Consider the following 136,269-nt stretch of genomic DNA (forward strand, 5'->3'; position numbering starts at 1 on the left):
GAGATTAGGTAATGGAGTTGAATAAATCACCATGGCAACCAGGCATAGCTTCTCAGTACTGCTTTTACCACCAGTTGCAATATAAGTTAAGTAAAACCCCCAAATCTCATGTGCCTGATCATTCCAAACATTGCACATTGTATACAGCTCCTCTGTTTTATAATTTGGGGTGTGTTTGGGTGTGTTTATTGTTAGCTTAAACTTTGTTTCTGACTGAACCCTTATAAATGTTATCACAGTGCATTTGCATGGTGCTCTGCAGTTACCCACACTTTTCATGTGATTCTATTATTCAGTTTGTCACTTTTTTAAATATGCTTTACCATACCTCTCTGGCCTTTCAAATACTTCCCTATGCATTACCATGCTTTCACTGTGCTTTACTGTGCTTGGCTATTCTCTCCCAAGCATCCTTGGTCACTATATACACAGGCGTGCCTTTTCACAGTTTCTAACAGCGTACACATACCCCACAGCGTCTCATGAAAACAAGGTCATTGTGTTTCTCTTTGTGTTGGTTTCATTGGAATGCGTTTCACTGGAAGATGGTCAAAACCGTCAAATAAGAAAAATGATTTGGTTTTAGGGACCTATGACTCATTCAAGCCATGCAAAGACCCCTGTCAGAACACTGCATGCAACATTGAGTACATACCACATCCTAACTTTATTTTATCAGCTACCTAGCTGCACAGTTCAATGGAGCGTTTTAAAAATATAGGTGGCACAAAGGCAAGGTCATCCATCAATCTGTCTTACAAATACTTGAGTCTCAAGAGCGTGTGATCAAAAGCCTTGTCTGTGCAATGACAGACCTGTGTTTACTGTTTGTACTTTTATAAGTTACTTAACACAGAGAGACCCCGCGGAGGTGTTTCCAAGGCTGCTCCAGACACACAGGCTGGCTTCTTCCTCCAGTCTTTTCTTAGAAGGGAGAAGGAGGCTTCTTGCAGCTCTACAACTGGACCTACCCAGCTGACCTCCTAGAAAGGTCTTTGGTGAAAGAAAAGAGATGCAGCCGGGTAGAAAACATGCTATTGTTCACCAGCTGAGGGAAAGTCAAAGTAAAAATAGACTTTGTTTAGTTATGAAATTGGGTCAGAAAGAGAGATTATTGATGCAGGAGGCCCAGTTGCTTGGGTTCTTGTTTTTTAGGAAACTGTAGGGAAAGTCAAATAGACAATCATCTCATGCCTTTGTCAGTGCAGTGGCCAAAACTTGATAAATGGCTAGATTCCAAGAGCAATTTACTTACCACCACAATCTTTTTTATAGCTAGTAAAAACACACGCTGTATCAAACCGCAAAGTTTGCCATTTCTTTGAGGAGCTTGTGAGTAATCTAAAGCTGTTTCTAATTTGTTTTAGAATAGTTTTGGGGTGTGTTTTTTTCCTTTCAGACAAAAATTGCGCTAATAACAATTTGGAGCAAATCACTTTGAGAATCGTGTGAAACAGAGAGCACAGTGGTTCAGTTGCTTTATGATTTGGAATAACTTCAGTGTTTGATGGTGTAAAATGTTTCACCGATCCTCTGGTTTAAATGAGGCATTCAACAGCGGCCTGGGCTCCAGTAAAACCCCATGCTCACCTGTCTTCAGATCAGCCATGTTTAAACTGAAACAACAGTCTCTCATTACACTGAGGTCCAGGGCTAAGCAGCTGCCAGTTGCAAATGAAAATAAACACTGCCAACAAGATAATGCAAAATAATGGATTTTATAACGAGATAACCAGAAGATACTGCAGGCTTAGCAACAGGCTTGCAGGGTTTGGGGTCGGTATGGTGGGCCCCAGATTTACAGGTTGCACAGTGAAGAATACAGTGGAAACCCTGCTTAATAGAATCACTGGTTTTAGTTTAGTTTAGTTTATTCATTTTGTGCCCACTGGGCCAGCACAGGCACACCTCAACAGTACAAATACAAAGAGAGACCTGGGTAGATCTCGTTATATTCTATAATAAACTGGTACAACGCATTACTATACATAATAGTTATATCATATAATATAGATATAACTATATATTAGATATATATATATATATATATATATATAGTTTATGTATTTAATCAGGTGTTTATGTGATCAGAATGGATATATGCAAACATGATCACATTAAGAAGTGTTCATTACAAATTGGTAATTTTGATCAATCGTTTTTATTTTTGGTTTATGGTCTTGATTTGTTACATTTACTTTACATGAGGCTAGCCTGGCGTCATTCACACGCCCAATGGAGTTGCATGCAGCACACAACAATCAAAAGGAATGTCGAGCAATCACATTTTATTCATAATACTCAGACCATCATCATCATCAAACTCCTCTTGGCCAATCAAAGTGTTCCTCTTTGTGCAAACTTTCCCACACACCGTGCTCTGACACTCACCCTGGATCTAAACATTTTAAAACAATCACATAAGGAATTTTGTGTTTTTTGTATTAAGAAAATAAAACTTAAAACAAATATGCATATCACCTCTTCTTTGTAATAAGATGATTTATTATCACGTATCGTACAGTCGACCTTTTTAATAAAAAAAAAGACAACTACAGAACCAATGATTTCCAGACCTCACCACATTCCTCCCAGTGCTGACGATCGCTCAGCAGAGTAATTCATGTGCTGCTTGTGTTCTTGAACGTGAAGTTAGGTTGCTCCTTAAGAAGCAAGGAATGGGTTATAAAGCAATGATAAACCACACCACTGAGGCTGGCTTGTGCTTTGGATGTATTTTAACACATACAAACACATGTGAATTATTCGGTTTGGGAGAAGTATTTGCAGTCACTGGAATGAATTAGAGCCCGGTTACATCCTTCCAGATATTGAAAGAAGGGTTTTAATTATGGTTCAGGGGAAGGGAGAGTATTTTTTTGGCGGTATTATTGAGATTATGCAATTATAGGAACACACCAGTTGCAAAGGAAACATTGCAACATCACTTAGCCTCCCTGTGCCTTAAACCACAAGTCATGTAAACAATAAATGTTTTTCAAGGTTTATTGTTTTTGTTACTCCGTAAACACACTCCCAGTGTTGAGCACTAGGTGTGCTGTCACTGAGCTCCACTCTCAGTGTTGAGCACTAGGTGTGCTGTCTCTGAGCTCCACTCCCAGTGTTGAGCACTAGGTGTGCTGTCTCTGAGCTCCACTCCCAGTGTTGAGCACTAGATGTGCTGTCTCTGAGCTCCACTCCCAGTGCTGAGCACTAGGTGTGCTGTCTCTGAGCTCCACTCCCAGTGTTGAGCACTAGGTGTGCTGTCTCTGAGCTCCACTCCCAGTGTTGAGCACTATGTGTGCTGTCTCTGAGCTCCACTCCCAGTGTTGAGCACTAGGTGTGCTGTCTCTGAGCTCCACTCCCAGTGTTGAGCACTATGTGTGCTGTCTCTGAGCTCCACTCCCAGTGCTGAGCACTAGATGTGCTGTCTCTGAGCTCCACTCCCAGTGCTGAGCACTAGGTGTGCTGTCTCTGAGCTCCACTCCCAGTGTTGAGCACTAGGTGTGCTGTCTCTGAGCTCCACTCCCAGTGCTGAGCACTAGGTGTGCTGTCTCTGAGCTCCACTCCCAGTGCTGAGCACTAGGTGTGCTGTCTCTGAGCTCCACTCCCAGTGTTGAGCACTAGGTGTGCTGTCTCTGAGCTCCACTCCCAGTGTTGAGCACTAGGTGTGCTGTCTCTGAGCTCCACTCCCAGTGCTGAGCACTAGGTGTGCTGTCTCTGAGCTCCACTCCCAGTGTTGAGCACTAGGTGTGCTGTCTCTGAGCTCCACTCCCAGTGTTGAGAACTATGTGTGCTGTCTCTGAGCTCCACTGCCAGCTTTCTGAATTGCTGGATAAACACTTCCCAATAGTCCAGATACAGTATCACTTGTACTGATCTGGTATTCCAGCCTTGCAATGGAATGTGTTCAACTCAATTATCAAAAAAAAAAAAAAAGATGCTGCAGGTGTAAGCACAGTACCCCTTAGAAAAGTTTACTACAATATTTTTGCAAGGTAATTTTGCAGTTTTCCTCTGCTCTTACTGCAGTTACACGTTGCACACTTTACCATGATTTACCATGTGTTTTTATTATGCTTTACCATAATTCTGGTTTTCGCAATGCTTACCTATGCTTACCATGCTTTCACTATGCTTTATCACACTTTGCTGCCATGGGAAACACTTATAAGGTCCTGCACAGGAGACAGCAACAGAAAAGCAGTGAGCTTGTTTTAATCCCCCCCCCCCCCCCCCCCCCCCCAACTAGTAAATCAGGCATGTGCAGGAGTAAATTACCCCTGGGGGGTTGTTTATTTTAAGGCCTTTTACATCTGCTAGTCATTGCTCACACACTCTGACTGTAGTTAAAAAGGAAACAGTTATCTGAAATCCAGGCGCTAACTGCCTTGCAAACTTTAGAAATGAAACTTTAGAAATGGTTTCAAAGCTGCCACTCAAAAGTGCACCGCCATCCCGGACTTCAATAACTGTCTTTCTTGAGCCCCACAACATATGCAACGCACTTACAGGAGTGCTAAGCAAGCATTTCAAATCCATGGGTGTAGCTATATTTTCAACGACCCCTCTTTTCCTCTGTTCAACATCTTTTGATTCTCTGCTTGTATGTGGAATATGCAGATGTTTCAAAGACCACACTGTATGTTTCCAAGTGTTTGGTGGCTACCTCAGATAAAGCTGAGAGTCTATTTCTCATGCAGTCTATGCTGCGTCAGTCTGTCACACAAAGAGTGCAAGAGAAAGTAATTATTGCCTGAGAAAACCCATCTTCACTATTCAAACTGAACCTAGTATTAATGCCTTAGTAGTATCTTGATCCTTTTCATTCTCTGTGTGCTTCTTGGAAACACATCCGCTCAGCAGACTCAGATTGCATGCTCTGGTTAAAACCTCTCTCTCCTGCAATTCTGCTTGATGTACACAAGGGGGCTGCCTCGCTGCCCCTACACACCTGTAGCTTGTTTATTAGACTGACCAGCATAGAAGTTTTGAAGGTTGTGTGTTGTCTCTTGAGTACACTATGATTTATACTGATGCTGAATTTAAACCAACAGAGTTATCATTAGTGGGTTCTTAACTCACTGCATTGGATTATGGAACCCTTATTTAGAACCAGTCAGTTTCATATTGCACCCATATTGATAGAGTCCTCTGTTTTTCAATAATGTGTATAAGAACTGATGGAACCATATGGTTCTTAAATGCCCGGAAAACTTATTTTCTTTAGCTGAGGGAACATGGAGCATTGTGCGGTTTGGAACTTGGTTTCAGTAAAATAGATTATAGACCACAGTGTGGCACACTAGGGGAGACTTGGGGTTTGATACAGCAAAGTTGCCTCAAACCAGGTCTGCAGGTCTCCTGGAACCAGGTTTGAAGCCGCTGTTGCTGAAAAAGTGTGTTTCCTCGGGTTAAGCGTGTAGAAGCGTCAGCCTGGAAGCAAATACATGCATTGAATCATCAAAGAAAAAAAAAAAGTTGATAAGGTTCATTATGCTGTAGTGCCAGAATTGATAGGACTGTAGAGTCAGCGATAGGAAACGTGCTGCAGCAGGTCACAATGGGAACAGTAAGAACATGGAGACTGCTTGTGAAGACGCTTTTATAAGGAAAGCAAGAAATACTATAAATGATACTGCCAAAGAAAGCACTCTTATTGGGTAATCTATACTTGTTTTGGGTCCATATACAGAATTACGTTATCGTTATTTTCAGGATTTAACTATTACATACTGTAGTTATTAAATATAGTCGAAAGCTATTCCTATTATACCTTTAAAAAAACTATCACTCACATGTTAAAGGTGTGCTCTTTATATCTGCAATGCAATAGTTACGTAAGGTATATATAACAAAAATATTGCTTCAGTTTGAAAGGGTGTGACAGTCTTTACTCTTTCACTCACACACACACACACACACACACACACACACACACACACACACACAAATAGGGGAGAGCGAGGACAGATGTAACATTGTGTACCTTTCTCTCTGTTACGATCAGACAATTTGAGCTAGCTTGACCAGACTTTGATACAAACACCACTTCCACCTGTCCTCTACCAATCCCCACAGGTATCCTGTTTTAAGAGCTGACATGCCTACAGCTTGAAATGCAAGGTGTCCAATGTTACAATTGACCCCATGGCCAGGTTCAGTAACAGGGGGTGGGGTCAGATGTAACATTCTGTGAAGAATAATTAAATAAATAACAATCCATTTAATTTAACTGAAGAACTGAATGTTTTATTGAATAAGATCAACTGCGTCAGTTATAAGTACAGAGGTCAGGGATGACAATGGTAAAAGCGTGGATCCATAAAGCGGGTAACACAGGTATATAACACAAAAAGAAAATTGGGGAAAAGGTTTTCTCTCCTAGGTGATAAAATGTCAGGGCGTTGGCAGAGGCAGCTCCTCTTCAACTGGCAGACTGAGGCCTGAACTGAGCATGGTGTGCCCAGTGAGTGATGGTACTCTAGCTTGCTTCTGATTGGAAAAATTCAAGGTGTTACAACTGCCCCTGGTCTCCCTTAAATTGCACTGGCGGGGGTTGTGGTGTTTACCAGAGAGAAATCAAATTAAAATCCCCCGCGTTTGGTCCTGCGTATACTGTGCTGTATCCCTGTTCATTGAAATCCAGAAACAAGCGCTCCAGCCTCGCGTGCTCTGTGTGCGGTACTCTCGCTGCAATCACTTTCCCGTCCAGCGGGTGGCGCCTCATGCGTGTCTAAGCGTTACACTATAAAAAGCGTCCCGAGTTTTGATCTCCACAGATCTCTGTGAGCAAGTCTGCTAGTAGCGACTCAGTGCTTCGAAAAGGGACTGGCAAAGGGACCCTTGGATCTGTAAGCATGCTGGACACCTGAGATCTCACAGCACAGATAAAAAAAAATGTGCGTTTTTTTTTTTTTTTTTGCATTAGACCTTAACTGCATTGGAACTTGTCTGCTATTTGGATATTAATGCAATCTGTTGCTTTACAAGATAGAAAAAAGAAAAAAAAACACCAATACGGATTTGTTTTATACGTTTTTTTTTCTTTTCATTTTTTCCTTTGTCTTTTGCATGACACACATATATATATATATATATATATATATATATTTCGTTTCTGTTGGATAATTTTAATTTCGTTTTAATAATTAATTTTCTCTCCTGGAGAGATTGTGGCATGGCTAGTGTGTTCTTAATGGATCTGGTGGTATGGTTGCTAATAGGACTAACAGCTACGTTTGCAAAAGGTAAGACTGCTATTATAATTCTAGTGTATTAACTTGCGCCTACAGTTCAGATCCCATACTTTTCGTGCTAAATCATACACTTCAAATAAATTAACTGCACCGTACTAACAAAGAGATTTATCATCACCTTAAAATGTGTGTAACCTTTAATACTAAAACAGGTTTGTGGGGTACGAAACTTTGTGTTTAGTTGTATCCATATTATTATTATTATTATTATTATTATTATTATTATTATTATTATTATTATTATTATTTATAATTTAAGGCAAATAAAGTGTATGAACAGTATATTCTACTTAAAAATAAAATTGTTAAAACAAGTAGGAACTCTGTTCGTTCGTTTTATTATAATTAGGACTATTTCGAACTGTATAAATAACATAGGCTAAGTTTAACAGCAGTGCAAACGCTGCTGTTTGGAATTATAGTAGCATGCCAGCGCTATGCAGGATCACAAGCAGAAAAGGTGAATCCCTTAATATCTTTATTATATTGTTCATTAATATTGTGTACTGGACTTTGGAATAGATGTTTTTAAATTATTTTGATATGCATCTTTTTTTGGTACCCATCACAGACATCAGTGAGCTAAGGAGTTATTATAACAATATTATCAGTTGGAATCATGTGTCAGTTAGGCGGATAAACAACGTGTCATTCATTTATTAAATACGTGTTTTATTCTTCACGAATTAATCGTATGCAGATATTTGAATAGAAAGTAAAACAATGTTTAAACATCATGCAATGCAGATAGTTGCGAGTGACAGTCTCGTTAGGCGGTATACATGTAGTGAACGGAGAGTCTCGTATCCTGCAGACAGGTCTAAAATAACTACCAAGCGAATTAAACTGCTCGGAATATTCGTAGAACAGAAGCAGTCCAGATTTTATGGAAAATGGAAATGTATAGAATTATAATTATAATATGTGTGTTGATCAATCCGGATGGTGAATATCAATGTGCTACAGTCTACAGTAGGTATTTTAATTTCGTATGTTAAAATATTGAAATTGATTTAAACTTCACTGAAATAATAACATATACACCCCCGCTGCATGGAAAGAGAACTTTTCGGTGTGTTTGCTTATTTCTCATCTCACATTTATCCTGTCGTTACAGGTTCTCCACCTCCGAATTCCGGATCCAGCGAACCGAGCTTGACACAGCAGGCGGGACACGAGGCGACCTCAGTGAACGCAGTGGGCAACAGCTCCGCTCTGGGTCGCGGTGTAAACAACGGGTCGTCGCCGGGGATTAATCCGGGCGAGATGATTCCGAGCACGGGCAGCGAGTTTACAGCACCTCGCAGGAGATCCAAACGCTGTACTTGTTACACCTACAAAGACAAAGAATGCGTTTATTATTGTCATCTAGACATCATCTGGATCAACACACCCGAGTGAGTGACCCGAGTTTTAAAATTCATTTCACGGGGTTGTTTGTTTGTTTGTTTCATTGAAAATCACAGAGAAGCAGATCATCCCTTTATATTCATGTGTGCAAGGTTTCTAGCCAGGTTGGGGGCATAGAGTTGGAATATTACGCGGAGGCACGGCGGTTTTACTGGTTTTACTACTAGTTTAATCCGACACCACTCATTTTGTTTCCTGTAAGTTATTTCTCCATTGCACCTGAATTGTAATGGAGAACGAATTCAGTTTGGGGAATATCCTGTAACAATGTTTTCATTACTTACACTGTATTGCCTTTTGTGCAGCCCCATAGTTGCACAACATTGATACAACTGGGTTAAACTGCAGAGAACAGTGACTGAAATAAATCCTTCTCGTGTTGTAATGACTCACTGAACACCAATTCATAAATTAAAAAAACACACTTGTCATGTGATTCTTTATCAATTGCCATACGAGCTTCTGTTTTACAGTGTAACTGCAGATTGACTTCTCTGAAACTAAACATGACCCCAGAAGCTGGTGCTATTAACAGACTAACTTCATTACATCTCATGGCAGGATTCTTCAGGTGAAAGTTCAAAGAAACATTTGAACTGGACTGCTTCGACAATTATATTAACTAACTCTGCAAGAAATCTTTTTTACAACCACGCCACGCTGCAATTAACATTTCCAGTGCAGTTACATGTGGTTGTGTAAGTTAATGAGCACAGCTGACTGTGGTATGGTATAACCATGTTGTTTCTTGCACAGTTTGGCTAGAGGTCTGCAAATTAGTCTGCTGAGCGGTTTTGTCACCCAAAGTGTGTTTTACAGTGCTAGCTGCTTATCTGTGGCTAAACTCTGGTTTTACAGGCTGCACTTTCCAGGTAAGATAGTTGCTGGAAATAGACAGTTCAGAATGAGATGAAAAAAACACATTATTTATTGGCTTCAGACACAAATAAACAATATGAAGATGAAAGCAGTAAATATGTCAATCAAATACAGTACAGTAGGAACCTATATTAATTCCCTTAAGAACCATTCCCATGCTTAATATGACAACAAGGATACCCAAAGCTGTAAAATATCCAAGTTCGAATTCATGTAGTGCCTGGGACTGTAGTCACCACCTGCTTTCATTTCCCTGAGAATCGCTCGCTGCACTGCAAGGTTTTAGAGGCTGGGAAATAAACTGCAGAGCTGTTGTTGCTATCCAACTGCAACTGGTGGGAATGAAGCTGATCTGCATTGCAACTGTTGGTAACTGGTAGAAGTGGGGTACCAGTTAGGACACATACCTCGGTATTGGGGTACCCACTGAGATACCCACGGGGATAAGCTGCCTTCTGATAGCCTTGAAGTGTAAACAGGTGCAATTGGGTACCTGGGTTTCTCTGGTACACTTGCCAGCCTAGTAGTGCCATGCATTGCACTGTAACTGTAGGCACAGGACACAGTGACAGTGCAGCTTCCTGCAGTTAGTGTTAGTATTATCTGCTTCTCAGAGTAGTTGTGGTTTTGTATACTAGAACCCACAGAGGTCCCTCAGTGTTTCTCTGTTGTATTTCACTGTCTCATATGCACCGTTAGCTCTGGTGACGTCTTTTACTCTTCACTCTCACATAACTCGTGCTGCCTTTCTTGTGTGAACAGTCAAGCAGTGCTCCAGAATAGCATTGTTTTGTTGTAAAGTCTGCACCTCCTATTGCTGGTGTCAGTTTACAACATAATAAAGCAGAAACACATGCCATTGAAATGCCCTGTTCTAAAGGCGTAGTCACCCTATTTAAAAAATGTTTTTTGCACATGTCACGTAACCTCCCACTGCTGCAAGCATTGAACGGAGATGACCTATTTGTCCATGGGCAGTCAAGTCTTTGTTCTTGATGGGTACAGTACCTAACCAGCGATAACTGTCATAGCTTTTTCGTTTGCATTTTCCAATTGGTTGAACTAGGATTACAGCCATGTCCTAATATTATAAAAAAAAAAAAAAATGAGATGTGATTATATTTTTGGGTTTATAACAGTTTTGGCTGACCAGAAAGATAAATAAGCTCCCCACTTTATTCACTGCAATAAAAACATCAAAGAACACTGAAGCTCCTATACTCAGCTGCAGCTCTCAACATGTAAACCATTCATCCCACTTAAAGAAACTCTGTCCAAAAAGCTGCATTTAAATTGTGATGTGTTACAGAAAAAAACTCCTTGAATTTACTAGCAGTGTATCTTCAAAGCAGTAAGCTTCTGGCCATTGGATTTTACATTTTAAGCAAATCACCATACAGTTTTTGTATTTTTTTAGTGATGCTGCTAAATTTCAGATAATGCCTGGCTCTCTTGTAATGTCCTTGTCCATGTGCATAACACATACAATATTAAACATACACTGGCCATACACAAATAACAAAGGGGATCTCAAAAGTATAATGCTGATTTCTTTTGTAATGTGTGTTCATGGAGAATCTGAGCTCTGGTGACGGGGTGTCTCAATTAAACAATGCATAGCCCAGTGTGTGCCAAGAGTAATCGCTCTGTGGATCCTGGGATGAAATTACCCATGCCTGCCATTAGGGGGAGCACAGATCTAGTGAAGGCTGGTGTGTGCTATCTGCAGTTCTGCTGCAGTCCAGACAGAATGAGTCTCTATTGAGGGAAATGGAATGACGTTCTGTAGAGCTCTGTTATTGTCATCACACACAGAGTAGCTAACCAAAAAGCTGTGGGGAGCTCAAGCTGTCACTTGGTTTTCTTGTATAAATGCACCTTAATGACTTTTATTGATGGAAGTCAATGGCATTTTGGTGATGGGAGAGAGATTTCAATCAGCTTTCTAGCAGTTAGCAGTTCTTCATAAAGGTTTATTACCTAGCTGCAGCACAGTTTAACCTCATAGTACACTTAATGCAAAACAAAACAAACAAAGAAGTACTTTCACCTCAGTTGTTGGGTAACAGCAGGAGGTTTTACCTGGAGCTCTGGCCAAAGAAATATGCCCTTTGGAAGTATAGATTATAGAGCATCCAGGTGCGTTGAGTGTCATTAGAAGTATTAGGCACTCTCTTGTTGTAGGTTATTGGTTTTGTTATTTTTCGGCCCTAGGAAAATCTAAAAATGCTTAAAATTTATTTGGAGATTAAGTTAATGGGAGGGGTGTGTGTGTGTGTGTGTGTGTGGTGTTGTTGTTATTGGCATGGGATGGATTACATTTTCTGTTCACATTAAATCCAACATTTAGTATCACTATGCATGAATGTATGAAACAGGACTCCTGTTTCTGAGCAGTGTGGTTTTAATTTAAACCTGATTTTCCACACACCTGCCACCAACTCAAACCCATATCAATCGGGAGTCTTATTTCCATACCTGGTGTGTGTGTGGGGGGAGGGGGATGGTGCGTGCATGTGTGTGTGTCAGTGTGTGTGTGTGTCAGAGTGTGTGGGGTGTGTGTGTGTGTGTGTGTGTGTGTGGGGGGGGGGGGGGGGGGTGTGTGTGTGTGTGTGTGTGTGTGTGGCGGTGCGTGCGTGTGTGTGTTAGTGTGTGTGTATTAGTGTGTGTCAGTGTGTGTGTGTGTGTGTGGGTGGGTGCGTGGGGGGGTGTGTGCGTGTGTGTGTGTGTGTATCAGTGTGTGTCAGTGTGTGTGTGTGTGTGGGTGGATGTGTGGGGGGGTGCGTGTGTGTATTAGTGTGTGTCAGTGTGTGTGTGGGTGGGTGTGTGGGGGGTGTGTGTGTGTGTGTGTGTGTGAGGGTGGGTGCATGGGGGGGTGCATGGGGGTGCATGCCTGTGTGTGTGTGTGTGTGTGCCCTTCGTTTCTGATACTATGTCTGCAGTGGTCCCTTGCTTTGTTTTTTGACACTCCAGTATATGAGAAGGGGGGGCAGTGAAAAAAGCTTTGCAGTAAATACTTAACATACACAAAGAACAATCAGGGTGCCACTTAAACTGAAACGCCTGCAAACGGTTGTTAAAATATAGCCTCTAACCCACAACTCAAGTCTTGACTAATTACATTATCAAAAAAGTGCTGCGAAACAGCAGGTAAACCCTGATTTTATGACTTGAATACTGCATGATTTTAAACAGGAGACCGTCATTAAATAATAAAGTGGCTGAGAAGGACTAGCTTATTGAAGAGTCTTTTGTTCTGCAGCAGCCTCAGAAGTTGGTGCATGTGTGATGGATTGGTGATTTTATTAAGTCTTACCTCTCCATCTGTTTTTGAAGGGTTTTACAGCTTATCTGGCACAGTTGACTATCATTTTTTACATACAAGAGCAAGTGTCAAGCCAAGAAACAACAGAAATTCAGTTGAAGGTGATATCTGTTTGGCAGCGGTCTGTGAGTGAACTCTTAGAAGTGTAGCCTGCATTTTCTACAACCCACGTGCATTGTCTCAAATATTCCTGGACCCAGAAAGCAGAGTACAACGTGAGGGGTTTGAATGATCTCTTGGCTTTCTGGTCTGGTTAAATTGGACCACAAAGAAATATATAGAGCAACCGTCTAGAATAAATGAGACCATTTTTTTATTTTAACAAGAATGAAAGAAAAAGTGCATGAAAGATGTCGAATGGAAGGCGATGCTTGTCCCTCCTCAGGGTTTCAGAATGCATGCGTTTCTAGTTATGTTACAGGGTGTGTCTCTTTGACCTTGCATGCTGGAATCTTAAGAGGCTTTATCCCAGTGCACAAGTAACCTGGTTGTGCAAGATATTCAGCGGATCACAGCCAACAATGCTTCTCCTAATAACCAGTGTTTGAGTTAATTGACACCTCTCTTGCAGCGTGTTCTGCTTAATGACATTTCAGATAACTGCAGCAATTGTGACACCTACTAAATTAAGAATTGAGCAAGCTCAGCTTTTAATGGTCACCTAATTACACACCTGTTCCTCACTAGGCACACCATTGTACGTTTTACAGGCACTTGTTAAAATAGTTTTAAAAAATGTGATGGCTCAAACTGATTGGAGACTTAAATTAAACCCTACTATTCTCTGAAATTGCACATATTCCATTCCTTATAATTCCAGTTACTGTGAAGCAATTAACAGTAGTCAAAGGCTTTGGGGTCAGGTTGACAGTGTAAATGTGCGCTCAAACAAGGAAAACAAGGGTCACTGTAAGTGCTGAGTAACAAGATCACAGATCAAAGAAAAGAAGGAAGGAACTGCCATCTCTGGGGTGAAGAGTTTCTTGGGACATTGTTGATGGAGCTTTGGGTTTAAAAAGACTTACAATGCGGACGTTAATTGCCATTGATTGGTACTCGGTTGTAAAGGTGAGGAAAGGACAGCTTTTATTGTTTTGAAATCAACCCATGAATGAAGTACAAGTATCAGCCCACCCCTAGTAAACAATGCACAGTTCTTGGGGATGGTGGTTTTATGAGACTTGGAGCTCAGTTTAAAATAATTTCAGGAGGATGTGAAGAGTCCGGCAGTCTGTTCACTCTCTGTACTCCCCGCTCCTGCCTGGCCCTGTTTCACTCTGACAGGAGCACCATCTGCCTGTCTGCACTGCATCTCATTTTGTTCTGGTTCAAGTGCCTTGAAGCAACTGCTTCTCTCTCTCGTAAAGACTGTCAGCAGATCCCTCAGCTTCATGCTTTCTCAGTGGAGGGTCTGAAGAGCCAGAAATATGAGTGATGAAGTATGAAGTAGCCTATACCCTTATCACTCTCCCTGGCTACAGGATGTGTGCAGAACGGACTGCCAGAGCTCTAGACCTCCACAGATTGAGGCAGGTCACTGTGAGTTTTAATGCTGCTGTCCATGCATGAAGGCACACAGATGCTCTCATATTTCTGACTCTTGACATCCACAAGCACTGGAACAGCCCATACTGCAGACTTGGCATGCAGCAAGCTTAATCTTTAGGGTTAGTAGACCAAGCAAGTAAAGAGGAGGTTTATTTAGCTGTAATAATTTATACCATAGCACCAGAGCTCTTCTGTGGCATTTAATACAGATGTAAGAGGATTGCTGAAGGAACTGGTTTGCTAACCCCATGGCTTTGCTGCTTAGAGGTTTGAGTGGAGCAGCTGAAACAGGTTCCTGTGCTGATCATGAGCGAACCTATCCAGGGTTTAAACAATCAAGTGTGTGCATTTGAATCAGCACTGCAGATTCGAGGGTAGGGATATTATATTACATTTATTAGGCTTCCATTATTACAGTGTCATTTTAGAAATGAAGTCGGAACTATCAAGTTGTGCACCATTTTATTTATTTATTATTTTTTTTAATTTGTAAAATAAATAACTAGATAACTAGACCGTACTCTCATCGCACATTTACCAAAAGAAAAAACTGTATGTACAGTTAGGGTCTTGCTCAAATTCCAATGCGCTGCTACAGTATGTTCAGTGTGGTTTGTGAGTGCTTGGTGCTGGGAACCCGCTAATGAAACTTGTGAGCCTTTCAGGAAACGTAGAAAATGCTGTCACTGCAGATTGCTCTAGTAGTTTACTGTAGGGAAGATAACTGTCCACTCAACACTGCAGACCTGCAGGCTCTTTCTAATATGCAGTACTTGTGCGGGTGTGTCTATATATATATATTCAAGGAGATTATGAAGGGCCAGAGTGCAAGATAAACTATCCTAGAACTCGTGAACTCATTCAGTGCGCTTTTACTGTTGCCAGATTGTGTGATTCACAGTGGATTAAGTTGGGTTTCGCTTTCCTAACGGCTGAACTGAAGGTTTGAAGGAAAGCGGATTGTGGAAGTGTCAGTCACAGTTCAGTGTTATCTCAGTCCCCACCTAACCTATCAGCAGTCTGTAAGTGATCTGTTATTTCTTCTCCTTTGGCCTCAGTCTCTGATCATTGAATCACTAACTGCAATGGACAGGCTGACATGCTAAAATGCTGAAAGGTTTCCACATAGGGTTAAGAACGGAAGCCTAACAGAGGAGATTAGAAAACAAAAAACAAGGAGCAAACCCTTACATAACCCCTTTAAGATTCCTTTAGTATTTCTGTGTTTGACTGTTTCCTGTTTGCGGTAGGGTTCAATTCACCTCAGTCACGCACACACAAAGACGTCAAAGCATTCTGCATGCAATGCTTCGGAAAGAGAAGGAGTGAAAAGGGATCACTAGACCAGTAAAAAGTATCAGGGTGTGTACAGTATGAGAAAGGGCCTCCTTCTGCTCTCCTGATGATCTCTGCTCTTTCCTTTCTCTCCAGACGCATGGTCCCCTACGGCCTCTCCAGTTACCGGGGCTCGCAGAGGATGAAACGCTCCGTGGAGCGCGTGCGGAGTGAGGGGCGAGCTGGGGCGGGATCCCACCGGTGTTCCTGTGTGGAGGGGGGGGACCCTCAGTGTGAAAGCTTCTGCAGGGAAAGGTAAGCGACCCCCTCTTCTCCACTCCACTGATCTCTATGTGTGTTACGGAAACAAAAACTGCAGGGATATCGGGACTCACCAGTATATTTGATAAAGAGGGTTTGAATAGATTCTACCAAATACCAAAAAGAAAGGGTGCAGGATTATGGGGTTATGTCTAAAAAACAAAACATATATATTGGTTTATTAGGGGTTAAATTGCATTGGAATTCATGGAAACAAGGATCAGAAACAAAGCAACACCTTGAAAAGAAAAGACATTGCTGCAAAATGAGACACCGACCTTGGAAGAGATGTTACTGCGTCCTGCATTATAAAGCGCATTGCAGTCCAAAAACACAGGGTGTTTGTCCCCGTGCATGTGGCCTGGGATGGAAACAACAGATTCTGTAAAGGATTAAAAGTATTGTACTCTGTCTGTTGCTTCTGGAATGTATTTACTTCCTCCACATTCCTGTCACTATGATAAAGCATATTCAAAACCTGGGGAAACCATGGGGCACTGGTAACTGCCATCACCAAATTTACCATGGCAAACTCTTTCTACACGCGGAGGCTGACAATTGGCGCATATACAATTATCAATCATTCCTGGTTCTGGTGCATTTTTTTCCCCTGAAGGTAAACACCTTGAACACGCAGCTCAGATCTCCTGATAAACGACCCATTACACAGGAGATCAATTAGACCTTTCACCTGTCTTGGACCTCATTCGTCAGCACCCTCAGACTGCCAAGTTCTGCTGTCAGCAGTGTCTTCTCAATCTGTTTGTTCTTTAGTAGGCAATCGACTTAATCTCTCTCAGCACCTCAGTTCACACAGGTAGGGAGACACTTGATCCTGTGATGGCAGGGAAGGGGTGCAGTAAACTGTTTCCAGTAGCAGCTGCTTTTTAAGTGCGATGTAACGTAACCATAGCAATGAGACATCACTACCAAGGCTGAAGCTCTGTGTGTCAATATAAGACTTGACGATTTATCGCTGGCCTTCAGTTTACGTTAAATTCATTTTCCGATACAGTGCTTAAGATCTGTATAGCGGTCATGACAAATTAATTGCGCTGATGAAGGCAGTAGTCTGTTTTACTTGATTTCATAACAATACAGCGGGTTACAATGTAAGATAGTGGACATTACATTGTGAAATATTAATAAAAGTACATTTTTGGTTAAACATTTAGTATATTTCTTTTCAGTTCTACTGCAGCTCAACTGTATCCCCGCTTCACTTCCACTTTTCACTGTAATGCAGATTAACACAAATTTGCACATTTCTTTTTTTTAGGTATAAAGGAGATTCAGCACAGAAGCAGCTGCCACAGAAGAGACTCGGAGGGAAGAGCTTTCTGCCCACAGACAGCCGGACAGGCCTCTTCACTGCGCCACACAGGTAATTACACAGGCTGTGAAACAGAACTTAACCCACGCATCTAAAATATTTGTGAGGAAATTTGATGCTCATGGTAGATGGTGACTGGATTGGAACGCTTTCCAACATGGACCAGTATGCCAACGCTACATATTATTCGAGCCATACCATTTCAGTTTATACAGTAACTCACTTTACAAAGCTGGGCACTGACAAAGATGCAGCTAAAGCAAGCCACGGTTGTGACTTACAAACTGTACGCTGGGAAGGTTGCCATTGCAAGATGGGTCAAACAAGGTTCAGTTTTGATTATCTCTAAGACTTCTTGATGGAATACTAAATACGGCATACTGCAGAGGCAAAGCTATTGGGATTCCCATACTATTCCCATCTTCAGGAACATAAGATTGTCGCCATTCTTATTGTATGCATTTCTCTTTGCAACAGGCATTTGAAGTGGAGGCAGAGGGCTCCCTTCGTTCAGTAGGGCACGTCCACCACAGAGTCCAGCCAGCCCTGCACTCCACATACACGCACTCTTCACAGCGTTACTATGTCTCTTCCTGGCCAGAAAAAGGACGAAAGTTTGGAACGTAAGAGACTGGCCCTCGGAAAGGCCCCTGTATATTTCTGAATGCACCGAAATGGCTCAAACGGGCAGCAACCAAATCGGCTGGTAATGGCTCCGAAAAAAATGGTTTCAAAAGGCAACAGGCTGAAGGAGACCAAAGAAACTCGCTGGTAATCTTTCCCAGCACCCTCTCTGGACAGGGCTGCATTGCGGTCACACTGAGGTCACTTTGAGGTATGGCAAGCATCCTCTGGGAGCAGGATTACTCAGGACTCAAAATGAGCGCTAGTTATTCACTGCAGGGATTGTATAATGGGACGCAGTTTATAACTCGTGAACCGCAACAAATACCCGGCTTTTGGAGCCTTTGACCTACCTGACCAGAATTCTAGCTGTGTGTGCTGCAGAACACTAGCATCACAATACATGCGTTCACACGCACTGTTACTGTTAATGGTCATCAGGTCTGATGGAGTATGCGTCACCTCAATATACTGAGCCTTTGTGTGCCGGCTGCCTTATAAGAGTATATCAACTTATCATACTTATATATATATATATCATACAAATGTCCATATTAACAGGTGGGCATGGACACAGCATATAACCTGTGGGATCCAGATTCCTTCTGGAATTCAGCATCTTTTTATTTCCTTATTTGTTGTTCCTGGTGTCGTATGTACGTATTGTAAAGCCTAACGCAGTCAGTTCAATGCCAAAAGAAACTTCATACAATTCTGTGGCAAATGTTTCGACTAGAAGTCTTTCTCTGTGTCTTCAGAGAGACTTCTAGTCGAAAAACATTGGTCAAAGAAGAAGTTTGCTTTAAGTATTACTTCATATTCTATCACTGAGGATGTTTGTATAGTTATGGATAAGACCCTCAGAGGCAACATATATGAATCATTATGTGTAATGCAGTACCTGGCCAAACCTCCTTTACTGCACAATAACTGCAGCAAAGACCCAATTTATCAATGAAAACAACAAGATGCAAAATGGGCAGTGTTCTTTCCTACTGCAATACAGTATATGTGCAATCTATGAAACTATTATTATTATTACTACTACTATTATCATTATTATTATTCACCTTCCTTAACACACAAACACTAACAACATTTATATTGGTAGTTTCCTGTTCTGACAAACAGTTAAGACAAAAAAGACAGCTCTGTAAAACATTGTTTCATTTTTGGACTGCTGTAAGAAATGTTTTGTTAATTACAGTTTTTTTTTTAACCCAAGCCAATTGCTGTCAATTAAATCAAGTTTGAAGTTTGTGAAATATTTTTCACCTGTTCTATAGAGAGGGTTAGTTTATTTTCCGTTATAACAGCACCTAAGAGAATGTTTGTTTTACAGACCTACAAAAATGCAGTCCGTAAGTTTTGTGACTTCAGCGCTCATTAACATCTACCTGAAATTCAACGACTAAGTAATTGCAGATCAGTTAATGGACTCTTACACACTGCCTTCTGTACTGTAACCCAGCACCTTCACCTCAGAGCTATAGAGCACACTTTCTTCAGTGTCACGGTCCGGCGCACCACAGATGGCTGCTGTAGATACAAGGCTTGGGGGTGTTGTAAAGAACAGCTATAACTGCCTGCAAACTAACCTGCCATGGTTGGATGTAATGTCTCGATCTAGGAGATCCTGAGGAAACAGAATGCGTTTCTGTTTTAAAACTTGTCGAAAGGTGGAACTCTCCCTATTCAAGATTGCGAGTTATTAAAATGAAAAATATTCTTTGTTATTCAGGAATATATTCCTCATATGGATATTTTATTTATAAAACAACAAAAAATGACATTTTTTAAATAACTCACAAGTTAAGCTCTGTAATTACGACCAAAAGCATTGCTCAAAGTACTGTAAAGAAGAGTGAAGATCTGGCAGAGTAGGCAGATTAACAGAGCTAAAAGACCAAGATTGCAAAATGACAAGCCACTGAAGAATGTACAACCACGGGCCAGATTAGAGTGATTTACAACCTGTGCAGGGATTCTAAAAGCAGAAATAAAACAGCTGAACACGCTAATCATGTCAAAGTGCTCAAGAATCTTCAGAATCTTTCTTCTGTGTAAACTTTGTTCTGAATAAACGTGCCACACACTTTTCCACGCTCTTTGGGATTCCCTTACTCATTCCCTACTTGTGCCCAAGACTGGTTTACCTTGCTGGTAAACAAGTCTGCAGGCACCTGCCCTTGCTGTATCCTATTACCCTATTATTATAATAAATGTTTTGTATATATAAAAAAAGGCACTTGTGTTTCTTTTTTTAAATGTAATGAATTGTTGTTAATTGTAGATGCATTGTTTTGCATCAGTGGCCTGCACTAATAACGTGTGAGGACAGGTAGGTTGATGTGGGTCAACATATGCCTGGTTTCCATTTGGCCATTTGCTATTTGCTAGCTGCCTTCACGCAGAATAGCCGTGCGTTATTGTAGGTAAGTAGTCAATGACGGAACAGAAACAGAAAAAGCTGCAAGGTAAAATTCCAGTGATGCACACGGTGACTGATATAAGCAGGACCAGATTATTTCATTAAAATCTACACAACCACACACTCTATAAATACTGTAGGTAAAACATCCCTGAAAACCCAAATCTCTGTTGGAAGTTGCTTGAAGAAATCACATTTGTAAAGGCTTGGTTTGGATGGAATGAATGCACTGAACTTTCCTTCCAGTTAAACAAAGCAAGAACAGGGTTATGCCCATCAACATTTTCAACAAGACATTTCAAATGCTGGCACACTGAACTAGATCTCATGTGGTTCAGCGGTACAAAGTTAGGCAGTAATACTTTAAAATAATGACCGCAAATTCAAACACATTCCAACAGAATGCCACTGGAATGGATACAGTATGAATAATATATTTCCAATTCTTATCTAATGAATCTCAAGTTCTACAGACAGTTTAAAAAAAAAAAAAAGCGCCACCAATTCATAATACATTCAATTGGAAAACTGTAGGAATTAACTGCACTACATCTGCTTGCTTTAAAGCAGGGCTGTCAAATCACGGTCCTTGAGGGCTACTCCACTCCTGGTTTAACAGGTACACTGATATAATGAACTGCTTCAGGATCTGGAAGGAGGTTTAATAGGGTTAATTAAACCATTTCGAATAGGGCTGGAACAAAGACCAGGAGTGGAAGGGGCAGCTTTGGCCACCGCTGTCTAAAGCATAACCAAGGCGATATTAAAATTAGAGCAATGCTTCAGAGAGAAATCTTTGTAAAGGGCTTGTCGCTTCTATAATAGCATATGAAGTTAAAAAAAACAAAACTTTAGACGCAACAATGAGATAAAAATGAGAAATCCAGCTCGCTGAACCCAGCACACACAACAAAACACATTTTGCTGTTTGCAATTTGTTCCTCTGTTTCCAGTTTTAATGATATAACCAAAACCTTTTTTTTTTTTTTTTTTTTTTAATAGATTTAAACTCGTGTCAGACTAAACAAACACATTTTTTGTAGAGATGATCTTCCCAGCAGCACTTCAGCTACCCAGCATACCATGCAAAACACACCCTTGAAAGCAAGGAGGCACCAACAAGGAATTTACAGAAATATACACAACTTGTTATTTCCACAGTGCAGTATATAGAGAAAAGGGCTCTCTGGTTACAATATCCTTCTCCAACAGCTTCAAATAAATTACCATTTTAAAAAAAACAACAATTTTCTGTTACCATAATGTGCGTGTTTTTCATCTAAGAACACCCAAGACCAACGGAATTACAGCAGTATGTATTGGGTAAGATTTATGGGAATTGTTTTGTTAGTAACTAACTGTCCTGGAAAATGGATGTTTATTGCTTCAAAATAATAGTACTTTTATCTTTAAAAAAAGCAATATACTTTATTTAAAACTTGTGTTGACAGACTCTACCAAGTTATATCTTGATTCTCCCCATGGCAACACCTTATTGGTGGGTAACAAGTTCAAAACTGCCATTTCCTCTATAAAGAAAAAACATAGCTATAAGGCAAATGTTTTATTAACAGGAACATACAGTAGAAAAAAAACAAAAAACAAAAAACCATCAATCAAAACAGCAAAAGGTACACTCTGCTATTTCCAAAAGCTAGAATAAAAAAAAAACACATGTATATAAAAAGCACCTATTTTGTCCATTTCAAAAAGGGGTTGTGTTTGCATGAGTCACCTCCAGCGGAGGGCTTTGCGTGGGCTTGGCTCGGGGGTCAGCGTGCCTCCTTCTGCTCCCTGGCGGAAAATGTAACTGAGCAGCCCACAGAGGAAGCAGAGAAGCAGGATGGGGAAGAAGAAGGGCTGCCAGAGTGAAGGGATCTCCTGCATGATCAAGCGAAGACTGCGCCCAAACCCCTGGGCCACCAGCTCCAGAGGCTGGACCACGATGCGGCTCACTGTCGACATCACTGCCTGCAAACAAGCACAGTCAGCACAGAGTTACTCACGTGCAGCACACCTTAGCAGCTCCGACACTGGGGATTTTCCATCTAAAACAATTAGTAGACCCTTGCTCCTCTTCAAAACGGGTTAAAACCCCCAATCCGATTCCAGCTCGAGAGGCACTGATAATTTTAGAATCATTCCTCAAACAGGGAGATTACATTGTCCATGTTAGCGGCACAATGTATAAATGGATTCCAACACCGCCAAGTTCCATGGAATGTCAATAACAATCCAATTAGACGAGTGGTTCCAAAGTTAGAACAAAAATTTCAAGAGCGCCATCGGTATTACACCAAGTCCCTCACGTGATTCCCCTGATAATGAAGGGCACTCTGTTTGAACAGTGGTAGTCTGTGGGTCTGGGACTGTTGAGCGGTTGGGAACACTGGGCCACACCAACACACAAGGGGGGACAGACAGCTGGACCTGATAAGCCGAGCAATCATGCAAGTATTCAGAGCTGAATCAGAGATAATTCACACACACTTGGTAAATTAAATTACAGGAGACATCTTCACCTCCAAGCAATGGTTTAATTAAACTTAATTTCCCGGGTTTTTTTCTAATATTTTTTATTTTTATTTTGATTACACCGTGTAACACTTTTTTTTTTTTTTTTTTTTGTTCCTGGGTAGTAAGTGTTATTTCCTAATTGCTTATGCCTCAAAAGTTTAGAAAATGGCTATTATTCCCCACAGACTTTGCTTTTGTGACCAGGACAGTGATATTTTGAAATATCACTATTTCCAATGGGAAAACGGGAGCTTTTGTGCCTTTTCGTTCACATAAAGTCAGAAAAAAAACAACATATGAATCCAAATTAACATGTATTTATACTAAAGTAATACAAAAATGACTACAAACGATTTAGAAGTGAGTAGTTTTTTGAGATTTACGATTATACTGTAAATTTACAGTATAATTGTAAATCTTGAAAAACTACTCACATTTTTGTATTACTTTAGTATAAATACATGTTAATTTGGATTCATATGTGGTTTTTTTCTGACTTTATGTGAACGAAAAGACACAAAAGCTCCCATTTTCCCATTGGAAATAGTGGTATTTCAAAATATCACTGTCCTGGTCACAAAAGCAAAGTTTGTGAGGAATAATAGCCATTTTCTATACTTTTGAGGCATAAGCAATTAGGAAATAACCCTTACTACCCAGGAACAAAAATTGTGTTACATAGTGTTATAAAAGGTATGAATCAATGCTTAAAACAACAACAACAAAAAAAAAGATTGTTAGAACAATGGAAAATCTCAGTTTTTAAAATGGCACAGCAGGCATGGTAGCATTCTACTGTATGTAACTTGGCAGAGAATAGGTTAAGGAGACTTGTAGCTGAACAGGAACGCTCTGTCCCTGTGCGGATAGGTGCAGCAACTCAAGTGTTTGATATACGGTTCCTTCTGCTACCCTAACTGAACTTATTCACTGTTTTATCTCTAATCCTCTGGAGTTCTATGAGGAAAAGGGGCTCATAATAATTCTCAGCAGCATGGCATGTTGTGTGTTGAGTTTTCAAAGTGAAGACAATGCATTCGGAGAATGACAAGTTGCAAGGGGGCAGTGAAAGTGCTACTGAAGCTTAGAAAAGGGTAGGTACAAAAAACAGTGACAGTAATCAAGTAGATAGCTGCCTGTCATGTGGAGAGTGAGATCTTGGGTGATGTGGTCTGCATTGTCAGTTTTCCTGGTTATTGTGTTTCGCGTAGCACTAACAGGCAATTTCAAAACCACATCATAACCAATTACTATTCCTAAAAAAAGGTTGAATGACATATTGAACTGTTTAGGACCTCACAATACAGACTCCATATACATGTATTATTATTAATTATTTCTCAGTAGACGCCCTTATCCAGGGTGACTTACAGCTGTTACATAATATCACAATACAAAGTATCCCATTGCAAAATATCACATTATAGATTAGAGCAGTTATAAAGTAGAGTAAAATCAGTAGACAGTAAGAGCAAAATAAAAAATACAGTAAACAACTACATACAGCTAGCTCTTATGATCTGCAACCAATTAAAGGGGGCATGGAAAATGTCCTACAGCTACACATTTGGTAAAAGAAAGAAAAATAACGTGGTCTACAGTGCGCATCATTGACGTTTCTGGAAGGGGCAGCCAAATTTATTTGCTTTAGGAACACCAGACCATACAAACTAGAAACTAAATGCCAAGGTTTAGTGCCAAAAAGACACTTCTTACATTCCAGACAGGAGTCTCGCATCTGGAGTACTGACTGCTTGTCAGAACCATTAGACCAGTTCCAGGTTACCTAAACAGAACCCGATGTGTACATGATATTAACTAGTTAGGATCTGGAATTCTTCGGACCTATGCAGTATGGCAAACGCATGGAAATCTACACGCTGGAATTATTTCAAAATGACGCACACAATTAGAGGTTCAGATTGCATCTCGCTTCCACCAGGCGAATCTCCACTGTAAAAGTGATTTCAATCTCCCTTTCCTTACCGGTCAATAATAAATAATAATATTGCAAATATGCACATACAAGTCAAAACTCTACGTCTGTCAATCATAAAAGACTCAAGGAAATGTATTTTCCCCACGGCTAGCATAAGTACAAAGCCTCAATGGGAACATGCATAAATATTCACAGGATGGATTGCTGGGTGGAGTAGGTTCCATTGCCACATCTTTCTTTAATCACTCAACAAGATGCATTCTTCATTCCTTTATCACTGCAGCCCCAGGCCCTAAGGTCGGGTATCAGAAAGCCGTTACTCGCTTTCTCTGTGTGAAGAACTTCGTTATAAAACTTAGAGAAATTCCAGCTCAATAACAGGGGCAGTTTGACATCAATCATTCACATAGTACAGTGGCATCTATCATCAGCTTTTACTGCATTCTTCAAGTAATCTCAAGACATGCTGCTTTATAATGCACTGGAGTCTGGATTTGGAACACCACTTTGATATGTTTTAACAGTGACAGTTTGTGGAATGTGTGGGCGATCAAGTCAAAAAAAAAAAAACCTTTTCTATCTTAATCCCACATGATGGGATCTTGGTAATGCACATGGACCTGTACTCAGGATCACATTCTTTAGTAGGTGCCCCTGTACTCCCGGTACAGTAGGCTGCTCATTAAAAAAGGGCGTGATGTTGTGTAACTACAGTACAATGGATCTTCACACTCTTTGCCTCAGAGCCACTGGACTGCATGAAAGAGACTAAATTGAAAGCAACTCAAAGCTGAGCCAAAGCCACTTGGTAATAGATCCTATGTGTGATTGGGAGCAATTTGACACCACGGTTATCACCATTAAGGTAACAAATCTGTGCTTTTATAAGTTGGCAATGCTTGCCGAGTCAGTTCTCTTCAGATCAAGTCACATTATTTTTTCAAGAGCAGTTTGATATTGGAAGGAGGTCCCCCTTCTATGAGTTTCACAGACTAGTTTCAAGGTGAGGAAGGAATCGTGTCAAGTTTGATTCTTAAATAACCATTTCAAACAGCTAACTGCTGTGCCTTATGTTGAACACAGCCCAGTGAGTCACTTGACATGTGGTTGAGCTGCTTTCTAACAGTACCCTGCCACCCTCTCCTCGAAGATATAGTTCTGATAAATAGGGGGCAGGTGTTTAAATCTAATCCTAAAATCTATTCCCCCCTGGCCTATTCCTACACCTTGTGGGGCTAGGAACTGTTTTCATGAAAATTTCAACCCAAAGCAGCCCTGTGTTATACCTCACACCATGAACTACACCACACTGTGATATAGCAAAGAAAGCTGTACCTCACATCATCATAACTCTTCACCTACAAGCTTAGGGGAAGCATAAATTACAAGCAAAGAAAATGGGGACCAGTGATAATACAGCCAACAGCAATAAGAGCTCCCCAAATTGATTGTGAAGCAAACAACAGTGAAACGTGTGAAGGTGTGTGCTTTGTGTTTTTTGATGAGAGTTCCTTTTTCTCGCTGTTCTGTAGTTTTCCTGCCCAGTGCAATGCAGAAATGTCCTTGCATCTCACAGCCGTCCAAGCTCTAGCTCTTGGGATCAGATTCCAGGAGCTCAACGGTGATCGCTCTTGAGGAGAAAGCCGCTGCTCACTTTAAACCACAGGGACAGTTTCCTACCTCCCACGGTGTGGGGTTGAGCTTGAGGACTTAGCATTATACAAGAGTGCTGACACTGACAGGACACCTGGGTGAGCAGCATATGGTCCCTTAGCAGGCTGCTTTCTACATTTCAAGAAGCAAACCAAATGATCATGTTTTATTTGTAACTATATATTCAGCATGCATGCATATGTGTAACAATGCTCATCCGTGAATGCACGTTTCACAAACCTCTCTACTAGTGAATGAATGACTGATTATAAGCTGCATGGTAATTTATTGTACATTTTTAAATATTGTGAGATTCCCTTTACATGGTTATATCGTATCATGATAGAGGCATGTATAGTGATAATGAAAAGTACTACATACTGCAACTAGTTGCAGTCCACTATATGGTTTTGGACTGATGAATAAATGCCATCTATAGCTTGTATGAATCAATGATGATTTAACAATTAGTTCCTGAAGATTCCGTTTTGCCATGTGTCTTTTTACATTCCAAGTGGCTTCTTTCAGTTTACTCAAGAGTTAATGGCATAAACACATAAACAAACAGCCCGCTTCCCCCTGACACATTATACATAAACAGTGCACCTCAGTGCGGCACCGAAGAAAGCCTGGGACCGTCTCTGGTCTCATTCCAGTCTCTGTCTATAGTTCAGCTGGTTGACTATACCATAGTTCGGGGTCACTTCCTGTGCGGACTGCTGACAGAACTGGCACTGTTTGTTTATGATTTACCAGGAAGGGAGGGGGGAGAGAACAGAGGCAGGACTGTAGTTTATCAGTCCGCTGTCACATCCATCAGCCTGAACTTTATTTGGAGTCGTGATGACAGATTTATTTACCTTACCACCCTTAAATTATCACACTGAATCCATAATGGAAACTTTTTTTTAAAACCAACACACTAACCATGGCCCAGAAATACTGACAAATAAGAACTCTCCATTGCGATAACTGATTGGGAACAGGTGGTTAGTTCTGCGAATGATATCTGTTATCTTACAGCACATTCCAGAATGAAATGTCATTTTTTGTATAAACTGAATACTGTCAAAACAGGAACTGTAATAGTGCAAATAGATACAAGATTCCACACCAGGGAGGCGCAGAAGAACGCACATTCACGATAACTATTTTTTTTGCATGGTTCAGTTAAGAAGTTTTTTTTTTAAAAATCGCTGCATTAAATTGGTCTTCAAATGCCTGCAGAACAGAGCCAACGACAGCCTTAAATTCTGACCCTTCATACTTGGTGTTACTTGACAGTCATGATCCTAGAGAGAGATGCCTTTGTTTGGCTGTTATACTCCAGGAGATATCCATTCCCATACACACAGTCCAAGGGGCCTTGAAGGCAAAGGCTAGGCTACAATAACAGTGCATCGTTCCCCCTTTCACCAAACAAAATGTATCAGTCTTTCACTAGCACCGACCTGGTCTACAGGCAAATAAACAGGCAATTGCTCATTCATGCATATAAACAAGCGAGTCCCAGTATACCACTGTTCACTTCTACAGACAAGTATGTGTTGCTCGCCATAACTCGAGTACATATCCATGGATTTTGTACTGTTTATGACATCATATTGTATTGCTTCACCATAATCCACAGCTTGCCACAGACTTGCTGAATCAGGTGTATGTCATGTAGCTTTGCTGAAACAGCAAAAACAATGTATTTCTCCTTAAATCAGAGCTGACCTTTGAAGCAATGGTTTTCTTACGTTTGCTAGATCTGAACTTTGAGGAGATGGTTTAGCAGTTATAAAAAGAGTAAAAGAATGCAACAAAACTACATAGTGTACAATTGACGTGGGGCTGTCCTAAGTGTTGGGAGACAGGGGGTTTAACCATGTCTGTACCAAAGGCTTGCGTTGCATTTCACAAACGCCACTGTACTTATAGCTGCAGCCCCCTATGTATCCCCTTATTCCTGCAATATCCTTTTCAACATAATCACAGCAGTATTGGTTCCAGGATCATAAAATCAGCTGGGAACTAAAGCCCAGCAGATTGCAGCCAGTAGTTTCACTTGCCATCAGATCATCCCTTGAAGCCTTTTTGGCGAGTGCTGCAGCATCAGCAGGTACCAAATAAAAGCTCCCTCCTAAAACAACGGCAAAGCAGACAAATGTAAACAGCTATGTTTTAGTAGGGCAATTTACTTGGATACAAACGGTGGCTCTGACGGTTGCAATGGTCATGCAATACTCCACCATCTGAACCTACCTCAGACATAGCTCATTTAGTTTCAAAAGCCTGGTCTTTCATCTTAACTTGACTCCAGCATGGATTCTGACCTGTCTTCCTGGATCCAGATGCAAAGCGATTGACCCCGTCCTCCAAGATCGCCCTGATCTGAACTGCTTTGTGTTGCATTAAGGTTCTACATTACTCTCATCCATCAGCCACTGCTGGCACAGCCGATTCCCGACAATCCTAGGGAATGCACTGCGAATGGACTGCGACCACCCGTATTAACAGGCATCCCAGCCACTGACATTCCCCAGGAAATCCTCAATCAGTCCTTATCCATTTTTCAGAGCTTCCTGGACATTTGCTGAATTGTCTCTGGATGTTCGACATGCTGTCAAACAAGCACCGTCGACAGGGCTGCCCAGATCTGGGTTCGAGGGTATCAAGAAGTGAGTAAGGTTTCCAGCTGTGGGAGGGACTTGAGAAACATGCTCCGCCATCTAGTCAAAACACAAAGCAATCAAGAACCTGGAAACAGGCAATTCAGAACCGTTCAGCACTTTAATAAGTTGTATGTACAAGTGAACTAGCTTCCCCCCATGACACTTATAGCACTGCAACTACTTGCTTTGCTCTGGTGGCTTTCTGCATGTTACATATTGTTGGAGCAATTACGCAGCTCATCTCTAATCTTCAGTTCACTTTCTGAACAGGTATTGTGTACATACTGTCAATATCCATTACTGTGGTTAACCTACAGTACAGAGTAGTGGACCTCAAAGTGTTTGGCTACATGCACATGCGTATGTGCAAGTTTGAGGGCATGGTAAATATACAATGAAATGACGTTAAATACAGGCATACAGTATCCAATGGCACATAGCATTACTCTCTCTAGTACTACATCAGTGTTGTAATGTTCCAAGATTATGAAGCTCACAGGCACAATGTTTAAGGACCTCCCTTACAGGGGATCCAGTGCGCCACCTTGTGGCAGCATGGAGGAACGTTTTACAGAAGTCAGGTTTAAAGACACGCTGACAGAGTTCTTTTTAAAGGGTCTCTGCTGCTTTATGGATCCTAAACAGAACCACGTATCTGTGGCTTTCCAGACGGTTTTCAGGGGGCTCCAGCAGAGAAATTCACCCCGCACTGAACATGACCAAACCAGCCACTCCAGCAGGAAACTGCCAAACCACCTGTGCTACAGGAGAGCAGGGAGACAGCAAGCCACTAAATCACTGCAAGTGTAAGAGAGGGGAGGATGGGGTTAATCTGATTCTGCAACACTCCTGTAAAACTACGGGCCCTTCGTAGGAGCTGTGAAACTTCATCACAACAAACGATAAGCAAATCCGTATTTTATTTCTTTGTAGGCATGCAAGAGCAACAATCCTCACTTTTGGAATTTGACACTCGAGGATGTGATGGGCATGCAAAGGGTAAAAAGACTGCACAGTAACCAATGGTTTGGTACCGGTTGAGGGGAGCGTTTTGTTTTTGTTTTTTGCCAGGGAGAGGAACTCACAGTCATGGGGAGCTGCAGCCACAGTGAAAGACAAAGTGTTTGTGGTGGACGTTGAGAGGATGCTGGGGTTTAAAGCTCTTGCATGCAGCAGCATTCATCAAAATCCACCACAGCAGGAGAGTTAGTTGGGTAGCCACAAACATCTCAGCCTTTCTCTCACGCTGAAAATTACCTGACTGAATGTCCGGAAATGCATATCCATCTCAATCGAATTGCACAGGAATTGGATTTATCATTATTTATTTATTTATTCATTCATTTATTTATTTATTTTTGGTTTTATTTTTGTCATTTTTTAGTTAAACTGAGCGCTTTTTAAAAACTGCCACAGATCCACAAAGAAGTACAAACTCAAACACCACTGGGAAACACACCAAGGATCTCATTTTGTTTTAGACTTCAATGTATTGTTCCAAACGATCATTTGGGGTATCGCTGTACTTCTTGGATTGATTAATACTGTCACCAAAGTCGATTTAAACAATTTTACTAACCTTGACCTTTAAGATAAAGACAACATGTAAGACAGGCATTTTAAAAACTGCAAATCACTGCATGGATTATCCATATGCATATTTAGTGCTCCGTTCAAAAGGCAACACGTCCAGAGAAGCCCAAAGACACAGCTCAGGAAGTCAGAGGAACCCAGTCTCACAGAACTCTTCCTGTTCTGAGCAAGCAAAGACATCTAACCATCTCGCCCACCCCTATCAAGAGAACAAAGACATCTAACCATCTCGCCCACCCCTATCAAGAGAACAAAGACATCTAACCATCTCGCCCACCCCTATCAAGAGAACAAAGACATCTAACCATCTCGCCAACCCCTATCAAGAGAACAAAGACATCTAACCATCTCGCCCACCCCTATCAACAGAACAAAGACATCTAACCATCTTGCCCACCCCTATCAACAGAACAAAGACATCTAACCATCTCGCCCACCCTTAACAGAACAAAGACATCTAACCATCTCGCCCACCCTTAACAGAACAAAGACATCTAACCATCTCGACCCATCCCTATCAACAGTACAAAGACATCTAACCACCTCGCCCACCCCTATCAACAGTACAAAGACATCTAACTATCTCATAAACCCCTATCAACAGAACAAAGACATCTAACCATCTCGCCCACCCTTATCAACAGAACAAAGACATCTAACTATCTCATAAACCCCTATCAACAGAACAAAGACATCTAACCATCTCGCCCACCCTTATCAACAGAACAAAGACATCTAACCATCTCGCCCACCCTTATCAACAGTACAAAGACATCTAACCATCTCGCCCACCCTTAACAGAACAAAGACATCTAGCCATCACGACCCACCCCTATCAACAGAACAAAGACATCTAACCATCTCGCCCACCACTATCAACAGAACAAAGACATTGCATCATATAGTCTAAAGCAAGAAACCAACATCCTTCACCCTATTTGCTTTCAGTTTACTTGTTTGTTCAGAATTAAACCGGGTCCATCCGCCCTGACTAGTTCTGTTTTGTTGTATCTGTGGTCTGTCCTGGGCTGTTGATCACCTGCCCCCGGCCCTCCCTGTCCTAACACACTTCATGATTAATGAGATGCCTCGAGATGGATTTCTGACAGCGCTGCCGTCGACATGTTCAGTCTACAGAGGGGGAGGGAGGGGGGCTGCTAGCTATATTTCATTAAAAAATTCCAGCTAAATACCACAGGAATAACACCCGAATATCTTATGCCCTGGAGTTTTATATTTTGAATTCTGCCCTGTCAATTCATATGGAGTTAATTACTGGCATTCATCCACGTTCCTTTGTAACAAATGAAGGTTGATCATGTGTATAAGACATGCCTTCCTGCATGAATTAACACTTCTCATTATGAATTTGCAACCACTAAAGTGTTACTAAAATATCCAGCTTTAGCATGTTTAGCATGTTCCCCTATATATGTGAACACAGGTCTCTCTAAATAAGCATGTCCTCTTCCTTTTAGAATTTCACGCTTGTTTGTTTCAGAATGAGACGTCTGAAAAAGCAAATTCCTGATCAACTGGTGAAATTGGATCAATAATAATAATTTAAGTTAAGAAAATAAAAAAAGTATGGTAATCAAATAAATTAAGCAAAAAATTTGTGTTAAATAAGCTGAAACCTCTTCCTCACTCAATTTGAAGTTTGTGGCTTTGCTTAAGATGTTTGCTCTGCAAGCCAAATACCTGTAAATATAGGACAGATATAAAGAGAGTGTCCCTGTCTCTCGCTGCCAATCTGGCAGGATAAAACCTGAAAGCGTCTATTTTAGCGGTATTTTAAAAGGTTCAGCCTGCAACCTGCAGCCGTTCTGAGGCTTTCTCAGTTTTAACACTTTCTCAAACAGCGGACCGCAAAACAGACTCAAGTTCACACCTCCACTTCCCAGAAATTAGTAACCAGAGAGAGAGAACAGAGGTTACTCACCCTAGCCTCAGGGACTTTTACAGGCGCTGCCAAAACTCTGAGGTACAAAGAGCAAAAAAAAAATCACTCATTAAGAAATGCTGGGGAGCTCATAAAGTTTTACAGGATCGGTTCTGCGCAGGGTAATAACAAGCTGGAATAGGGAGCGGGGGTAGTGGAGACAGTGAGGGAGAGTGGAGAACACAGGTTATCCGGCACACTGGTCTCTATTCACAAAGCTTTCAGGACTGTTAAAGGACCGTTTTTTGAACAGTGCTTATTAACCATTCTCTTAGCCTGAACATGCTTTGAAAAAAAAAAAAAAAAAAAAAAAAAAAAAAGGAAATAAACTATCATAGTTAGTCCTGCGGCCATGCCCTGACAGCAGCCTGTTTATCTCCAGCTCAGAGAGAGAAGACGGCCGGCCACCACAGACCTGGACAGAAATAGTTACTCTTTATGGGAAAATTTACTCAAAAACACAGAACAAAACAAAACAAACCAAACCAAACAGGGAACATTTACAGAAATGATTCACTCTTCTTTTTCCAAGAAGTCCTTTTTTATTATCACTTTTATTAGCCCTCATTTCTAATTCTCAATATACCAGAACCTCAAAAGCCCCTCCTAGGCCAGTCCATAAACTGTAACCACTATAGCCTTCACTAGGCATTTTAGCGCCCATGTTCGTCTGTCCACCTGTTTGACACACTACGTGGTCAAACAGGTGGACAGACAAACACGGGCGCCAATTATTTTTTTATTTTCTCCCAATTTGAAAATGGCCAATTATTATTTAGGCTCAGCTCACCGCTACCACCCCTGTGCTGACTCGGGAGCGGCGAAGACGAACACACGCTGTCCTCCGAAGTGCGTGCCGTCAGCCGCCCGCTTCTTTACACACTGTGGATTCACCATGCAGCCAACCAGGAGCTACAGCGTATGCGGACAATGCAGCTCCCGGGCAGCTAACAGGCAAGCCCACAGGCGCCCGGCCAGACTACAGGGGTCGCTGGTGCGCGGTGAGCCGAGGACACCCTGCCGACCTAGACCCCCCCCCCCGGCGACACAGCCAATTGAGCGCCGCCTCCTGGGAACTCCCATCCACGGTCGGCGACGTCCAGACTATAGGGCGCATCCTGCACTCACGCAAAGAGCTTTTACTGGATGCGCCACTCGGGAGCCCCCAATCTTTACCAGTTTTATAACAAACGTCTAGCTCCTGTTAGATGCTTTGCATCTGGCTAGAATCCGATAAACTCTAGATTTCATACTTTCAAATATTTAATATGAAGTCCCTCTAAATGTGCATCGACTCACTGTCAATGGTGTGACCTCCCAGAAGGGCTCCACCATCAGTGCCCGCTGGTACCTCTCGCATGCCTCTCCGCTCCACGTCAAGTGCACTGTGATCCAGGCCTTCAGAGACTGCCAGTAGGATAGGTCCTGGGGCCGGCAGTGGAGTGGAAACCCCTGGAACAGACAGCAAAAGCAGGGTATTGGCTGTGAAAGCAGCAAGAACTTAAAGAGGCACGACCTACTGTAGGCTTTCTTACCTCTTAGAATAAAAACTCACCTGACACTTAAGAACCACAATACATGCAATAAAATAGGATTTCAGGTGCTACCCTAACCCTAGGCTGTACCTGCTGCATAGGGAGTGCGGTGCCCGGCTACAATGATATGTAACATGACTATGTCTTGATTAATTGGTTGGAAACCCTGGTAAGACAGTGATAAACATCTTTATGCTCGGATACGTTTAGGTCGTGTGCTGGATGTGCCATGACCTCCAATTCTGCCCTCGTGTGGAGGAATACAACTGCAGGGCAATACAATTGTGCTCTACTAACGGCAATGATCTGATGTGTGTTCAACACTGCTGCCCTGCCCTCTTTCTGAGGAAATACGTGCTGGACTGTGTTCCACGCAGGCGTGTAGTCTAAATCTGAAGGTACCAGAACACCACTAAAACATGAACATTCTTTAACAAGAAGTACTATACAAATTCACATTTTATTTGTATACTGAACTTCTAGACACACATTTAATAGGCAATGCATTTATCTAATGTCTACAAGTATTTCCAGAAGTGTCTTTCACCATCTTCACAGAATGTTTTTCTTTATGTGTCTTGAGTGTCAGCGACAGAACAAGGATGTCTGAGCTGCCTATAGAAAATAGCAGACATGAAATGTTTTTAACATGACTTGTGGGACTGGCTAGCATCCCAATACGCTCAGAACAGGTGAACCGGACTCCAGCTCTTCTGATGCCTTCTGGCAGTCCTGACGAAAATCTCACAACCAGATTGGCTCGCCTCAGTGATCTGAAAAGCAACTGAGAATACCTTAAACCAACTGAGGGCACCTTACTCCAAATTTGTACACTCTTATCACGACAAACCACCCAAAGCAGTTTTGAAAAAAGGGTATGATTTTGCAGTGGCAACTACTATAGATAAGTAAAAATATTGCACCCTATTGACTTTATATTTCAGACACTTCACTGCCAGGGAAAGGTGATCTGCTGCAACTCTAGCTGAGGACAGACAGGTGGTGAGCATATCAGATAGTTATATGCCAGAGGGCATAAAGTAAGTAAGAAGGAGCCAATAATAGCAGCTTCTCTAGATAAACCAAACACACTGTGCCACCTGTGCACTACCCTGTGAGAAAGTTTATTTTATGCCATGGCTAATTCCTTTCTAGTGCAAGAAGGAGGGTAAACACATCTCCAACAGATGCCTTTTTCTCAAACAGGATGAAATGAGATCTTTCAGCATATCTGATACTGTTTTGCAAATTATATTTTTCACATTTTCATTCTCTAAACCCCCCACCCCCGAGGTGTAGAGAAACAAGCAACCCCTTTGTGGTGTTCTGGGTGGCTCTCTCTCTCAGGTTTATTATGATGGCTTTGTGAAAACAGGAGGCTGTCTCGAGCTGGGGAACACTAGTTTGTTGAAGTGGCTGTGTTGCTTTGGGCTTTGTTACAGTTTGCTTAGCATTTGCGTTTGCTTGAATACATTTTAATTCAAATGCTGTTTTTTCTCCAACAAGTAAATGTGCTCATGCCAATAACAATCCACCCTTTTGAGTTGATGTTCGACAGTCACAGGAATAAGAGGTATTAGAAAAACATGTATGATCTCCTTTATGAAAATAAAGTGTGTGTTCCTCGTTCTGATCATGTGCAATAGATTTCTCAGAGAAGTCAAAGAGACATTGAGAAAGCAATGTACTGTCTGATATGTTTATAGAGAAGCTGGGAAAGTTCCAAATGGATATGCCCTTATAAAAGCATACCACAGTAAAAAACAAAAAACACAAAACCAAAATGATTAACCATGACAAACTATTGTAAATGCATCGTAAAACCAAGGGAAACCTTTACGAGGGTGGTAAAGGGTGGGGTGAAGTTATTTTTTGTTACCTATACATCTACAGTATCAGACATCAGCTGTGACTTGAACCACAAGAGAATGATTATCCAGAGACTGGGAGAAGCTGCTTGAGTGCTGGATGCGTTTAAACACAGTAACAGACTAAGCTAATGTTCTGCATGTCACAGCACAGTAAACTGAAATGCAAACAAGGGATAAGTGGTGCTCAAGATAGCATAACTATTACACACGGATATTTATTATTGCAAGCCCATTACAGTCCCTTTTCACTCTGCAGTAACGCTTTCATCTCCACCGAGCTACTTGAGCCGAAAACAGTGCAGCCCAGCAGCCCTAACACTGAGCTTCACGGAAAAAGACATCAATATGAAATGAGATGGTGAAGCATGTTTTCATACCAGCGATTCATCACACTTGTTATTCATTCGGGAACCATTTGGAGGTCTACTACACAAGCAGCAGCCTGAGCCCTTTGATCATGAATTATGTTCTGCACCATCTCATGAATAGTATTGTGTAATGGGGCACTCTACTGTACTCATTTGCAATATTTTCTCCCCCTAGCATTTCAGATCTTCCAGCACTTTGATTTTTTTCTTCTTAAAAAGGTGCCCAATAATTTTAACTCCTGATTTTCTCCCCAATTTAGAATGCCCCATTCTTTTGTTTTTTTCCCCTCACCGCAACACTTCCTCAGGAGACATGAAGGGTCAATGTGCATCCTCCACTCCCACGACTGAGCCAGCTTGCTCCTTTACACTTAGGAGCTCGACAGTGGATATCTGCCCGAGATAGGGTCTTCTGTAGTGTGTTGAGGAGAGAATCCCTGCCGGTTCTGCCTCCCTAACGCGTGGGAGAACCAGAGCCAAGGACGCTAACCTGCGCTCCTTTTACTGCGTGACTCACACCTGCACACCACGCGACCGTGCCTTTACCAAGGGAGCCACTCCCGGGACCCTGTAACGATGTTTGAATTTGTTCAGTTCCGACAGCGATGTCGAAGTTCACGCTAGGTTTTGTTTTGTTTTTTTCTTCATTTATTTATTTAAAATCTCTTTCAGGCTGGTTTGCTGGTTTTATTTTGGAGAAGTCATTTTGTACATTCTTTGAATAAACTCTTTGGTTTGAAGATAATTAATTAAGGGTTGCTGTCCTACAGCGATGGCAGTGATATATATATATATCACTGCCATCGCTGTAGGACAACAACCCTTAATTAATCCAAGGGCAAGGTTTTAATTCCAGCACAGACAGATCACATTTGACCAAGGTTAGGCAAGACTGACAACATCTGTTTGGAAGAGGACCAGGATGGGCTGAGTGGTAGGGTTGGGGCATCTTTACAATGTAAAGAAATAAAAATGAAAAAAATAACATGAATACAAAGTGCACGTGTGAGCATGTGTTGGAAAATTAGGAAAATATTTCTATGAGATTTATGAGCTACGAAAAACAGCAGATCGGTTTCTGGGATTCTGCAGGAACCTTCCTTAACAATACAGAAAGAGGGCTCAAGCTTCAGGACAAATAACAGAGGAGTAAATTGAACTTCAACAAAATCACAGGTCAGCACCGCCATATGGATTAGGAAAGAAGGGCTAAGAAAGTAAAGGGGATTTATCAGCGGCTTTTCACAGTACTTAGGGAGGCTGGGGCTTCTGGCATGGTGTTGATTAAGAGCTAATGTTTGATCGCCCATCTTGAGGGTTATTTTTGTTTGTATTACATCCTTGAGTTCAAGAACAGGAAAATCCTGCTGTTATTTGGTGAATAAACATCTGGGTTTAGCAGCCAGATCTGATTGTGGAATATCTGAAGCACAATACTGCTACAAGGACTCAAACACTACAATTTGATATTATATTACACAGATTAACACAGTGCATGGATAAATCAGAATGGATGAGATTTCTCTCTTTTTTTTCTGATCTTACAATAAAAATGTCTATGTGCACCACTGCAGCAATTCAGAAACCTTCCTTTTCCAAATATGACTGCATTTACTGTATTTAAATGGGTCTAGGACTATAGGATATATTCAATTATTATGTATTTATTTATTTATTTATTTATTTGTGTGTCCAAAAGGTTAGTCTACTAAAATGTGACTAAACAGTGGTAAGCTACACTAAGCCACACCTTCCTGCTCATGAAATGTGTTTAAAACCCAACATCAGATTTGTTCCTATACTCACTGTATTTCTACCTAAGACCTGCAGTTTCTTCAAACCCATTCAAAACCTCAACAACGGGATACTTGGAAAGAGCCACATTGCAACGTATGTACAGAACAGAGTACCATCGGACAACCCTGGCCGAAACCATTCCAAATGAAATTCAGGAAATACTGTCAATACTTAAAAGGTTTAAAAGCCCTGCCTAGGTCTAGGATATTGTTTTCAGTTCTGGTCACCTCGCTACAAAAAGGATATTGCTGCTGTAGAAAGAGTGCAAAGAAGGGCGACCAGAATTATCCTGGGTTTAAAACACATGTCATAGGCAGACAGGTTAAAAAAGTTTTATTCAGTTTTGAACAAAGAAGACGACACGTGATCTGATTCAAGCAATCAAAATTCTAAAACGTATTGACAACTCCCCAGTAATGTTGGTGAAGGTGACACTCTGGAATCCTTCAAGAAGCTGCTTGATGAGATTCTGGGATAAATAAGCTACTGACAACCAAATGAGCAAGATGGGTAGAATGGCCTCCTCTTGTTAGTAAACTTTCTTATGTTCTTATGTGTGAAACGGAAAAGCCCAATGAATGAGCCCCACACAGCTGCTGGGTTATTACTCAGAGCCCTGCCTGTCGATTCCTGAACACCAAGCCACAGTTCGTCGCTTTGCTCGCTAGTAAATATTTCATAAATCAGCGTTCCACTGGCCTGAATTGTCTAATGCATATTCTAATATTATTTTTCTCATGAACATGTTTCAACTTTTAAGTAATGAGAGAAAAAAAAAAATAAAAAAAAAAAATAACCTCCTTCTGGCTGTAAATTGCAACAAAAAAAAAAAAAAAAAAAAAAAAAAGCCAAATTAAAAACATGTACGGTAATAAAAAAGAAACTAAAAAATGATAGCATCAGATTTGTGTAATGTTATAGACCAGAGCATCACCATAAGTCAGCATATTATCCAAGTCATTACAGGGTTCTTAGGAGAAATATCATTTATTAATATAACTTGTTTTTTCACTCCGGTATCCAATGCAGCTGCTATTCTCATCTTAGAACTGCAGGATGATTTATTGAAATTTACTTGGGTAAACTTTAATTAGGATGATTATAAAGTAACTGACATGATTACTACTAAGCAATGTGTGAATTTTGACCACAATTGTTTAAAATTTGCAGCTCTCTGCATTTCACATGAATCATGGTATTAGCCTGTTGTTGGATGCTGGCCAAACCCTTAGAGGATAAAAAACATATGCATGAAGATTATATAATTATAGATTATATTATATAATAGGGAACATACTTATACAAGGCTATGAAAGATTATGAAAGCAGTAACCCCATTCTCAGCTCTCCAGCCCCGTCAAACGGCAAGCTATCAACACGGATTAAAGCTATCATCATTCAAACTATTTCTCATCCAAGGGTTCTTCAGAAGTCAGTCTTTTAATCTCTATAAACCATCTGACCTAATGCAAAAAGAAAACAGGGGTTCCCATGAACAGCCTGATCTACAGCATGAATCTCGAATCCATCGCGTAGCTTCAAAGTTTGACGTTAGCAAGCACGTGACCGGGTTATGCCCAACTGGGCAAGGGTGTGGGTAAAGGGCAGTGTTGCGTAGGGTGACCTGTCACTGCGGACATTTAAAGCATGGAACACCGGATACAGCTGGGGTTAAATATGTTACTACAGGACAACTGTTCAGGAAGCCGTCTCTCATTGAGATCCCATGAAAGGAACATCAGGTTTAGATTTCTGATATTAAAAGGAACTAATTTCCCAAGAAGGCCACGCAGACAGCCTTGACTAGCCCTTCCAGAGAGGGTTTCCCTGGGAAAATGCATGTAATGTAGTTAGTTTGGGGGGCTTTGCTTTATCCTTCCTGAATGGAATACTTACATTTAGACATGTTTTCCAGCTAAACTGTGGAGTGCACTCCTCCTAGGAAACAAAATCCAAGGGTCTAATAAAACTGCTGGTTTCCGTGTCTTTAAAATGAATACGTTTTGCAACAAAATCTATCCTGAAAGATAATAAGAATATTATTGTATGTATATCAACAATACATAAGTGCATTACAAGACATCTGGCTAAACGAATAGGGCAAACCCTCACTTTTGTGTCATACTGCTTAACTCTAAACTACAAGAGCTGGCTAGTAAGGATTTCTGCAGGGGATTAGTGATGATCCCAGGTTTCATATTATCAGTTAAACCAAAACCTTAAATTATACAACAGAGCTTTGTACTCTATGTGAACCTTATTGAAATTGGTGGATTATATGATCCTAATAAACTGTGTTTCAAAAGATTGCCCAACTTTAATGGCAGACATTCTTAGTCATTACATGACACTGCAGACATGCAGTGCCGGTGCCAAGGAACAATGTGCCCCAGGTGAACTTTGCCTACTTGTTTACCTCTGCACACCTGGGAAGAAGGCAGGGATGTGGACTGCGATGCTTGTCTTTTGGCTTTGGGTTCGACCAGTTCCCTCCCTGCAGGCTCTTTGTGGGTATGAAGTCATGCAAAGAATTAATAACAATAATAATAATACATTCTGTAGCTCATCGTTAAAATATATTTATGCTTTGGCATTTTTCTTTGGCTAAATCCCGCCAGAACTGAAGAGCAACAAAATTACACATAATTGTAGATTCTTACTGAGTATAAACTAAATGAAAACGCATGGTGCACTGAGGAATAAGCACGTATTTATGTGTGTTAATCACTTTGTTAAAATAATGTTCTTGATTACCCTTGTAAAAAAAAAAAAAGTTTCACTAAGTGATAGAGGAAGCGGCCGTTTACATTCTTTTGACCAAAGGCATTTAGAGCGTGTTACGCTACAGGAAGTGCCTGAAAACTGGGACGTTAAGATTTCAGATAAATCCTGTGAAAGAATCTTGGCAGAAGCTTGGTATGTCCTTCTTTAGCACTGTCCAGATACCATACGAGTCTGAACCCTCTTGTACGTGGTGAAGCTGGGCTTGCAAGCCAAAGGACTGACTTTTTGCAATGCCAGTTGTTCCTATAGTGGAGGACGCTTCCATGCATGGACTATCTGCAGCCAGCATCTCCTAACTTTAACATCTTATGCTACATTTCCACTGCCTGGCGCTCCCGACTACAAAGGTTTACAGTTTTAGTGTGGTGGTAGTATGACCCGTCACTGTTTAGATCATTAAAATAGACCCTGTAGTGTCTAAATACTGACTATTGCAGTCCGTGTTGATAAAGTTTCTATTAGGCTGCCTATGGAAGCCTGTTGCACAAGCCCACTGACTGAGAATTTTAACAGTCAAGCATCTGGTCATCTGACAACATACCGTAACAAAGCTGTTTTGTAGGAGAAAGCAAAATATTAGTTTTCCACAACCTGTATTAAAACTAACTTGAGGTTTTATAGGATGGTCCTTCAATAAAACAAAAACACAGCAACACATCCTCATCAGTGGAATGGTTATTTCATCGTCCTTCAATACCTGCAGAATGTCAGCAGCTTACTTAACAAGAACATAAATCACTTGAGCCCCTTGCAGCTTGACTTTTTTAATTTTTTCCTCGCAATGTAGCACTACGCACCGTGACAAATGGCTTTTTCGCTGTTGTTTGCACATGCCCTTTCCAGGCAGCTATACTTTTCAGCAAACCAAGGGAAAAACAGAGACTAGAAACTGAAGAAAAGTTAATTATTGTTTTAAAGGATCGGTCTGTTTTTAGTAGCTTGTTTTGAGATATTTAACTGCCCTGCTGTGTGTGAGAAAATACAGATCTATAAGAGTGAGGTGTCTGTTACCACAGAGGACCTGTCCCCATGTGGGGGAAGAAGGGTGATATTTACATTGGAAAGCCTACCAAATATACCCTGCATGTGCTGTTAAATCTATGTGAACCAGACAGAACAAAAACATTTAACAAAAACATGTTTTTATACGTTTATCGTCTCCCAGTAAAGACAAGCTTTTAAAATGTGTTAAAAGTCAGAGAAAACACGTATCTTTGTAGGCTCCATATGCTCCTCTGGAAAACTGTTTCATAATTGACTGCTTCTAAATCACGCCCAGGCTGGCAAGTGCTGTTCTGGAGCTGAGCCTAAGGTGTTCAGTGACAGTATGGCTAATTTTAAGTGTCATGTATAATACAGTCTGTTGCCAAGGGGAGGTGATATCTCAATAATATTACTGATTTGCAGATATTTCCTTGTGATGTGGCATGACTGCATTGCCAATAACTGGACTATGCTGACCTGTTTTAAATGAATTCCCTCCCTGATGTTGACATTTTTCCTTGCGATTTGGTAAATTAACCTTCGGTGACTAGAGGCTTTCTCTTCTACTGACCTCTGTGTTTAAGGGTAGAGGCAGTTGTCTTCTGTTGTATATAGTTGCACTCTTGGGACAAAATCAGTCAGCCTTTACCAGGTCAAGCTCTGAAGGTTCCCAATGGGAAAACATCAAAGGGTAAAAAAAAACAAAAAAAAAACACTTTTCTATCTTCTTAAAGCGGCCTTCTAGTCTCTTTTAGTTCAGTATGAGCAATTTACTGCATGACTTCTTGAAGCTGAGATTCTTATTTTCATACAAAAACTTTGCCATGGTAAATTTACACAGTATTTTGCAGTTATATTATGCATTTGCCATAGTTTACCTCTTTTTTCAAATATGCTTTACCATACCTCTATGTACTTTACAATGCTTTCACTATGCTTTATTAATCTTTGCAATGTTTTTTACTATGGTGCATTTATTATAAGAGACTTGTGTGTCAGATCTCTCTCCACTCTAATACAAACCTTGCTATGTAATGTACATCTTCAGATCTTGTTCAGAGAAAGTAGTCTTTGAAAAAATGGTAATTACTCATGGATTATTACAAACTTTCACATGGCTAGCATGACTTCATCTCTTTTCATGTAAGGCTCAAGGGCAATAAAGGGTTAAATCATACTAAAACACACACACTCAAATTATTTTCCCCCCATTACTGGATAGGATAAAGGCACGCAAGGGATCTATCGAAGTACCCTTCTTATTTATCATCTGGACATTTGGTTGATGATTTTTTGCAATATGTGTATGTGCTGATCCTGTTAGACTGCAGCTGAAAGTTTTGATTTCAACAGGTTTATGATTAATAGTACTAAGGTTGTCATCCAAGTTATTTGGCTCCAGATGTAACTGTAAAAATATGCAGTTCAAAAACGTCATAAAAAAGTACCTGTTTTCATTAGCTTCCCAACCCCTTCCAGCACCAGGCTTTTAAAACAGTGGATTCAGTTAGAAGAGGCATCCAGGCTTCTGCAAACTATCCTCATTGGAATACAATTACTCAAATAATATCAAGAATCAATAATGAAAGAATGGGTTTCTACAAGACAAATGCGTTCAGAACCAGGAACAAGGACAGCGGCTTTTTGCTGTCATCAGTCATTTTTGTGGGTCCGGTTTCCACCGCAGTCACTCCACTTCCTTTTCTAACTCGCTGAAGTCATGCTCGACTCAACATAGAACATTAGAAACAGTGAAGAAAAAAGTGCCGGTGCCCTTTCCACACAGGGACTTCTACTGCATAAGCAGCAAACATCACAGCGCTATTATAAATAGCAGTCTGCCAAATCCAATTCACTTCCATAAAAAATAAAAATAAAAATGAAACAAAGTAACACGCTAATCCCTTGTGTGGTTCAGTGGTTAAAGAAACAGGCTTGTAACCATGAGGTCCCCGGTTCAAATCCCAGCTCAGCCACTTACTCATTGTGTGACTCTGATCACATCAGGTGAGATGTTGTTGTAAGTGACTCTGCAGCTGATGCACAGTTCACACACCATAGTCTTGTATCTTGTAAAGCGCTTTGTGATGGTGATCCACAATAAAAGGTGCTATATAAAAAATTAAAGATCATAAAGACTTGCTGAGTGGATTTATACTCAACTTTATCGTTCTCTCTTTAAAGACATTTCCTCCATGTACCGTTTATCTACATTCTGACAGTGTTATAGACCTGATGGGTTTTTTGTCCTCTAGTCTATGCAGATTCAGCGACCTGGAACCATGAGTCTCTGGCTACAAATCACTTCAAACACATTTCCTGCATCTCAGAGTGTTCACGTGCAACGCAGGAAACATGCCAAGCCGCTTACCTACTATAAAGCTGGACCCTGGGGAGGAAGATTGAGAACAGCACGTACATGCATGTAGAGGGTACTGTACTGTAGCTGCCTCTGTCAGTCTGTGGATAGGTCTCAAAAATAATGTCAAATCTCTTCACCTTTTGGTCAAGGCAAATTGGGATATCAAAGTAATTACGTTAACCAGGATTAATTTATTTACCCTCATCTCAAATGTACAGAGGTTTGCCATCACTCAGGTGTAGGTTCCCATTGCACAGGCAGAAATGCAGAGATTCAGCGTAACATGCCTGCGAGGAGTCTGGCTTGTTTTTGAGGGATACGTGACAAGTCCACACTCCTTAACAACGACCATATGCTTAACTAATGAAATCGGTCAGAAGAGGGGCAGCCCATTTATCCACCCATGTGCGCAACAGAAGGGAGATATTCCATGGCTGGCTATACATTTGGATAATGTACCTATTACTGCGTCTGTGGACCGTGAATGAATAACTTTGACCAGTGTGCGTTGCTTTTGTGAGACCTGAGACTGATGGTAGCAATGAAGTTCTCCCTTAAGTAACGCTGCAGTGTTCCACAATCGTGTTACTTGTTTATACTAAAATGTGATTCATTAGCAAACACTGACCATGTTATTTTACCCCTTTACCCTACTGGCCACCAGATCTGGATGGCTTTGCAGCTTGTTTATATTCCCTAAAGGTAGTTGTGAGTGCAGGCACACAAACCCCCTCTTCTTACTAGAACACTCTGGAGTCAATGGAATACAGAGAGCAGCTGGAGGTACTGAAAGTCATGTGTCAGCTCAAACAAAAATGTAAACATGTGCTTCTGTTAAACTGGGTTCATAGGGCAATGGGTTTTTGGACTGCATAAAATCACTATATTTTGAAAAGTGTAGTGTTAACTGAATCTTTAAAACACAATTGTGCTGCTGTTGCTACACTATCAGAAGAGCACTTCAGCAGATGCTTGGACAAATAAAGGTGCTCACCACAAAACGGAAACATTTCACAATCCAGAAGGCTGACTTGACCTGGAACTTTAATTCCCACGAGCACAAAAGCCTTTGTTTCCTGACATGGTTTGTTTTATCTGAAAAACCACCCGAGTACAAAATCAGGTTCAGCATCTGCACAGCATTCTCGATTTACAAGCTGGAACGCTTCCACCACTCCCTGGATGAACACGGACATGTCTTTAAAAAGAACCAGCAGTGCACTCACTGGGCTGAACTTAAACCAAGGGTCACACATGGTGAGGGACCACTTTTGGAACTGGAGTCACCTCACATTTGCAGAGGGGAGAGACTTAATTAAAACCAATCAGCCATTTGCACAGATGTCATCATTTTAAGGAGTGTTCCTTAGAGTGGGCAAAGACACACTTTAAATAAGGGTAAGAGTAGCAGTTTTCCAACTAGGTCGTGTCTTTGCACGTCTTCATTTTCTTTACATTTACAGGATTACAGATACTTTCCTATTCAGTTCCAGGTCACTGGTCATGTAGTATTGATCTGTAGTGAATAGAGCACACAGCTTGCACTCTCTTCAGGTCCCCTGGCACCAAAGCACAGTGACCCCACACATCAAACCCACTACAAGAAGAGCAACAGACCCAAGCCCAGCCCTGGTAAACTCACAGAACATGGACTTACCGTCCCCTTTGTTTTCACAAGTGTGTAGCTATCATTTTCCAGCTTGCGAATTCCAATAAATCAAGGGATTTGTCTTCCAGACATTTGGAATATTATTCTTTTTAAATTATATTTTGAAAAATGACCTTGGTGCTCTCTATAAAGCCATACAAATATAAATGAAAACTCCCCAAAAAAGCTTTCTCAATTGATAGTAATCTGCTTGCTGGATTTACAGTATGTAGCCTATGTGGATGGCCGATTAAGTAGGAAATCAAATTATGAAGATTTTTGTAGAAGAGGAGAAAGCCAAGACCATGGGGGGAGGCATAAATGAATAAACTTCACTTTGCTAGCTTCCCACTGGGCATGGCTAAACTAAGTAATACTGAGAGGGTAACTGTGTGGGTCTGCCTTTGCATGCTTACCTGTGTCTATATGTTTGCAGGTATGTGTTCATTTGCATATGCGGGTTAAGGCTGCAGAGCAATGGATCCGTTTAGGGTCGAGGGGAAATGCCACACAGGTAAAGAAGGGAAGTGGTGTTATATGGATCAGAACGCAAGTTTAACTTCATGAAATGTTTCTAACCTGCCAGTATTTTAGTGATGTTTACGATTGCAGATCTTAATACTATAAGGGTGTCACCTATAAACATGCTTTGTTATATATCTTCGAAGGCAGAACAGCGATTTAAAAAAAAAAAAGGGTTGCTTTATAGACCCTTCAAGGTGTTTTTCCCTTCAGATCAAATTCATGCCATGGTCTCGTGTGATTTTCAAATACTTTAATCAAATCCCATTGGATGATTAATGGAAGCTCACAATCAAAAACAAAATGACCGTGTGTGGCTGACTCCTCAACCCCTCCCATCTCTAGGAGCCATTCACTGCTTGATATCTGTTATCTGAATGCAGCTCTCCCACCTGAGACCATGCACAACAGCAGGGAGCTGCACTGGCTGATACTGGCATATACCGCAGCAACCTCCCTAAAATCCTACAAGGACCACACCAACCCACACGTTAACACACACCCTCTCCTGCACTCCCATTCCACCCCAGACACACACACACACACACACACCTCAGTAGAAATTAGCCATGGTGGCAAAGCAAGGAAAAATTAAAAATGTGTCTCCTCTTTGCCTTTTTCTCATCAACTCATCGTGCTTCAGTAGTGAGAAGCAACTGGAAGAAAACACTTATGTCATATGGAAAAAATAAACCATTGCTCTTTAAGGAACCAACCATTTTGTTTAAAACATATCCAGATATTTTAATATTGAATTACAAGTGAATGTGAACTTAGAAAAACCAAATGTTGAGTTTTTTTTTTTTTATTGTTTTTTTTTGGTAACTTCACTCGCTCATTACGCAACAATCTAATAATGTGTCTCGTTTGAAAGTGATAATGTCAGTGGTGTAAAAAAACAAAGCCCCTTAAATTGTCTTATGGGGCTCCTACATTCTTTGAACTCGACCTCCAGGCGTTCTATGGCCCTTACTTTTCCATCTCCAAGTCAAATGTCTATTGTCCTTTCAGATATATTAATAGGTGCTTTGTCACATCCGTAATATAACAAAAATCTATATAAATGAACAGATATTAAGCACAGTACACACACCAACCTATTACCTAAAAAGACTTCAGGAAAGAGCATTCAACAGAGCTTTAAACCTCTTTCAGAAGCACTGGGTGCTGCGGTGGTATATTCTGTAATTGCAATGAAGAGGTACAGCATTTCTAAATTGCATAAGAAAGACGCTTCAGTGTGAATCGCCACTCAACACACGAAGTGAAACATTAGTCTACTAGTCTTGCAAGTTTCCTGATGGAGTGTTTCTGAAGTTATGCCCTCCAAGACCTATCTGTTTTATGAATGGATTTACGAAGACAAAGCTTTGAAGAACCACAATGCACAGCCTTGCAACTGCAGTCTCTGCCAACAACCTGTTTATCTTCTGTTAATTAAGATATCCGGATGATGAATCACTTCTGAAATCATATTTTACACCATTCCCTTTTCAGTCAGTTCATTTCTTTCGGATGAAGGGGAGAGAGTTTATAACACGTGAAGTAATCAGCAGAATAAACATCACCTCAGCAAATCATATCGACATATTACTAAGCTATAAAATCTCAGTTTATTTATTTTTAAACTGAGCAATGTGTTACATCAGTTTAATAAGACTACCCTGGCTGTTTTGTGCATTATTTCTTTATTTTAACCACAAAATTTTTTTGTTTGCAGGCTTCAATGTATTTGCAGTTCATTAAAAACCTACAGTTTGTTGATTGGCAGCCACATGGGACTTCTGAAGAAAGAGATGGTCATTGGACTAAAGGGAGGTGATCTTTTCTAGAAACTAATTACATATTATGCTTTATTTTTTCTATCTAGAAAACCCTTGAATCAGCTCATACATTATTCAATCAATCAGATCAAACTAAAACACAATCTATCTTGACTCCAACAGCCTAGGAATCTTCTATGTTCTTTTTTTTTTTCACGTGGACCTCCAGTACGATACCATGGATACAACACTTGCAAATCAGTCTTTACTGGAAAAGTACTTACTGTGACAATGTCTGTAAGAATCTCTACCTCGGACCAATCCAGAACTTTGTTCCAGCCCCACTGTGCCCCCCCCAGTTCTCTGGATGCTGCATGCTCATTTGGGCCCACACTTGAAAGGCATTTCCTGACACAGTCTCAGCATGTTTGAACGCCCTGAACCTTGCTGTTCGTTTAGGGAGCCGTCAAACCTGGTATCAGGTGGTACAATCAGACACCTTCAAACTACAATGCACAGTATAGAGGGCTGAAAGTGGTTATAAAGCAGTTCAGATCATTGTGGTTTCACTGCAGTATCTTTTTCTGGCACTAGGCTGGCACTCTGGGCATGTGGTTTCCTTTAGCCTTTGTATCACTAATGTGGAAGCACAGGGTGTTAATAAACTGCAATGAAACCGTACCACCCAAATCGGCAGCTTTTACCAAACTGGTCCATAGAGGTATTTCTCCCCATTACTTAATGACTGCATATACAATCCCTTTCTCTGCCTCTAATAAGGGACACTGAAATTACAAAGGTGTGCCAAGTCAAAGTATTCTCCTTGGATGAGTCCAAAAACACAGTGTGTTCCCACTCTTATACAAAACAGATCAATTTCCAAGCTTGAACACACTCTAAACTGTCTAACAGAAATAAGCCTGATCTGTAAGAAAACCTGTGCCATTAGAAAAGTGATTGCAGATGTCTTTCTTCATGTCAGACAACAGAGCCCAGATTTTAAAAATAAAAGAGATTAAGCCAAAAGCATGCCACAGCGTTGAAGTTCAGTTAAGCCCTAGCTGATGATACAGGTGAAGCCGGATTCTCTAGCCACTGGCAGTGATGTGAAGGTGACATTACAATTCTCCCAGGGTTTGACAGCGAGTTCTTGCCGATATTTCTCATTAAAGCAGGAACTAAACTTGATCTCATGATGCCAAGCTATTAAAACCTAGCGGCGAGGCCCAGTCTGGTTAGTCTCCACCTGGACTCTTGGGCGAGGTTGTTCAATGAGGTAGTTCCCCTGCCAAGATCGGCAACTCTGCAGGAACCAGTGAGCTTCTGATCAAATTACTGATCCTCCACACTGTAGCGCCTTTACTGGATAAGCCAAGACGACTGCCAAAGGTTATCTGACCTTAAAAATATCAATATTGCGGCTGGCGGTAGCTTCTCACAGGATATTACCAATTGCTCTAAACAGCGGGAACAGAGCCAGAGCTAGAGAAGCACAAAGCATGCCATTCATATCACAGCCACAACAACCACAAGATCGCTCTGCAAAAGAAGATTCTTTTGCTTCAGTGAAGACAGCACCTGCGCTGATGAACACAGAACTGCTCTGAAACCAACGCTAGGCTTACATGTTGTGAGCTGTTGAATTTGGTCCAGTCAAGCCTTTCTCATTTATTCTGTTTAGTTTGAAGGGGAACAGATGCAGAGCATGCAAGACGATAACGACATACCTCAGACAGTACAGCCATCTTCTTAGCCACTTCAATCTGGTAGAGACGGATCCATTCCCAGGGAACAGATACCAACACGCACACAAGCACCATGCCTCGAACAAGCTGCAGCCACGGGTACAGCGACAGGCCAGATGTGGGACAGAGGGGGGACACCACTCTCCTCCCCCTCCCCCTCCCCTTGTCTACCGCCTCCTGCTGGTAAGGCCGATGACGGCATGCTGCCAGCACCACGAGCGTGCTCAGAGACAGGAGGGAGGCGCCCAGGAAGAACTGAGAGTAGATGTTCCAGGTAGTAAAGGGTGAGCTCCTGCCCCAAGAGTCATGCTTCTCACTGGACAGAAACTGCTGCTTCAGCCAGGAGAACAGGCTCCACAGCTCCATTCACTCAGCACCCCTTCTGCATTGGTTCCCCTAATTGGGAAAAAAAAAATCAAGGGGAAAAAAATATAATTATATTTATTTGCATATAAAAAAAAATAAAAAATTTTAAAAACACCTCACCTTAGGGGTATGGCAATTAAACAGCAAGCGAGTTCATAAACAGCTTTGTACTTTAAACATGTGGGAGCAATTCAAAAAGCTAGATTAAAAAACAAAATGATATAATATACAAAAAAGTATAAAAAGATTGCTAAACACAAAACATTTAATGAGTGAAGTCACTACTGCACGATTACTTACAGCTTCTATTTGGTATCATTAATTACTTCCAGATTTTCACGCTATAAAACATTTATTTTTGGAGAATCAGGACTTAAAGCAAAGTGCGTACCTCCCAATTACAGCACAACACCATGTTCCTCGCTCTTCTGCTCTAAAGAAGATTTTACAGTGTATGAATAACGTGTGTGTGTGTGTGTGTGTGTGTGAGGGTGCGTGCGCGAGTCCCTGATTTCATATGCATGTGTGTAATTGACTTCCGTATCATGACGATTTTTTTTTTTTTTTTTTTTAAAAAGGCTTGTTAAGCTGTGTGTGACTCAGTAACATTCTCAAGATGATTAGATTACACTTAAACCAAAGATTATTTATACTGGCTGTGAAAGGAAGCATTACAAAACATGATTCACTTCACGCTGGAAAACATTAAAATCTATAAAACAGTCACTGTAATACACGAGACTACACGTCCTTGTAGAATCTAATGAGCCCTGCAAAAATAACGGAATACAAATCTGCCTGAAAATCTGCCACCAATGGCATTTAAAAAAATGATGTCTAAATAAATTTAAACTGGACGGGAACTTCACAGAGAGTATTTTAATAAGTACAGTCTTGTGTTGGGATTACTTCTGGGGTTTGGATCACTTCTCACTAGAGGCCAACACGTCTGAGACAATGATAGAAATCCTGGGAGACGACTAAAAGAGCGTCTGGATTCTCTCTGAAACAGGCTTTTGAAATCAGATTTGAAGGGTACAGGTGCTGCAGATTTGGAGGGTACAAGTACTGCACAGCCAGAGGAGCCAGCGGTAGTACTGTAGTTGCCATTCTTGTGAGGAGCTCTGAGGAGCTTCAAAGAAACAAGACTTCAAAATACAGAATAACAACCCAAAGCAATGCTGATGACCTCCTCCGACTGGCAAAAATGATTCCAAATGTGCACCGATGAATAATCTGTCCCCAGACAGGACTTGACTTGACTCCACAGCTTTAGAAATACAAACCATCTTCAATTGCAGACTTGATCAGAGGCCACATTCCATGCTGGCCACGCTTTCCGTGGTCCGTGTTTAGTGATGCAGGACACTGCTGAACCCTGAGCGCTCTGCTGCTGAAGACACACAGGCCCGCTGGCTGAACCCATTAGGGATGCAACTATACACTAAGGAAACGGAAACATCATGCATAGGTCATAACACCTTTATCAGCACCATACCAGAAACAAGACCAAACGTCATTGAAATGTATTCACAGTAATTATTAATCACATTTATTCATCATTCATAAGTCGTTTGGTGGACCACAGGTAGTGACGGACGACTTTTGGTCACATATGACATAACGTACACTGTATCATGATACAGTACACCGATGTCTACACCTGTAGCACATGCATTACTATCGTTTAAAAGGTACTACTGCCCTAAAATGTGCCCAGTTGTGTTGCATATGGTAAGATCATCAGTCATCAATTATCACTTAAAAGGCAGATTACATGATTCAATGCTGTTTATATATTTAAGCTGAACCGATATCATTAAGCTATCCAGGCAGAACTATTTTGCTATATTTATTGTCAACAAATTGTCTTCCTTTTTGGCAGCTGAGCTGCAAAGCCTTTATTCTGAAGCCAAGAATACTATGAGCACAGTATGAGCCTCACTGAAAAGAAACAAATCAGAAGTGTCCAATGCTTAATTGTGGTGGGAACTCCGTGCCGAATTCAACAACTAACAAGAAGAACTTTGCTGCTGAGGGCGCTTGTTACTGGACAGGGCTGGGTCATACCGGGAAGACGTTCATCCACAGGTGGCAAGTGGCTCTCTCAATGACGGGGAGCTCAGTTTCCTCATCTTCCCACCTTGACATTCCTAACGAAGCGTTACTGCTGCTCTTCCTCTTAGACAGCACATGCTAATTGAGATGTATCCCGGCTTCACTGCGCAGGCATGCCAGGTGCTTACCTCGCTATTAGCAGATGCCTGCAAGCATTCTGAAACCTCTACCTGAATTGTCTTATTTATCATGTGGAAAAGAGCCAGGCCACCCTGGATAGCTATGCCTATTAATAAACTGCCTGAGATCGACACTCTGCAGCCTGTTGTAGATCCTGTGAAGTGATTCCTTCTCATACAGTTTTATTGCACAGGGCAGCTGTGGTTGATTTTCTCTTGCATGCTTTCAATTTCAGATACAGCTGCTATTGTACTGCAAACGACACAGAGCAATGCAACAGAAAACTCTCCGTCAAACCAAACAACAACTGTATCAAGCGAGATGTCTGCATATCTGGAATGTATATGGGTTTTTTTTTGTTCCATAAAAGAATTCTTAAGTAACCTCATCAAACACATACAAAGGAAATCAATGCAGAAATGACAACTGAATCCAGTAACAACACTGGTTCTATACACAGTGTGCCTCTTGTTTTGATTACACAGTACCAGAGCGGAATATAATCAGAAAAGAAGTGCTGGTACATGACATCCCTAAGAGCAGGATGCCAAACCATTTCTGAGAGAACATGCAGACTTGAGACTATAGTAACTAAAACATCTCATAAAAATAAAAACATTTTGTTTTTCCCCGGGGTGCTTTGCCTGTCAGTACTTTGCAGATGATTTAGCACCTTATAAAAAGGAAAATGTGGTCTCTAAGTGTGAGCTAAAACTGCAAGTCTAGCGTTCTCACTGGTTTAGTTTGCATGTGTCAGACAGGAGTCCCGCTATAATGGCTCCACCCAGACTGCAAGCAACAGTGCTGGGGGCTCTCTGTACACACCCACTAGAGCACCGATCAGTGTGTCACCACACTGCTCTTTCTATAATTACGACAGCTTAAAGATCTTTAAAGCACAGACTGCTCATCAGCACTGTGGAAGGGGTGTGGGTAATTCACTGACCAGGAGACAGACAGGTGTAATTGAAAACACCACACAGGTGCCCAGTTTTATTTCAGGGGCGCGTTGGGTTTCTTTAGCCCGCAGAGGGCGCTGTTGGTCCATGGTCTGCTTACCAACTATGGTAAACAGAACCACAGGAATACCAAGCAAGGGTAAACAGTCCAGGCGCACTCGCAGGTGCTTCAAAACAATACTGCAAAAATCGAAGGCACAAAGAAGCAGGAAAAATAAAACAGTAACAAACTACAAAGAAAACGTGCTGCACTTTGCAGCAATATCCCGGTCGCCGCTGCCCGTGTGACCCGGATCACCATCCTACGCTGCCGGCTACCTAACCTGCTCAGCTATCCTTATTCAGGGATCTGCCCAAGGGTTCCCCTCCCTCACTGTCTCGCTCTGAACTTCCGTTCCGTTCGGTCGTGGACCAGCGTTTCCGCGCACTCTACGCGTTTAAAAGGGCAGATCTGAGGAAACAACAGAGCGTTAATTTATAGGGCTAACAATCTCCCAAGACGCGCCTCTCAGCCATTCAGAGAGGGGGAAAGTCCACACACCCACTTCCCCACCTCCCCGTGTCACTGCCATGACTCACAGGCGGTTGTTGGACGACTGCCGCCCTCTTCCTGCAGCCCGTGAACACGCCAGCAGAGTCAGCACAGATCTCTCCCTATTACAAGCACCTACATATATACATGCGAGTTACTCTCAGTCACTCCTCTGTGATAATGACCCTTCATGTTCTCACACCACCTGCTTGTTTTTTTTACGTTCAATTCTATTATAATCGATCCTTACAGGCCGATATATTATACATAAGGACTCCGAACTAATATAGTAACGTGTCATTAATAATGCACTGAATTGGGTATTAGCATTTTCAGATTTGGAACATTCCAGATGCATTTGGCACACTGTTTGTATTATTGTGTGCTGAAAGGTTCCAGTGATATGTCCAGTTTTGTCAGATGGATGTCAGGCAGTGGGGTGGGAGACCCTAAAGGGTTAACGTTACAATATCACAAAACATTCATCATTCACTACATGACAAACCTGCTAAAATCATTTTAAATGGGAGTCAATTTATGTTTGTTTAAGAATAACTGCAGAGCCATTTATACAGTTTGTGCATCACACAAAAACATTCCACCAGTGCTCATGTAAGGCTGTTTGGATTGATAACGGGGTTCATGGCAACTTGTTATTTTTACAGGACATCTTTATTGCGAGCATGCTGACTGCACAGCGCAAAACACAGTGCATCAATACTGTATGATTGAGTGCACCCTGCCTGCTATCACTACTATAAAGACTTCTAAGGAGCTGCACACTGTGCATGCTATAGTGTTAACACACTCCTGTTTATTCTACCTAATTTGAAGTGGCCAACTGGAATGTGGTCCCACCACTAAAGATCAATGGGCACCTCCAACCTTCAGCCTTTTATGGGTGACTCTTGAAACATTAGCCCCACCTGCTCCCAGTGTGAGAACGCGTTCGCAGGACACGACAGTGAAAAACTTCAGTCCTCTGACCCAGCATTAAGAGAAAGCGCAGGGACAGGTGTGGCTGACGAATGGGAATTCCAAGCCGTTCCACAGCTGACTTCAGAAAGCCGTCACCAAGATGGACACGGTGATACAGCACAGTGCTAATGAAAGCCAGGTTTATAAAGAGACTCTGAGCCAAAGCAGTGTGCAGAAGAAGCAGCAGACAGCAGCAACCTGCCAAGAGAGCGGTTAATAATACACAAAAAATAATACACATAGCAAAACTTGCGGGTCCTCGCTCTGCTGCGGTCTGTGGGGAAGCAAAGGGAGCAGAGTGACCCCTCTCACGATTTGTGCATAATCAAAGACATGCCTGATCCTTAGGTGTTACTGTCCTGGTTATAGCCCACACATACCACCACATGAACTGAATAACTGCAGTAATGTAGTTATATGTTCAGAGAGTAAAAGCATTAAAGAAACTGCTTCTTTATGGATTAGTTACAGTAAGAAGCAGAATTGTAGCTAGGCTGACCAGAGCATTGAACACACGACTGTCCTAGGCAGAGAATGCTTTGAAAAAATCAGCAAGTCAAGTATAATACAAACACCACAGCCTGAAACACGTCCCTGTGCAATTACAGCATCTGGGGAGGGCTGGGTGAGCAGCTGATACAAAGGGGTCACCCATTTACTTTAAAGGCAGCTTGTCAAAATACAATTCTGTATTTAACACTTAGCCTGTGACCAGGGCAGTCTCTTTCTGAAGAGGTATGTTTCCATTAAACTGGCCTGGTAGATAGAAGATCACACGGTATTCTGACTGGATCTCGCATCACAAAAGTAACTGCACACACATGCTAATGTAAAAAACACACTGCAAGCAATGAATGAAATGCCCTCTCGGCACTTGCTGTGGTTCCTCTGTGTTTCACAGATGGTCTCTGCTGCACAGTCCAAGAGGAGATGCTGTTACAGAAGACTGTTTATCCTTGAATAGTACACCGCAGCAACCAGAAACAGGCTGGGGTTAAATATTATGGAAGGTTTACAAGCTTTGAGATCCAATTACAAGAATGGAAAATACTTCCCAGCTCTTCTCATAACTGCCTGCAGATGCACAGCATCAGGCTTCTTATAGTTCTGGAATGTCAGAGGGTGCAAAATGTAAAGTCTGGATGTTCTATATTTCTGTCCTCTTTAACACAAGATCTCCAGCTTCTCCTATAGGGCACTTGTATCACTTTCTCTCGGTCAGAGCGAGTCAGGTGTGCTGTATTCGTGGTTGAAAATGCATCATTTCAAAGGCATTGCACTGCTGGTGGAGATGTAGTTACAGTAACAGCTTTCACAACATTGACTCGTAAGCCTACAGGATATAACATGGACATACGGTAACCCTACTTAGACCAATGCATGCCTGTGAACAAAAAGCTTCTGGGCAACGATAAAGCACAACATCTCAAGAGATGCAGCATTACATGAAACACTTTGGTCTGCCAGTGTCCTTCAAACAAACTCTCCACTTGTGTTACAGCCTTATGAAAGCAATTTAAACAAATGTTTTCAGAATTCATGTTAAAAGCATACCAATTTAAACCAGGGCGGGATGTTCTAGAATGAGAACACACACACCCACAGACACAGACACACACACACACAGACACACACACAAGGAATCCACAGATCAACGTTAAGGCAGCGAGACTCGCTGGATGATCGGCTTTCAGGTTACAAGAGCAATCAAACTAATTTCAGTGCTTGTCATGCAATACAGCTCAGTAAGAACCAAACAAACTGGTCTCCCGATGTTATGAAACATTCGAGCGGTCTGTTCAACCAGCACACTGTGGCCTGCCCAATGGCTGCAGAATATCAAGACACACCAACAGGGTTTAGGCGAATTCCAATTCCTATTCCAGCTCCCTCCAAGGCATTTGAATTCGTATTTTTGGGACATAACTGTTGTGTTTCCTTTAATTAACTGAACCCCTGTGAACTTGTCAGATGAGATTTGAGCATGTTGGGATTTGCACAGGTTGTACTAGTTCAGTGCCAAAGCGATCATGGTTTCTCACCTCCGATATATTCATCACTTCCAATAGCCATGTCAATAGACACCTACTGCTCATGCAAACACACTATAAACCAGAACACCAAACCCAGACACACCTTCCAGAATAGGGAAAAGACTGCATCAGGGTGCAGGCTGAAAACAGACATATTCAAATTGTGTTTATTCAGCAAGTGCTGGTTCAGCTAAGCATCCCTACACAGTGACAGCTCAGAAAATAGTAACTTTCATTATCCCCCTTTTTTTTTTACCCACATAACTTTTAGTAATTTTGTTCTTCCACAGAGTGCTGTCAAAACCTCACCTTTTGTCTTATCCTTCAAGAAGTCTAGTATGTTCAAAATGTTAATTGTTAACGTGTGTTTTTTTTTTTTTTTTTAGATTTCCACTGTGAAATACCTAAAGCTTTTTGTTTGCAACGGTGGCGCCCCCTTGTGAAAAAAACAAACATAACAACTTCGCGCATGGGAATAAGGACAGAAGTCGTGTCAGTTTTCATAGAATAATTATGCATGTAGACCTGGGAACAATGGGAAGTGCTTTACAACGGTATCTATTTAAAACTAGCAATATTACATACATAAGCTCTATTTTTCAGGTTTAAAAAAAAAATAAAAACACATTCACAAGACTGTCTTTTAGTAAATAAAGAAAAGTAAGGAAACAGTGCCCTCTGGTGGTTCAAAGCTGTACTAAACTAAAATATATCGAGTTTAAGCAATTTTGAACACTGACAACGAATCCTCAGTTCAAATGGCATCTTGTTAAGTTTACAGGGGGTCTCAAAATACCAGAATGATTATCGCGCAACAGTAATAAAAGGGGTGAATTTACTCGATGCGAATAGTAATCAGTAATGTAATAACTTCCGACAACTGAGTCAATATTCTTTGTTTCTGTTAAATTAAAGCATTGCATGATAACTAAACACAACGGTAAATACTACATACGGTCCTTACCGCTTTGTTTCAGATTCTTCTCAAACAGTAACTGCATTTTGCTCTTGCATCGTGAGAAAAATTTAAAATGTTTTCAATCTGCCGCCTCTTAACTACGGGCACTTCGGTGGGACATTTCCGACACAGTACGCAGTTAGCAAAACATTCTTCGATTGGTCCTTTTGTTCTGACCTCAGAGTGACAGGGGAGGAGCTTTAACAGTTGCCAGGGTTACAGATACACACAACATGGTGGCTGGAAACCGTGAACTCCTGTCGCCGGTAAAAACATCCACACAGAAAAGGATATCACCGACAAGACAGGCTGAAAAAAACAAACCATCAAAAAGCAAATGTCAAAAAAGGTTAAAAAAGAGTTTCATTCCAAATCTGTGACATTTTACTCGCAGTTTACAGTGTCAAGAAACAAGTGTAGGTTCCACTCGTGCACTGCTGTTGTAACTTACACCGGATCGGTAATGTGATCCGGCTTGAATAGCGTTTTGCAGTATTCTGATATCAAAGGTTTCTTTGACACAGAGGTTTAGTTAATAACACAGGGAACACTCATTTTTACACTGTTATATTGAACTTGTTAACCAGTTTTTTGTTTCGGGAGAAGTTAACGCGACAATGTGTGCTTTTCCCGACAGACGATGGTGCATAAGGGACCGGGCTATGGCTATCAAAAAAGGCGAGAGGGGTAAGTGTGACTTCACGGCTGTTAATCATTTCGACACTGCCGGCCTGTATTTCATTAGGCTATTAACTATTTAATTAGATACAGTCGTGTAGCCTTGCACTGCCTGTGCTGTGTCACTCCAGTGGTGTCTTCTGCGTCAAACCGGGCCACTGTCATTAGGGGAATACAAAGGGCCGGATAGACCGCCTCTGTGCAGGTGGAATTCCCTATGAATTCTCAATGTAAGGCTTGCAAACTTCGAGCTGTTGTTAAATATCTGTGGTCATGAATGCAAAGAAAGGGGTTTGTGTTTTGTCTTTATCTTTGTTACATTTGTTTTTATTACAATTTTTTTTTTTCCCCGTCAGGGAGTCAAGAAGCTGCATCCGGTTTAAGTGCACCCTGATAAACACGATACAAGATGTGCTGCGACAGAGAGCTGGCTGGGTGGAAGTGAAGGAGTGAGTCTGGAGTCTTTATTGAAGGGTTATAAAAACAAGACAGACGTTAGGGTTAGGGTTAGCCATACCCACACTATCCTTTCTTGTTATACAGAACTGGCTTTACCATGATCACATGACAGAAAAGGATATGTTTTGTGCAGTGTGTCCCCATTTTAGTGCTGGTTAAATGGTTGTTTTGAGAAGTTTAATGATGGTTTTAATGCTACTTCTAATGCAAATTGCTTGTTTCTGCCCTTTGCGGAAATCTGCACTGGTATGATGTTGTCTTGTCATCATTACCAGTGACAGCGAGTGGGATTTTTACTGGTGTGATGTGGGATGGCTCCGGGAAAATTTTGACCACGTCTACATGGAAGAGCATGTGCGAATCTGTCACTTCCGAAACCACTATGAGGTAGGGGTGCTGAAATTCCAATACCAACAGTTCATCAGCTAAGACTCCCATTTCAGGCTTTAGTGGGACCTAATAAGTCAAACATTATCCTAAATTGACATATACCGGTACCAGCAGGCTCCTCTGTAACAAGGTTACAGTAAAGCCTGAAATGGTTTTGAACTGTTGTGAAATGAAGGTCGTGTATGCTCCAGTCACTCATGGGTTAGGGTGCTGTTTTGTGGGGTTGGAAGTGTGATCCACCTCATCTTCAAGTGTGTTTAGTGACTGGCCCTTGTTCCCCTGAAAGCTGACTCGTAAGAATCTGATGGTGAAGAACCTGAAGAGATACCGCAAGCTGCTGGAGCGTGAGGTGGGGAGGCAGGAGGCGGCCAAGTGTGACTTCTTCCCCTGCACCTTTGAGCTGCCCTGCGAGTATCACCTGTTCGTGGAGGAGTTCAAGAGGAGTCCCGGGAGCACCTGGATCATGAAGCCGGTAAGATGGGGGGTCCTAAGGCCGCTCGTGAGGGAGTGCAAAGATTACTCAACAGAATCAGCCTGCATGCTGGTTTTTTTTGTAAGTTACAGATAATTTGAAACTACACTATTGCTTCATTGAGGATTTTCAAGGCTCCTTTGCACTTCACTGTGCCCTTTCTGGATGATTGCAGGTTGCCAGGTCCCAGGGAAAGGGCATCTTCCTCTTTCGCAAACTGAAGGATATCATGGACTGGAAGAAGGTAACAAACAGCTGTATTGCAGTTACACTGGCCTTGTCTTACAATAACAAAGCATTTACCACAGTGCTAAGCTTACACCTGAGTTTCTTATAGCTTAGCCTTAATATTGAATCTCCAGTGTGCAGTGAGGGTCTTGTACAGAAACTCTCGACCCCCCCCCCCCCCCTATTTCAGGATGGGAACCGTTCAGAGGATCAGAAGGATGAGACACAGGTGGAGAGCTACGTGGCTCAGCGTTACATTGAGAATCCATATCTCATTGGAGGTAAGGAACTCAGCTATGGCATGTTCTGACCAAACTCAGCCAGTACTGGCCAAGATGCAGTACACTTAACCTTCAGACTTCATGTTGATATATATATATATATATATCAAGCTGCTTCCATCAAAACACACTTGCAGAAACATTCAATTCCATTGTACAATTTCAACAGAGGTAGCTTTGTAGCTACTCTTGTGGCTAATTGCAATTTGGTGTATTTTCAGGTAGGAAGTTTGATCTACGAGTCTATGTGCTGGTAACATCAGTAAGTATGGTTATATCCAACTGTTGTATGTACCAGCATTTGGAGATACATAGAGATACACACACATCTAATTTAACCTACTGTACAATGTAACACTTTGTCTGTCCGAGTATTATTTGTACTGCCTTTTGTAATCAGATAAATAATTCAAAAACACCCAGATTGTGTAACTTGAGACTCTGTATTTCAGTACGTTCCTCTCAAAGCCTGGCTGTACCGAGATGGATTTGCTCGTTTTTCCCTGACTCGCTTTTCCCTCAGTTGCATTGACGATCACTGTATCCTTTCCACTAATGACTGTGCCAGTAGGATTGACAAAGCCCTGAATGATTAGTTTTTATCTTCTCAGTGTTAGCTGTATTTGTCAATCACAAACAGCCAATAGTATTCTAATTTCAGGACTCATCTCTTTATCAATATATGTTGTTGTTTGCTAGTTGTGTAATATTAATGATTATATATATATATATGAAATCTCTAGATCCAGTATTACTAATATTAACGATATATATCAAATCTCTAGATCCAGTATTACTAATCGCTTGCAATACAGGAAATGCATTTCCTATTTGTTATTTGTTTTGAATACTTCCAAGCTGAAAAGTCTGGTCCTTAATCATCCTTTCTGCACAGACATCCATCTCACAAACGTAGCAATACAGAAAACAGCTCCGGATTACGATCCTGAAAAGGTGAGTCCACATTATTATTTAAAAACAGCTGCAGTTGCTGGGTAAGTGACACATGGCTCGGTATGGCTCTAGAACACCCCGCTGTCATTTGGAACGCTGTAATGAAGTGCCGTTCCACGCAGGGCTGTAAGTGGCAGATGCAGCAACTGCGGCGGTACCTGAGCGCTCGGCACGGAGCGGAGAGCGTGGAGGCACTCTTCAGGAACATCGACGACATCTTCATCCGGAGCCTGCAGAGCGTGCAGAAGGTCATCATCAACGACAAGCACTGCTTTGAGCTCTATGGATACGACATCCTGCTGGACCAGGCTCTCAAACCGTAAGCCTTCGTTAGTACCTGCAGAAATCCACCGCGCCAATGCCAATGGAACGCGACAGCAAACCTAGCAGCAAGCAGCACCCTCGCTTTTACACCTTGGCTTGTGATCCAAAATGTCATTTTAAATCTGCATCTCTGTAAACTCACGTAGTTATTGCTACTTAAACATGGTCAAAATACTAATTATGGCATTAATGGCCGTTTGGGGCTAATAGAAACACCACAATGACTCAGTGGTAGAAGCCACTTTGTAACTGTGGGCTGTTTTAAGCAGTGATGACCCCTTCTTTCTTTAGGTGGTTAATAGAAGTGAATGCTTCCCCCTCACTCACTGCCAGCAGCCAGGAGGACTATGAATTGAAGTGCCGTCTTCTGGAGGACACTTTGCATATTGTAGACATGGAGGGGAGGTAGGTAGGTAGGTAGGTAGGTAGGTTTGGACTGCCTCTATATCCAGCACTGCCCATATTAGCCATTGCAGAGTGACAGATACTTGGAAATGGATGCACATCACTGTTTTCTTATTCCCCAACCAGGCTCACTGGCAAAGAGAAGCAGATTGGAGGATTCGACCTCATGTGGAACGACGGTCCTGTCTCCAAGGACGATGTAAACCTGGACGCTTTGGGGAGCTCCACCTTAACTGCCAACACTCACTTAGGTAGGAGATCTGGACAGAGGAATCCACAACCAAAGACATTTGGCAGTGATTGTGCCTGTGTGGTTCTGATTTAATCAACATGTCAGAATGCAAATTGATCAAAGTGGAGCTTGTTAAGTGACTACATCTGCATTTTCCTAAAACCCTTTCGCACATCTAAATGGTTAAAGAGTTGAGCCCTTAATAGCGTCACTTCGCAACATAAATATGGAATGTACTTAAAAAATAAAAAAATTCCCCAGGCTCCTCCTCTGATTTTATATGGATTGGTATTCTGGTTTCAGGCTATAGACTAATATTCTCCCCTCGGATTTCCAGGGTATGTAAATGACAGGAAGAGACAGCTGAGACAGCTTCTGAAACCCCTCCCAGGACAGAAGAAAGTATGACAGGAAACAGCCAACCCACAGAGGGACTGAGAGATCAAAGGAAGAGGACTTGGACAAGCCAGAGCAGAAAGAGAATGATAGTGACATCAGCAGTCAGGCTGACCAGCAGTAAAACATATTTTAGTAAATCATTTTTTAAAACAAGACTCAAGTGGATGACAATTCTATAGTAGCTTTACATGAAAAAAACAAAACACATTTTATTTTAATCATGGTAAACTAAACTTTTTTTTTGTTTTTTTGTCTGAAACAAGTACACAATGGGTGATCACTGTGCCAGCATGGCTTACCGAAGTGTTGTAATGACATACGCTCACACATGAATGATTTGTACCCTCTGAATATTTCATTCAGGCCATCTGTGTAGTGCTAGCTCACCAAGGACAGAGAGGAGATGCTTTACAAATACGCTGCTCATGTCAAAGTACCATATTGAAGTCTTTGAAGTGAAAGACAGACTCTGAACAGAGGCTCCTATTACAAAAGATGAGTTTTTAGTCCACACAAATAAGCAAAGACTTTTCTGTCCACGGCAGGTAACACACTTACAGTCACAGCTGATTCTCCAAGACGATGAACCCTGGGTGGAGCTCATCTTCTGAGTTGCATGTTAACAGCCTGCAGCTCCTCTTTCGTGAGTGGGGCGAGGTTGAAACCCCGGAGTTCTGGCTTGCCTGGGAACAGAGAGATGATGTAAAGGTAACATGGACATCAGCCTTTGATCAGACAGTACTGTCTAGGATAAAAGCTTGCAGTTTGTAGAACAGAGAGTTGGCAAACAAACTACAATGTTATGCGTGCATAGTATTTGTAGGTTGCTTTGCATTAATGTGAACTGTAAAGGTTTTATGTACCTTTTACAGCCTTGCAGTGTTTAGGACAGGGGGGTTCTGAAAACTCATCTGAATGACAAACTAACAAGGGAAAACATGGAATGGGTTTCATACCTTGCAGCTCGTTCAGTCAATTCACTTTCGCTTTCAGTTGGTTTCTTAGATCGCAAATCTCCTTATCAAGCTGTTTCTGGTCTGTGAAGAACAACAATGACTCAATAAAAATAATAATGTGATAAATTGAAAATGTTAATCTCCGACGGAACAACATTCCAGGACAGAAGCTGCCTACTGCAATCTTATAATTCCTCAAATGTGCAAACCTTTTTCAATCATCTCTTTGGTCTTTGTTCTAGGTAGCTTAATAAACATGTTCCCAAAGCAAACCTTCACCTTGTCTGAAAAAAAAAAAAACTGTTCTGTTAAACAACATAATGTCCATAACAAAAAAAAAAAAAAACACCTCACAGAACTCTAATAAAACAGTAAATTAGTCTCATTTACAGCTACAGATCAGCACACATTACAAATGTGAACACATACACTTTGACACTTTGATTTGTATATATATATTTATATATATATATATATATATATATATATATATATATATATATATAGAGAGATAGAGAGAGAGAGAGAGAGTGTGAGAGAGATTATATATATATATATATATATATATATATATATATATATATATATATATATATACACACACATATATACACACACACGTTTTGGAAGTTGCATTATTTGGCTATACATTTTATTCTGAACATCGGGAGAGGTTGAACGTGCTTGTGCTTGTGCTTATGACTTACCCAGTTCACGAACATAAGCGGTAGAATTCATGATAAGCCCAGAAATAGCCCAGAAATAGGCCTGTCTTACGCTCTGTCACCTTGCAGCGCTCTCAGTGCCTCCCTGTTCCTGTTTCTTTTGATGTCCAGATCCACAATCTGTGGGGACCGGGTAAAACAGGTCAGGCTACTACTGCGACAATACAGCGAAATGTACTGGTAGCAAACCCTGCTTAAAACAACGAACCCTCTAAACACAAACTGTGTGATCCCACAAAATATTTCTAAATTACGCTGCTACCAAAGTGATTTTTAATCCAAATATTCACCGTTAAGAAACACTCCGTGGAACACAAAAACACCGTATATGCGCATCGCCAAATCGACACGTATCTCCGCGCAAACGATGAAGAATACCGAATTAAAAACCAAAGCGTATAGTATGCATGTTCACTTCCTTACCTGCTGTCTATCTGCTAAAACCTCTTCGGCTGCCTCCTCCACTTCACACAAGTATTGTAACACCTTTTTCAGATTCCATCACATTTCCGGAAAAGAAGCCACCACACCTACATCTCCGAGAAAGGAAACAAGGATGCATAAAGAAGAGTTCCGCGGAAACACGCTTAGCTCGAGCCTCAGCGACGCAAGTTGATTAGAACCTACAATTGCGTCTTGTGCTTTTAGAAAAAAGTGTGTACAGTTGTTTTAATAATAGGACCAGTTTATCCTTATAAATTGCCAAAAAATAAGACGTGATAAGAAACAGAAATGTATATACTTGCCATACTTTACAGTAAGCAGATTTATTGAAAAAAAAAAAAAAAAAACTTAAAATACAGTATTTAGAAATACACAATACAACCCTCAAACTCTTGAGTTACATATTTTCGTTTCATCCCTGATCCATGAATACTGGTTCTAGAATAAACAGAAGCTGGTTGAAGTTCTGAACCAACTAGATTGTGACATTGTTTTGGTCTCTACAAGTAATCAATTTAAACCAATTATTAGTAAGTGTGTAAGTGTGTGTGTGTGTCATTTTCAGAATCATTTCTGTGTAACAAAAGTTCTACACTAAGTAAAAAGACAGTACACACTAAAAAAACAAATGTGCTTTCCATAATAAGTTATTTCAATAACCTGCCAAATATACATTCAAAGTATGGAACACCTTATTGTAACAAAAAGGTTCATGTAAACTTTAATCACATTCTGTAAAGTCGTTCCCAAGACAGCAGCTAAGCTTAATGTTTAAGGTATGGGTAGTAAGTTTGCAAAATTGGATCACATATTTATAAATAAAAACAAAATTAATTAAATAAAAGATACTGAAAATGTAAAAAAAGCACCTATTGCAATAAACCAGAAGTCTCACACTGGGTATGAAAGACACACAACGAGATTATTTCTTGCCTGAACAATTAATATAAAAGTACATCTTTCAGTCATATTCTCAACCCTCTAAAAAGACAAAATCAGGCTTCCTGAATACTCATCGTAACATTTTCAACAAAATATTTTATAGTACACATCAAAATATATATTTCCTATCACAATTTATATCTTTCAGTTCTTCGACAGTTAAGAACAATGAGTTAAAAAATAATTATAGCTATACACTGAGGGCAATTTCCATTCCTGAAATATGACTTTACTAAGTTTACAAACATACATGACACAACAAAATAGATTCTTCTTATTTTTGCTTTGTTAAAACTACACGTCTATTACAACTGGTATTCTGAAGCCTGTTTTTCAGAAAAGTTAATGAAAACTTTATAAAGCACAAATACAGTCCATTCTGTACGTTCTGTAGAGATGCTATTTACAAAAAACAAAAACATTTCAAAAGGACAATGCAAATATATATATTCTTATACAAACCACAAACACACTACCTAATCCATCTAATAAACACAATATCAAAATACTTTTAGTTGATCCTATTAACACCCTTCAGTCACAAACCAAGGGGGAACTAATTGTATTTCACTGCTAAAAACTAAACTGGCAGCTAATAGTTTACATGCTACACTAACTGCTTAAATAAGACTTCATCATAACAAGAATTGAAATAGTCACTGTATCTAGAAAATTATTTAACTTCTCAAAAAGACATTTAAATGCAGTGCTTGTATTTGTACTCCCCTAAAAAATACGATCTGGTGTGTTTTTCTCGCTACATAAAAGATACAAATCACAATTGCTGTACTGTAAATCTAGGCTTGATTGACCACATGTGGCTTTAGCACATTAATAAAAGCATTTTAAATAGTTTGAATTGCGCAGTTTCAGAGACAGCACTGAAAATGAGCACAGTTGCTAATGAACACATCCTTGAAACATTTTCTTCAAGTTGTTGGGTGCAGAAGGAATCCTGATCTTTTGGTAAGCGGCTGCATAGTAAGGAACTGGACACGTTTCACTTTCCCGTTGGATTTGGCACGGGGGGGGGCCCTTTGACCCAGGAGGAGGTTCCTTCCCCCCCACTGACGAACATCCTGGTTTGATATCCTGGCCCGCCACCCCTACTGAGGCCCTCTGCCTCTCACTGCCGCCTTTTCTCAGGGGACTCCCCTCACGCACATTCCCACGAGTGCCCAAGAGGACCCCACTTTCCACATCACCCCCCTTCCCAGCCGCAGGCCCCCTCTGTCTTCTGTTCCTGCCAGCTGCGGACCCAACACTGCCATTCCTCGGTGCAGACTGTGGCTTTGCAGTGGTGCCTGCCACCAGTATCAGGTTCCTGATATTGCCGGTCGACTGCATGCGCCTCAGGTGGCTGTTCGGCGGGGAAGGGCTCCCTGGTTTCTGCCCCTGCGTCTGGGCCCCCTTCCCCCTGTTAACTGCAGCCCTCGTCTCACTGCTGCACCTCTTCTGTGCAGCCTCCGAACCTCCACCCCGCTGCTGGACTGGCTTGAGCCGGGAGTGGCGCTGGTATGCGTATGAGAGGCAGGAGCCGTTACAGAAGGGGTAGCGGACCTGGCAGTGAGGGCAAGCCGCCCGGGAGAGCCGGGGGGTGGAACCGTTCCCCAGACAGGACAGGAAGGCAGTTGGGAAGGCACGCTGGCACTGCCGAATGCTCTTGGGTGAGCTCAGGTACCAAGCAGGTGCTGTGTGGGGTCTGGGGCGGCTTGCGGGGGCAGTGGCAGTGGCAGAGGCAGGGGTGGTTGTTTTTCCGTTCTCCTCCTCAACGGTTTGGATCTGCAGCCACTCCAGCTGCAGGAGGCGCTCCAAGTACTTCTCCAGCTGGCCCACAGGCTGCGGACGATGAGCGCATCGCCCCTCCGTGTTCAGGAACAGAGCCAGCTGCCGCAGGCTCCAGGTGTTGAAGGGAGGGGGCAGGGAGTCTGGGTAGCTGTAGCCACTCTGGTTCCCCCGGGGTCCTGGGAAATGGGGCTCAAGGTCATTGGGGTCGATGACCTCGGCCCGCAGGTGGAGTTGAGGAGGCGAACAGGGGGAGGGAGGCACTTGGAGCCTCTCAGAGTCCGAGAGGTCGCTGGCGCTGTCTGCCTCCTCTGCCTCTCCCTCGTACAGCTGCAGGGTCTCGATACTGGGGACCTGCTGCCTCTCCGTCAGCAAAGGGCCAGGTTCAGAGGCACCGGGGGCCAGCGGAAGAGACATTTTGGGCCTATTCCTGTCTGAGCCAGGTGACTCTCCAGTGCTTTCCTCGTTGTTTCTCCCCCTATTGCTCCCCGTGGAGGCGGATACACCCTGCTTCAGCTCTGTCGCTCTAGGTGTCCTGTGGAAACAAAACTCTTGGGTCACATAAACAGTCTTTGCAATTGTAACAGATGATATATAGAGGCACATGTGTATCAACACAGTTGGTGTTAAGAAATACAAACATGAAGGTTAGAAAATGTATTATGAAAAATGCTTTCCGTTGGACCCATTGTAATCCTGAGGCAGCAATAGTCACGTCCTGGCTTGCGAGCCTGTTTCAAGGTGCAGTGTGTGTGTGCGTTTGCGTGTGCGTGTGCGTGTGCGTGTGCATGCGCGTGCGTGTGAGTGTGAGTTTCTCACCAAGCTCTGCCTCCAGGTAGCAGTGGGGAGCTCTCTGCGAATGAGGTGTTCACAGGTTTGGCCCTGTTCCCTCTCTTCTGGGTCCCCTGCAATCACATTGTGTACAGTCAGACGCACACAGAAAAACAACGACAACTGAAAAGGGCCCTCATTGGCTACTTAAAAAAGTCACCTTCTGTTAAGTAGGTCACTGTCACAGCGCCCTAAAGCCACCGCAACTCATTTATCTCACAACACAGAGCTCACATTACAACAGTCCTGATCAATTTCTAATGCAGTAAGGTTAACTAATTACCTAGAACAGTCAACTACTTAATTATAAACTCCATAGGTAATCACGATTGCATGCTCCAGCAGCTTTGCAGACCATTCGCTCATGGTGTTATCACATTATACAGGGGTCTAGGCCATGCTTGTGGTCCTGCACTGCATTAGACCTTTGTATAATGGAAGGCTGCACTGTGAGTCACTGAGACCTCTATCTTCTAATACGCTGGCCTTACCCGCTCAGCCTGTGCTGGGTCCTTGCCCTGACGAGGTGCAACATGCTTCTGGTTGGCCTTCCCCTTCTTAGAGCTGCCAAGCAATCAGGAGTATAATTGATTTTATATAGGAGAAAATATATAAATATATTTCTATACAAGAATTTAGAACAGGTCTGGAAATAAAACTTTAGGGGAAAAAAAATATGTTTTTTTGTTTTAGTAGGGAATTAAATATAAATATTTGTAAGCAATTAAAAAATATTATATTATATCGTTTATCCAATATAGGACATAACGATTCAGACAACTACAAATAATAATTATATTATAATATAATAATAATATAATAATAATAATAATAATAATCCAGTCTCTGACCTGGGAACTGATCCGCCTGTCCCAGATGCTTTATTTCTAATCTGCTCTTTGGATGCGCACTTCTTCAGCGCTGAAGCGGGTCTCTCTCTTGCAAACTCGGACCCATCCTGTACCTCTCAGAGACAGATAATTTATAACGGAATATATATATATATATATATATATATATATATATATATATATATATATATATATATATATACACACACACACACACACACATACATATATATATATATATATATATATATATATATATATATATATATATATATATATATACATGTGTGTGTGTGTGTGTGTGTGTGTGTGTATATATATATATATATATAATTCTTATTTTTTTACATAAACACTCAACACGAGTGTCCCTTCTATTTTAATCGATTTATTTACCTTCAGTTAAAGGTTTGTTTATCTCCTCACTGTATCCAGCTGTTTAAAGGGGTCTGGGATTTGAAGTCCATAGGCAAGACCAAAACTAGATCACTGCAGGCCGACCAAATTAATTTCCATAAAGTCATTGACAAATCATACGTAGCCTAATCTCTGAAACCGTTACATTAAATATTATAATTTCCTAAAATTATACTGCTATGCATTTTTAAATGTTATTCTTTATAAAACTACAAATCCCAAAAAGCACACTACACATTCTGTGTCAACAGCGGTGCTCTAAAAATAAAATACACGCATACACATAGATACGCACCAAGCAGGCCTGTGTGCTACTATACGGATATCAGAGGCTTTCGTGTTGCAGGACGCAGAAAGACGGGCCCAGATTCTGCAAAATGTATCGGATAATTATAGATTACCTGGCAACTGCACATTAGCAGGTAGTTGGTGCACCGGCCAGTAAGTGCTTCGCTGAAGAAATGAGAGGTGCTCGTTGACGAGACTCGACCGCTTCTTGGATTTCTGTAGTAAGAACTCCACAGTGTCCTGCGGACGTGACTAATTGAGCGCTGAAACAGTACGTGCTGTGTAGCTAAACTGGAACGACAAACGCTAAACTTCTGCAACAGTGGAATAAAAAAAAACAGAGCATTTTCGTTGCATGTAATGTTTTAAAATAGAAAGCCAGTGAGGAGGACGGTTTTTGAAAACAATCCTGTCTAGAACTTAAGTTTCAGAAGAAATTAAATCTGTTCAAAAGCTGGAAGAAAATTTAACCAAACCACATTTGAACCACAAGTTATTTATAGGTATTGTTTGCCAAACCTCCTACAGTAATCAAAACGGGGATACTGATCAATCACTTACTATTACTAATTTCTCCTGGTTAAAATATAGAAATCGAATAATCAGATTGAATCAATGATGGACCCCCGCCAGCCCCTAGTTACGCCTCTACGTTTTGTTCATATTTAGTTGCCTAGTGTTCTGTGCAGGTGAACAATGGACAAGCCCAGTTTCAAGTGGCAGCACCACCTCCCCCAGCAGCAGCTACTGCAGAAGCAGGTTGAGTCGGCGATGCCCAGGAACCTTGCTTACATCTCGGGGCAGTTCCAGCACTCGCGGCTGGCAGAGGGATTCGGGTGCGATGCCATGAGTGGTGAGCCGGGGAAGGTCAAGATTCGCCCCCCACCACCCCGGCAGCAGGATGTGAATAAGGAGCCTGCCTCGCGAGGACCCTCGTGCGAGCCCCAGCCACGGCCCATCATCCGTCGACGGGCATGCTCGCTGCCCTGCTCCCTCAAGAGAAAGAGAGGCCCTTCCAGGGAGGGCCGGAGCCAGAGGGTGCGCTTTGTGGATTCCCTAGGTCTGGATCTGGCAGAGGTGAAGGTGTTCAGAGCCGGGGACGACCCCGTGGTGCCCCTGCATGTCCTCACCAGGCTCATACTGAGCTCAGAGCTGGCTTCGAGCAGGGACATGGTGATCCCCATTCCCTACCTGGAGCCGGACTTCCCCCTGGAGCAAGGCAAGCGAGAGGATTTCCTGGAGCGCCTGGCCCGGCAGAGGGTTTGCCTGGGGAGGGTCTCGTGCTCGGAGCTGGGGATCACAGGCCTTGCGTGGGTCCAGAACCTCTCCTTCAGGAAGGAGGTCAGTGTCAGGTACTCCTTCACGGCCTGGAAGAGCAGCTCCGACACCAAGGCCTGCTGGGACTCCAGCGAGGGCGGGGAGGGGGCAGCAGAGAGAGGGCCCGCCTGGGACGTGTTCCGGTTCTGTCTGCCTGTGCCCCCTTTCATCCTGCAGCCCGGAGCCTCCCTGGAGTTCGCTATCCGTTACCGGGTCTTGGGGGCTGAGTTCTGGGACAACAACAGCGGCCGCAACTACAGCCTGACCTGCCACAGCTACAAGCTGACCGTCCCTAAAGAGTGTGAAGACAGCTGGATACACTTCATCTGAGCCCCTCCTCGGAGAGAGCTGAGGAAGATGGAGCAGCCTGCACACACCGGCATCGCCTCAGTTCTCTTTACTAGAGCTGATCATAAGAGAACACTTTGAAGCAGTGTGCAGTAGTCACCTGTTTTGTTTCAATTTTAAATACTGCCCTGCTTCGCTTCCACCTGCTTTTAAAAAGTGCCAAGTATCGAATCATACAACGCCTGTGATGAAGACAGCAGGTGGCATGTTATGGACTGTTAACATTAAGAAGCTGGAGGTGTTACAGTTTGTTGTTATTCATTACAGCTACAATGGTATAAGGATAGAGGAGCCATCATTTGAATTTAATCCTAGGGGTTAGATGCATATCATAGATGTGTACTAATCTGCTGAGTGCTGTTCCTGCTTGTGGTGCCAGTTTGATGTCTGTAGCCAAGGTGTTATTAATGCGCTGTAACCAAACCACCTGTCAACAGATTGTTTCAGTAACTTCTCATTTCAAATGACTACATTCGTGTACTAAAGGGTGATAAAGTATAGCAATGTTCACTCTGAGATGATTACCGTAAGAGGGAATCTTTTAGACCAGGTGGCCCAACGTCCCAACAGGGTGTCAGTGTCTGAACTGTCATGTGATCCTGTAGCATTAACCGGTTCTTCAGGCATCATGTGACTGGTCGTGACGAGATGTCTTTGCTATACTTTAGCCTGTCGTACTGTGAAGGGTGTTAGGCTTGCTTACTAAATTTGATTTATGGTGTTGCCATAATCCTTTGCAGACAAAGCTTTTGGAAAGCAGGGAGGTTCCCAGTTTTAATCGCTTTCTGTTATTTTTATGCTGTAAAGCCTGACCACCATACAATGCCCTTTGTATTAGTACACAGAATTGATATATTTTTTGCACTGTTGGTATGCTGTGTTTGCACTAGCTTGCTTTGATTCCAGCCATGCATTGAAACACTGTCGCGTGTCAAAGTGTCAAAGTTTGCACTTCTTTTTTTTTGCCCTGCAAAGCAGACCTGCTGCAGTTTCTAGCAGACAAGGGCAACATCATATTTTGCAAAGTTAGTTGTTGTTAGTTTTAATAACATTACCATTCCTTTCAGGTGAAAGATAGCGCAGACTTTGTTGATGAAGGCTCAGTGTTTCTGCTGCTTGTTTGGAAGGTGAAATTGTGCATTGGAAATGGATGTGATCAGTCGGAATCAGTCATGCATCTGAAGTCCATCTGTTTCTATTGGGCTTGGCATGGAAATACGACTCCTTGCATAGCAGTTTGACCCATCCCTGGTTCTACTATGAGTTCTCCTGAGCTTGTTTTGTACACTGTGGCTAATCAGACTCATAATAAAACCTGGAATGGATGAAGCAGCTATGCAATAGAAGATCTATTTCCATCCCTGCACAGTAAGTTAATGCACATTAGTGCTAAAGATACTTTTCGTTGTAATGTTTGTATGTTATTGCACTAGCCATAACCTTCGAGCCCCTGGCTGCAATGCACCTTTCAACAGGGACTGCCACTGCATTGCAGTTTGATTCATTTCATATTTTACTGGGCGCTCCAATCAGCCACAGCGTAGAGGCATCTAGCAATGTGTGTGACAGGCTGCAACTACCATTACACATCTTGAGTGAATGCTAATGCACTTCAGCAGCTTTTAGGTTTGCAAACTGAACTGGATTAAGTTATTTACTGGGATTTTTCTAACATTAAAAAAAAATAAATAGATCTTTTCAGAAAAAATTAACTGCAAATACAAATCTAGCCAATATTATGCCATAATCGTCGGTTGTTGACGATGAGGCACGTTTCACACAAGTCGTTTCTGTTATGTGTATTAAACTTTTTTTAAGACGTTTGTTTTTGCTTGTATACCTTTTTACTGACACACTCATGCTTTTTTCTGGGTTTTTTTTTGGTGACAAATATAGGAAAAAAATACTTTTTTTTTTATTTTGTCGTAGTATATATACAGTGGTTTTCAGAAGTATTCACTCCCCTTGCAAAGTTTTCACATTTTGTTGGCACCTGAGCGTACTCCACGACGCGTTCAAATTAGACTTTACATGTGGAATCTACACAAACTACTCCACATTGATAAAGTAAAAAAACGCATATAGAATATAAATAAGATTTACAGAGAAAAACAGATGAATCACAGTTGCATAAGTATTCAACCTCTTTGCTACTGCAGCCCTAAATCAGCTCAGGTGTAAATGATTTGATTGAAAGGTCACAAAACTAGTGAAATGGTTTCAGGCTGTGTGTACTCAAAGTGGTTTAACTTATATTTCCCTCAGGTACATATAGACTTTCAAGCTGCAACTCACGTTGTGATCCCACAAAGCAACCAGAAGACCAAGAAGCTTTCAAAAGAAGTCAGGGATAAAGTGGTAGAGAGGCACAGAGCAGGAGGAGGGTACAAGAAAATTTCAAAAGTGCAGATTATCTCAGCACAGTGAAGTCTATCATTAAGAAATGGAAGATGCATCATACCACTCAGATACTATCCAGATCAGGTTGTCCTCCCAAAATGAGCAGCCAGGCAAGCAGGAAACTGGTTCGGGATGTCGCTCTGAAGCCAACAATGACCTTGAGAGCTCTGCAAAGCTGTGTTACTCAAAAAGGCTCATCTTAAAGCACATATGGAATTTGCAAGAAAGCATGTAGATGATACTGCAGACCAGGGAAAAGGTTTTGTGGTCAGGCGAGACAAAAACTGAACATTTCAGTCCAAATTCGAAGCGTTACGTCTGGCGCAAGCCCAACACTGCACGTCACCCAGTCAACACCATCCCAACTGTCAAGCATGGTGGTGGCAGCATCATGTTATGGGGATGCTTCTCTTCAGCAGGGATTGGGAAGCTTGTCAGGATAGAGGGGAGAATGGATGGTGCAAAGTACAGGGGAATCCATAAGGAAAGCTTGTTTGAGTCAGACAAGACTCTGAAACTGGGGAGGAAATTCACATTTCAGCAGGATAATGACCCGAAGCACAAAGCCAAAGCCACACTGGAGTGGTTGAACAAGAAGAGAATTAATGTTCTTGAGTGGCCCAGTCAAGTCCTGACTTGAATCCAATCAAAAATTTATGGCGAGACTTGAAGATTGCAGTCCATCGACAATCCCCAACAAACTTATCAGAACTGGAGCAATTTTCCCTTGAAGAATGGGCAAATATTTCACCATCCTACTGTGCAAAGCTAGCAGAGACCTATCCAAAAAGACTCATAGCAGTAATTGCTGCAAAAGGTGCTTCTACCAAGCACTGACTTAAGGGGCTGAATACCTATGCAACCAGTAAATTTCATTTTGTACATTTTCTTTCAGTTTTGCTGCCATTAACCTCTTCCTCATATAACTGTTCAGTTTAACCACTACAGCTTTGAATAAAAAAAAAAAGTTCATTTGAAAAACTGTGCACACATTATTTGTAATTCAACAAAATGTGACATTATTGGTAGGGGGCGAATACTTCTGCAAACCACTCTATATATGAATTGGGAAGATTTAGAACGGACACAAATGGAGGCTTGGATTTTTCATAATGCTGCGCTCTCTCTTCGCGGCAAGGAACGCGCATTGATCGAGTTTGAAGAAATTGTTAGTTTTATACTAAACAATTAGGTGTATATGTGTTCAATTTAGAGTAAATATTTCGTCAATAATCGTTTACGAGATTTTGTGATCGAGAGAAACTGTTTACCAGCCTACATTGGTGGTAAGTTCTGTTTTTTTGCTTTCTTTTTTGTTATTTGTTTCGCTTGGAGTATTTTCTTTATGTGTTTACAGTGAACATCCTGGTAACTGATCGAAGTTACAGTGTAATAGTATGTATTAAATGTCTCGGTATGTGAGCTATCCTAGACTATATAGAAAGAAACTACAGATCTTGTTCATCTTTGGGATTTTGATATCGTGGTGGGAGGTGGTTTGCCCCAGAAACCCACGACTCTGAATCGATGAATCGGAATTTATCTTTTTTAATTTTTATGAATTTTAACTGTACAAGATTGGCAATGAACTGTAAACATGCTCTTAAATATAGATTATTGTCAAAGAATTGCATTAAATATTCTGTCATTGCTGTTGCGTGAGTCAATTGAGCATAGGCTTCTAAAGTAAAATAATGCCACTGAAATGTACCGTACAGTCAGGTGTGCTGACTTTGAAAGCAAATGTAGTTCGTTAAAAATGCCACTAAGGGGCAGTAGAGTCTTTCACTTTCCTCATGCGGCTGACTTCTTTCTACACACGTACACACTATTCCTTAAAATGGAAGGTGAGTTTAACAGCCTGCTTTACCCATAATCTTCGAACCAAGGCTCATTTTCTGTATGTAGTTGATTACAGCTGATCCAGTTTTACACTGAACAAAAATATAAACGCAACATGCAACAATTTCAAAGATTTTACAGAGTTACAGTTAATATAAGGAAATCAGTCAGATGAAATAAATTCATTAGGCCCTAATCTATGGATTTCACATGACTTGGAATACAGATATGCATCTGTTGGTCACAGATACCTTTAAAAAAAAAAAAGGTAGGGGCGTGGATCAGAAAACCAGTCAGTATCTGGTGTGACCACCATTTGCCTCATGCAGCACGACACATCTCCTTCGCATAGAGTTGATCAGGCTGTTGATTGTGGCCTGTGGAATGTTGTCCCATTCCTCTTCAATGGCTGTGCGAAGTTGCTGGATATTGGCGGGAACTGGAACACGCTGTCATACACGTCGATCCAGAGCATCCTAAACATGCTCAATGGGTGACATGTCTGGTGAGTATGCAGGCCATGGAAAAACTGGGATATTTTCAGCTTCCAGGAATTGTGTACAGATCCTTGCGACTTGGGGCCGTGCATTATCATGCTGAAACATGAGGTGATGGCGGCAGATGAATGGCACACTTCTCCAGCGTGCCAGTGGCCATCGAAGGTGAGCATTTGCCCACTGAAGTCGGTTACGACGCCAAACTGTAGTTAGGTCAAGACCCTGGTGAGGACGACAAGCACACAGATGAGCTTTCCTGAGACTGTTTCTGACAGTTTGTGCAGAAATTCTTCGGTTGTGCAAACCCACAGTTTCATCAGCTGTCTGGGTGGCTGGTCTCAGACGATCGTGCAGGTGAAGAAGCTGGCTGTGGAGGTCCTGGGCTGGCGTGGATACACATGGTCTGCGGTTGTGAGGCCGGTTAGATGTACTGCCAAATTCTCTAAAACGACGTTGGAGGCGGCTTATGGTAGAGAAATGAACATTCAGTTCTCTGGCAACAGCTCTGGTGGACATTCCTGCAGTCAGCATGCCAATTGCACGCTCCCTCAAAACTTGAGACATCTGTGGCATTGTGTTGTGTGACAAAACTGCACATTTTAGAGTGGCCTTTTATTGTCCCCAGCACAAGGTGCACCTGTGTAATGATCATGCTGTTTAATCAGCTTCTTGATATGCCACACCTGTCAGGTGGATGGATTATCTTGGTAAAAGAGAAATGCTCACTAACAGGGATGTAAACAAATTTGTGCACAAAATTTGAGAGAAATAAGCTTTTTGTGTCTATGGAACATTTCTGGGATCTTTTATTTCAGCTCATGAAACATGGGACTAACACCAACATGTTACATTTATATTTTTATTCAGTGTATTTGATAGACATGCATAAACCAGCTTTTTATTTTTAAAGCCATTATTAGGCTGCCTGAACTTTTTATCTAAAGGCTGATTTATAGTGGAGCACCAAGAAAGAATATTTTGCCCAGAAGCAGGTTTTTATACATTTCAACTCCTGATCTGTTCAGACGCCTTCTGAATGTGACCTAATTCAAATTGAGTATTCTTCCCTAGATGACACACAACACTGTAGTCACAGACCCACAGGTGATCTTTGTCTGTGATCGTGTTCATAGTAACAGATATATTTGTATAAAAGTTGATCTCTTGTGAGATTCAAATGATGATGCCATATTCTGTATTGTTTTACAGACCTGTTTCTTTTGCTGCTCAAGATGCCAGTTAGACAAGACGCCCAGGTAATGTGAAGGCATTGAGATTAGCAAGTCCGTGATCCTTTCTTTGAAAAAATAAAAAAGTTAAGCAATTCATGTTTAAATCCTCTTTTTCATGGTGCCATGGAATCTGTGTGTATACCCCAGGCTTTTCCTTACATATTCTGTTCGATATAACTCTTACCACAAGTGAAAGTATAAATGCTGTGTGGCAGTTTTAAAATCCATATTGTAGATGTATATAAACGTGCTTAAATGGTATTCTAAAGGACAGTTAGTTCAGGCTCCCTTTTTCTTGTGTTGCAGCTGTTTGGGTTCCTTGGTTGTATTTTGTACAATACTTTAATTGGAATATGAATATGCAGTTATTTCAAAGACAGCACTAAAGAAGTAGAAGTTGCTTTAATTCCGGTTGTGATTGACTTCAGGTGCAGTAGCTCAGTCTCATGCCCATGGTCTAGCTTCAGCTGGACTTGTAACCTACCGCATAGCAAGTGATTATACACCAGGAAGAAACCAGTGTGCTGTCATTCAAAATAACCTGATAAGCTGGCCCTTTCTTTACAGTTAGTTAAGCCTGTGTGTTTCTTCCTGCCTCAAGCTTGAAAAACTTATTGATGAGACTTTGAAGAAGAGTGAATTCCAGAACTTGGAAGAGTTCTTGCAGGGTGACATCAGCGATGAGGCAAGTCAGAAGTGCACCAAGCAGTTCATAAATAAACTTGACAAAGTGATCAGAAGGGTAGGATTGGAAATATTTTATCCTATATGTTGTTCTATAAACTTCCTTACCTCGCATTAGTATCTTTAAGTATTTCTGTAGATATTTGAAGTGAAGGTTTAAAATTATGGAAGACCAGTAAGATTAATTCTCAGCCCTATTGTTAATAAACCTTTCAATCCATTGCCATAGTAACTTGAAGGCCTCAATCAGCAAATGACTCTTTTTTTTCCCAACAGGAGCTTGATAAAAACAATGTTGAGAATGCCTCTCTGGTGTTGTCAGGCCTGCATAAGTTTGGGAAGACCCTAAGCATTCAGACAGCTGATGGAGTCAATGTAATGATAAAGCAAGCGCTTGTTGATAAGATAAGTATAAAGATGTAGCCTCTTGTCTGCTGAGTGGGAAGCACACTGTTATATTGCTGCCTTTATTTAATCAAATGAAATCTTGGGGATACGTAGCTAGGTATTTAATGTGCTTCTTTTGCAGTTCATTAATCAGCTAATTTTGTGCTTTTTTACATGGTGCAGTGGTTTGAGAAAGCCAGGGACATCTGGGTTGAAGGAGGACAGCTGAAAAGCGAAGCACTGTTAAATCTTACAGAAGACTTTTTTGATGCTTTGATGGTGGGTAGCCGGTTCATAGCAACACCCCTCAACCTTTGTAGCTTGTAATTGGAGAAATTATGAGGGAGCAAGTTAAGTGGAAATATATAACAAAACATTGGTATCATATTACACAGCATTTCTGTTCACAAACACAATTGTTTTTAATATTGTTTGTGTTGCATATCTAGTTCAGGTAACTTGGTATGTATTCTGCCATTGGTTTTTTAACAACTGAAAAGGATGACACTCTAAAAAGCATGTTTTTTTTGTATAGGTTGTGTATGAAAATAGCAGTGAAGGTAAGTAATGTATTTATTTTATGCCTATTTACGTGAATCTCTGGTTTTAAAGTGAAATGTCACATTTCTTACAATGTATATTTTGTAAGTTTCAGCAGAAACGAAGAGTTGGCAAACATCCTTTCGAGGTGTTTATTTAATCGTTTAAGAACAAGAGATTGCTAGCATCTCAGTTATGCTAGAAAATGTTCTTGTTGTATGTTGTGGTTATCCTTTTCCTCAGGAAAAAAACAAGTTATTGGATCGTTCTTACATCGAACAGGAGAGCTGATTGCTGATTCCGGTGTACATATAACTGTCCAGCAAGAGGTAATGTCTCTAAATACAGGTTCTGCACTGCTATATAACATTTGAGTAACTTTAATAAGTTAATGGCTTTTTTCCAAATTTAGTCTTCATTGCTTTTTTTTTTTCAACGTGCTAGGCTGTGAGAAAACTCAACATCATACTGGATGAAATCCCAAAAGAAGACAAAACACAAATCTTATCATTGTGGAAGTTTTTATGTGTCATGTATGTGAGTTGAAAGTACCATGCCTGATCTGCTTCAGGGTTTAAAAGAAGGAGCTTATAAATTAGCATTACTATTAATTTTTTTTTTTTTTACTTATACTGTATTTTCATTTTTTCCATGCTAACAGAGTGAATAGTATTTTTACAACTGGGAAAAGATTTCCTACAACAGATTATTGTGTCTTACAGGAATGGGCTGGGGAAAAGAATATTGATTGGTGGAGGTGAGTGAAATTGTTGTTTTTAATAAAGTTAGTAGGGGTGTAGGAGAATGTAGTGTATTTTTTAAATACTTATTTTACAACTGTTTTGAAACTTCAGTTTACAAACTGTAGATTTCAAGGAATGCAGAAGATCTGAGAAGACTATTAGTATGTCTTTTATCTCCATTAATTCCTGGGGGTCATTTTAGAAACCTCCATACAGGAGCAATACAATTGATGTGGAAAGAAGTGTTTGGCCTGTCAAAACTCAAAGATTAGTAACTGTAAGTAAATTGATGACATGCAAACAAACTCTGCACCTTTCAGATTATGACTTGCAAGCTGCTATAACTGAAGCTCTGTGCAGAATGACTACAGGGAAGCAGAGGCAGGAGCTGGCAGACCAGTGGTTTACTGTGTTGAAAATGCCTTTAAAGGGATTAAAGACTCTGAATTTGAAACGGTAACTATGCTATCTCCTGAATTAGTGCTATCTCCTGAATTAATGCTATCTCCTGAATCAATGCTATCTCCTGAATCAATGCTATCTCCTGAATCAATGCTATCTCCTGCTTTTATATAAGGGCTAAAGACTGAAAATAGACTATTAGAACACAGTCAGAAGACATGTTTAATTTCTCCTTCTTATAATTGCAAGGATTGCCGAAAATTTCTTAACCTGGTGAATGGCATGCTGGGGGACAGAAGAAGGTATTACAGTTTTATTTATGAATATTGTTATGCTTACAGTAAAGTGTATTTGTTACAATGTTAAGCTTGTGCATTTGTGAACAATAGGCTAGGGACTGCCATATTAATGTGTGCTGTTGTCTGTAATTCTGTAATATTTCTGAAGGCTGTTGTGTGAGTTTATCTTTTTATTTACAGCGTTTACACTTATCCGTGTCTCAAAGTGTTTCTTGATGAACATGAGGTGAGTGGTTTAAAAACGCTTCTATGCTATCCTGATTCTACCTTTAGATGGTATCAACATAATACTTTTTGTATTTGTATTTAAAATGACATGTTAATAAGAGGGTAAAATATGAGATACATTTACCGGTACTTTTGTGTATATACTATTACAGGGCTGAGCCTAAACTTTGTATTTTCAGCTGCTAATGCCTGCTGATGTCAAACTGCAAGACTTCTGGATTGATTTCAATGTAGGCAGCCAGAGTATAATGTTTTATATTTCTCCTGATGTCGATGAAGAGGTAAGTGTCAGAGCAAGTCCAAGAGGTATATGTGGAGCTCTTTATTTTTAAAAGCAGTATGTAACTGGTAATGGATTTGCTACTATAAATGTAATTTTAATGCAAAGATATTATTCTTAATAGCCAGGCAAGCTTTCTCAACATAAAAGAAATACGTGTATTTATGTATAGGAAAACCAATGGGAGACGGTCTGCCTTCCTGAAGACGAAGTAGAAAAGTATCTTGTTGAAGGTAGGTCTTCAGATAGATGTTCAGATTTCAGCACTGGATATTCTGATTAAAATAATCTGTGAGCCCTTGATTTACTGTTGGATTTGTATCTGGAAATGTAATTTATTATTTCTTTTACTGATTTTCAGTAAAGCCTGTATACTAATACTTTTCGACAGTGTCAACCACATAGTTAATTTACTATTCTCTACCATTTACAACTTGTAAATGAAAAGGAATACCAAATAATTTGCAGTTGCACTATGTTGAATTTCTGCCTTTCTTTCATTTTATTCAATAGAGAAGGATGGAAATAACCTGTTAAGGGTGTCTATGAAACATCCATTGAATGTCAGTGGCAAGGAAGGATCTCAGATTCAGATATATTTCAGTGCTGCACTGAACATCACTGAAGCAATCAAAAATGTGTATGGAGCCACAAAAGCCAAAGTAAGCTTTACTGCTTTATCCTTCTGGGGTTGTCACATATACTTACATTGTATTGCATTCATCTATGCATACAAATATATTCAGGCTTGCATCTGCGTGTATCATTTTATTTAACATGCTGATAGTGTATTTGTACAATACATATTTACATATAGTACTTTTGTTTTTATAGGAATTTGTTGGAAAGTGTGGGAGTTCTGTAGCGAAAATCACAGTTCGAATTATCTTTGATGAAGATGGCTCACAGGTCTGTAGAGTCATGCTTTCTTGTTTCATTTAGGACATATTTTAATTAGATTTCATGACTTTGTACATATGTGTATATTGTCTGTTTTTGTGCATACCTGACAGCTTTTAGTTCCGGAAAGCCAAGTCTCCTTAACACCCAAGAGTTACAAAAGGTCATCAGGGAGGGAAAAGAAAAGAATCATTCAGTATTCTCAAGAGTCGGTCGTGCCTCCAGAGAGGGCTAGAGCCAGCCTGGAACAAGCCCCACAGCTTCCTTCTAAGGCAAGTCATGTAGACTACAGCAATATGAAGCTCTGTAATGTCAGTTTTCCTTGTGAAGCTAGTAGTTGGAGTAGAGGACTCGGCGCCAACTATTAAAAGGGCAAAAAGTGAGCCTATGGTTCACAGATATTATGGGCTGTCCAGGAAACAAACAGTTACCAGTATGTTGTGCTTTCTTACAGCTGGATACTCCTGCAAAGATGAGGGTGTCTGAAGTCACACTGGCCATCTCCAGTTGCAGAGGGAGGTTAACAACAATGAGTAAAATTACACATGTCATGACAACCTGTGAATAAAATGTAAATAGCTTGTCAGATAATCTTCAGCATGCACTAAAATTACTCGACAGGTGTTAGAAAGCGTGAATATTTGTTGTGTCTATAAGTAACCTTGATTGTTGGGACCCAGGCACCTGTGGGAATACTTTTGTCAGGTATCTGTGTGTGTTAATTATTCTGACACCTGTTGTTTTATTTTAGCGACTCCTGCAAGGAAAGGGAAATTTAAACCAGCATTAGAGCTGGTTGGCTCTTCTAAAAGAAACAGTGGCTATAACCTCAGTAAACTAAAATCAGAAACTCCCATCAGAAAGTCACCAGGATGTATCTCTGCTCAAAGAGAATATGGGACTTCAGCCGACAACAGGGTTAGCAACTATACACTGTTATTAATATCGAGTCATTGTATCAGTTATTTTAGGATGGTGGTATTCATTTTTTTAATATTAAGTTTTTTAGATTGACATTCCATGAATTAAGTTGTGAATTCTTTCACAGCCTGTTGGAGCAGCTCCAGACAGTAGTAAAGCAGGTTCAGAAGGCAAGCAGGAACCAAGGCTCCGAAATGGATCAAAGAAATTTTTCAAGGTATCCAAGTTGTCCTTCTTAAAAGTGTTTTAGTTTTATCCCTTGTTTTGTTGATCCAAAGTGATTTGTATTTAATACGATTACTGTCTTTCTTGTCACAACCTTCTTCTAAGAGCTGATTCACTAATTACTAAAGTAATCGATCAGATTTTTTTTTTACATTGTCAGAGTATTTCTTGTTTATTCCTTTCTAGCAGATTCCGGCAGCCAAGGTTGCTGAGATGCTGCAAGAAGATCAAGACAATGCCAGAGCGTCTGAAGAAGAACATTTGGGTACTAAATATTTACAAATCCAAATCAAATTGGTAAATATCATGATGTACCTCTGTAACATCTACTTTTTCTCTTTGATTTTCAGCTGAATCAATTAATTTTGTGCCTGACTCCCAGCTGGAGATGAAAAAAGACAAGACTTTGTAAGTCTATTTGCAAAACGTTTCCCCATATTATACTGTAATAAATTCTTGCATGCTGTTTCTGTTTAATTTGAAAAAATTACTTGGTTTGAGCTTAGGTTTAATTACTGATACTTGGATAATTTGAAATCAATGCATTGCATATATTGTGTGCATTCCAGGGACCAATCTGTGTTGCATCTTTACCTTCAATTACAACTTTTCCATGTTCACTATTCTGGATTATATTCCATATATCATATGTATCATTTGTCTGTGTAGTTTTTTTCCCACTTTTATGTTTTTGTTTGTGCCTTTGTCTTTAGGTTGCTTGGCCCGCTGATCAGCTTTTCCAGGAATCAGGATTTCATCTCCAGAAGCAGAGTTTCAGTGTCTGGGGGTGTCTCTCTTCTTCAACAAGGTGTTTGTCTGTTTAGCATTAATTGTCTTAGGCATATCCTTAAAAGAGATTAATTATTGAAATTAAAGATGTTGGCTTGTGCTTACATCATACTTGCATGCAATTAGCTTTGGGCTCAGCTAGAACACAATTTAGAAAGGGCTGTTTGAAGATGGTATTAGTAAAATAATTTATCATAATAAAAAATCTACTCTTTAACCTCTAACAGGTGAATCTTTCCAGAACCGAGTGTCCAAACAGCAAGCCTTCTCCATGGCTTTCAATGACCAGTCACCTCCACAGCTAAAGATCAAAACAGCCAAACAAAAAACAAGTACAAGAACAGCTGGCTGAAAAACTGGAGAAACCCAAGAAAGAGAAGAAACAGAAACGGAAACAAGAAGCTGATGACAAAAGGTCTTCTGGGGAGAAGAGAGCTTTGGAAGAAAACCAGGCTGCAGCGAGAAGCATCGAGGGACAAGGGCAGGCACCTCTGGAGCTACAGAAGGCAGAGAACAGCACAGTACAACGCAGCAAATCTAATAAAAAACCTGCATTGGGCAGCTCCAGAAAAGAAGCAATACCCCAGGAGATGAATCGAGCTAGAAATCATAGAGACTCTTTATCTCACAGACAGGAGAATCTTCAAGGAGGAAGGGAAAGGGGGATGGAAGTGTCCTATAGGGAAATGAAAGAGAAGGTGAGGTTGTTTGTGTGTTTCCTTATTTATCAAACCAGGTGCACAATCACCAAAGCTGCTAGAAGATTGATTACGCAGCTATCCTAGCTGTGCTAGACAATCCTTCATTCTCCTCTGTACCAGGGGGCCTTTTGCAGTTATATCCCTGCAATTCACTGCAACTGTTTTAAAGTATTTTACCCTTGTTTTTAAATTTTTTAATATGATTTCATAGGTGGATATTGAGCTTTGTGTTTTTGTTTTTTTTAGAAAACCAAGTCCATTGGAAAAGATTGCATTGGTGTGACAGAAACAACGATTAGCTCTATTTCAGGCAAGTATAGAACAAAGACAGACCCTTCGGTTTTGAACAGGCAAGCAGCTCTGCAATGATTTACTTCCATTAGTATTATGCTGTATTTCTTAATATAGCATAACATAATTTATTATGTTCTTTTATTGTAGGTCTCATCTGGAAAAATTGTGGTCTTTCTCTTTTTAAGTGAGTATAGTACAGGTGTAACCGTAAATGTTTTTAAGAGTACATTTAATCTGCCAGTAACAAATATGAACAGTTTCCAGCTCCAGAAATAATGAAGGTTGGGTTACACTAACACAGTGCCACAGAGGATGCTTTGTTTTGGTTTAATAAAGAAACGATCACAGTCAGAGCAGTGCCGTACATAGGTCATCTGTTTTAATACAGTATTGTACATGTACTGTAACATACTCTACAGATTCTGGTTGTCATGAAGCGTTAAACCTGTGCCAATTTAATTTTCTTTCTGATAGGAAAAGGGGCAAACAGGAAACACTGGATTTCTGAAAGGATCTAGTCATTCCAAGCAAATTAAAATGAATGCTGTGCAGACTGGCTATGAAGTATTACATGCAGTAAAAAATATATATGTGCTTTACTCTTATGTACTGTCCCTATAATATTTTGTCTCATTAAGTACTGCAGTTTAGTTCATTATAATTAAAATGTAACACCCTGTTTATAAATGCTTTCTTCTGTAAATTGTTATATGCCTATATTTGTAGTAAGCATCTGAATAATTTTGGAATTATCTAAATTGTTGTAATTTACAATTTCAATATTAAAATTGTAACTGCTTCATATAAAAAGAACATTTTTATTGTTTGTATATTTTTCATTAGGGATGATATTTACAATTTCAGTGATGAATCCACAGTTAATCCTTGGGTAGGTTTTTTTTTTAATTTTGTATTGGGATAGATATTCTTTAAAGTAGAATGTTGATTTTACATATACTTATTGCATAGTATTAATTGACTTTTTTAAAAAACTATCTTACTCTTTTTGTTTGTCATCCTTTGGGTGTCATCAAATTTTTTTGTCAAATTTGCCCTTTTAACACCTATGAAGATTTTTTTCAATACAGCTAACCTTCAGTAAGCTTATTCAAAGATACTGTATTTGCTTGAATTTACAGTTTTTGTAAAACTGATTTTTATCCTAGTGTAATCCCCAATCATTTTTACTGTGTCCTGTGTCTTAGGCAAATGATACAAGATGCTCGGAACAATCAGTAAAATCTGACAAAAGGTAAACCTACTGTGTAGAGCAAGTGCCAAACCTCTTTGGGGAGCAAGCGAAACTACATGATGTCCAGTAAGAAAATACTGATGCCAAGTAAAATTCTACTTTTCTCCCTCTTCCATACTTTATTTACATTTTTCTTTACCTTTTTAGTGGGAAAGCTGAAGAATCCAGAATCAAGTCTGGCTCTCTACAGAAAGGTGAAGGTAAAAAGGTAAAAAAGAATCTGGGTTTAAGTCATTGTCAGTTTTGTAACCAGTTGTAGCAATCTTACCCAAGCTTTTTGTGTCAGTGTCATTTGAAATAGCTATATGCAATTTTAATTAAATCCATCTGAGTTAAATATATTAAAATGATTGCTAAACTGAAATACATTGCATTGTTTTGGAACAGTGGTTACTGTTAAAACTGAAGAGATTCCTTGTTGTTGTTGTCAGCCTGGAGGTCGCTATGTGAAGAAGCACCTGTTCAGTGACACAGACACAGAGCCCAGGGCGGATAACAATAGGACTGAGGTCAGCTGGCTCCGGGATTATAACAGGAGGTCCAACCAAACGTTGTGGACTATAGCCGACAGCGGCACGGCAAGAAACCCCTCAGTCCTGGCAATGGTAAGGCCTGGTCATGTCTGGTATCTAATTGTAAAAAAACAGAAGCATATTAATGGGAGGGTTTTACGAAAATGTCCTCAGCTGTTGGGGCATGTATAGACAGATGTTTAAATTATATATATATATATATATATATATATATATATATATATATATATATATATATATATATATATAAAGAAAATAAAATCTTCAGTCATATTGTTCTTTATTTAGATGAATCGCCAGAGTTCCCACCAGCAATTCCAAAGCCATGTAAAGAAAAAGCAAATGCCAAAAAGGTAGGAAAAATGTGTGCTTGCCAAGTTCACTTTCTGTGAACTCATATACTTGAAATGATTGTGTAGGTGTGTAGGACCCCCCATGAAAAGGTTCTGTTTTGTTAACAGGATGCGGGAGGGAAAGAAAGTGCACAGAAGGACAAAGCAGTGCCCACCAGGCAGACAGGGAGGCCACAAAGGGCAGCTGCCAAAGGCCATAGGTACTGGGAGCCCTCGGAATCAGGCAGTGATGTTGAATCAATGGTATCGTCACAAGAAGAAGAGCAGTCTGTTTATAAGGTACCAGACAGAATACACTTCTTGCTCACTGCTGCTGTCCAAATGTATTGAGATGTATTGGCCATTGTGATACTCATGTTCTCCAAAGTAGTCTTATTATTATAATGTTATTTGTTAAGCTGGGTTCTTTGCTGTAAAAAGTTTTCCCCTTTTGCTTAATAGCAACAAGCAGTAGGGTTATAAACCATGTTTCCCCTTTCTGGTAGAAATCCCTTAGGGACCCAAAAGTATGTGCTTGTCAGGTAGTACGGTGTCAGGTCCCTTGTAGGCCAGCTTTACTCAAGGTGTTTTGTTGTTTTCATCAGTATATTCAGTGTAAACTGTCTCTGTTATAATTTGTTACAGCCTAAGCAGCATCCAGCTAAACAAATCAGGAAAGGAACAAAAAGGTGTGTGCACCTCCAGAGCAGAAGAAGAGTGCTGGTGCATTGCTGCAGGTTACAATGCGTAAAGAGCTGCAGAAAACATGGATAGCAACCTCACCTCCACCGTCCATAGAAAAGATGAGATGTAGGCATTTTCTCACTTTAATAGGGGTCAGCTGTTTGTCATATATATATATATAGAGAGAGAGAGAGAGAGAGAGAGAGAGAGAGAGTATCATTCCCAGAACAATAGAAATAGCTTACCTAAACACAGTGTAACAGTATTGGTAATATATTACCTGCAGTAATATATTACTGTATATAGTCGTATTTGCAATTTTAGAATGTGTGTGAATGTCGGGTGTCGGAATTATTTATTTTTTGCCTGTGAAATTTAATGTGATTTGAAGAAACTGCATCTTTAAGTTTGTCATTTTGTAAGGTCATCTATATTTGTTAATCCCCCAGCTACTCTCATCTCATAGAGTCTCAGATATGTAAATACATAAATGTTTTTATGAATAGAAATATATGAGATTCTGAAAACACAAACTTGGATGTTAGATGAATTTCCATAGTGAAGCATCTTTTTATAAAGCAATCAGTTTTAGGTCTATTCAGAGGATAGATGCTGTAACAGGTTACCTTTTATCTGCAGGTGCAGAGAAGTCGAAAGTAGTTGCAAGACTCAGTGCTGCTGCTGCTGCTCCAGCTCTGCCTGATTTAACCCCCAAGCCTAAAAATCTCCATGAGAACCCAAAACAAATCCATCCCAAAAAGTTCTATAAATCAAATAAGAGTAAGCTGAAAGCACCATCCCCTTCTCCACCTGAGGCAGCTGCCAAGTCACCAAAGATCATAGTGCAGGATATTGATGATGTCTCACCTCTTTTAAGTCCAGTGGTAATGGTACGTAACTGTTTATGCATCAGTTCAATCAAACAACAGAATCAAACACATAAATAAATAAAAACTGATTAGACCTGATTCTCTTGAACCCAATAGCCCTTACTCACCTCGACTATTCTGAAGAAGTCTTTGGTTAGTGAGAAGGATCTGGATGAAGAGATGAAGCCATGTCTGCAGATCCAGGATAGCCTGGAACAGACTGTCTCGTCGGACAACGAATGCACCATATCAGTTGAATCACGCAGCAATTCCTCTGACAAAATAGCGCTGTACACTGAGAGAGAAGTATGTATCTATACATGTTACCAGTTCCAGGTTGAATAGAAATCTTTCTTTAAATGTTTTTTTTTTTTTATTAAGTTATATTTTTAGACTGCAATACTGCTTAATAGTTTGCTAAGCTTTGTGGTAGAGTATATATATTTGTTCCTTTTTTTACCAGTTTCCCTGATTAGATAATGATGATCTATTTCACTGAATACCTGTATATTTGCCTGCTTACTGGTAAGTAATTAGCTGATTTGCTTGTTGCATTCCAGAAAACTCCCTCTCCCTTTGTGATGCCTGAAAGTAATAGAAGACATGGAGCCAGAATAAATGAAGTCCATGTCTCAGGTAAAGGCACACACAATTCTGTTACCAGCTTACATGTTCGCTTGTACATAGGTCAGCTTTCCTATATGGTCACATAGTGTTTCCAGTGACTCACATTTTAAGATCCCGACAGTTTCAAAACCCTACAGCCATTGAGACCTTTACAGTTGGGTGTAGCCATCCTTTGTAATGCGTTTTATAAAAACAGTTTAGTGTTGTCTGTTACTTGATCATAAAATGGTGTTTGTGAGTTATTGATTACAAAAGTGGTGAAACATCCCTATAAGATAATGATTCCTGTTACTGTTCAAAGAGTTACCAAATATAAATATATTATAATGATGGTTATACAATAGCCAGTGCCTACTGATCTAGTGGTGGTATCATCCTGTTCACAGGACCAGCAGTATTCTCCTCTGCGACCCTGAAGCGGCTCCACGTAGACCAAAGTGAAAACTGCTCAGAAGAGGAAGATGAAGAAGAGGAACCAAAAGACAAAGGGTCCAAACTGAGACCCAGAAAACTCTTTAAATCAGATGCTTCAGCCCGCTGCACTGAAATTGGTGTGTTTCAAAAGACTGTTCTGAGTCAGCTTGCACGCAGCAAAAGGAACAATGTTAGGATATTTTGCGGTGGAAATATGGGAAGAAATGCTGGTTTCCTTTATTACTGTTTCTTATTGCACTTTCCCTGAAAATGAAAGTTACATACATTTACAGAATATCACTGAAACATGTAGATGTCTAAATTTTTTTCATTTTGAGGGCTGACCTAAATTCAGCATTGTACCCTTAACATGTTGCTTATGTAAAGTACCAAAGCAGCAGATCCCATTTGCCTCTTTGACTGGTTTAAAAGCTGGGATTCTCAAAATATGTACTGAACATATTGGTATCTTCTCAGCCCTTAGTCCTTACCGGTAGGTGTCCATGGAGAAGGATTAGTTAGATTTCATTTTTGAATTATGCACATACCTGGAGTGCTTGTGGAAGGTCTGACTTGATGGGATAATGTAAAATAACAATTAAATAAAGCATGCACTCACAGGCAATGAGAAATAAAAAAAACAAAGATAATTGTGAAAAACTGTGATGCACGGCAGCTATTTTTTTAACTAATTTATGTAGAAAATTTGTAAATAACTGATACTTCCTTATATTGCCAGAGACAACTTCAACCATTATAAGGAAGGAAGTGCATCAGGAGGATTGTGCTGGCAGCTATGATGAGGAGGAAGAAGAAGAAGAAGAAGAAGAAGAAGAAGAAGAAGAAGAAGAAGAAGAAGAAGAAGAAGAATGGAGTGAAAGAGAACGAGAAGTGATGCATAGACCCAAAAAACTCTTACAGATGGATGGTAATGACAGGACAACTGACAGAGATCTCTTCCTTCTTTAATAGTTAAACATGAAACAAAATGTAATAAATAGACAGCATACCAAACTGAAGAGCACTGTTACTTACAAATACCAACTATGATTACTGCACAGAGAAACACATAAGGTTGCAGTTGTTACAGGTCACTGTAATAGCAAGAATGTACCAGCATTCGGAATACAGTAACATACAGCATTGTAAACATGCTATTTATGAATTCATCAGCGCATTAGAAATTCTGAACAAAATTGGGCAATCGTAACATTTAGCTACATTTGAAATGATTTTTTTTTCCAGTTTTTGTTTAGTATTTGTTTTCAGGACTAGTACAACAAAATATTTTTTCTATACAAAGTGAAAAGTGAAAGAAGTGGAATCTTCCTATTGTTGCCTCCTTGGTGACAACACATAATGTTCTGTGACTGTGTACCAGAACAAGAGCTCTGTATTTGTCTACATCAGCAGGAGAGTGAATTCCTTAAAAAAAAAAAAAAAAAAAAAGGCTATAAAGCAGAACAGTTTTGCCTTAAAGGAATTCTGGAACCGTAAGAAAGTCTGACAGAAGAAACACATAGCCAAAAAATACAAAAGCCTTCCGGCATCACTTAAAATAAGCAATTGCAAAGAAGGCCAGTATACATTCAATACCAAGAACTCACATGGTGTCTTCTGTGGACATGCGCTCCTGGGAGACCAGTGGAAACCAAGACATGGGGATGATGTGTCAGAAATTTAGTACTGATTTAAAGAGGAAATTCCTGGTACAGTCTTTTATGGCTGGCCTTTTTTTTCCTGGTTAGCTCAAAGCAAGACAGGTTTTTGGGGCATGGCCGTCACATTTTTTTTAAGGGTTCGGTAGTTGGCTTACTTTGGTATAAAACTAGTAAAAACATTTCAGAGCAATGGGTTAGCTGTTCCTTCCTGAATGTAGCTAGTTGTTTCTTGATAGTTTTATATTATTATTATTATTATTATTATTATTATTATTATATTATTTAATTTATTTAATTGTTCTTGCATTTCTCTTATAAATAGGCCCTGTAGAGTTTATACCTGTTTATATATCTCATTCTCTGGGTAGCCCTGCTAACACTGTAACATTATTGCTTTCCACATGAATAAAAGATTCTACCGTTTTACAAAAGTTAACAATATGCATTTGTTGTTTACTTATTTCTTGAATTCCTGTCTCGCATAAGGTTGTGTTTGTGTGAAAGTGTGTGTTTGTTTTCAGAATCGCTCCAGGAAGATGGAGCATTACATCAAGCAGTCACTGCAGTCCGTGCAGCAGCACCTCTCCTCTGTGAGTGTGCAGGTTCAGGAGTGCAGGTCAGTGTCACGATATTCTGGGCACTCTGAGAACGCAGGGCACGCTGGAAGGAATGCCTCTCTCTTACCTTTCCTCTGTTCCTCTTTCCCTCCCACAGGGTGCAGAAACTGGAGCGCTTCATGGGTGAGATCATGGATGAGCTAAACGACTTTGAAAAGGACACTACAACCTTGAAAAACGTGGAGAAAGAACTCACTGTAGGTTACCATTTTTACTAAATACTTTTTGGTAAATCATGATAAAGGGTCATGAGTAGCAGTGTGAGTATTCTGTCCATTTGATAACATTCTGGACTTGAAAATAAAACTGATTGGCAGCTCAATTGGGAGGCAGAATACATTTGTATATACAATAGATGTATATAGACTAACATAAGTAGCATTGTTTGAGTGGATTCCTTACAGACAGAAATAAAGTAATGCATGTGTTCCTTCTCAATAGAACTTTTGGAAAAAGCAGACTCAAGAATTGACTTCTTGTCAGGAGAAAGAACAAAGGAGGTGAGTGGTATGTCTTATTAAGACCAGTGTTTAAAATAGTCAGTTGTCTGTACACTGTAAACTGATTTCTGTGTCAATGTTTTTTAATTGATGGTGTTAACAGTATTTTTCCCATCCCTGTTGTTAATTCTCTTCAAACTCTCCTGTCTAATGGCAGCATCTGCTGGGACAGGTGGGATTGGAGCAGCTTCAAGCTTCTTATACCCTCTGTCTGCTAATGCTCCAGGGTTAGCAGCTACAGCTGGGCTGAAAGATGCACTGGGCTCAAGGTCAGGATTCCCTACCCTTGCATGCAGAGTCTGTTTCCCTAAATTAGTTCTGGGTAACAGAACCAAAATAGGATAACTTATATAAATGTTAGCTTGCGTAGTTCAGGAGGCATGCAGCAAGGGGGTTTCCAATTTCCTGTCAGTTAGTACCTATTTACTATTTAAGCCCTGATCACTTGCACCTTTGCTGTCTAGCGTTTCGTTTTCCTCCTCCTCCCCTCCTCCTCCTTTTCATACATGCCTTCGCATCGGTCGTCTCTGGGGGGCAAGTGATCATCACTTCCCCGACCTCAGGGCAGGCTTCAGCCTCCCTTGACCTTCAGGGGGGTTCTCACCGTGTGAGTCAGAGCGGACCTCCAGCAACACTCTGTTCTTTCGCAGCTCCTGCTCTTATTTTGCCTCACTCAAGGCTGTTCTATACTCTGTCTCAGTTCAGGACTTGGCTACTCATGCTCGAGTCCCATACTATGCATACATACAGATGCTGGCTACCTCTCCCTCTCTCTCTCCTTTCGTGTCCCAGTCTTCCGGGACCATCTTCCTCTGAGGGGCGGCTCCCCGAGTCATAACGCTCATATATGTTTTCGGTTGCTAGGTCCTTCGGCCCTGAGCTCGTGTCGGCATCGTCGCCCTCAGTCAGTGACCACTTTCTGTATCCTGTCTCCGGTTGCTAGGCCTTCGGCCCTGAACTCATGTCGGCATTGCCGCCCTCAGTCAGTGACCACTTCTGTTTCCTGTCTTCGGTTGCTAGGCCTTTGGCCCTGGGCTCGTGTCGGCATCGCTGCCCTCAGTCAGTGACCACTTTCTGTATCCTGTCTTCGGTTGTTGGGTCCTTCGCCCCTGGGCTCGTGTCGGCATCGCCGCCCTCAGTCAGTGACCACTTTCTATCCTAACTTCCATGTCCAGCTTCGCTGGTCTGCTACTAGAGTGGGCCTCGCCTGCTCTTCTATCCTAGGTCCGGTCCTTTCTAGCCGGCACTCTGTCCTACTAACAGCTCCCTTCTGCTTCTTCTGCCCTATCTCTACCCCCAGCTCATGCCTTGTGAATAGCAAGGGGCTCAGCTGAGGACCTTTTTATGTGGACATTATTTCCCATGGCCAGTTGGATATGACTGTCACCATATGAGTTTCTAGGTGCCTGGGATGAAAAACTGTGATTACAGGTTCTCCATAGAGAACAAAATCAAAGAAGCTATGCTGGTTATCACCTAAGTTTTCAGAGTTTATTACGTTATTAAGAGTATTGGCTTGATTGGTGTTACCATGATGCCATGTTGCAGGTTATAAATAAAAACAGCAATATGCAATTTGTTGCGATTGGCTGTCAATCACAGATTTCCTGGCTATCTTTTTTCCTGCAGAATTCATCACCTCAAGACTTCCTTTGAAAATAGTGTATGTCACAGTCTTGAGTATGAGGGGAGAATCTTTACCTCTGAGGTATGTTTTGGGAATAGATTAAGAGGGGGAATACAATGCCATGTACTATAATGTTGTACTTCATAAACAGACTGACACACACTACAGAAGCTGTTTTAATCCATCTTCAATGATTTGGGAAGTATTTTAAATCACACATTAAATAAGTTTTGAATTGAAACGGCAGCTCGAAAACCAGTGCTGACTTCTGAATTATGAATATTAAAATGTATCACAATCTGTCTGTTTGAAAGAAAGAGACATGAGCTGTAACAGTACATTCATTCTTGACGATGAGTTTTAAAAGAGCACCAGTATTTGGGGAACTTTTATTTTGCTGACAGCAGGATCTTTGAAACAGTAAACAGAAGAGATGAATTAAGGACTGTGCCAACTGAACATTTTTTTAATGAGTCCCATAGCTGGTTTCAGAGCACAGATATATATATTTTTTTTAATCAAACATCAATTAGATGGAATTAAAATGCAGATCATGTGTACAGCTAATTACAACTCCCCCATTATAGTCACTGAGGGAGAGATTGGCTGAAGACTATCTTAATAGCGGTTATTACTGAATATATTTGGACGGGAAAGCCCTGCTTGTTTTCAATGAAGCCACGGCTCAATGTTGGTATGAAATGTAGGTATTTGAAATAAATGGAATTATCTCTTGCAGACCTTCACTTAATACAGAACCCCATGATACACTGCTCTGCAATGCATTCATATTATGTATTATTTTGTCCTAGATGTATTTGATGAGGAAGGAGATGAATATAGTTCAGGAGAGGTTTCTCAAGGAAATGGTGGGTGTGATTGTCTCAAATTCTTTGTGAACAGCATGTTTGGGTTCTTACAAAAATATAAAAAAAATATATATTCTTATAAAATAATATAAAAAGTGCAATGTTTACCACATGCTGGCTCCTAAACATGGTTGACCCCATTGTATCCTGTTATCTAACTGTTTTCTTGGCTACCCTTCCCTGCCTAAGGCTCTCATTTCAGTAACAAATGCATTTTTTGTCCTTTAATCTAAAGCAAGAAGAGGAGCTCCTCGGTGTTCGCAGAGGACTGCAATCGCTGTTTTTGCCAGAAGGCAGGAAATTCTAAGTTGAGTGCCGGCTCTACATTTTATGAACAGCAGACGTATATAGTTGTTTCTTTCTCTTCGAGTTTTAGTTTTTGTGTTCTACATTTACACAAAAGAGGAGATCCAGCTGTCAAGAAATTGTTTTGTGTTTTTGATCACTCATTTCTTGCATTTTGCATTAAGATACCAACAGAGCATTTTTCGAATACCATGCATCTTCTCATACACATTGTAAATCGTTCTACACTGATAGACCATTTTAATGCAAAATTACTAATATATTACCAGTAGAAGGTGTTCTAATAACTGCACTAAAAACATAAATAAAGCTAATGTTAAATATACATTTTAACTAAACTACAGACAATGGAATGATTTCCAATAAATGTTAGGATTAAATTGTTTTAATTACATTTTGTGTTTAACTGTAATAAAGGCTTCAAATTAAATGATTTTCTATTTCCCTTTTTTATATACCATAAACTGATAATAGATATGGGCTAGCTCTTTGAGCAAGCATGCTCATTTCCACAATTAACACTGCATTTTTTTGCCATAGCAAATATCTCTTTTCATGTAAACTACGGCACTTCTGACAGTGTGCCGCCCACACCAGTGCTGTCAGCAGATGGAGGTATGCCCCAGCTATCTGGAAGTGCTGTTACTCCCCCATATGCCATCATCAATGACTGACTGAGGCATCACTGTATATATGTAGGAAATCTCTAGGCAGAATATTCTATTCCTTCTTTGGTCCAAAGAGGAAAGACCTTTCCAACTGTGCCACCCACACCTTGAGCAGGGAAAAAGCTGCTTGATTTTGCTGCTGGTGTGTTGGAGATAGTGAAAAGTTACATAAGGCAGCTGGCACAGCAGGAGGACCTGGTAGAGCATCCCACCTGCAAGGATACAGTTTAGTGTACACATTTGAAGTCTTATTTACTGTGCTACTGATTGCCGCTAGTATACTTACAGCACCTAAAGTTGTAAAGCAGAGCTGACAGACCCGGCTGTCAGTCGGTAAAGCCCATACACTGCTCTTTATTTCCCTATTGCAGGGCAGCTCTTTCCATAGGGTCTCCTACATGTAACACATTAACATCCCTATAGACTGAAGCACAATGTAGTGATTAAACACACAACCACACACACATACACCACATGTCATGAGTACAGCTGATACAGTACTCTAGACCAAGGTCTGGGGTCCACAGTTTGACCCATCAGCAACAAGCAGACCCAGCCTTCCTCCTTGAAAGTTATTCTAAAAGAAAAAAAAATTAACACGTTTTGTTTTTTTAAAAACTTGTATTGTGCAGACAATAAATAGAGCTTACAAAGGGATATCTTTTGTGATAAGACATGGATTCCCATTAGATTGATATTTACACAGTTAATATGACATTGCTCCAGATCAGTGAGCCCACGATCCACGAGTTGTGACTGGTAATGTGGTGTAGGAAAGGTTAAGATGGTCACATGCACAACTCCCCCTTTGTATCGATAGGCTGCCTTCCAACAGTCTGTAAAGAGCCTTGGAAACGAACAGCAAATGGATCTCCATTCTCTTCCCATCTCTTGAACATCATCTGAGGCATCTTGCTGAACTGTTGAGTGTTCCCTGTGTGAGCTGTGCCACACCATGCCCATCAGCAGTGCCCACTGAAGAGGTATTGCCCCCAAGGTTCACAGCACCCAAATGTCAGAAAGGATACCAGGGTATCTGGCTCGGGACATTGGAAGAATCCTTTCAAGGTCTTCAGTAACAGAACCGGGTTTAGGAAAATTCTTCATAGAAGAAATCTTTCTACGGTCTGTGAAACCTGAAACAACAAGAAAAAAAATAAGCAGAAATCCACTTTAACAACCAAAAAAATCTATCCTGCAAAACTATGTTGTGGCATGCTACTCAAAAAAACCAACTTCTAGAATAGTGGTGCAGCACCCTAAAATGCAAGTAAATAAGTGAACAAAATATAAAACAATCTAACAGGACATCCTAATGTGGCATAATGCTGGCGTTGGCGCTGTTGGCTGGGTTGTCATCGCTTTGGCAAAAACTCGACATTTTCAAACAAACTGAACTGTTGAAATTCTACGATTATTTGCGACAAACGTTGATATAACGTTGATATAATGTTGACACGTATTGCCAGATTGAGACTGTATCTAGAATAGTGGAAAGGGTTTCGACAGCAACTGTGATGCTCTCCCCTGGAAGGGTAACCCTATCGACGCTCAACATACAGAGCTCTCCCTGTGGAGATTAGTGTAGCAAGAGGCAGGAATAGAAGTCTCTTTGTTAATTAACTGCTAAACATAATTTTTGCCACCTGAATTAACTGAAAAGGGCCAACCTGAATAACCTGTGTTGGGCCAGTTGAATGCTGGCCAGAACTAATTATTTATGTAGCAAGCAAAACCCAAAGGGATGAATAACTGCAGGCTCTGCCCTTTACAGTATGCTTGATTCTGTCATGTGACCAGACAGAAACAAGGAGAATTAGGAGAATGGGGGCTAAATCGGGAACTGCATTAGTTATTTTTGACAGCGTTTGCCAGTGTGTGCAAATCTTGGGCCCCAGGAGGACAGACAGCCCTGCTAAATCTGGCTCAGCACTATATTGTTATGCCACTGGCTGCCCATGCTGCTTAAAATAGCAGCCTGCAGCTGAAGCACAGCTCCCCATACTGACCTTGTCAAGTGTTTGCTCGACGCATGCACTTGCATTTCGTTGCTTTTGTACTCGTTCAGCTCTTTCCGAATCGCCGCCTGCAACAAATAAAACCACAGCGCGGTCAGAACTGTCAATACTGAGGCTTGACGAAAAAAAGAAACTGGAACTATCAACAAGGGAAATTTAACAGGCAGTGAAGGACTCAGTGCCAGGAAAAGGACAGCAACAGACAGGACACTTTTATCTACAGGGTTGGCGCCACACAAAACAGGCACAGGGATTAATTAGGTGTTTGTGAAGAGGATTGGACATTAAGTGACAGAAAAGCTTGCTTCCTACACATTAAATTAATCCTGCATGTCGTTACTATCTAAGACTTAAACTGGCAACCACTGAAGCTAAACCTACAGCCATTACATATTAGTATGTTTTACTAATATGTAATTAAAATGTGTAAGAAATATTAAACATGTTTCATTCACCTATCGCACAGTTTCAGTAAAGCAGGACTACACTGGACTTTTGTCGACTCTTAATAGGTGAAGACCAACATGTAAAATAGGTCTGCTCTGTAGTGCTGTACCTTTTCCAAAGTGAAGGAATACATATTAGCCAATTAATAATAAGAGCATCAAAAAAAGAACCCAGAGGATTAAAGGCTTGCTCCCTGATCTGTCATGGATACCTTGTCTGCTGCAGAGAGCCGCGTCCAGGGCTTGTCTGCCCGCCTGTCGTAATCCTGGGCTTTGGCCACCTCCACGTAATCGCTAAAGCGGATGAGGATTTTCCGATCCCGCAGCTCATCAACTGTGGGCCGCTGGTTGAGCTGAAATACAAGAACAGCAATGCACAGATCAGAAAAGGGCAGAGCACAGCAGAGCAGGGCTGAAATACAAGAACAGCAATGCACAGATCAGAAAAGGGCACAGCACAGCAGAGCAGGGCTGAAATACAAGAACAGCAATGCACAGATCAGAAAAGGGCACAGCACAGCAGAGCAGGGCTGAAATACAAGAACAGCAATGCACAGATCAGAAAAGGGCAGAGCACAGCAGAGCAGGGCTGAAATACAAGAACAGCAATGCACAGATCAGAAAAGGGCACAGCACAGCAGAGCAGGGCTGAAATACAAGAACAGCAATGCACAGATCAGAAAAGGGCACAGCAGAGCAGGGCTGAAATACAAGAACAGCAATGCACAGATCAGAAAAGGGCAGAGCACAGCAGAGCAGGGCTGAAATACAAGAACAGCAATGGACAGATCAGAAAAGGGCACAGCATAGCAGAGCAGGGCACAGCAGAGCAGGGCAGAGCAGGGCACAGAGGATTTCTTTGTACTCTAAACAATTAATGTGCAAAAATATTATTGTCTAAATTTTTCTGTAGAAAAGTACTTTGTATTTGTCACCAGTTAAAACAGCCACTGATCATTTTGTACAAATAAACAGCTATTGTTGGAACACCACTAGACAGGTCAACTTTTGTTAATTTTATGAAATACGCCTCATATTTTAAGACTGAATTAAAGCACAGCCTGATATCATTCTGGCTGGAGTGCAGGTGTTCACTGGCAGCAATACAAGCCCATCTGGAAACAGCGTGCAGCGCTGCTGTGTGGTGAAGGGAAGGGGCCATGCTTGCAACGCAACATCTATTTTATCCCTGACTCAGGACTCGGAATGTGATTTGTTTCAACAATAGCAGGACGAAACACCTGGTGTTTAACAGGGGCGTCGGTACGAGGACAGACTTAAAAAACGCTGCCTCATGAACATTTATAATCTGCAAAAAAATAACCCATAAAATGTGAAAGTGCAGCTGTTTTGTTAATTAAACGACTGGCCCCTTGGCTGGGCTGCACTAAGACTGCAGGGACATTTTTGCTTCCTCAATTTTCACATGAGATTCCAGTCATCAGTTGTCTTTGTGAATACAATTGGCAAAAAAAAAAAAAAGAAAGAAATTAAAAAAAGGTGTGATGTCTGTTGTTGAGCTGTTTGTGCCAATCACAAAACATCCTGCATTACTAGACACACATTGCACATACACACCAGCACATTAAAGGGTTACATCAAGTTTCACATACCTTTCTGTTCAGCCTCTGTTTGATTTCTCTCCTTTCCTCCTGTTCAATCTGGTCGTTCCTCTCTGCGGGACAGAAATGGAAATCAAAGGTTAGTATTTGGAATTAAATCAAGTGAGAAAATCATTTGACAAGATCATTCCCTTTCATTTCATGCATGCATGCATGTTTTAAATGAAATATATGAAATAATACAACCCGCTGGAATACCTGTCATTTTGTTGGGGTAATGATTCACTGATGAATGAGTGAAACCACTGTGTGGATGTGTTGTAATGCCCACATGGATAACTAGCTATATAGGGCATCAGGGCAGTGTACTGCTCTTTGCATCTCCCTACAAGTAAGATTTAATACAACAACTTTGAGAAAAGCAAACAGATGCAACCTGGACTTAAATGGAGTTCAAGGTGCCTCCTAATTATTATTATTATTATTATATTATTATTATTATTATTATTATGTTTTAATGGCACCCTCTGGTGACACATGTATCGTTCTCTAAAACATTTTATACATCACAGTATTCTCTGTTTTAATTGCATTCAGTGTCTAGAGACAGTGGAAAGTTGCCACATAAACAGTTAATAGGATTCTGATTAATTAAGTTACATGGGATTGCTTTTTGTCTCCTGTTTGCATATGGAGAAAAGTAACAGAAGCACAGGCATGCTTCCCTACTGGAGTGTTTCACTTGTCAAGTGACTTTATTTACACCCTGTGCAGCACAGCGCATGTGCACAGGCTTTTCCATTCGCTCTGCAATCTAATGCTTCTTTTGAATAACCTCTTTGGGCCTATAAAAGAGCGAGTGGTAATACACTACATCTAGGAGTGAATAAAAAAAAACACTCAGCAAATAAACAGAATGTGCGCTGTGAGAATCGGAACAGTAATGCGGTCCACAAGGTCATGCACAATGAACGAATGGAGCCTGCAGTGCACGCTCCATTCAAATGTGCAATGCGCAACCAAGGTCAAAAAATGAACATTGATCAGGAGTTCAAATCATTTTTAACGATAATGTTTCTGCTTCTAATTATACAGCACTGTTGCTGCTGTTGTCATTCCCAGCTCAAGGTCCAATCCCCCGCCCTCCCTTCTCAGCAGAGTGATTTAAGTGTCCCTTTGCATCCTCTAGATGGTGAGGGCTGTGAATGTAAATGGGTGTTTGTGGCGGCTGATGAAGAGTCTTTGACAGACAGCTCACCAGCACAAACCCTTTACCATTACAGCTGAAATGATCACGCAAAGCTGGTACTAAATCCAGCAGGTACTTTAAACGCTGCTGTTGTGGTTTCCAGAGAGCAGCTAGTATCCTGCACTCCAGTCAGTCAATCCCCTCGGGGGAATCCCCAACCAAATGCTTGGCCTCCATTTGGAGATGAGAAGGTGCTACATTAAAGCAATCTGAAATACAAAGCCTCTGTGCAGATCAATACCTGAAACTGAATATTCCCCCAAGTCCCTCGCAAGCCCGAGCTGCTGTTATGTTTTATTGCTTGCCCTTTTCATTAAAGGCCCAACGCTGTAAGTAAAATGAGTTATTCTTGAGCCATTGTATCCCCTGCGCTCTGCTCTGCTTTCTTGGTACTGCTTTCAAGGCTACAGTAAACGCAGCTGTTTGGTTTCAGGGTTTGGGTAAAGCATCACTCATTACAACAACAACAAAAATAAAACAGATTTACATTTTAGTTGTATCTGTAGTTGTCAAAAAATCTGTGACGAAACTCAATAAACAGATGGATACAATGTATAGGCCTACAATTTTTTTTTTTTTAAGGACAAGTGGGAAAAATGCATTAATATGTATAAAAAGAACGTTTCCTATTTGTATTTTGGGGGGTTGCTATCAGGCGCTGTGGAGGAGGTACACCGCCTGTTTTTTGTTTGGTTTCTGGGGCTGTGTTAATTTAGCTTTGAAAGGAATACCCACCTCTCGTACTGCGCGGGGAGGTGACTGGAATGTGTGGGGTTGCCCACTAATAACAGACCCGCGGCTTGTCCTTCTTCTGCGGTATTCTCCTGCCGTGCCCTGGGCAAACGGGACACGCACACAGGACACACCGAACTGCGCTGTGTGCACAGCTCGTCAACAGTACCGTCTGTACATGATAATTAATAACTACACTGATGATTATGGAGGCTACGTTTAATAAGGTATTACAAAATAATAATAATGATTCATAGCGCACACTATCTGAGGCAACCCCGAACCAACACCGACTGTAGCCTATCATCGGTGTCTGATTTGGTGGAAAGGGGATATTCTTAATGACTTAATGACCAGTGCCAATTTTTCATAACAGGTATACCGAACCTGAATGTGCATGACTATAGCTACACATCAATTATTATTATTATTATTATTATTATTATTATTAGTTGTAGTAGTATATATTGAAGAATACGTTATATTACACATCTGTAAAGCTGAATGCATGTTTTTCCTGACATGTTTTAAAATGGGAGACCCCCTGCATACCACTGTGAAGAAATACAGTATTTACACAAAAAGACACTGTAAGTATGATATGTGAACAGGTGCGTGCAGAAATGTTGAAAGGGGGGAGGGGGGGGGCACTTACGTTTTAAGATATTCCGGCTTTCCAGTTCCTCCACTGCCGGCCGCTGGCTTAGCCTCCTGCGAAAAAACACCAAAATCACGTTTTGTACCATGGTGCGGATCTCGGTAAATCAAAGTCCTTTTCCAGCGCTCTGCCAACTGCTCAGATCCCCGGCGAGAGGGGCGATAACAGGCGAGACTCGTATCGAAAGCAGCCAATTTCCACTCTCTCCCCCCGCGCTCCGTCTGGTAGAATTGAAGACCAGCAGACTCGGTCAGCATCGGGGAAAGGACTCAGCGCTCCAGGGTGAATAATAATAATAATAATAATAATATACTGTAAAAATAAAAATCTGTATAAAAATGTAAAATGGTCAATTTAACAAAACGCGCGCATCAGATAAGTCCCTTATGTCTTTTTGCAGATGCTCAAGATTCAAATGCTGCCAGTTCTGCCTCGCAACCTGGGTTGTCGTGATCAAAGTGGTCCAGCCTCCTTTTCTTCCGTGCACAATTCTGTTATACTATAGGCGGTACGAGAGGAATTCCCACGCACACTCACATCTCCGCCGAAAATACTGCTGCAGTCAGGACGAGCCTGTATTGCACCGAGGCTTCCCCCATCTCAATTTCACGCTGCACTAACTGACAACCTCGTTCGCTCAATATAACACAATCGAAAGAATATCTTTCTATCTCAAACCGCCTCTCTCAAGCGAAAGAATATCTTTTTTTTTTTTTTTTTTCCCAGCACAGCTATTCTTCCTCCTTGACAAACACAATCTCGCCGCATCTATATCGAGGCGTGCAGGAGAAAATTGAAATCCGTGAAATCGGCTGATCGGCTGATCTACGTGCCGGCCCCCCCCCCCCCCCCCATATATATAGCCATATAGCCGTGTCCTTTAAATGTATCGCGATAGAATAAATAATATATATATTTATAATATATATATATCTATATCTATAATATATATATATATATATATATATATATATATAGTTTCTGATGCTAGAAACTTGCTTTAAAGAGGCATGCATTGAATTATAAGCATTGTTTCACAAATAAAGAATGACAGACTCACAGTGACGGCGTGTTCTTTCTTTCTCTCTTTTTTAAAATGCAACACCCTTGGGAATGTCCTCCCAGACACTATGTTCTCTATAAATGTGTATTGATTTTTCAGGGAAATTAGTTAAATGTAGACACAGGACTATAAATAGGGTATCAATGTGCAGTTCACAACAAACACCACTGGTGCATGTAAACTATTATGACTGTTTAGAGAATACCCATTTAAAATCATGAATAGACTGTACCACTGTAATATTTACATTCAGAACCCTCCCCAGACTTTGCCTATTGTCAGAAGTAGAAGGTGTCACGCTTTAAGAATGAAAGACTGTTTAACTGCTGCAGAATGTAGAGGGGAATTCCTTAAAGCATTGCAGAACATAAGGATGCTGGAATGCAAGCAGGCAGAACTCCACTGGCATTTCCTACCCCACCCTGTTCCTTAAAACGTTCTGGAATGCACCCATTGTGTTGGCTCTCCAACACAGGTGCCCGCGTATTTACTCCTTATAATTAATGCTTGTATTGATACTAGCAGGGTTTTTAATAAGACACAAACAGGTGACGCATCATGCAGCAGAGCCCTTGTTTTATATACCTCGAGCCAGTGTTCCCCTGGCTGGGGGCTGTTTGTTTGTTGAGACGGCAGAAAGGAAGAAACACAGAAACACAGCTGCTGCCGCGCACGGGCAGGGGGTGAATGGGACTGTGTGGGAGCACAGCAGACTGGATTAGAACCAAGAACAGATGGATTACACTCCAGCAAGCTTGGGGTGTCTTAGGAATGCCTTGTGCTGTGGCCTGCCTTGTATATGAGTCTCTCTCTCTCTCCCTCTCCCTCCCTCCCTCCCTCCTTCTCTCTGCCTTGTTATTATAATAAAATTATTATAATAACAAGGCATCCCCTGCATCGCTGCGCCTTAGTCACAAAGACTGCACTTCACTCTGCTCCACTCAATAATTAAACCCCCAGGCCCAGCTCAGCTCTGTGCTCGCTGCAAGAGCTACGTCCCCTACAGGTGGGCACAGATAATAACTTTGCTGGCACCATGGTGAGGGCTTTGCAGATTATTTGCTGCACACACACAAAAAAAGAAGGGAATTCTGAAATGCATAAATACAACCAAACGTTGTGGAACCAGTATGTGCTGGCCCTTCTTTACATTAGTGATCATTTCAAGGTAATGTTTCAGTTGGAGATTGGAGATCCTTTCACATCCATTTGGGACTCATGGCAGATTCTAATGAAAAGGCACCGCAAGCACATGAACGCACCTCAGCACACAGTTTAAATGCATGTGTTCAGATTTATCAGGCGTGATGCAGTGCCGCTCGAGCAGTGTATTAAATGTACAATTTCTCTGTATGGGGGGTCATTCATAATGACTTCTCGTTGGAACATTTGTCAGAGGAGTGAGCAAGTTTCTTTCTATTACACACATTCTTCTGCAGCTGGGGCTCCAGTGGCGACGCACACGAGACGTAGATTTCTACATTGCTCGACAGAGTTAAAAATAACCCTGTGCTATTTTGATCCCATTATGTTTTCTGGCCAACATCTGCTGTACCTCAAGTGAGCTGCAAATGACTGTGGCCCAGTTCTAAAATTAACAGTGTTTGCAAGTCAACTGAGTTGGCTCTGCAGAAAACCGGAAAAATCACATCAAAATAATGTGCCTTTACTTTTTAACCATTTTCATCAGTCCTTCCAAGATTAAAGGTGAAAAAAGAAAGTCCTAGACTTCGCTGGCGCTTACGAGCATAAAGACGCGCAGGCTGATCTACCCTGTATTACACAGCTGACAACTAGAGTTGAAGAACCGCTTCTGAAGTCAAGCATCGAAGCAACCCAGGGAACAAAAGAGCATGTGATTGAAGTCACTGCCTTTAGAACCACTCTGAATCGTGGCAAACTGACAGTAACAAACTCAACTTCATTTTTACTACCTTTCTTTGGGTGACAATGTTTATCATCCTCACTTCAAATAATGTTGCAGAGCTATTATGCTAAGCAGGACTCCTACCCAGCCACTGTGCCGCACAGACCTGTGCCAACTACCCTCCCACTTATCCTCTACAGCGTCATCATTACACCATCCCTTATACACTTCTATGGTGTTTGATAAAGGATCCACCGTGTGCAATAATTTAATGCTAACACACTGTATACAATGCCTCAAAAGAGTGTCATTCCTGCTGCTCACAGTCGTATGTTTGTTTAAAAAGCCGCTGCAAGGATAGCGTTGCCATATTCAGAAGCTACCTCCTACACTGCACTTGACAGTTGTTCTCACATTGAGCAGCGATTTCACCCCTCCATGGTCCTCTCTTCCAAGCCGCTGCAACAATCACCTCTCTTTCCCAGATGCAACGTGACCGGCTGACATTCAGAGAAGCACAGCAGCCACAGGCTTTCCAAGGCAGTCACGTGCTACCTGTTCCTAAAGATTTGGGGAGAAGCCGTTTCCAAAAAGGTGTTCTAAACATCTTCAATACCGTTGCTTAAGTGCCATGGGCCATGTTTCTACCATTAGCGTGGAAGTAGCTGCCCTGGACCTCAACGGAATTACATTGTACAAATCCCTTTTAAGAAACTACGTTGTATGAATCCAGTTTAAATTCAATTCAAAATAATCAGTCTCATGCACAACTGAATTACTAACTCAGGATTAATTTTAACATTCTTTTGATTGCTTAAAAGGCCCTTCATAGCTTTGGCCCTTTATATTTACAGGAGATGCTGGTACCTTATGTTAGTCACAGTTTGAGGTTAGCTAATGCTGAACTGTTAGTAGTTGTACTGTACTGTACTGTACTGTATTGCATTGTACTGTATTGCATTGTACTGTACTGTCCTGTATTGTATTGTGTTTTCTTTTTACACAACTGTAGAGCATGTCAAAAGAATGAGCAGCTGTGTTCCAAGTGGGCCCCGGAGACATCAGGACTGGGAGGTGGAGCGAGTCATGCGCCCCGCAGGCCTGTACATGGAGCCCGTGCCCAGCGAGCTGTGCTGTGAAGCCTGTCCTGTCTCAGTAATGGGCTGGTTCAGTCTGGCAGGGACACGGACAGGGCAGCGGCTCGGATCAGGCTCTCAGAGGAGGCAGAGATGCCGTCAGGAGCCTCTTGCTGCTGTTCATTAAAAATCACTTTAAATCTGAGTGTACATAAAGTGTTGGTGTTTGTTTGTGTTTGGTGGTGGTTGGAAGGGATGGGGTTAGTTCCTGTTCTTGCCAGAAACATGTGAGAATGTGGCTGTTCCCAAATGAGATAACTGGTGTCAACTGGGAACAGCCACATACCACAAAAAGAGAGCTTGCAGCTCCACCAGGGAGCTGGATTAATAAGTGAAGTGAAGTGAAGTGCAGTGCTGGAAAAAGGCATTGTGTTAAAGCTACACTTGTGTGTAATAATGCGTTTGGCTGGTAAACGGCTTAGAAATGGCTTAGCAACGGCGATGCAGAGTACGCGATGGGTTTTGTTTTGTTTGTTTTGTTTTGTCTGTGTAAGTAAAAGTATGCTACCAGTGTTTCAACTGCAACCTCTAGCCCGTGTTCTCCTACCATTTCAGTCTTAACCATCGGCCACTCTTTAACTCTATATATAAATATAGCAGTCTGGTGTCTCTGTGCATGTGCACCTCGTGTCAGTCTTGCCATCAAAGTAACCAAAGAAATGCCAAGTACAGATTGCTTATGTTTTTATTTTTCATTTTAGTTTATTTTCCCAGATGAAAGAAGTTAGAAGTTCAACTCTCTGCCAACTCCAAGTGTGCCGAGATTGACAACAAAGAGTTTCTCTTTGCAGAGAGCAAAAAATAAACCGAACCTGCTTTTCATGTGCACCTCATCAATAATTCATCAGATACCTGCCCGGCCCAGCAGCCCTGTGGTGGAGCTCACTGATCCTGCTGTGGAACAGCCTTTTGGTCCTGGTCTCTCCCCTGCAGAGCTGCACACGACCCAGGGGACTTGTGAGGATGCCTGCTGAGCAGTGTGGCTGCCCGACAGCACGCCTGACACAAAGGTCACATGATCCACGTGACTCCCCAAACGATTGCTTTTTAATTTAAAAAGGTCGCTGTTTATGGTTTATAAAGAAAACCTAAATGTTGGTTTATGTATTAAAATAAATAATCCTCTTCACCTTCACCGAGTTCTAGAGAAAACATTTGTCTCAAAGTCTCTTTCAGTAGTACTGCTGTGGGACCATGACAGTGTGGTCCACAGAGAGGCACATGTAGTTAACAGTGCTATATGTTGTTAACAGTCAGGCAGGTATTTTAGCATATTACTTTCATGATTTCAACTCATGCTTTAAATCCTTTTTATCTTCCATTTTTTTAAATGCACACATAAAGATACGATAAGAGAACCCAGAAAGCCACACCAGAACTCCTTTGACCCGAAGAATAAACCTCAAAGGACCGCCCTGTACACAACTCCACTTCTCTAATAAATATCTAGAAACAAACGGCCTAAAAAAGACTGACACAAGCCATGGCTATTCTGGGAACACTAAGAATAGCACCTTCTCAATCAATTCCGAAGTACATCTTGTCGACGCAGAGACACAAGATCTGTCAAAGGCCAGGCGGTGTTTAATTGCTTTGAATATTAACTCTATAACTTCCGGAACTTCCTTTGGAATAATAATAACTGAAGGGTTTCAGGGAAGCTTTTGGGTGCTGCTTCTGTCCATGCTAATTTGCTCAGTGTTGCAGACCTCCTCCATCCCACCAAGCCGTTCCATGTAGTTTTAAACAGTAACTCACAGCTGACAATGCCCATGCAGTTTCAAATAAGATGATATTATCGATCTATTGGCCTGTGACAACTGTGATGTTACACGACTGTACATGATCTGGATATGTTCCAAAGACAGAAAAAGGGAGAAAGCCGATTGCCTACTTTTTAAAATCTGTGTGCATTAATACATCTTATGATGAGGATGCCTGTATATTGCCTGTGCAGTATTTCTAAGCAGTCGTGCATTGCAAGCCCCTTTGGGTGTCCACTCAGTGCGTCACGACCCCACTCTGTACCTCGGAAAGCAAGCGCCACATCATCACTGAGATCCAGACTCATGCACATTTCATTAGCTTACACAGCCAGACAACTTGGACAACATCCCACTGAAAGGCTCCAGTCAACAGGAGAATTGGGGATACAGCAGCTTAATGATCAGATACAGACTGTTACAAACTTCGTAACCCATTCCCCAAAATCAAAAACCAAGCCCAGCTTTACTACAGCGAACTGCCCAAAGAGGGCAAGTTATAAACCAGCATCTTTAAATCGTTTCCCTGTGAACTGTTACCTGGGGCGACCCTTAATCAGTCTGACAGGCAAACGTTTATTTCAGTTCCTTCAGTGTAGCCTGTACAGTGTAAAGGGTTACCGTGGTATACCTTTGTCAAAGCACAGCAAATATCCGCCTAATAAGGAATATGGAAAACTAAGGATTCAGTGTGCTCAGTGCAATCATCCAGTTGTTGAATTGTATAAAGAGATAAAGGTATAGCCACATGTCTGTTGGTAAATGTGCAGCCAATGTATCGTGGTGTATGCCACTCAAGCTCCTGACGAAAACTGCACCTGATAATATCACCTCATTCAGGGTTTAAACAGCCGGTCCGTCCTGTTTATATTTGACGATATACTCAATACAACATTAGTTCAGCTATTTCGATATGCTACTGTTAAACTCAATAAATAGACCCACATATACCTTTACTTTTTTTTTACCCGTGTCCTTATAAGGGCTCTGTTAATACTCTATATACCGCCCATACTTCACTTTATATAACAACGCCAATCCCACTTATTTCTTAATGTCATTGGTTGATCTACACTGTATCCCCTTTCCCAAGCATTCCTAAATAATATTCCTGTATATCATTGTATAAGCTCATACATCATGGACTGATCTCTTTGTGCAGTCAGTGATATAACTGTGTATATTATTGCACAAGCCCCTGTATAAGTAAGCAGTGTTTTGTTCTGTTCCGCGATGCGCACGCACGCACGCACGCACGCACACACACACTCAAATTGCATCTCTCATATTTTATTTTATCATAAATATTGCATCTCAATATTTTAACAAATGAAATTAAGGCTTCTTCCTGGGGCCACGGCACAGACACGCTAGAACTTCCAAGAACTTTATTGATTTGGGGTTGCCTAGCAACCGGCGTTGCTGTTGAAATTGTAAAGAATGAGATGTGATAAAAGGTGGCAGCAGACAGACCAGGCTACTGTAGCTAGGGGATGTGTTCTGAATAACAAGCAGAATCTCTTTCCAATCACTCATGGCTAAGTCTCAAACCGTTTTAAATTCTACCCAAAATACAACCAGAACTTATTTGGGAATCCTCTCACCTCACTGACTTAATTGTAAATGGAGATTTTATCACTCAATTGTAAACAAAAGTAAAATGAAACCTCACCCGACACCCTTCGTAAAGAAACGACAGAAACACACATAACATCATGCATTTGTATCCTCTGCACAACTGCACAGTTTGGTATACCGGAACCAGAGCAAATGTGATGCAAAAGCCATTTCTGCCATTCCATGTCCTTGAAAATACATTGCAAGCAACAGAATACAATCGAATTGCAAGCAACAGAATACAATCGAATTGCAAGCAGTAGAATACAATCGAATTGCAAGCAACAGAATACAATCGAATTGCAAGCAGTAGAATAGTCAAACACCTGTTCCGTCAATAGAGTAAGGCTGTTCTTAAAATATATGCTTTCATTTTATTGATCTAGCTGCCATTGAGCACCTGCTCATAGTCTACAATGAAAGACCGAAGGAATGTACTCATTTAAGACAGAATGCAAATACAGCTAGAACAATGGCATCTCTGAATGCAAGAGTTAAAAATAACTCCATCAAATGCCATGCGTGGGCTCCAGGATAACACCTCATGGATTCTCGCACCGACGGCAAGGACAGGCTGTTCAGAAGAGAATGCTAAAGAGTATAATTAGTGTACTCCTACACGATTCCTAGCGGAGTCCCTGACTCCTCCTGACTTTGTTCACTGTGAGGAGGGGGGCAGCTATTTCAAGGGCTTTGGGCTATATTTAGCAACTGCAGGCTCTTGTCCCCTCTGAAATGTAATTTCTAGAAAGCTATAAATAGAAAGGCCAGCACTGTGCTTCTAAAACTGGAAACATCGATAAGGGCTGTTTGCCAATCCTCCCTTTTTCTGCCAATAGCCATTCCTTTGAGGTGATCTGTGGTCATTTATTCCTGTTTCACAACAGCATGTGCTGGGGTTTAAGAGCTTCACTAGCTGGGAGAATGTGGTTTTATTTCACATCCATTCTGGGGCTGAATCATTCAACGTGAGCAATCGCAGGCTGACTGGGAATGCCTGAAATAAGATAAATCCTTCCTGATCAGCCAATAGGAAACAAAGAAGTGATCTTGCAGGCATTACTACTTTCAAGCAAAACTATAATTTCCCTTTCAATTTTCTCTTCTTCCCTGATCACTGTGCAGCTGATGTTATAGTAGATATTTAAAGTGGTCACACTGATCCAGCTGGCGTGCCTTATAAGAGCAGATAATAATGCATCAGAATGTATTGTACTGCCTTTTCACAAGCATTCCTAAATGAATTTCTATTCATATTTCAAGGAAATCAATTTGAAATAAAAAAAATGCTTTGAGCCATAGGATGAAGATAAACTGCATTTACAGTCAGCCACATTCTCATAAATCCTACCTAATAAATATATAAATAGCAGCTATGACGACCATAATGATCCGCAGGATTCTTGTTCATATAAGCGATTCAAAAGGAAGTCAAAACTGCAGGTCAGACAACTGCTGGTCCGGAAAAGCTGATCTGCTCTTCAAATAGATGACCTTTCAACTCTCTAGCAGCTACACCTAACTCCAAACAGCCCAGTCCTCAGCTCTTCAACTCCACATGGTCCCAGAACAGAAAACAAAAACTGGCACAACATTAATCAACACTGCTGAACAACGAGTAATCAGAAATCAGCAATCAGGAAAGGCTGCAGAGCCTCAGATATGACATGCATCTGGGCAGCTGCTTTTCACACAGGAGACATGAATTCAAATATGAAAGCAATCCCGAGAACATTGAAAAGGAGATGGCAGGGAGACGTGCAGCGCAAGACGTGCAGCGCAAGCAACAGACTCTGTAATTAATGAGCTTGTGTTCTGAACACTACACTGCTCTGCAATGCTTCAGTCTCCCAGTAAACCCTGGAATTGCCCAAACGGCTATGAAACAGGAGCCACTGGCTGTGCAGCTCTGCCACCCCTTGAACCTGCTGCATTTCCCATTCCTTCCAGCAGTAACAGAGTCTGCAACGCTGTCAAAAACACACCATGTTACAGAAATGAAGAAGGATGTCCCAGGCACTGCTTTCTGCGCATGCAGTTTCTAACCTGGAAATCCTAGTTCTCACCTCACAACCCTGCATCCTTCAGCCAGAATGTCGAGCCTTGTGCAATATTGATTCAGCTTGTATGCTTATACAAGCTGGTTCTGTTTTGCACCATGGTATAACACAGTCAGTAACTAACCCTAAACATTATCTGTGACCTTATTTCTGCTTCTCTTCCTGTGTAATTATCTAAGAAACAAACAGTTTCATTTACATTTTGCATGAGATGCAGCACCTTGTTTTCAATGGGATCTTCAAAGATAATATACACAGCAACATATAATTCTATATATGCACCACAATCCAGCTTGTCTTATTTTGCTTTAGCTTCATTTCTTTCCCATCTAGAGGCGTCAGTCCTCACACCCCTTAGAGAGCATCTAAAACCACAAACCCTCCTCCCCAACCCTGCCTGCCGTTCCCCAGCCACCACTGCCTGCTAATCCCTCTAATAGCTGGATCTGACCTGCCGGCTGTACCGACAAGCCTTTCCGCAGGTAGAGCAACCTGACAGCATGCAGAACAGCCCCAGTGGGACAGCCTGCTTATAACACCATGAATGACTTCGAGAGCGAGAGAGAGAGCGCTAGCGAGAGAGAGAGCGCTAGCGAGAGCGACAGCCGTCCCATTGACTGCACGCCCACACGCTGCTCACAGAAACACTCCAGTCTCCTCCGCTCCTGTGGAGACTTCTAATAATAACTGAACGTCACACTTCATAGACTGTCGAGGTACATGATTACTCCTCCTGGATCCAGATTGGGATTTCAATATTTATTTCACCCCATTCTGTGAATTCACACTCTGTTTGTTACTTATACCGGGAATTTATTGTATCCTACCATTCAGTGCCGCTCGCTGGCAAAAGGTTGTAATTGCAGTTTAACAGCATACTATACAATGCCACTTCATGTATCATTTAACCTTAAGGATCTCAAGTCAAGGGCACATCAAATCTATCTGAATAGCTGGAAAAAAATAAATCTAACATGAATTCTTCCTCCAACAGATTGCATAACACGTTCAGTAAATCACTGAGATTAGAATTATCCTAGTGAGAAAATAAGCCATTATAATGTACTTCAATATCAGAGGCTAATGATGCAATTCAAGAGACTGAATCGAACTGCGTAGCTGTGCTAGTTATAGAGCCATCTCGAAACGAGCTGACTGGTACAAATGAATACCAAGGAAAGGGGTTTTCATTCAGTGCCCATAAACAAGACAGACACGAATAGATTTAAACAGTGCGATTTCCCAGCATTCCAGGGGACAGCCACAATGTAAAGCTTTTCACAGAAAAAGCGTTTGAAGAAGCCTTTCCAACAATCTCACTTCTTACAACTGCTGCCATCCGGGTACCACGTATTATTATTATTATTATTATTATTATTATTATTATTATTATTATTCACATGTTGTGGGTTAACTGGTGTATTTCATCCCTACCCAACCACTGGAAATACATTTCAACCAGAGCCTCCTAATCAAACAGCAGTACGACTGCAGGGGGCAGTAACGTCCCAGTTAATTCATGGCATAAAAACAAATTTATATTGTCTGCATAAGGGCAGCTCACTTATACTATGTATTTAAAGCAGTAATAATGCTTTTTTGTGCAACTTGTACATTTTGCAGAAATGAGTGAACATCCCATGTTTTCCAGTGTTTTGTCCCGCGTGGTTCTTACTTGGCGAGCTTCATCTCGATCTGTTGCCGAATCTCTTGCCGCTCCTCATCGCTGCGCACTGGGAAAATGTTGCGATCCTCCAACTCTTGCTTGCTGGGCCGGTTCCGCAGCTTCACTGTCAGCAGCTCCTTGTGCATCCTCCGGGGCAGCGTGCCTGAGAGGAGAGGAGAGGAGAGGAGAGGGGGATGGGGAAGGACAGGGGAGAGATGATGAGAGGAGGGAAGAGGAGGAGAGAACAGGGGAGATAGGGGAGAGGAGGAGAGGGTAGAGGAGGGAAGAGGTGGGTAGGAGAAGGGAGTGGAGAGGAGAGGAGTGGGGCAGAGGGGTGGCCCTTAATGATTGCTGACTGCCATTCACCAAACACCTACAACCCCCACACAACTCACCATTCACAGTTAGATGCTGTCAGTGCTGGAACAAAAACCTTTTTACTTCAGATGTCACTGATGCAGTCGGTTATGAATTCCGAATATAAATTCATTTTTGCCATGTTTGTATTCGTACTTGCTGTGTTTGTTCCAAGTCCCAGCACTTATTATTGTTTGATTGAAAACACACAACTTTCTAGTGAGTTAAAGTCTGTACATGTCAAGATATTTCAGTAACACACAGCTTACAATAGTTTGTACTGAAAATGTCCTATGTAACATTGCCCTCTATAACATTCCCATGATTAAAAGGTTCAGTCCATTTCCTGACTGTGCCGGCGAGACTTACCCGAGATGACGGAGTCGTTCCAGCTGTCCTGGTCCTGGGGCAGCCCGGAGGCATCGGTCTGACACTCGTCCAGTCTCATGTTCTCTTTGTTCTCGTCTGACTCCTTCCCTGCAATCTGCTTGCTCTCGGGGACCCCCGCACCCCCCGTCGACTCCCTCTCTGTGCTGGAGGTGCGTGACAGCCGACCCTCCGACCTCCTCTTCAGCGACGACCTCATTTCCTTCCTGTAGAAACTGCAACGAAAGTGCCGGGGATGAGAAGAGAGCGAGGAGCCGTCACCAAGGCACTGGAAACCATGGCGAGCGCTCACCTGTCCTGTCTGTGCTTGGTGGCCAGGGCTCGGTGCAGCTCCTCGATGATGCAGCTGGGGGGGAGCGGGGGGTGGATGATGCCCATGTGAGGGGACCCAGTGGGTGGCGTGGCATGCTGCCCTCGCAGGGGGCCGGTTGGCTGCTGCTCCGAACCGATCACAGCAGAGCCCGGCTCTTTGGGATGGATGGAATTCCTCAGGACGGGAGATAAGGGATTCTCCACTGCCGATTCAGAATGGGATCCTGGCAGGGAACACAGAGACAGGGGTTACTGCAAACAGCCACATGGATCCAAAGCTATATATTGGAGGTAGAAATACCGGAAAGAATAATACCTGCATTGTAATGTTACAAAAACCTTGGTTATAGTAAGATACATATGTGTCAACATCGACAATACAGCTCTGCAATACAGGCACTTATTCAGAGGCAGCTGTAATATTGAATCAGGACACTTTTTGGAAGGATTCCTCCTGGGGCAGCTCACCTTCCGTGACCCCCAGCTTGTGCAGGAGTTTGGAGGGCAGGCCAGGTGTGGGAGGGGGGCTGGGGTGTCCTGTGGAGGGGTCCCCCTCCTCTTGGTTCTCAGGGGAGTCGTCGGCAGGAGGAGGCAGCGAGGGCTCGTCCTCAGAGTTGGGGCTCAGCTCCCCCACAGTCTCGCTGTCTGTTGAGTCTCTTGCTGTGGAAACCACAGAAACAAACCCATGCATGGTGTTTGCTATATTATGGGTATCACTGCATGACTAATGCATGCTGTTTGCTATATGATGGGTATCCTGACTTTTGGTTTTGGTAAAAGTTGCTGTTGGACTGCTGCTCTATTCACACATTGAAATCCCCTTACATTACATTTGCAATGCAAACTACAGTTCTGTCACAAACCCCACAAACACACACTGTACTATTGTCTGCATTACACTGCAGAATTTTCTATTGTGCTTTGATTTCAACTAAAGTCTGCTGTGTGTGGACAACAGTACCATTGTCCTGAAACTGAATAGGCTTTTATTGTAAACATACACTCAGCACACAGCCACTGTGTACTGTGGGATTTTTATTGAACATAGGGTGCCCTCTGCTGGTTGTATACAGTCCAACATACAAAAATATTTCCCACTTCCTCCAAAGCATTCTGATTTTGTAAAAACTCACTGGACATTGAAGACACGCTCAACGCTAGTTGGCCAGTTGTGAAGGTCCCGCAGGGCAATGAGCTGAACGTGCAGCCGGAGTCCAGCTGAGCTACTCTACCTGTGGAGATGACCTCCTTTTCCGAGCCCATGTCCTCCGGAGTGTTGAGGTTGACCAGGGGGTCCATGCCCTGCTCCACCCCCTCCTCCCCCTCCTCCTCTTCCTCAGCGTCCGAGGGCCCTTGTGAGGAAGTATCGGGGTCTCCGGAGGTCACCCCACAAGCCAGATCTTGGTCCCTTCTGTCCGAGTCTGCATGATGAAGGAGGTATCAAAAGGGTGCAGGTAGAAAAAAAAAAATCTTGACAGTCCTCAGTTCAAACTCCTGATCTGGCTAGTATTGGCTGGATTTTGTTATTGCAGCATTTCTGTTGCTTCCTTCCCCAGGATCACATTGAGCTCAGGGACTAATCTTTGCAAGGCTGCTATACATGGAGTTTATACATGATCACATTGAGCTCAGGGACTAATCTTTGCAAGGCTGCTATACATGGAGTTTATACATGATCACATTGAGCTCAGGGACTAATCTTTGCAAGGCTGCTATACATGGAGTTTATACATGATCACATTGAGCTCAGGGACTAATCTTTGCAAGGCTGCTATACATGGAGTTTATACATGATCACATTGAGCTCAGGGACTAATCTTTGCAAGGCTGCTATACATGGAGTTTATACATGATCACATTGAGCTCAGGGACTAATCTTTGCAAGGCTGCTATACATGGAGTTTATACATGATCACATTGAGCTCAGGGAGTAATTTTTGCAAGGCTGGTATACATGGAGTTTATACAGACATGCGTCCAGCTCCACTTACCTTGTTCCATCATCTCTGCCAGTCCTTTCCGCACCAGCTCATCCCGGCTCTGCCGTGCAGCCACTTTCCTCTCCAGCGCTGCCAAAAGAGACACCAGACACCGTCATCAATTCACTGAACACGCCCTCGCACTATCCCTGACGCCAGGCAAGACTCGCTACATACGGCTATGTATGAGAACTGATGTAACCAAAGCAAGATGCCATTCATCTCAGTGTGGAAGGATGTCAAAAACGATTACCAGTTAAGTGATTAGATCACTCATGGTGTGAAGGATCAGACCCCCATTCATTAATCTGCAACAGTATCCCAAAGCACACACATTATTAATAAATTAACTGATAAACAGGGAGGGGGGCTCCTGTGCTTGTTTGATCAGGGGTTTACAAAGCAGACATGAAAACATCACAGATTTATACATTTTCTTTGAGGTTTAAAGATCACAAGCCAGACATCTCATAGTGAATAATTTCACCAAGTAATGTATTCATTTATTTAAGAAAAAACTTTTTATACTCACTTATGGATCTGGGAACTACCAGAAAAAAGAGGAGAGCCTCAGCCTATGAGGAGAGCCCCCCTCCCTCCCCCTCCCCAGCACTGTGGTGTGTTTGTAGTTGAATGAACCCCCCCCCCCCCAAGCACAGGCAGCACAGGCAGTCTTGTCTGTCTCAGTTATGCAGGTGAGCAGGTCCAGACTCCTCGCTCAGACAGGCTCACCTGTGGAGTTTTGTTTCAGCTTGTCGTTTTTCTTTTTCCTCCATTTCCAGGGTTTGAAGATGCGCCCTAGCGTGGCCAGCTTGCTGTTGCGACGGATCGGGGGGGTCCGCACCCCCGACACCAAGCAGCCAGAGTGTAGTGCCCTCTGCTGGTCCATCAGATCTACAGCAATAACAAAATACCAGGTCAGGATGACACCGCCAATGGCAGCACGGCATGCAGGGATTTACACTGTGAAAACTCAGCACTGGCAGAGAGCTGAACAATGGATGTCTGTAGAGACAGCTAATATCATGCAGAGGGCTCAGTACTGGAGGGTCAGAGAGCCAGTAAACCTCAATACATACTTAAATGCTCAGGGTCACACAGTGAATCGGTGGCTTGAACCGGAAACCTTCTGTTTACAAGCCCTTTTCTTTAACCACTGGAACACTTAACCTATGTGTATACATTGAACTACAGTACATTTATATCCTGTGCACTCTGCAGTTTCCAGCCACACAAACACATCATCACACAGTTATAGGAGTGCTGTGTCTCCACAGGGAATTGGGTTCATTCAGCTTTAAGGAGAGCTGTCAATCCAGGCATGCATGCCTTCAAATAAAACTTGGCAGCCTCCTTTATTTAAACCAAGCAGTCTTGAGTGCTGAGCACCGGAAGAGCAGCCGAGGCTTTCTCTCTCTCAGGCAGCCAGGTCACAGGATTGAATAGAGACCAATGGGGCTAAAGGAGGTAAGCTGCTCAGTTAAACTGCAGTGACAGTGCAGAGTCCAGTAATGGGCTCTACACTTTCAACCATGGGACGGCTGAACTAGACTAAAAAACAAAACATAGCAGGTCAAACTTCTTAGGGTGTCCGTCTGACTAACACAGCAAATGCAGCAGCAAGTTAGGGTCAGGACGCGGTTGCCACGGATACCGCTCTAGAACTCGCAAGCACGTTGGGAGGAGCGGGGGTGACGTCTTACAGTGAGAAGAACCAAGAAAAGGAAAAAGGACCAAGCGAGCTGCTTGTGTATAGAATGCAAGACGGGCATGGCATTCGTGGAGAAGGCTTTTAAAAACAGCAGGTGTAGTAAACTCCGCCCTACCTTTAAATTACAGGGTCATGCAATTTTAATTGTCAGCACTGCACGCAGGTTGCTGTTGGTTTTATAATATTTTACGGTGTGATGTTTTCATTTACATACCGTGTATTCTACAATGTCATTGTTATTTATTTATGCGGGTGGTCATATGATTTGCTTAGCTATTGCTAATGACAATATTAACAATGACACAATTTATTAAAATTACAGTGTATACATAAATTAATACAAAACAGGCACATTTGCATGATTGCTATTTTTATTGCATTATAGCTGGTGGTAAATAACGTTGGTGAGATTCATATTACGAGTACAATGTAATTGAGGAAGTTTACTTGCCTGTGTTGGTGGAGTACCTAACAATTTGTGTGGATGCGACCTCGCCACAGAGCCAGCCTAATCCAGCCACGCTAGAGCCGCACCACAGTAACCAAGATCACGCGGTGATCACGGGTGAGCGCGGTTCCGCTGCCTTCCTGTTTTCTTTACATAAAAGCCAAGAATCGTCCTGACTGACTGACAGCGCGAAGCGAATTCTGTAAACTGAGAAACTCTAGAATCTCCACAGTATGCCATTCAAATCCAGTGTGTGTGTGTGTGTGTGTGTGTGTGTGTGTGTGTGTGTGTGTGTGTGTGTGTGTGTGTGTGTGTGTGTGTGTGTGTGTGTGTGTGTGTGTGTGTGTTCATTTAAAAACAGCAGCGGGTTTACATATACACATTATCATTAAGCACATGAGCGCTGCTTCTTTTTCTCCTCGAAAGACATGAACGCATGCATAAGGCAAGAGTTAACAACATCATTAAACAGATACATAAAAATACATACATTCGAGTTAAACGCGTCCGCTCAGACCATTAAATTGCACAGCAGGCTATTATTATGTATAAGTGAAAAACAGGCAATAAAATATATATATATACTTACTTGCTGTGATAGAAACGTATTTGGCTGTTATTTTGTTTAGTACACACACATCGCTCACTTTTTAATTCAACTATAAAAAACTTATCATTCGCCCTCGTTTGCCTCTCCCGCCGCCTGTCCTTTTCTGTAGCCGCTGTAAGGGTCCTGGAAGACGGCACTTGTATTCCTGTGCTTCCCGCTGACGAGAAAAAGCCAGAATGTACCACGATAGCATCCAAGTTGCTCGCAGCCCGCACAGAGTGAGAAGGACTAATGGGGTTTCTATGACCCTGACTAGGAGCGCATGCCTTTTTAAAAAAATTTATAGCGCAATCAGCAAAACGCCGAGCGCTCACTCTCTTCCAAAGCATCACCCTTTTACTGCAGTCGCCGGTCTGGGCTGTGTTAACCCGTACGCTCCTTGCTGTTGCAATTGTTTCCCTTATACTGCAAAATATTTACACATAGCAGTCGTTGCTCAGACTGATCAGTGGAGGGGTTAACGTGCTTGTTAACCTTGTTGAAATCTGAGAAACGACCAGCGCTGGTCTATTCTGCTCAGCAACAGAAAAAACAAAAACAAACAAACAAACAAAAAAAAAAACTAATGCTGTAACATCAAAGTTTTTCAGAATAGCCTGGATCCTATTCTTCTCTGAAGCAATCTGTTAAGGATTCAGATTAAAGACGCTATAAACTTATTATGACCACTGCAGCCAGCTCTGGGAGAGCGTTAGCACTTAATTTGCAGTTTTAATATCTTCATGTAAATGCAAGTCTTCTTTTTATTATTCTTGCAATTACCCCTATTTGAATTAATTACGCCTCTCTGCGACCCTTCCAGCAGGACAGCCCTTTCCATTATCACTGACTGCCATTGTCTTCCCTCAGTCCCTGTCAATCCTTATGAATACACACGCGATAGTGGTATGAGACAGCATCAGAAGGCTGTGCAGTGCACAGATGAAAAGCAAGCAGTCATTAGGTGTAGCTACACCAGGGGTGTGTTTGGCACACTGATCGATGAGGGGCACATGGAAAGAAAGCAATGCTACCAAGGAAGGAATAACAGATGGCAGGGAACGTGGTACCGTATGTGTAGAGGTGATGTCAGAGATTGCCAGAGATTATCAGAGATTGCCAGAGATTAGCAGTGCCAGAGATTAGGACCTCAGTCTTATTCAGACTGTCACAGACAGCACAAGGAAGTTAAGATTAGCAGAGACTGTCACAGATTAGCAGCGCCAGAGATTATCAGAGATTGCCAGAGATTAGCAGTGCCAGAGATTGTCAGAGATTGCCAGAGATTATCAGAGATTGCCAGAGATTAGCAGTGCCAGAGATTATCAGAGATTGCCAGAGATTATCAGAGATTGCCAGAGATTAGCAGTGCCAGAGATTATCAGAGATTGCCAGAGATTATCAGAGATTGCCAGAGATTATCAGTGCCAGAGATTTGCAGAGATTATCAGAGACTGCCAGAGATTAGCAGTGCCAGAGATTAACAGAGTCTTCACTCTCATTGCAGTGTGAGATAACAATAGATTAATGCAAAGTGAGACAGCTTTTCAACTCAGAGTTATCAAATTAGTCATAATTCAATATAGGCATTTTTTTTTAAAACTAGGAACACTAATAAACAATTACTGTGCACTGAAGACAAGGGAAGAAGGCTGGTTTATAGCAGGGCAGGGGAGCACTGGAATTTAACCACAGCCATCTTTTATAAAGCACAATTTGTACACATTAGGGCTTATTGTCACTTTCTGTACTTAACATTGCATGTCAGCTTCCTCTGTCTGTCCCTAAACAAATTGCATATCAGGAATAGCAAAAGAGTGAAGCATAACACAGCATTGTAAGGAAGCCCAGAAAAAGCATGTCACAGCACAGGGAAGCAATGAAGAAAAACATACAAAATTAACTTGGGTTTGTACCATGGGAGTCAGTGTCCACTGAAAGGGACTGCAGAGGAGGGTACTGATCGATTATTCACTTCGTTTTCCATGAAACTCTCTTACATTCGGTTCAGTACACTTAACAAACACCAAGATCAATTACCTAGTGCAGTAGCACTGCCTGTTTCACTGGGTAGCATTACATTGGTAGGATGAGCGCATTTATTTTAAATGAATCTTTCCTCAAGTTTTTTTAACTGGTAAAATGAGGGGGTGTTATCAAGGTATATTCATGTTCCTTAACAACTAACAAATATTAGTTTACTGGCTCAAACTATGCTTGGGCTGTCTGGTACAAGTAAGGTTGTGCACATGGCAGTTCAATGTAAAGCGTTCAGTAGTTCCATTGTATCCACAACGATGCACTCGCTATATCAGCATTACAGACCTTCAAAGAAGAACAACAAAAATCTAGGGCTTCACAGTGTTTAGTTTTACAGTATAATCTATATCGAACACATTGTTTTCAATCAATTTGAAATGCCCAATTCGCCTGACATCAGGGTGACTCTTTTGTCTCATTCAAGTAATTCACCTGTATTCACACACCCAATCAACTGACGTTATGATTTACATACAAGAGGGTTATCAGAAATATCCTGAAACATCTACCATAAGCAGCATACACTGTCAATTTTAGCCACCCCTCGCAACCCTGATTCATTTGTTTTGCAGATGGAATCCCTGACATGCATGCTTCCGTGTTACTTGATGCAAGTCTGTGTGTCAGAAGGAAAGCATCACATCACAAATGAGCAATCCTGGGCCACCAGCAGAAGGGGGGTCTACAGAATCTGAGATCATTAGATCATACCCCAGAGTCACCACAGACCAAGAATAGCAGTACACTGTCAGGAATTAGGAAAGGAACAAGCTTAGGGACTGTGCTGTGATAGCATTAGGAGACAGATCTGATCAGAGCTGTGAATTAGCTTCTCAGTTGCTGTATGAGCCCCTGTTGTCAACCCTGAAGCTCAAGTCCCCTCAGATAAGCAGCTGCAGTGGATCTGTGAAAGGCAACACACACTTCTGTAGGCTGTTCGTCTATAAGAAACCATCCTGTCAAGACCAGAGCAAATGCATCATCATTCTGACTGATAGGAGTATAGGGGCTTTGATACAGAAAGGGGTCTCTGTAAACTGTTTGTATTGCATGTTTGAAGGATTTTTTTTTTTTATTTCAATTCAAGTGGTTTGTTTAAGGAATAATCTGACACCGGTAATGATCCAATGTTTCACACTGTTTTCTTGGCAGTATTGAGACAGGTCTGTTATTTTGCAACGTGGAAGGGCACTATGGCTGGTGTATGTCTATGAAGGAAGTGAATGTTTACAGTACAGACCCTCCTGGGTCCAGACAGTGTTATCCTCACACAGTTTCTATTCAACACAGATGTATATAAATAATCACTTGCACAAGCCTGGGGTCTCCCTTTCCTGCATGCTACACTGCCGCAGCACAAACACACACACTGGCAGCGAGGGCTGGTGCATTCAGGTGACTACACGGAAGAGTGGGAGGCTGTGTGAGCAGTGCTTGGAGCCTGGTGGCATAGTTGTTAGAGCCGAGGACTGGGAGGAAGTGCAAACAACTTGTGATAGTTTTTTTGTTTTGTTTTGTTTTCTTAACATTTTTTTAAATTGTTAGGCCAGATTAATTCTCTTGTGCAACATTTGCTTCTGTTAATGTAGCCTGATTTTAAAATGTGCACAGCTCCACTGCTGATACACACTGAGGTTTGCTACATACCTGTCCAGGGTCCTGAATTATATATACTGTGTCTGTGCGTCCTTCTCTCTGTTGCATGCCTCACAATAGAACTGTCCATGGTACCGATCATAACACTGTCACTAGTTTGGAATTTCTGCACTAGAATTCTATCACCTAGTAAAACATTAAGTATGGAATTTAATAATAATAATAATAATAATAATAATAATAATAATAATAATAATAATAATAATAATAATAATAATAATAATAATAATAATAATAAATTTAGATTTGAAGTTTTACCCACTCTAATATATTGTATTATTTATATAAAATGATGCATTCATTGTGCTTGAAATAGGTATTTTGTTCTCTGTTTATCCTTTGCAGTAGCTGCTCTGCCTCTCCAGACCCCCTGCTCTGCTGTCCTTGCCTGTGCTTTTCGTAGGCAGCCCGCATCACATGCTCCATTGTTTCCCTCTCCCGCATGTTGAACACCACCTGGGTGATTGCGACCAATCAGTGAGCTCTTGTGTAAATGCTGGCATTGTCTGCACTGCGATGTGATTGGAGAGGAGTGACATCATGTTCACCCCCCCCCCCCCCCCCCCCCCCCCCCCGTAGCTGTCCATGGTGCTGAATCTCATGCTGTTCTTGTTTTCGTCTTCCTCTCCAATGAGAATATCTGCTACAGCATGTCGGGACTGACAAACCCTGGTCCCTGTGGGATAATGTAGTCCAGGTTTTGTGTCCTAACAAGACCCTAAATATCCGTTTTAACAATGCATTGGCAGCACATATACTATAATGTACTCTACAATAATAATTATATTCTCAATACACCGTAACTTGTAGTGCAACAATGTCCTGGGACCCAAATTAACCAACGCATCAATGGACCTTATTAGACATGAGAAGAGGTAAGTTTCTTAAAAAGATGACTAGCAGCATTCTCCTGCAAAGCAGAATGAACCCCCAATGTGGAGGACTGAACACTAAGAAAACTGACGCTAGTTTTATTTAAACTACTGAAGCAGCATGGGATATTATAGTTAAAGCACCTTCCAGGATAAGCAAGTCTGTGTGACTGACAATATTACTATTCACCAGCAATTGTGTCATTGTTATGCAAACCTTCTGCAATCAATGCATCAGCCTTGGGATGACTCACTGTATAGATAACTGCTCTTTATTAAAGATCACATGTATTCAAGCCACTCTATTAAATGTACCCTCAAGTGGTTATTATTGGATAAGCCTGTTTGATCTCATTGGGTAAAATATATTGTACTGCAGTGCCTAGCAAGCGGCTGCCCTATTTGAAAGGGTGCTGAAGCATTTTGACCCCTGCCTCCTTTTTTTGCACTGCGGAGTTAAGCTAACCTTTCCTTCACTCTCCTCCTCTCTCATTCCCCTCTCCACCTCCCCTCTTTTATAACATGTTCTCTTTTCTCTCTCTGATCTCACTTCATGGTTAGACACTAGCCCTGCATCCAGTCCTGGGTTTTGGAAGTACCCTCTCCAGTATGCATTGTTACAATGGCTAGGTACCAGAAGCTTGAGCAATCAGATCTTTGTTCAAACGGCCCGTGTTCTGAAATTCTCCTGACATGTTACCAATTAATGACCTATAGACACAAGTAAGATGTATTACTGTATTAGCAGTCCTGTGATAAGAAGGTTCAGCTGACAGTAGAATGTGCTGATAGCTACAATCTCAGACACCTAGCCATTTAAACAATACATCTAAATGAGAATTGTTCCAACAGCCAGGACTGAGTAGCGCCTTCTATGGCTAGTCTTGTCCTTTCTACCACACCCTGTTTGTCTCTCTCTCCCTCTCTCTCTGTCTCTGTGTGTCTCTCCTTCCTCTTTGTTTCCTCTCCCTCCCCCACCCAGCATTCTCTAAAGCTTGTGGCCTGCCTCTTGTTCTCATGTGCATTTTCTGATGGTTCAAAACAGATCAACACCACAAGATTTACCTGCCTCAGACATAGCCCTCCTATCCACATCCACAAGATCTTTCCTACTAGTCTATTCATACCTTGTCAGTAAATTAGGGCTGGAGTTGGGGTTAGCGGGGAAGAAAATAATGCTGCACAACCCAAGTGCACACTCACTGAAATTCCAGAAATTCCATCTTGCTCTGGCTTGCTCAGAGAATGCCCCAGATTTCATATATGCTGGCAAAGTTGTTAAACGTGTGGCCCAGCCACCCAAACTTAAGTTGAATTGTACTCTGTGCAGGTGAACACCCCCAGCTCCTGATGGTGAACTACAGCAACAGGAACACAGCTGATCACAAGCATGGCTATTCACACTGACAGTAACCCTGCCCCACACTGACCCAGCATTCAAGCACAGGAACACAGCTGATCAGAAGCATGGCTATTCACACTGATCCTGCCCCACACTGACCCAGCATTCTGTGCAACACCTTTCAATATGATAAGCAGAAAGTGCATATATAATAATACACTAGCTTCTTACATTGAACTGACCCCAGGGTAAGTTCTCCCCATATCTCCTATTGCTCATTTCAACTCTTCTATTCAATTGATCTGTTTAAATATTTAAAACAGGACCCAATGCTGTGCTTGCTTGTACTAAAAACCCAATGTTGTGCTTACTTTTAAAGACAAAAGTGCACTAAAGAGACACCCCCCTATGCACACGTGCACACACACACGCACGCACGCACGCACGCACGCACGCACGCACACACACACACGTATTCCTATATCTGTGGGGACTCTCTGACTCTCACTAGATTTTTATTTTCTATTTCTAAATCCTGTCAGACAAAACTCCACACAGGGTGAAAGTTGACAAACTAAATATTTTGGTTAGTTGTGTTCCATGAAGGCATTCTTTTAAAGTATTAAATGGTGGTGGTATTTAGATTAATTGAATAGACCCCCATATCTCCTTCACTCTCTTTTGCTGAAATATTAATGTGCAAAGGGCAAGGCAGAAATATTCTTGCCAGTCGTGGAACTGATTGATTTATTTTCACTGTTGCTCTGCTCCCACAAGCAACCCTAGAGCCACTTTACCTAATTACAGGCAATAAATCAGCATCTCTCTTTTCTCACTGAGGAAGGAGCACAAGCCTCACTATCCCTGGGGCTGGGTGCAGCTCTGCAGCCAGGACAGAGATCAGTGACTCAGTGACTCTGTTTCAATGCAGCAATGGCACTGTCTCTGGGGCTGGGTTTGCTCAGCTAGCAGATTCTGTGCTTCATCAGAATGCCTGCTGACAGCCGCTGTCTCTTTGTCTCTGCTTTGCAAGCAGGCTGAAACTGCCCACTGATGTCATAATGACCGTTTGACTGGGTTGTTTACAATGCAGAAGGAAACTGCACTGGTGGGTTCTGTCACTAGCAAATGGTGCAGTTCTTGTGAGAAAAAATCCTTTCAATCTGCAAAAAAAAAAATAATAATAATAATAAAAACAAGCTACTCTTATTTAGCGAGGGGCACTACTTTATATGGGTTTGTGACACAGCTACAGCCGAGTCTAGTACTTCATTTTCATGCCACATTGCACATGTTGCCTTAACTCCCATCCAACTGCAGCCTCCAATTCAATGTGATTCTTACCTGCCTTGCCACAATACAAATTGTTCATCTATCAAGTTGCTCAACCTAGCAACTACTGTCACTCGGTAATCTACAACCTACATTCACCAGCACAGTGCCTGAAAGCCATTCTCTGAGGCACCACTATCCACATGAGATCAGTCTACCACACCGTTTGCTTGAACCTCCACTAAAGACATACGAAGCATGCTGTTGTTGTGCTCTCACATGCGGCCATCACAATGCTGCAATGTACAGATCCACAGACCCCTTCTCAGTAATGATCTGTTTCATGACATCACTCAAGATCCATGGCTGTATAAGCTATAGATTTACAATAAATCCTTGTCTTGTTTTCAGACCGACATCTCTCCAAAAAACCACCACAAAATCAATATATAGTATAGTATATTATATATATATATATATATATATATATATATATATATATATATATATATATATATATATATATATATATATATATATATATATATATGGCTCCTGTGTGATTCACTGGGACTCTGTCAATTACTAGGCTGTTCTTGCAGTTCCTAAACAGCATATCTTAGCTATTATTCTGACAAGGTTTACTATCATCTCTTGTATGAGGATTTCTTATTTTCTATTAACTATTACAGGGGTCAGTACATTAGAGCATGTGCAGAGATTAAAATCTCAGATCACCTAGCTCCCAGTCCTCATCTCTACTCACAGTGCCCACCCCCCCCCCCCCCCCCCCGTATACTGTATCTGATAATGGAGTGGGGTGAATGTTCAGAGTTGAAAAAAAGAGCCAAGATGATTTCAGAATATCAGAAGAGCCATTATCAGTGCTATGGTTAGCAATGCCTTTTGAAAAAACTAAAAGCAAGGGCTAAAATCACTTGCAGATGTTACTGTTTGCTTTTGATTCGAAGAGTCTCGGCACATACAGCAGTGTGACTTCATAGCCAATGGGCCAAATATCGAGACCGTGCTATTACTTTGAAAGATAACAGCAGCGGTCGACAAGACAAGACAAGTGCATGACAGCCTGGGCACTTCGTCATGACAGAGAACAGAATCTGTAACGGCTTGAGTGAGTGAGGCTGTCCTTCAACTCTGCTCCTTTATCTTAGGGCTCACTTTGGACCTAGTGGTTGGCTGAGCTGGTTCACAGTGCCTGTCTGTGACATGGAAGTGCTGAATAAAAGGGTCTGAATAATTTCTTCTGAAACCCCAAAGTGCCTCTGTTTTTGTTTTCTGGTGGCCAACCCGACAGGTCTAATCCTCGACTGTGAGATGATTGTTAAAGGAAGGTGTGGTAGAGCAAAAGCCCTGATTGTGCAAATAGTGTTTGAAGGACTGTAAGGTTGGCAGGGATGGGGTTAATTCTGTCACTCCATCATTCACAGATGTGACCACTCTGCAATTAGGTAATTGAGTGCTAATTGAAGAATCGCCACCTGTTTAAAAGGAAGGAGAAATCATTTGTCTGGTGGCGAAAACAGACAAAAACTGCTGTGCCACAAAAGTGGGATGTTGCTTTTGGGAAGAACACGTTTTTGTGGATTTAACTGAAGAGACCCTAATTTTCCTCCCTCATCTCCTCAGTATTTAAAACCATGACTAGGGTGCCTTCTTTAAACTGCTAACACATTTGAGCTGTCAAATCTGAAAATTACTAAAAAAGTAAGTTACAATATCACATTGGTTGTTTAGAAAATTCATCGTTCTTAATCCAAGTGGCGTACTGCTAATTTTGAAGAATCATCTTGCTAAGCCTATTTTAAGCATGTGCATTCCATTCTCAGGTTTCATAACCCTAATGAACAAACGCCTGACTGCCAGAGAGCATTGCCTTGAAGCCAGCAGCTGTGACGTGATTCTGCTATTTTGGGGCTCATTTCCTCACAGAGAGGAGTTGCAAACTGCTTTTTAAAAGAAACATGCTTTGCACTGTGCAGTTTTTTTTTCTACATTTTTTCCCTCATGAATGCAGTATGTGATGTTTCTGCAATTGCCGAAGGGAAAAAAAAACACATATTGAATAGCCACCATTTATCCTAAAAAGTAAAGATGGAGACCTTTACTGTAAGTGCACTGTGTGGTTCAAGTCTTCACGAGGTCTGGATAATCTGCTGCACAAGTGCAAAGCTAATACCAGGACGCAGCTCTATACAGTGGCAGATGACGCAGGTCTTCTGATTGGCGTGCTTATTGTACAAGCTGTAATCATAAAGCACTGGCATGCTGAGTTCTTCACAGTCGAGGGGTAGGCAGCATGGGTCAGTTCATCTCATGAGATGATGCAGCCACTGTGGGGATGGATGGGTGTCTCTTTTGCATCAGTGATGGAATGATTTAATCATCGCTGTTGCAGTCACCATAGTAACAGTTAAGTGAGTGAGAAAAATGATTATCAGTTTCTCTGCAGCTCATTAATATCACACTATGATGAAACTGTTCAGAACATTCGCTCTATCCAAACTTACTGTACTCGTGGAGACCACTGTGTTCTTCGATACACTACACTAGAGTGCATAATAAATATAGAAACAGTACTGAGAGTGGAGTGCTGGTTATTTTATTTCAGTGTGTTTAATCAGGATATATCTCCCGTGGGGATGCCCCATGAGATCAATACTAAAAAAGAAATTCACTAATTGGAACAGACTAGTTAATATCAAAGACGTGACAAGCATCGCTTTAAAATCAATATCGACCTCTTAACAGGATTATCAACGTCCTCAATGCCCCCTCTCCCCATTATACTACCAGAAACTATTGGGTTAAGGATGTGCACAATTTCCAAACAGAACAGGGAGATCAAAAACTGCTGCTCTGTTTGCTGGTACCTTGCCACTTCCTGCTCTGTAGGTCAGTCTCACTCCAACAGTCTATCTGTAAACAGACCTGCAGAAGCAGCTGTAACAGACTCTTAAAACACTGACAGTAGCTGTGCTCCTTACACAGCACTCCTGATCTCTAGGTAACAGACATTAAACCAATGCTGTTTCTAATAATAGGAAGCAGGAACAGAGAGACGCAGGCATTTCCTTTGCATCTTGCTGAGTAACCTACTGGTGCTGTTGAGGCAAGTCACTGATAAAACCAGCTGAGCTGCACCTCAGAGGAGTGCATCGTCCAAACAGTTAGAAACCAAACACTGGGATGATGAATTGCCAGTCTCCTAGTGACAGGTCTGAACCTTTCACTGGTGTGAGCGTTTTGTGCACCTGCTTCAGAGAAGCCACCTGATGCTGAGGTGTGCCTGTGTTTAGCTTGTTTGGATCTGCCGGTTGCACATTCTTAATAAGGCGTTAAGGCTCTGTCGAAATGCTGAAAATGTTAATATGTAGTTGAGGAGAGAGGGGCGTTCAATTACCAGTCTCCCCCGCAGCACTGAAAACCCACAAACTGAAACACACAGGAGGCTTCTGTAAAACACGGACTATGTGTACAAACTCACACACTTGAATAGAGGTTAAAACAAGTTCTTCCTGTGATTAAAATTAGATGCGTCTTCAATGAAAACAATAAAAGGCTTGTGATCCCTTAACATAGGAAATACTCAGTGTGTCTGTCTGTGTCCATGTTTGTGTGTAACACATGCATACACACAGAAACATGCACAGACTATACTCAGAGCACGTGTGTGTGTGTGTGTGTGTGTGTGTGTGTGTGTGTGTGTGTGTGTGTGTGTGTGTGTGTGTGTGTGTGTGTGTGTGTGGGGGGGGGGGGGGGGTTCACATTTTATCAGTGAAAATATCACCTAGGGGTCACTGTTGATAGCTAAACTGTAGACACAAATGCTTTAATATTTGAAAGATTTAAAAGTGAACTAATATATCTCACATAATAACATAAATAATGTATATGTTGCTTGAGGAGAGAGAGCAGGACAACGGGAGAAAAGAGAAACCTAGTATTTGCGCTAAGGAATCCCCAGGAAGTATTGTAATTAGGGTCTTCTTGCCAGCTATGACCTGCATTGTACTGTACAAGGATACATATACTGCAGGAACGCATGCATGTACCAGACCACTTGAATTGTAGACAAAAATAGAACGCGCTATGTGAGATCGCTGTATCTGGGCATGTTCAGCAGTGTCAGCTCCAAAGAAACCGCTTTAGAAAAGAACCAAAATACCGCAGTAGCACAGAGATGATGTCATTATTACAGATCAAAAATGAATTTAGAAGAATCCTTGTATAAAATTATATTTGTATATCTAATTCGGGTGGTTTATTGCTTCCTTTATTCGTTCAGCTGTAAATAAATAAATGAAAATCGACGGCCGCGCGTTTGTGTTTCCTCGAGATGTTTCTTATTAAAAGTACCAAGCATCCCTAAAATGGTGACCCCCCCATCCCCTCCCTCCCAGACATGGTCTAGAAGAAAAGTCAAAGCTGTAACAATACACGCTGCTTCCAGTCCACAGCGAGGCTGCCTCTTACCTGTGTTCTGTACCTGATCAACGCCAGTCTCCGTGAGGATGTTTGGGTCGCTCTGAGATCGTCCGCGATGCAGCATACAGTTTTCTACTTCATTCGATGATGCCATGGATGTGAACCACAAGAATGCAGAATGAAATATTGAAACGCGGATCGGTGAAGCCAAGGTCACTACCAAATAGCGGCAGCGCGGATTTAATTTGGTCTGACAACAGTAGCTTCAGACGAGCTAGCTGCTAGGGAGGTTGAAGAAAATTCCTCAATGCGTGTCACGCTGCGATCGCGCGTGTGTCTCGTGTGTGGACTGTGTTTTCCCTCTTAGAATAATTCCAAATGTCCCAATATGAAGAAGGTAAAGGCTCACGCCTGAGTTCTGATTTGGAGACTCCAGGTGTGCTCCATTATGATGTGGAAAGGACAATTAAAGCAGAGAATATATGCACACACACACACACAAAGAACACATCAGCAAGATCCCGAAATAGATTATGTAAAAAAAAAAAAGAAAGGAAAAGGCGAGGACCTCCTTAATTTCACGAATGCATCTAATTCTGAAATCGGTTCAGTGTGTAATCGATCACACGGCAACTGTGTGAAGGGAATAGATTCTACCAGAATCCCTTGCGCTGGGTAACAGGAGGAGAGGAGACGAGAGGAGGGGGGAGGGACATTGAGAGAATGGGGAAGGGGAATGGTTGGAGACAGTGTTTGGTGATTCAGCGGGGGGAAGGAGACAGAAAATGGGATGGGTTATATAGCAGATGGGAGCTATAATAATGTATTGGGAGGGGTTGTACATTAGATACAGTGGGATATGGCGGCGTTTAAATTGAGAATATAGGCTGTAGACGTTTGCAACGCTGAGGGATACAGCAGACCAATAACCAATAGACAAACTCAAAGCGCCCGGTGTTTGCTGTACAGCGTGATGCCTTAAAGAGCATTATAGTCATCAAAGACAATATCTGATAGCTAATAGTAAGGGCCAGGTGTATGCACAGTATGAGATTTCAAACTGTGCAATGACAGCTATCAGCAGCCTACATGGTCTCCGGCTGCAGGACTCACCAGTGGGGTGTTTAGACGGTGTGCAGACTCCACGGGCCACAGTTGACGGGAGTATTTTACTCTAGGGAAAGGTTTTTGAAAAGGATCGCACTCAAACGCAAGCCTTTTTTTCCCCCTTTGTTCAAACATCTCCACGGGGTATGAGGTAAATCAATTTGTTTCCACTGAGTTCTAGCATCCCTCTCATCCAGCATCTCTGCTTGCTTGTCGCTGGACTGCCGCCTTGCTTTACCTGGCATCTTGGATTCTTCCACACTGTGTACATTCACTATACAAATATGAAGTTGCCAGTGGTACGCACTGTTTGTACTGTTGTTTTCAATGGATATTCTTTAATCCCTATAAGCATTTGTCATAAAACTTGTAGATTAAACAATCTAATGAAATCAAACCACACTGTAAACTAATCCCGCTAAATCTGCGACCTGTGGATTAACTATCATATTAAAAATAAATAAAAATAATAAAATACCACGAATTACCACTATTTGGTAAAACGATGTACATTTTTTTTTAACAGGGCTTGGTTGACTTTTGTTTGAATCTCTTTGAAAGATTTGGTAACAAAGCCTTTCATATACGGTCTTAATTGCCCGAATTCCTCCAGGGGGTCTATGTTGTGTTTTTTTTCTGTCTGGGGAGATCATGGCGCTATCTGTGTATCGCATTGGGCGTCTTTCTTTAAATTGTCAGACAGTAAGAAAGACATGGCTAGAATCGATTTATCCTTGTATTGGTTTATGTTGGTATGTATTTGAATGGTGCGCCGGGAGCAGGCACGCAGGTGCACAATGGTAATAATGAATAGCGAGTCAGTCTGCTGTGTGCAGGGCACGGCGATGCTTATTCAACAGCTTAGTCTCTTCTGTTCTATGAGAACAAGAGCGTTGCTGTTCTCATACAGGGAAAGCGAGTAGGAGTCTGTAGCCTCCAGTACTGGTACAAAACGATCAGTGCACAGAGAATAAAACGCTCTGTTACACACACACACACACACACACACACACACACACTGTAAGACAAACTATCACATAATAAAATGCAATTCCATGCAACAGATTTCTAACAGATTTTAACATGCATGCGATGCTTATTTTGACAATCCTTTATTTATTTTGGTTGCTAATGAAGTTTATTATCAAATAGACCTACTTTAAAATAAATACGATGATCTGAAGCTTATGAATTTATGTTTAATTCTTAAAAATGTGATTTTACAGTGCAATTCTCAAGACAGTTGCTGGGAACTTGTAAATTCAATTTCAGCAAGCTATTTTTTAGGATACTTTAGAGCACGTTGTTTTTATTGTACTGTGAATTTCCCAAACGGGACAAATTGAATTTCTAATTAAAGGCTGCGCATAACATAAGTGAATATTGATAGTTTAAATGCTATTGATCTGATCAAAGTATATATTTAAAAGAAACAACTAAATCATCTTCACTAAATTTATGCATGCATTGGACTAAAACCTGGGCAAACATTCTAAATGAATGACAAGTTTAAATGCCTCCCAAGATCGCTAATTACTGGTGTTCTACTGTAATTTAAACTGGCTCACTGGATTGGCTGCCATCTGCCCCACAGCACTGCCCCGCCCCTTCCACGTAACCCATTCCTCTCCACTGTACTGATTCACAGCGCTGTGGATGAACCAATTTAAAGTCACCTTCATGGTAAAACGCATTAGAAAGGAAGAAAGCAAACCAGAAATGAGTGAGACGGTCTCTCAGAAAAAAAGGGCTTTGAAAAGTGAAAAGGAGTTTCCAACCCTCTCTCAAACAGCTGAGTTAAAAGGTTTCATAAACTGAACACCTGCAGCGTCGCAGGTCTAACGCATTCATTGGCCATCTACCAGTTCCGCGTGCTCTGCTCGTTTACATTCCATTCCATGCAGCTAACACGGAGTCGTGAATAATGAACCCGCTTTTTCTCGTTCATGACCACACTTTAAATCTTACACATAGAGGCAAATCAAGAGGGCAACGCTGTGGATTATCCACAGAGAGCAGTGAAAGGAAATTGAATTACCAAGGAGAAGGCAGCACTCTTATCAGATTCAGAGAGATTTGATGTGCAACTATTCATTTCTCCTACTGTGCATTTACTATACTGGATGGGAATCGGTCGCCATTCAGTATCTTACATGCACAGTTCATACTAAATAATAGATAAAGCCATTTGCATTATTGCAAACTGTATAGCTATAAGCTATAAATCCCATTAGAATCTAAATGCCAGAATATTGGGTTTCATGTTACATTTCACATAAAACAAGTAATGGAATGTCAGCCTTAAGTAGTATTCAACATATAAAACAAACAAACAAAAATCAATAAAACATTTTATACTGAGCCCACTGAGTACAATTTTATTTAAATGAAATATCAGATAATGATTCTGTAGCTTGTAATAACATGGTAATTACTGGGTAAAGACCAATGGTTGCTGTTCTTGCATGATTACTGGTGTAATAGATGTGTAGTTACCTGGAAAATGTCTGTACCAGGTGATTACCCAGTTATTACAAGGTAACCAAGGCAATTCAAACCTTGTAATCTAAACTGTTACTAAAGGCTCTTCATACAGAGTTATGTTGAATTGTCAGGATACATTAAGGACAGAATGTGCAAACACCACACACAGCTTTCTGGACAGTACCCTAACTAACTGGAATACAAAATAATGCATGTGCCTGGAGAATGGTAGAGCCCAGTTTTAACATGTAATGTTTCATATGGTACATTGTTTACCAATCATCCTTGAATACTTTTAACAAAATAATGGCTCCAGAGAAAGTTAAAATAGATATAGACTGCCGTGGAACTCTTGGGTCAGACAGAACGCAAAGAGGATTTCTGGGTTTGTGTTGTAGCTTGTTCTAAATGTCACGCCAGTATTCCAAGCCTGAGAGCTTGCCTGCCTTCTCTCAGTCAGTAATTGTTTCAACGCTACACAATAGATTCCCCTCTGCTCGCTCTCTCTCTGTGAGATAATTTGCCATTTGCCATTAAAGACATATCTCACCCAGTCAATGACATTTCAAACCTTACGGAAGGTAAAACACACTTCAATGGATATCTTCCTGTTAATTAGCAGGTTAGTAAAATAGATTCCAGCTCAGCATTGAAGCTTAGGAGTCCTTTAGTGGTGGTGTTAGCTTTCTGAGTTGTCGTCCGATACTGTAGACCATGCTGATGATGCCGTTTGTATTAGATTATATTTTTACTTTTACTGTTGACTGAAAATGCAAGTATGTAAATATTAAATGCTGTGCCTATTGTGTCTATTTTCTTTACCAGGGTTTTTTATGTGTTGCTTCTCTTCCTCCTTTTTAATTAGAGCCTGCCATTCTGCCAGTGGATAACATGATGTCTTCCTGCATTTAAAAGTATATATAGAAATAAACACAGTGCCTGGAAGATAATGCATGACCCACTATACAGTGAATCAATAGCATAGTTTCAAACTTCAAGCTTATTTTTACATCCCAAGATAATAGATAATTTTCATGAAAGCAATGCCTGCTGTATCCATGAAGCAAAACCTCCTCCTGTTTATAGTATACCCCGCTGACTTGATTTACAATGGGAGAAAAAAACACACTCGCCAACACGTAGCACAACTCTTGTGTAAATACTCATTAAGCCCTTATGTCATGTGCTTGCATTGTTCAGACAAATACAATCAGTTCATTATATTATCACTT

General features: G+C 41.4%; 6 protein-coding genes across 11 annotated transcripts; 3 read left to right on the plus strand and 3 right to left on the minus strand.

Moving 5' to 3' along the window:
* Positions 1-7,128: 7,128 nt before the first annotated feature.
* Positions 7,129-20,630, plus strand: LOC121319402 (endothelin-3-like). Its single transcript, XM_041256809.1, has 5 exons — positions 7,129-7,250; positions 8,377-8,656; positions 15,853-16,011; positions 17,297-17,401; positions 17,828-20,630. The coding sequence occupies exons 1-5, from the start codon at positions 7,181-7,183 to the stop codon at positions 17,865-17,867; spliced, it is 654 nt and encodes a 217-aa protein (XP_041112743.1). The 5' UTR covers positions 7,129-7,180; the 3' UTR covers positions 17,868-20,630.
* Positions 20,631-20,766: 136 nt separating this feature from the next.
* On the minus strand, positions 20,767-65,189 carry LOC121319404 (chloride channel CLIC-like protein 1). Of its 4 annotated transcripts, XM_041256811.1 has the most exons (8): positions 65,076-65,189; positions 64,635-64,772; positions 64,137-64,211; positions 63,928-64,008; positions 63,530-63,654; positions 50,068-50,481; positions 34,006-34,158; positions 20,767-22,376 (listed from the first exon to the last, which is right to left on the minus strand). In XM_041256811.1, exons 6-8 carry the CDS (start codon positions 50,449-50,451, stop codon positions 22,137-22,139), a joined length of 777 nt encoding a protein of 258 aa, XP_041112745.1. In that variant the 5' UTR covers positions 50,452-50,481; positions 63,530-63,654; positions 63,928-64,008; positions 64,137-64,211; positions 64,635-64,772; positions 65,076-65,189; the 3' UTR covers positions 20,767-22,136. The 4 variants fall into 4 exon arrangements, with proteins under 4 accessions (XP_041112745.1, XP_041112746.1, XP_041112748.1 ...); XM_041256812.1 differs by lacking the exons at positions 64,137-64,211; positions 65,076-65,189 and having other exon boundaries at positions 64,635-64,652; XM_041256814.1 differs by lacking the exons at positions 63,530-63,654; positions 63,928-64,008; positions 64,137-64,211; positions 64,635-64,772; positions 65,076-65,189 and adding an exon at positions 58,156-58,234.
* ttll9 (tubulin tyrosine ligase-like family, member 9) lies at positions 58,356-63,536 on the plus strand. Its single transcript, XM_041256810.1, has 14 exons — positions 58,356-58,498; positions 58,787-58,836; positions 59,184-59,276; positions 59,562-59,673; positions 59,963-60,148; positions 60,324-60,392; positions 60,567-60,657; positions 60,879-60,919; positions 61,110-61,197; positions 61,553-61,611; positions 61,734-61,930; positions 62,227-62,340; positions 62,467-62,591; positions 62,910-63,536. The coding sequence occupies exons 1-14, from the start codon at positions 58,487-58,489 to the stop codon at positions 62,978-62,980; spliced, it is 1,308 nt and encodes a 435-aa protein (XP_041112744.1). The 5' UTR covers positions 58,356-58,486; the 3' UTR covers positions 62,981-63,536.
* A 736-nt stretch (positions 65,190-65,925) lies between the features above and the next one.
* LOC121319405 lies at positions 65,926-70,397 on the minus strand. The gene is made up of 5 exons (XM_041256815.1): positions 70,324-70,397; positions 69,506-69,618; positions 69,146-69,218; positions 68,643-68,728; positions 65,926-68,358 (listed from the first exon to the last, which is right to left on the minus strand). The coding sequence occupies exons 1-5, from the start codon at positions 70,336-70,338 to the stop codon at positions 66,939-66,941; spliced, it is 1,707 nt and encodes a 568-aa protein (XP_041112749.1). The 5' UTR covers positions 70,339-70,397; the 3' UTR covers positions 65,926-66,938.
* Positions 69,818-73,714, plus strand: LOC121319406 (protein phosphatase 1 regulatory subunit 3D-like). Its single transcript, XM_041256816.1, has one exon. The coding sequence runs from the start codon at positions 70,907-70,909 to the stop codon at positions 71,855-71,857; it is 951 nt and encodes a 316-aa protein (XP_041112750.1). The 5' UTR covers positions 69,818-70,906; the 3' UTR covers positions 71,858-73,714.
* Positions 73,715-96,826: 23,112 nt separating this feature from the next.
* On the minus strand, positions 96,827-132,081 carry LOC121319407 (phosphatase and actin regulator 3-like). Of its 3 annotated transcripts, none has more exons than XM_041256818.1 (13): positions 131,495-132,081; positions 117,803-117,964; positions 117,083-117,160; positions 116,324-116,512; positions 115,560-115,751; positions 115,072-115,315; positions 114,762-114,994; positions 114,045-114,198; positions 102,861-102,916; positions 100,276-100,337; positions 98,875-99,015; positions 98,208-98,284; positions 96,827-97,334 (listed from the first exon to the last, which is right to left on the minus strand). In XM_041256818.1, exons 1-13 carry the CDS (start codon positions 131,598-131,600, stop codon positions 97,319-97,321), a joined length of 1,710 nt encoding a protein of 569 aa, XP_041112752.1. In that variant the 5' UTR covers positions 131,601-132,081; the 3' UTR covers positions 96,827-97,318. The 3 variants fall into 3 exon arrangements, with proteins under 3 accessions (XP_041112752.1, XP_041112754.1, XP_041112753.1); XM_041256820.1 differs by having other exon boundaries at positions 131,508-131,596; XM_041256819.1 differs by lacking the exon at positions 131,495-132,081 and adding an exon at positions 119,819-120,209.
* Between the last annotated feature and the right edge of the window lie 4,188 nt (positions 132,082-136,269).

This window comes from Polyodon spathula, chromosome 8 (genome assembly GCF_017654505.1).
Source record: "Polyodon spathula isolate WHYD16114869_AA chromosome 8, ASM1765450v1, whole genome shotgun sequence".
NCBI lineage: Eukaryota > Metazoa > Chordata > Actinopteri > Acipenseriformes > Polyodontidae > Polyodon > Polyodon spathula.

What these genes read in the sequence shown, in the direction of transcription:
- LOC121319402 (XM_041256809.1), top strand. Translation starts at nt 7,181, where the DNA reads ATGGCTAGTGTGTTCTTAATGGATCTGGTGGTATGGTTGCTAATAGGA. An exon ending in AACAGCTACGTTTGCAAAAG is followed by an intron (nt 7,251 to 8,376) that starts GTAAGACTGCTA and finishes CTGTCGTTACAG; the next exon opens with GTTCTCCACCTCCGAATTCC. An exon ending in GAAAGCTTCTGCAGGGAAAG is followed by an intron (nt 16,012 to 17,296) that starts GTAAGCGACCCC and finishes TCTTTTTTTTAG; the next exon opens with GTATAAAGGAGATTCAGCAC.
- LOC121319404 (XM_041256811.1), bottom strand. Translation starts at nt 50,451, where the DNA reads ATGGAGCTGTGGAGCCTGTTCTCCTGGCTGAAGCAGCAGTTTCTGTCC. An exon ending in AGATGGCTGTACTGTCTGAG is followed by an intron (nt 34,159 to 50,067) that starts GTATGTCGTTAT and finishes TGTCTGTTCCAG; the next exon opens with GGGTTTCCACTCCACTGCCG. An exon ending in GGGAGGTCACACCATTGACA is followed by an intron (nt 22,377 to 34,005) that starts GTGAGTCGATGC and finishes GCTTGTTTGCAG; the next exon opens with GCAGTGATGTCGACAGTGAG.
- ttll9 (XM_041256810.1), top strand. An exon ending in GCACCTGGATCATGAAGCCG is followed by an intron (nt 60,149 to 60,323) that starts GTAAGATGGGGG and finishes GGATGATTGCAG; the next exon opens with GTTGCCAGGTCCCAGGGAAA. An exon ending in TCTATGTGCTGGTAACATCA is followed by an intron (nt 60,920 to 61,109) that starts GTAAGTATGGTT and finishes TCTGTATTTCAG; the next exon opens with TACGTTCCTCTCAAAGCCTG.
- LOC121319405 (XM_041256815.1), bottom strand. An exon ending in ACAGGCGGATCAGTTCCCAG is followed by an intron (nt 69,219 to 69,505) that starts GTCAGAGACTGG and finishes ATTGCTTGGCAG; the next exon opens with CTCTAAGAAGGGGAAGGCCA. An exon ending in ACCCAGCACAGGCTGAGCGG is followed by an intron (nt 68,729 to 69,145) that starts GTAAGGCCAGCG and finishes ATGTGATTGCAG; the next exon opens with GGGACCCAGAAGAGAGGGAA.
- LOC121319406 (XM_041256816.1), top strand. Translation starts at nt 70,907, where the DNA reads ATGGACAAGCCCAGTTTCAAGTGGCAGCACCACCTCCCCCAGCAGCAG.
- LOC121319407 (XM_041256818.1), bottom strand. Translation starts at nt 131,600, where the DNA reads ATGGCATCATCGAATGAAGTAGAAAACTGTATGCTGCATCGCGGACGA. An exon ending in TGATCAGGTACAGAACACAG is followed by an intron (nt 117,965 to 131,494) that starts GTAAGAGGCAGC and finishes TTATTGCTGTAG; the next exon opens with ATCTGATGGACCAGCAGAGG. An exon ending in ACCAAGCACAGACAGGACAG is followed by an intron (nt 114,995 to 115,071) that starts GTGAGCGCTCGC and finishes CTTTCGTTGCAG; the next exon opens with TTTCTACAGGAAGGAAATGA.